Source organism: Cibotium barometz, chromosome 46 (assembly GCF_041138505.1).
Source record: "Cibotium barometz isolate CiBa-2024 chromosome 46, ASM4113850v1, whole genome shotgun sequence".
Lineage (NCBI taxonomy): Eukaryota > Viridiplantae > Streptophyta > Polypodiopsida > Cyatheales > Cibotiaceae > Cibotium > Cibotium barometz.
The window spans coordinates 8,676,597-8,820,775 of record NC_141091.1 but is presented as its reverse complement, the minus strand read 5'-3'; the positions used below and the strand labels follow the sequence as shown (position 1 = coordinate 8,820,775).

General features: G+C 40.5%; 1 protein-coding gene across 1 annotated transcript; it reads right to left on the bottom strand.

Annotated features, from left to right (window-relative positions):
* Positions 1 to 35,030: 35,030 nt before the first annotated feature.
* Positions 35,031 to 89,863, bottom strand: LOC147611846 (HVA22-like protein e). Its single transcript, XM_086783722.1, has 5 exons — positions 89,725 to 89,863; positions 49,451 to 49,477; positions 49,153 to 49,275; positions 35,452 to 35,689; positions 35,031 to 35,361 (listed from the first exon to the last, which is right to left on the bottom strand). Exons 1-5 carry the CDS (start codon positions 89,769 to 89,771, stop codon positions 35,308 to 35,310), a joined length of 489 nt encoding a protein of 162 aa, XP_086639848.1. The 5' UTR covers positions 89,772 to 89,863; the 3' UTR covers positions 35,031 to 35,307.
* Positions 89,864 to 144,179: the final 54,316 nt, after the last annotated feature.

The window sequence follows — 144,179 nt, the reverse complement described above, 5'->3', positions numbered from 1 at the left end:
CAGATAGAAATTTTGGTCTAATGGACCATTATTGTGTTAAAGATATGAATGAGATGTTCTGAATGAATTGTTATCCGATAATGAGTTCTATATGAATATCTTTATCCCATGATTCTGTGAGGAACTAACCAATCTAAAGAACCCCAGTATCAGTTGAATCTAAAATCGGAATTGAATCATAAATAAAGGGACTTAACAAGAATTTTCGTATTGATAGGAGCATGGATCGAGGTCGTCGTGGTAGAAATGATAACCCCCAACTCGACGAGGAAGAGCTCGACTTGGATGTTTGTAAAACTCTTCATAGATCGTGGCCTAGACCTTTCAAGGGTGAAGGGGAAAACTTGGCTGGTGAGGCTGTGAAAAAGTGAATCAAAGTAATGGAAGAGTACTTCAAAGTCACTAGGTACAATGAGAAGAGCAAAATGGCTCTAGCAAGACTGAAGATAGTAGAAACAGCCAGAGTGGCATGGAGAAACCATTGCGAGACAAACTGTCTGGATCGGAATACCCACACATGGAATGATCTCAAAAATTACCTAAGGACGAGGTCCTGTCCTCCCGACTTTTTGGAAACAAAGATGAACGAATTCTTAGAGTTAACCCAACAGAGCAGAACTATTGAATTATATCACCAAGAGTTTGCTCTCCTCCTCAAATTCTTGCCACCGCTGGATGAAGAACACCTGATGGCTAGGTTCATTCAGGGATTGAACGAACCTTTGAATATCTTGGTGAAGAATGCCAAGCCAGTTTCCATGGCTGAAGCACTGCGGATGGCAAAGGATTTCACCAAGGCTTTTGATGTCAAAGTCCCGTCGAAGCCAGCACCATCACCTTTTAAAAGTTTTTTAATTCTAGAAGGTGATTCCAACCTTCCGCCGCCTAAAAGATATCAGGGTCAAGCCCAGGATATGGGAAGTTCTAGAATGGAAGAAATGTCCTTTTCCCGAAACTCAATCCCCTGAAATTCAATTTCAGAAGTTCCACCCTTGAACAAGGGAGTGAAATGCTATAACTGTCAAGGAATTGGACATCACAGTAAGGATTGCCCAACACCTTTTGGATCAAGGTTTTCAGGGTAGGGAAATCAGGAATCAAGATTCCAGACTCCAGCTCCTTCCTTCCAAAGAATCAGGTTTCTTTCCGCCAAAATCAAGAAAATCCCACAGGACAGGTCAAGTATTCTTCCCAACCTCAGAGGAAGTGGAATTAGATTTGAAAACAAAATCAAAAAAATCCCAGAGGTAGACCCTCTAACCAACCCGCAGTCTCAATCCAAAGTAATGCAAGACCCTCTAACCAACCCGCAGTCTCAATCCAAAGTAATGCAAGACCTCGCCTCAGAATAGGGGAAGGCAAAAAGCGATATTTTCAAATCGGCCATCCACTTCCAAGGCAGTAACGCTGGAAGTAATTGAAGAAGAAGATGAAAGAGATCATACTCCACCTATAAGATGAGGACATCTCACATTTTTTCAAGTGGGAGAGAATGTAAGATTCCTCCCCAGCCCCCCCAAGATGTCCAGTTTCTTCCCCTGTAATCAATCCCCTTTTCAGAATAATAAAAGATCTTATTTCTACCTGTTTTGGCCTAGCAAGAGAAAATGTTCTAGAGAGAGGTAACTTAGTTTTTAGATATCTTTGGATGGAAAAATATCCTTTCTTTTAAACTAAATTCCCCCGAAACAGAAGTTTAAAAAGAATTTCCTAAGGTGCATTATAATCTGCTCAAAAGGCCTTAGCCTAAGGGTCCAGATTTTTTGAAAATTTTAGATTAAGGTTCTGAGGGACCAATTATATTAATACAAATGTAGGGAGGAGATAAATTGAATAAATAAAGAAAAACAACCCAAAAATGCGTAAATACTCACATAAGATGAAGAGTGGACTAAGGACCAAGAAAAATAGATAAAAATTTTAATTTTTGACACCTCAGAGAGGGGATTCCCCCTCATGAAGGAGGCACCTTTTTTGTCATCATTGCTTTCCATTTTAAATCAATAAAATGAGATATTTCATCTCTCCTCTCTCCTAATTCAAGTCTAGTTCCAAAAAGTAAGCTAAACTGGCCCAAAAATAGTCAAAAATTGACCAAACCAATCTGAAAAACTCTAGAATCCGTTTGCTTGGTTTGAGGCTCACCTTTTCCTATAAATAGAAGCCTGCCCCTTTGTAAAAGCTTAATAGTGTTTATGCACTGTTACTCTACTCCTCCCCAGAGCTAAAAACATTGAATTCACTTGATAATTCACTTGTTTTTTACTAATTCCTCTACAAAGAATTGGTGGCCACTCTTGATCCAAACAAGAGTAGAACCCTCAATCCCTCAAGCCAAAGGAAAGCTCACAAAACACCATGTAAGTTATTAATTCTACTTTTTTTAAATTCTAATCTATGGTTTTCTGAGTTCTTTGCTTTTTAATGTGATTATGGATTATAAGCCTTGATGAAAAGGTTTCCCCCTTCTCTTCATTAAGAATTTCAACCTTTCTTTATCCTAACATGAGCAACAAATAAATTGAGTTAAACTTTTTCTATTGATTACTCTTTAGAAGTGAAAATTTGATTAGATTAGAATGTTTTATTTCATCTTGGGATAAATTTTAAAGTAAATTTAGACTGTAAAAATTGAGAAATGGTCAGCCATACAAAGGAGGTTATGGCAAAATTTTCTTAAATTTTGTGGGAATAAGTTTTATCTTTATGTTATTCAAAAAAGAATAATCCCCACCGTTTGTGCATTCTAAAAGAAATTCTTTTTATTTTGAAAGTGTTATTACTATTTTATACATAAATAGATGTATAAAAGGATATTCTTTTATTATAAAAGTGTTATTTTTATTAGATTCAATTTCTATGCATAGAAAGATGCATATTCGATTTTTTAAAAAAAAAGTGCTATTTTCATTAGATTCAATTTCTATGCATAGAAAGATGCATATTGGATATATTTCTTTATTATAAAAGTGTTATTTTCATCAAATTCAATTTCTATGCATAGAAAGATGCATATTGGATATTTTTTAATTATAAAAGTGTTATTTTCATCAGATTCAATTTCTATGCATAGAAAGATGCATATTGGATATTTTTTTATTATAAAAGTGTTATTTTCAGCAAATTCAATTTCTATGCATAGAAAGATGCATCTTGGATATTTTTTTATTATAAACGTGTTATTTTCATCAGATTCAATTTCTATGCATAGAAAGATGCATATTGGATATTTTTTTATTATAAAAGTGTTATTTTCAGTAGATTCAATTTCTATGCATAGAAAGATGCATATTGGATATTTTTTTATTACAAAAGTGTTATTTTCATTAGATTCAATTTCTATGGATAGAAAGATGCATATTGAATATTTTTTTATTATAAAAGTGTTATTTTCATTAGATTTAATTTCCATCCATAGAAAGATGCATATTGGAACTTTTTATTTTAAAAGTGTCATTTTTATCAAATTCAAATTCTATGCATATGGAAAGATGCATAATAGAAATATTTTTATTATAAAAGTGTCATTTTCATCAGATTCAATTTCTATGCATAGAAAGGTGCATATATAAAATCTTTTTATTTTAAAAGTGTTATTCCTATTCAATTGATTTTATGCATAAATAGATGCATAAAGAATTTTTATATCAAATCTAGATTCTCTTTAATTCTGTTTAATTTCCATGAATATTTGATAAATGAATAAGTAAATACTCTGAGAGGAAAAATTCTATCGTTTCATATTCACTCGGTTTGTAAAGAGAAAATTCAAGAAATCTATCGAAGTCGAAATATTCAGATAAATGATTAATTTATTCCTCATCGGAATTCGTGATTAATTTAGAAATCAGTTAAGTGAATATTCAATGAATGAATTTTAGTAAATTAGTAATTGAAATATCACCCCCTTTTTGAGAAAGATAATTTAGGAAGAAAAAGAGATGAGAGGTAAATAGAAGTGATGAGATGTGTGATGTGAATCAGATAGATGTGAATGAAGGGATGAATATATGTGATGTGAATAGAGGTGATGAGATGTGAGGTAAATAGATGTGAAGAGATGTGTGATGAGAATCAGATAGATGTGAATGAAGGGATGAACAGATGTGATGAGATGTGTGTGATGTGAATCAGATAGATGTGCATGAATGGATGGATGGATGTGATGTGAATAGGGGTGAAGAGATGTGAGGTGAATAGATGTGATGAGATGTTATGTGATGTGAATCAGGATGTAAATGAATGATATGGGATGTGAGTGGATATATGTGAAAGAATGGATGTGAATGTATGTAAAAGAATGTGATGTGGATGTGTATGCGAAGGAATGTGATGTGATGTGACATGAATATATGTGGATGTGAAGTGATAGATATGAATGTATGAATAGATGTGGGTAGTTGTACAGGTGAACAATTGGATGGATGTGTATGAATGAGATATGATGTGGACAGAAGTGATGTGATATAATGCGGATAGAATGTATGTGATGGGATGGTTATGAGAATGTATGTGGTGGTATAAATGAACGAATGTGATGGATATGAATGCATGAGATGTAATGGATGTAAATGGATGTGATGTAATTGAATGTGATGGACGAGAATTGATGTGGTGTCATGTGAATTGTGATGTGAATGATTATGATGTGATGAGAAAGGGAATACAGATGAAATAAATGAGAAATGATGTGGAACAATATGGAAAGATGAGAGTTTTCTATAGAAACTATATTTATTACCTGTTTTTTAAAATGACTGTTTTATATCAAGAGTGCAGGGGAAGCATATTGACTGTCTTGTGATTGAGGTCGTGGAGACCTAATCTGATAAAGTTACAACAGCTGCTGGACGGAGAGTCAATGGAGGACGTCTCGCGTAGCAAGGTCGGCCGAGGTCTTGACCAACATCGGTTTGATTAAAATGGTGAGCTTCCGGTACGGTGGATGAGGGACCAAGGAAGCGGCCTATGAGTGAAGCGCTCGCTAGGTGACCTGCGAAGAATCCTAGAGGGTGCTGACCATACGGTGCTTGGGCTCTGGGTCACCGAAGATACCCACACGTGCATCGTGGAAGATATTGGAATAAGGAGTAAGAGTTGTTTTCTGAATTCGGGCATGGATCTGATTGATTGGCCTTGCTGGTCCTCAACGGATGAGTCCATGGCTCTTTTATATGGATCCGTTGGTTGATCTTGCTAATCTTCAAACGGAGATTCCATTTTCATATGTGAATATATTGTCGAGTACTATGAGCTAGGAACCATCGAAAAGACCCTTGAGTGGATAGGTGGTGAGCGTTCTGGTTGCCAATGATGCCATAAGTACACCGATGAAAGAATGTTTGGAAATAAGGATTCAACCGGAGATTTTGAGGATTATGATCAGTGACACTATGATTTCATTAAATGATTATTTAAAAGATAGCTGAATCTGTGAACAAGGCAATTTCATATTGGGTGTGTAAGTGGTGTGACTAGTTTTAAGTTTGCATGAATATCCGACTAGGGGCCTTGGAACTCTTTTACCTGGTACCCGGGATAAAACCTAACCAAATTCCTAATTGGATCCCATCACTACAGTGGTTGGGCGGTTTGCTAACCCATGGGACTGGATGGGGTTAGGCTGGACTGATGGATCCCTAAATTGAGACTCAATTATGTTATGGTATGATAGATGAAGTAAATCCCGGACAAAAATTATTCTATGGAAAAGAATCAACGGCTATGTCTCTCAATGAGAAAAAAAGTGTTGGTCTCTATGATCCAAGTGCAATCTTTTCCCTCATCTGACTATGGGACTCACGGGTTTGGTCAGATCACTTCAGTGAGTTAAGGTTTTTGACTACGTTAGAGAAAAATTATCCTGGTGGAATCGCCCGTGCTTTCCGATCAATTGGAAGTTTTTTCGGGTTCGGTTTTGGAAGAGATGAGATGTGTGATGCGAAACAGATGAGAGGTAAATAGATGTGATGAGATGTGATGCGAAACAGATGAGAGGTGATGAGATGTGATGTCATCTAAATCAAGATGTAAATGAATGATATGGGATGTGAGTGGATGTATGTGAAAGAATGGATGTGAATGTATGTAAAAGAATGTGATGTGGATGTGTATGCGAAGGAATGTGATGTGATGAAAAATGATGTGATGTGACATGAATATATGTGGATGTGAAGTGATAGATATGAATGTATGAATAGATGTGGGTAGTCGTATAGGTGAACGATTGGATGGATGTGTATGAATGAGATATGGTGTAGACAGAAGTGATGTGATATAATGTGGATAGAATGTATGTGATGGGATGGTTATGAGAATGTATGTGGTGGTATGAATGAACAAATGTGATGGATATGAATGAATGAGATGTGATGGGTGTAAATGGATATGATGTAATTGAATGCGATGGGTGTAAATGGATATGATGTAATTGAATGTGATGGACGAGAATTGATGTGGTGTCATGTTATGATGTGAATGATTATGATACGATAGATGAAGTAAATCCCGGACAAAAATTGTTCTATGGAAAAGAATCAACGGCTGTGTCTTTCAATAAGAAAAAAAGTGTTGGGGTTCGTTCAGATCAGTTCAGTGAGTTAAGGCTTTTGACTATGTTAGAGAAAAAATATCCTAGTGGAATCGCTTGTGCTTTCCGGGCAATGGGAAGTTTTTTCGGGTTCGGTTTTGGAAGAACCGATGGATTAGTCTTTTCTCCGGATATCCGTGGGCGAGGCCCTGAGTGAGGGACCCTGGCCTGCGCAAGAAGTGCTACTTCCACTCTGCTAGTGACCCTAAACTCGTTGCACGGTGAAGACAGGGATCCCACAACTGGTATCAGAGCAAATTTGGCTAAAGTGGATCAACTGAGAAGCCAAAATTGTCAAAAATTGATGAAGTAGCAGTAAAAGGTTGTACTTGTGTGATAAAAGTGATACAAATTGTTATTCAGACTGAAATTCATAAATTAGTAGTTGGTTCTTCAGATGGAAGTACCGCAATTGCATGGAATCCCTGACTTGCTTGAGACCTAGACATGATGGTATTTACCTTATAATTCCAAGGACCGTGACTACTCGTATATACCGAGGGTATAACTGCATCTCTTTACTGGCAGTATATACGAGAAATCTAAGATCTTGAAATTATAAGCAAAAATGCTATCCAGATGATGAATTCAAATGTGGTTGATATGATTTTAAAATTTTGGTTGAGAACTAATGAGTTGATTTAGATTCTGATTGAAAAATGATGATTCTTGAATTTTGGTTGAAATGTAATAAGCTGAACAAAACCACAATGAGGATGAATGGGAAGAGTCCTTGTGATGATGTTCATAACTGGAATGACGATAATGATTTCAACAAATCACTATGAGATTAGTGGATTGTGCTCAAAAATTCCTACTGTTAACACTTGACCCACTGGATCAAGTTAAGGGATGACAAATTAAAAATATGTATAATTGAAACCCCCGTGGAGGACTGTTCAGTTACAAATTTCGGTCTAATGGACCATTATTGTGTTAAAGATATGAATGAGATGTTCTGAATGAATTGTTATCCGATAATGAGTTCTATATGAATATCTTTATCCCATGATTCTGTGAGGAACTCACCAATCTAAAGAACCCCAGTATCAGTTGAATCTAAAATCGGGATTGAATCATAAATAAAGGGACGACTTAACAAGAATTTTCGTATTGATAGGAGCACGGATTGAGGTCGTCGTGGTAGAAATGATAACCCCCAACTCGACGAGGAAGAGCTCGACTTGGATGTTCATAAAACGCTTCATAGATCGCAGCCTAGACCTTTCAAGGGTGAAGGGGAAAACTTGGGTGAGGCTGTGGAAAAGTGGATCGAAGCAATGGAAGAGTACTTCGATGTCACTGGGTACAATGAGAAGAGCAAAATGGCTCTAGCAAGACTAAAGATAGTAGAAACAGCAAGAGTGACACATGGAGAAACCACTGCAAGACAAACCATCTGGATCGGAATACCCAGACATGGGATGATCTCAAAAATTACCTAAGGACAAGGTTCTGTCGTCCCGGCTATTTGGAAATAACGAATTCTTAGAGTTAACAAAGGGAAGCAGAACTATTGAATTATACCACCAAGCGTTCGCTCTCCTCCTCAAATTCTTGCCACCGCTGGATGAAGAGGCCAGGTTCATTCGGGGACTAAACGAACCTTTGAATATCCTAGTGAAGAATGCCAAGCCAGTTTCCATGGCTGAAGCAGTGTGGATGGCGAAGGGTTTCACTAAGGCATTTGATGTCAAAGTCCCGCCGCCGAAGCCAGCACCATCGCCTTTCAAAAGGTTTTTAATTCCAGAAGGTGATTCCAACCTTCCGCTGCCTAAAAGATATCAGGGTTAAGCCCAGGATATGGGAAGTTCCAGAATGGAAGAAATGTCCTTTTCCCGAAACTCAATCCCGTGGAATTCAATTTCAGAAGTTCCACCCTTGAACAAGGGAGTGAAATGCTATAACTGTCAATTATTTGAACATCACAGTATGGATTGCCCAACACCTTTTAGATTAAGGTTTTCGGGGCAAGGAAATCAGGAATCAAGATTCCAGACTCTAGCTCCTTCCTTCTAGAGTAATCAGGTTTCTTTTCATCAAAATCAAGAAAATCCCAGAGATAGACCCTCTAACCAACCCGCAGTCTCAATCCAAAGTAATGCAAGACCTCCACCAGAGTAATCAGGTTTCTAACCACCAAAATGAAGAAAATCCCAGAGGGGTAGACTCTCTAACCAACCCGTAGTCTCAATCCAAAGTAATGCAAGACCTCCGCCTCAGAATAGGGAAGGCAAAAAGAGATATTTCCAAATCGGCCGTCCACTTCCAAGGTAGTAACGCTGGAAGTAATTGAAGAAGAAGAAGAAGATTAAAGAGATCATACTCCACCTGCTAGATGAGGGCATCTCCCATTTTTTCAAGTGGGAGATAATGTAAGATTTCTCCCAACCCAAGATGTCCAGTTTCTTCCCCTGTAATCAATCCCCTTTTCAGAATAATAAAAGATCTTGTTTCTACCTGTTTTGGCATAGAGAGAGAAAATGTTCTAGAGAGAGATAACTCAATTTTTAGATATCTTTGGATGGAAAAATATCCTTTCTTATTAAACTAAATTTTCCCGAAACAGAAGTTTAAATAGAATTTCCTAAGGTGCATTAGAAATAAATTATAATTTGCTCAAAAGGCCTTAGCCTAAGGGTCCAGATTTTTTGAAAATTTTAGATTATGGTTCTGAGGGACCAATAAGATTAATCCAAATGTAGGGAGGAGATAAATCGAATAAATAAAGAAAACCCCCCAAAAATGAGTAAATACTCACATAAGATGAAGAGTGGACTAAGGACCAAGGAAAATAGTTAAAAAACTAATTTTTGACACCTTAGAGTGGGGATTCCCCCTCATGAAGGAGGTGCCTTTTTTCTCATCATTGCTTTCCATTTTAAATCAATAAAATGAGATATTTCATCTCTCCTCTCTCCTAATTCAAGTCTAGTTTCAAAAAATAAGCTAAACTGACCCAAAAATAGTCAAAAATTGACCAAACTAATCTGGAAAATTCTAAAATCAGCTTGCTTGGTTTGAGACTCACCTTTTCCTATAAATAGAGGCCTCTCCCTTTGTAAAAGCTTAATAGTGTTTATGCACTGTTACTCTACTCCTCCCCAGAGCCAAAAACATTGAATTCACTTGATAATTCACTTGTTTTTGACTAATTCCTCTACAAAGAATTGGTGGCCACTCTTGATCCAAACAAGAGTAGATCCATCAATCCCTCAAGCCAAAGGAAAGCTCACAAAACTCCATGTAAGTTATTAATTCTACTTTCTTTTAATTCTAATCTATGGTTTTTTGAGTTCTTTGCTTTTTAATGTGATTATGGATTATAAGCCTTGATGAAAATATTTTCCCCTTCTTTTCATTAAGAATTTCAGCCTTTCTTTATCCTAAAATGAGTAACAAATAAAATGATTTAAACTTTTCCTATTAATTACTCTTAGAAGTGAAAAATTGATTAGATTAGAATTCTTTATTTAATCTTGGCATAAATTTTAAAGTAAATTTAGAATGTAAAAATTGAGAAATGGTCAGCCATACAAAGGAGGTTATGGCAAAGTTTTCTTAAATTTTGTGGAAATAACTTTTATCTTTATGTTATTCAAAAAAGAATAAGCCCCACCGTTTCTGCATTCTAAAAGAAATTATTTTATTTTAAAAGTGTTATTCCTATTTTATGCATAAATAGATGTATAAAAGGATTTTCTTTTATTATAAAAGTGTTATTTTTAATAGATTCAATTTCTATGCATAGAAAGATGCATATTCGGTATTTTTTTATAAAAGTATTATTTTCATTAGATTCAATTTCTATGCATAGAAAGATGCATATTGGATATATATTTTTTATAAAAGTGTTATTTTCATCAGATTCAATTTCTATGCATAAAAAGATGCATATTGGATTTTTTTTATTTTAGAAGTGTTATTTTCATTAGATTCAATTTCTATGCATAGAAAGATGCATATTGGATATTATTTTTATTATAAAAGTAAAAATTTTCATCAGATTCAATTTCTATGCATAGAAAGATTCATATTGGATATTTTTTAATTATAAAAGAGGTATTTTTTTCAGATTCATTTTGTATGCATAGAAAGATGCATATTGTATATTCTTTTTATTATAAAAGTGTTATTTTCATTAGATTCAATTTGTATGCATAGAAAGATGCATATTAAAAAAAATTTTATTATAAAAGTGTTATTTTTATTAGATTCAATTTCTATGCATAGAAAGATGCATATTGGATATTTTTTTATTATAAAGGTGTTATTTTCATTAGATTCAATTTCTATGCATAGAAAGATGCTTATTGGATATTTTTATTATTATAAAAGTGTTATTTTCATTAGATTCAATTTCTATGCATAGAAAGATGAATATTGAAAAAATTTATTATAAAAGTGTCATTTTCATCAGATTCAAATTCTATGCATGGAAAGATGCATAATAGAAATATTTTTATTATAGAAGTGTCATTTTCATCAGATTCAATTTCTATGCATAAAAAGATGCATATTGGAAATCTTTTTATTTTAAAAGTGTTATTCCTATTAAATTGATTTTATGCATAAATAGATGCATAAAGAAATTTTATATCAAAATTAGATTCTCTTTAATTCTATGTTTAATTTCCATGAATATTTGATATATGAATAAGTAAATACTCTGAGAGGGAAAATTCTATCGTTTCATATTCACTCGGTTTGTACAAAGAAAATTCACGAAATCTATCGAAGTCAAAATATTCATATAAATGATTAATTTATTCCTCAATCGAAACTTGTGATTAATTTAGAAATCAGTTAAGTGAATATTCAATGAATGAAATTCAATAAATTAGTAATTGAAATATCACCCCCTTTTTGAGAAAGATAATTCAGGAAGAAAAAGAGATTAGAGGTAAATAGAAGTGATGAGATGTGTGATGCGAATCAGATAGATGTGAATGAAGGCATGAATATATGTGATGTGAATAGAGGTGATGAGATGTGAGGTAAATAGATGTGAAGAGATGTGTGATGAGAATCAGATAGATGTGAATGAAGGGATGAACAGATGTGATGAGATGTGTGATGTGAATCAGATAGATGTGCATGAATAGATGGATGGATGTGATGTGAATAGGGGTGAAGAGATGTGAGGTGAATAGATGTGATGAGATGTGATGTCATGTGAATCAGGATGTAAATGAATGATATGGGATGTGAGTGGATGTATGATTAAAATCTTCCTATTGATTACTCTTTAGAAGTGAAAAATTGATTAGATTAGAATGCTTTATTTCATCTTGGGATAGATTTTAAAGTAAATTTAGAATGTAAAAATTGAGAAATGGTCAGCCATACAAAGGAGGTTATGGCATAATTTTCTTAAATTTTATGGAAATAAGTTTTATCTTTATGTTATTCAAAAAGAATAATCCCCACCATTTGTGCATTCTAAAAGAAATTCCCCACCATTTGTGCATTCTAAAAGAAATTCTTTCTATTTTAAAAGTGTTATTCCTAATTTTTGCATAAATAGATGTATAAAAGGATTTTCTTTTATTATAAAAGTGTTATTTTCATTAGATTCAATTTCTATGCATAGAAAGATGCATATTGGATATTTTTTTATAAAAGTGTAATTTTCATTAGATTCAATTCTTATGCATAGAAAGATGCATATTGGATATTTTAATTATAAAAGTGTTATTTTCATTACATTCAATTTCTATGCATAGAAAGATGCATATTGGATATTTTTTTATTATAAAAGTGTTATTTTCATTAAATTCAATTTGTATGCATAGAAAGATGCATATTGGATATTCTTTTATTATAAAAGTGTTATTTTCATTAGATTCAATTTCTATGCATAGAAAGATGCATATTGAAAATTTTTATTATAAAAGTGTCATTTTCATCAAATTCAAATTCTATGCATGGAAAGATGCATAATAGAAATATTTTTATTATAAAAGTGTCATTTTTATCATATTCAATTTCTATGCATAGAAAGATGCATATTGAAAATCTTTTTATTTTATAAGTGTTATTCCTATTAAATTGATTTTATGCATAAATAGATGCATAAAGAATTTTTATATCAAAATTAGATTCTCTTTAATTCTATGTTTAATTTTCATGAATATTTGATAAATGAATAAGTAAATACTCTGAGAGGGAAAATTCTATCGTTTCATATTCACTCGGTTTGTAAAGAGAAAATTCAAGAAATCTATGGAAGTCGAAATATTCAGATAAATGATTAATTTATTCCTCATCGGAATTCGTGATTAATTTAGAAATCAGTTAAGTGAATATTCAATGAATGAAATTCAGTAAATTAGTAATTGAAATATCACCCCCTTTTTGAGAAAGATAATTCAGGAAGAAAAAGAGATAAGAGGTAAATAGAAGTGATGAGATGTGTGATGAGAAAGAGATAAGAGGTAAAGACGTTATGTCATGTGAATCAGGATGTAAATGAATGATATGGGATGTGAGTGGATGTATGTGAAAGAATGGATGTGAATGTATGTAAAAGAATGTGATGTGGATGTGTATGCGAAGGAATGTGATGTGATGAAAAATGATGTGTTGTGACATGAATATATGTGGATGTGAAGTGATAGATATGAATGTATGAATAGATGTGGGTAGTCGTACAGGTGAATGATTGGATGGATGTGTATGAATGAGATATGGTGTGGACAGAAGTGATGTGATATAATGTGGATAGAATGTATGTGTCGGGATGGTTATGAGAGTGTATGTGGTGGTATGAATGAACGAATGTGATGGTTATTAATGAATGAGATGTGATGGGTGTAAATGGATGTGATGTAATTGAATGTTATGGAGGAGAATTGATGTGGTGTCATGTGAATTGTGATGTGAATGATTATGATGTGATGAGAGAGGGAATACAGATGAAATAAATGAGAGAGAATACAGATGAAATAAATAAGAAATGATGTGGAACAATGTGGAAAGACGAGAGTTCGCTATAGAAACTATATTTATAACCTGTTTTTTTTTAATGACTGTTTTATGTCAAGAATGCTAGGGAAACATATTGACCATCTTATGATTGAGGTCGTGGAGACCTAATCTGATAAAGTTGCAACAGCTGACAGAGAGTCAATGGAGGATGTCTCGCGTAGCAAGGTCGGCCGAGGTCTTGACCAGCCTCAATTCGATTAAAATGGTGAGCTGCCGGTAGTACGGTGGATGAGGGACCAAGGAAGCGGCCTATGAATGAAACGCTAGGTGACCTGCGAAGGATCCTAGAGGGTGCTGACGGTGCTCGGGCTCTAAGTCGCCGAAGATACCCACACGTGCGTCGTGGAAGATATTGAAACAAGGAGTAAGAGTTGTTTTCTGAATTCGGGCATGGATCTGGTTGATTGGCCTTGCTGGTCCTCAATGGTTGAGTCCATGGCTCTTTTATATGGATCCGTTGGTTGATCTTGCTGATCTTCACGGCGGAGATTCCATTTTGATATGTGAATATATTGTCGAGTACTATGAGCTAGGAACCATCGAAAAGACCCCTGATGAGTGGACAGGTGGTGAGCGTTCTGAATGCCAATGATGCCATAGGTACACCAATGTGGAAATAAGGATTCAACCAGAGATTTTGAGGATTATGATCAGTGACACTATGATTTCATTAAATGATTGTTTTAAAGACAGCTGAATCTGTGAAAAAGGCAATTTCATATTGGGTGTGTAAGTGGTGTGACTAGTTTTAAGTTTGCATGAATATCCGACTAGGGGCCTTGGAACTCTTTTACCTGGTACCCGGGATAAAACCTAACCAAATTCCTAATTGGATCCCATCACTACAGTGGTTGGGTTGGCTAACCCATGGGACTGGATGGGGTTAGGCTGGACTGATGGATCCCTAAATTGAGACTCAATTATGTTATGGTACGATAGATGAAGTAAATCCCGGACAAAAATTATTCTATGGAAAAGAATCAACGGCTATGTCTCTCAATGAGAAAAAAGGTGTTGGTCTCTATGATCCAAGTGCAATCTTTTCCCTCATCTGACTATGGGACTCACGGGTTTGGTCAGATCACTTCAGTGAGTTAAGGTTTTTGACTACGTTAGAGAAAAATTATCCTGGTGGAATCGCCCGTGCTTTCCGATCAATTGGAAGTTTTTTCGGGTTCGGTTTTGGAAGAGATGAGATGTGTGATGCGAAACAGATGAGAGGTAAATAGATGTGATGAGATGTGATGCGAAACAGATGAGAGGTGATGAGATGTGATGTCATCTAAATCAAGATGTAAATGAATGATATGGGATGTGAGTGGATGTATGTGAAAGAATGGATGTGAATGTATGTAAAAGAATGTGATGTGGATGTGTATGCGAAGGAATGTGATGTGATGAAAAATGATGTGATGTGACATGAATATATGTGGATGTGAAGTGATAGATATGAATGTATGAATAGATGTGGGTAGTCGTATAGGTGAACGATTGGATGGATGTGTATGAATGAGATATGGTGTAGACAGAAGTGATGTGATATAATGTGGATAGAATGTATGTGATGGGATGGTTATGAGAATGTATGTGGTGGTATGAATGAACGAATGTGATGGATATGAATGAATGAGATGTGATGGGTGTAAATGGATATGATGTAATTGAATGCGATGGGTGTAAATGGATATGATGTAATTGAATGTGATGGACGAGAATTGATGTGGTGTCATGTGAATTATGATGTGAATGATTATGATGTGATGAGAAAGGAAATAGAGATGAAATAAATGAGAAATGATGTGGAACAATGTGGAAAGACGAGAGTTCGCTATAGAAACTATATTTATAACCTGTTTTTTTAAAATGATTGTTTTATGTCAAGAATGCTGGGGGAAGCATATTGACCGTCTTATGATTGAGGTCGTGGAGACCTAATCTGATAAAGTTGCAACAGTTGACGGAGATTCAATGGAGGATGTCTTGCGTAGCAAGGTCGAGGTCTTGACCAGCCTCTCTTCGATTAAAAGGTGAGCTTCAGGTATAGTACGGTGGATGAGGGACCAAGGAAGCGGCCTATGAGTGAAGCGCTAGGTGACCTCCGAAGGATCCTAGAGGGTGCTGACCATACGGTGCTCGGACTCTCGGTTGTCGAAGATACCCACACGTGCATCGTGGAAGATATTGGAACAAGGAGTAAGAGTTGTTTTCTGAATTTGGGTATGGATCTGGTTGATTGGCCTTGCTGGTCCTCAATGGATGAGTCCATGGCTCTTTTATATGGATCTGCTGGTTGATCTTGCTGATCTTCACGGCGGAGATTCCATTTTGATATGTGAATATATTGTCGAGTACTATGAGCTAGGAACCATCGAAAAGACCCCTGAGTGGACAGGTGGTGAGCGTTCTGGTTGCCAATGATGCCATGGGTATACTGATGAAAAAATGTTTGAAAATAAGGATTCAACCGGAGATTTTGAGGATTATAATCAGTGACACTATGATTTCATTAAATGATTGTTTTAAAGATAGCTGAATCTGTGAACAAGGCAATTTCATATTGGGTGTGTAAGTGGTATGACTAGTTTTAAGTTTGCATGAATATCCGGCTAGGGGTCTTGGGAAATCTTTTCCCTGGTACCCGGGATAAAACCTAACCAAATTCCTAATCGGATCCCATCACTACAGTGGTTGGGCAGTTGGCTAACCCATGGGACTGTAGGCTGGACTGATGGATCCCTAAATTGAGACTCGATTCTGTTATGGTACGATAGATGAAGTAAATCCCGGACAAAAATTGTTCTATGGAAAAGAATCAACGGCTGTGTCTCTCAATGAGAAAAAAAGCATTGGTCTCTATGATCCAAGTGAAATCTTCTCCCTAATCTGACTATGGGACTTATGGGTTCGGTCAGATCAGTTCAGTGAGTTGAGGCTTTTTACTACGTTAGAGAAAAATTATCCTGGTGGAATTGCCCGTGCTTTCTTGGCAATGGGAAGTTTTTCGCGTTCGGTTTTGGAAGAACCGATGAATTAGTCTCTTGTCCACCAGATATCCGTGGGCGGCGAGGCCCCGAGTGAGGGACCCTGGCCCGTGCAAGAAGTGCTAGTTCCGCTGCTAGTGACCCTGAATTCGTTGCACAGTGGGGACAGGCGGTGGGGACAGGGACCCCACAGCTGGTATTAGAGCAAATTTGGCTAAAGTGGATCAACTGAGAAGCCAAAACTGTCAAAAATTGATGAAGTAGCAGTAAGAGGTTGTAATTGATGAAGTAGCAGTAAAAGGTTGTAATTGTGTAATAAAATTCATACAAATTGTTATTCAGACTGAAATTCATAAATTAGTAATTGGTTCTTCAGATGGAAGTATCGTAATTGCATGGAATCCCTGACTTGCTTGAGGCCTAGACATGATGGTATTTACCTTTTAATTCCAAGAACCGTGACTACCCGTATATACCGAGGGTATAACTGCATCTCTTTACTAGCAGTATATACGAGTAAATCTAAGATCTTGAAATTATTAGTAAAAATGCTATCCAGATGATGAATTTGAATGTGGTTGTTATGATTTTAAAATTCTGGTTGAGAACTGATGAGTTGATTTGGATTCTGATTGAAAAATGATGATTCCTAAATTTTGGTTGAAATGTAATAAAAGCTGAACAAAACCACAATGAGGATGAATGGGAAGAGTCCCTGTGATGATGTTCATAACTGGAATGACGATAATGACTTCAGCAAATCACTATGAGATTAGTAAATTATGCTGACAAATTGCTACTATTAACACTTGACCCAGTGGATCAAGTTAAGGGATGACAAATTAAAAATCTATATAATTGAAATCCCTATGGAGGACTGTTCAGATAGAAATTTCGGTCTAATGGACCATTATTGTGTTAAAGATATGAATGAGATGTTCTGAATGAATTGTTATCCGATAATGAGTTCTATATGAATATCTTTATCCCATGATTCTGTGAGGAACTCACCAATCTAAAGAACCCCAGTATCAGTTGAATCTAAAATCGGAATTGAATCATAAATAAAGGGACTTAACAAGAATTTTTGTATTGATAGGAGCATGGATCGAGGTCGTCGTGGTAGAAATAATAACCCCCAACTCGATGAGGAAGAGATCAACTTGGATGTTCGTAAAACTCTTCATAGATCGTAACCTAGACCTTTTAAGGGTGAAGGGAAAAACTTGAGTGAGGCTATAAAAAGGGAATCGAAGCAATGGAAGAGTACTTCGATGTCACCGGGTACAATGAGAAGAGCAAAAAGGCTCTAGCAAGACTGAAGATAGTAGAAACAGCCAGAGTGGCATGGAGAAACCACTGCGAGACAAACCGTCTGGATCGGAATACCCAGACATGGAATGATCTCAAAAATTACCTAAGGATGAGGTTTAGTCCTCCCGATTTTTTGGGAAATAATGAATTCTTAGAGTTAACCCAGGGGAGCAGAACTATTGAATTATATCACCAAGCATTCGCTTTCCTCCTCAAATTCTTGCCACCACTGAAGAATAGCTGATGGCCGAGTTCATTCGAGGACTGAACAAACCTTTGAATATCCTGGTGAGGAATGCCAAGCCAGTTTCCATGGCTGAAGCAGTGCAGATGGCACAAGATTTCACCAAGGCTTTTGATGTCAAAGTCCCGTCGAAGCCAGCACCATCACCTTTCAAAAGGTTTTTAATTCCAGAAGGCGATTCCAACCCTCCGCCGCCTAAAAGATATCAGGGTCAAGCCCAGGATATGTGAAGTTCCCGAATGGAAGAAATGTCCTTTTCCCGAAACTCAATCCCCTGGAATTTAATTTCAGAAGTTCCACCCTTGAACAAGGGATTGAAATGCTATAATTGTCAAGGATTTAGACATCACAGTATGGATTGCCCAACACCTTTTGGATCAAGGTTTTCGGGGCGACAGGGAAATTAGGAATCAAGATTTCAGACTCCAGCTCCTTCCTTCAGAGTAATCAGGTTTCTTTCCGCCAAAATCAAGAAAATCCTAGAGGTAGACCCTCTAACCAACCCGCAGTCTCAATCCAAAGTAATGCAAGACCTCCACCTCAGAATAGGGGAAGGCAAAAAGAGATATTTCCAAATCCACCGTCCACTTCAAAGGCAGTAACGCTGGAAATGGAGAGAATGTAAGATTCCTCCCTAGCTCCCTCAAGATGTCCAGTTTCTTCCCCTGTAGTCAATCTCCTTTTCAGAATAATAAAAGATCTTGTTTCTAACTGTTTTGGCCTAGAGAGAGAAAATATTCTAGAGAGAGATAACTCAATTTTTAGATATCTTTGGATGGAAAAATATCCTTTCTTATTAAACTAAATTTCCCTGAACAGAAGTTTAAAAAGAATTTCCTAAGGTGCATTAGAAATAAATTATAATCTGCTCAAAAGGCCTTAGTCCAAGGGTCCAGATTTTCTAAAAATTTTAGATTAAGGTTCTGAGGGACCAATAAGATTAATCCAGATGTAAGGAGGAGATAAATTGAAGAAATAAAGAAAAGCCCCCCAAAATTGAGTAAATACTCGCATAAGATGAAGAGTGGACTAAGGACCAAGGAAAATAGTTAAAAAAAATTGATTTTTGACCTCTCAAAGTGGGGATTCCCCCTCACGAAGGAGGCGCCTTTTTTCTCATCATTGCTTTTCATTTTAAATCAATAAAATGAGATATTTCATCTCTCCTCTCTCCTAATTCAAGTCTAGTTCCAAAAAGTAAGCTAAACTGACCCAAAAATAGTCAAAAATTGACCAATTTGATCTGGAAAATTCTAGAATCAGTTTGCTTGGTTTAAGGCTAACTTTTTCCTATGAAAAAAAGCCTCCCCCTTTGTAAAAGCTTAATAGTGTTTATGCATTGTTACTCTACTCCTCCCCAGAGCCAAAAACATTGAATTCACTTAATAATTCACTTGTTTTTGACTAATTCCTCTACAAAGAATTGGTGGCCACTCTTGATCCAAACAAGAGTAGAACCCTCAATCCCTCAAGCCAAAGGAAAGCTCACAAACTCCATGTAAGTTATTAATTCTACTTTTTTTAAATTCTAATCTATGGTTTTCTGAGTTCTTAGCTTTTTAATGTGATTATGGATTATAGGCCTTGATGAAAAGGTTTCCCCCTTCTCTTCATTAAGAATTTCAGCCTTTCTTTATCCTAAAATGAGTAACAAATAAATTGAGTTAAACTTTTCCTATTGATTACTCTTTAGAACTAAAAAATTGATTAGATTAGAATGCTTTATTTCATCTTGGGATAAAATTTAAATTAAATTTAGAATGTAAAAATTGAGAAAAGGTCAGCCATACAAAGGAGGTTATGGCAAAATTTTCTTAAATTTTGTGGAAATAAGTTTTATCTTTATGTTATTCAACAAAGAATAATCCCCACCATTTGTGCATTCTAAAAGAAATTCTTTTTATTTTAAAAGTATTATTCCTATTTTATGCATAAATAGATGTATAAAAGGATTTTCTTTTATTATAAAAGTTTTATTTTTAGTAGATTCAATTTCTATGCATAGAAAGATGCATATTGGATATTTTTTTATAAAAGTGTTATTTTCATTAGATTCAAATTCTATGCGTAGAAAGATGCATATTGGATATTCTTTTTAATTATAAAAGTGTTATTTTCATTAGATTCAATTTCTATGCATAGAAAGATGCATATTGGATATTTTTTTATTATAAAAGTGTTATTTTCATTAGATTCAATTTATGCATAGAAAGATGCATATTGGATATTGTTTTTATTATAAAAGTGTTATTTTCATTAGATTCAATTTCTATGCATAGAAAGATTCATATTGGATATTTTTTAATTATAAAAGTGTTATTTTCTTCAGATTCAATTTCTATGCATAGAAAGATGCATATTGGATATTTTTTTATTATAAAAGTGTTATTTTCATTAGATTCAATTTGTATGCATAATAGAAAGATACGTATTGGATATTTTTGTTATTATAAAAGCGTTATTTTCATTAGATTCAATTTCTATGCATAGAAAGATGCATATTTGATATTTTTTATTATAAAAGTGTTATTTTCATTAGATTCAATTTGTATGCATAGAAAGATGCATATTGGATATTTTTTTATTATAAAAGTGTTATTTTCATTAGATTCAATTTCTATGCATAGAAAGATGCATATTGGAAATTTTTATTATAAAAGCGTCATTTTCATCAAATTCAAATTCTATGCATAGAAAGATGCATAATAGAAATATTTTTATTATAAAAGTGTCATTTTCATCAGATTCAATTTCTATGCATAGAAAGATGCATATTGAAAATCTTTTTATTTTAAAAGTGTTATTCCTATTGAATTGATTTTATGCATAAATAGATGCATAAAGAATTTTTATATCAAAAATAGATTCTCTTTAATTCTATGTTTAATTTCCATGAATATTTGATAAATGATTTTTTAAAATGGCTGTTTTATGTCAAGAATGCTGGGGAAGCATATTGACCATCTTGTGATTGAGATCGTGGAGACCTAATCTGATAGAGTTGCAACAGCTGACGGAGAGTCAATGGAGGACGTCTCGCGTAGCAAGGTTGGCCGAGGTCTTGACCAGCCTTGGTTCGATTAAAATGGTGAGCTTCCGGTTGTACCGTGGATGAGGGACCAAGGAAGCGGCCTATAGGTGACCTGCGAAGGATCTTAGAGGGTGCTGACCATACGGTGCTTGGACTCTGGGTCGTCGAAGATACCCACACGTGCATCGTGGAAGATATTGGAACAAGGAGTAAGAGTTGTTTTCTAAATTCGGGTATGGATCTAGTTGATTGGCCTTGCTGGTCCTCAATGGATGAGTCCATGGCTCTTTTATATGGATCCATTGGTTGATCTTACTGATCGATCTTCAACGGAGATTCCATTTTGATATGTGAATATATTATCGAGTACTATGAGCTAGGAACCATCGTAAAGACCCCTGAGTGGACAGGTGGTGAGCGTTCTGGTTGTTGCCAATGATGCCATAGGTACACCGATGAAAGAATGTTTGGAAATAAGGATTCAATCGGAGATTTTGAGGATTATGATCAATGACACTATGATTTCATTAAATGATTGTTTTAAAGACAACTGAATCTGTGAAAAAGGCTATTTCATATTGGGTGTGTAAGTGGTGTGACTAGTTTTAAGTTTGCATGAATATCCGGCTAGGGGGCCTGGGAACTCTTTTCCTCCCTGGTACCCGGGACAAAACCTAACCAAATTCCTAATTGGATCCCATCACTACAGTGGTTGGGCAGTTGGCTAACCCATGGGACTGGATGGGGTAGGCTGGACTGATGGATCCCTAAATTGAGACTCAATTCTGTTATGGTACGATAGATGAAGTAAATCCCGGACAAAAATTGTTCTATGGAAAAGAATCAACGGTTGTGTCTCTCAATGAGAAAAAAAGTGTTGGTCTCTATGATCCAATTGCAACCTTTTCCCTGATCTGACAATGGGACTTACAGGTTCAGTCAGATCAGTTCAGTGAGTTAAGGCTTTTGACTACGTTAGAGAAAAATTATCCTGGTGGAATCGCCCGTGCTTTCCGAGAAATGGAAAATTTTTTCGGGTTCAGTTTTGGAAGAACCGATGGATTAGTCTCTTGTCTGGATATCTGGTGGTGGGCGAGGCCCCGAGTGAGGGACCCTGGCCCACGCAAGAAGTGCTACTTCTGCTGCTAGTGACCTTGAATTTGTTGCGCGGTGGGGACAAGGACCCCACGGTTGGTATCAGAGCAAATTTGGCTAAAGTGGATCAACTGAGAAGCCAAAACTGTCAGAAATTGGTGAAGTAGTAGTAAAAGGTTATAATTGTGTGATAAAATTCATACAAATTGTTATTCAAACAGAAATTCATAAATTAGTAATTGGGTCTTCAGATGGAAGTACCGCAATTGCATGAAATCCCTGACTTGCTTGAGGCCTAGACATGATGATATTTACCTTATAATTCCAAGGACCGTGTGACTACCCGTATATACCGAGGGTATAACTGCAGCTCTTTAGTGGCACTATATACAAGTAAATCTAAGATCTTGAAATTATAAGCAAAAATGCTATCCATATGATGAATTCGAATGTGGTTGATATGATTTTAGAATTCTAGTTGAGAACTCATGAGTTGATTTGGATTCTGATTGAAAAATGATGATTCCTGAATTTTGGTTGAAATGTAATAAGCTGAACAAAACCACAATGAGGATGAATGGGAAGAGCCCCTTTGTGATGATGTTCATAACTGGAATGATGATAATGACTTCAGCAAATCACTATGAGATTAGTGGATTGTGCTGACAAATTGCTACTGCTAACACTTGACCCAGTGGATCAAGTTAAAAGATGACAAATTAAAAATCTATATAATTTAAATCCCCATGGAGGACTGTTCAGATAGAAAGTTCGGTCTAATGGACCCTTATTGTGTTAAAGATATGAATGAGATGTTCTGAATGAATTGTTATCCGATAATGAGTTCTATATGAATATCTTTATCCCATGATTCTGTGAAACTCACCAATCTAAAGAACCCCAGTATCAATTGAATCTAAAATCGGAATTGAATCATAAATAAAGGGACTTAACAAGAATTTTCGTATTGATAGGAGCATGGATCGAGGTCGTCCTGGTAGAAATGATAACCCCCAACTCGATGGAGGAAGAGCTCGACTTGGATGTTCGTAAAACTCTTCATAGATCACAGCCTAGACCTTTCAAGGGTGAAGGGAAAAACTTGGGTGAGGCTGTGGAAAAGTGGATCGAAGAAATGGAAGAGTACTTCGACGTCACACCGGGTGCAATGAGAAGAGCAAAATGGCTCTAGCAAGACTGAAGATAGTAGAAACAGCCAGAGTGGCATGGAGAAACCACTGCGAGACAAACCGTCTGGATCGGAATACCTAGACATGGAATGATCTCAAAAATTACCTAAGGATGAGGTTCTGTCCTCCCGGCTTTTTGGAAACAAAGATGAACGAATTCTTAGAGTTAACCCAGGGGAGCAGAACTATTGAATTATATCACCAAGAGCTCGCTCTCCTCCTCAAATTCTCCACCGCCGCTGGATGAAGAACAGCTGATGACCAGGTTCATTCGGGGATTGAACAAACCTTTGAATATCCTGGTGAAGAATGCCAAGCCAATTTCCATGGCTGAAGCAGTGCGGATGGCAAAGGATTTCACTAAGGCTTTTAATGTCAAAGTCCCGTCGAAGCCAGCACCATCACCTTTCAAAAGGTTTTTAATTCCAGAAGGTGATTCCAACCTTCCGCCGCCTAAAAGATATTAGGATCAAGCCCAGGATATGGGAAGTTCTAAAATGGAAGAAATGTCCTTTTCCCTCGAAACTCAATCCCCTGGAATTCAATTTCAAAAGTTCCACCCTTGAACAAGGGAGTGAAATGCTATAACTGTCCAGGATTTGGACATCACAGAATGGATTGCCCAACACCTTTTGGATCAAAGTTTTCGGGGCAGGGAAATTAGGAATCAAGATTCCAGACTCCAGCTCCTTCCAGAGTAATTAGGTTTCTTTCTGCCAAAATCAAGAAAATCCCAGAGGTAGACCCTCTTACCAATCCACAGTCTCAATCCAAAGTAATGCAAGACCTCCGCCTCAGAATAGGGGAAGGCAAAAAGAGACATTTCCAAATCGGCCGTCCACTTCCAAGGCAGTAACGTTGGAAGTAATTGAAGAAGAAGAAGAAGATGAAAGAGATCATACTCCACCTGTGAGATGAGGACATCTCACATTTTTTCAAGTGGGAGAGAATGTAAGATTCCTCCCCAGTCCCCCCAAGATGTCCAGTTTCTTCCCCTGTAATCAATCCCCTTTTCAGAATAATAAAAGATCTTGTTTCTACTTGTTTTGGCCTAGAGAGAGAAAATATTATAGAGAGAGATAACTCAATTTTTAGATATCTTTGGATGGAAAAATATCCTTTCTTATTAAACTAAATTTTCTCGAAACAGAAGTTTAAAAAGAATTTCCTAAGGTGCATTAGAAATAAATTATAATCTGCTTAAAAGGCCTTAGCCTAAGGGTCCAGATTTTCTAAAAATTTTAGATTAAGGTTCTGAGGGACCAATAAGATTAATCCAAATGTAGGGAGGAGATAAATTGAAGAAATAAAGAAAAGCCCCCAAAAATGAGTAAATACTCACATAAGATGAAGAGTGGACTAAGGACCAATGAAAATAGTTAAAAAACTGATTTTTGACACCTCAGAGTGAGGATTCTCCCTCATGAAGGAGGCGCCTTTTTTCTCATCATTGCTTTTCATTTTAAATCAATAAAATGAGATATTTCATCTCTCCTCTCTCCTAATTCAAGTCTAGTTCCAAAAAGTAAGCTAAACTGGCCTAAAAATAGTCAAAAATTGACCAAACTGATCTGAAAATTTTTAGAATTAGTTTGCTTGGTTTGAGGCTCACTTTTTTCCATAAATAGAAGCCTCCCCCTTTGTAAAAGCTTAATAGTGTTTATGCATTGTTACTCTACTCCTCCCCAGAGCCAAAAACATTGAATTCACTTGTTTTTGACTAATTCCTCTATAAAGAATTGGTGGCCACTCTTGATCCAAACAAGAGTAGAACTCTCAATCCCTCAAGCCAAAGAAAAGCTCACAAAACTCCATGTAAGTTATTAATTCTACTTTTTTTTAATTCTAATCTATGGTTTTCTGAGTTCTTTGCTTTTTAATGTGATTATGGATTATTTATAAGCCTTGATGAAAAGGTTTTCCCCTTCTCTTCATTAAGAATTTCCGCATTTCTTTATCCTAAAATGAGTAACAAATAAATTGAGTTAAACTTTTCCTATTGATTACTCTTTAGAAGTAACAAATAAATTGAGTTAAACTTTTCCTATTGATTACTCTTTAGAAGTGAAAATTTGATAAAATTAGAATGCTTTTTTTCATCTTGGGATAAATTTTAAAGTAAATTTAGAATGTAAAAATTGAGAGATGGTCAGCCATACAAAGGAGGTTATGGCAACATTTTCTTAAATTTTGTGAAAATAAGTTTTATCTTTATGTTATTCAAAAAAGAAAAATTCCCACCGTTTGTGCATTCTAAAAGAAATTATTTTTATTTTAAAAGTGGTTATTCCTATTTTATGCATAAATAGATGTATAAAAGGATTTTCTTTTATTATAAAAGTGTTATTTTCATTAGATTCAATTTCTATGCATAGAAAGATGCATATTGGATATTTTTTTATAAAAGTGTTATTTTCATGAGATTCAATTTCTATGCATAGAAAGATGTATTTTGGATATATTTTTAAATTATAAAAGTGTTATTTTCATTGGATTCAATTTCTATGCATAGAAAGATGCATATTGGATATTATTTTATTATAAAAGTGTTATTTTCATCAAATTTAATTTCTATGCATAGAAAGATGCATATTGGAATTATTTTTATTATAAAAGTGTTATTTTCATCAGATTCAATTTCTATGCATATAAAGATGCATATTGGATATTTTTTTATTATAAAAGTGTTATTTTTATCAAATTCAATTTCTATGCATAGAAAGATGCATATTGGATATTTTTTATTATAAAAGTGTTATTTTTATCAGATTTAATTTCTATGCATAGAAAGATGCATATTGGATATTTTTTTTATTATAAAAGTTTCATTTTCATTAGATTCAATTTATATGCATAGAAAGATGCATATTGGATTTTTTTTATTATAAAAGTGTTATTTTCATTAGATTCAATTTCTATACATAGAAAGATGCATATTGGATATTTTTTATTATAAAAGTGTTATTTTCATTAGATTCAATTTCTATGCATAGAACGATGCATATTGAAAATTTTTATTATAAAAGTGTCATTTTCATCAGATTCAAATTCTATGCATGGAAAGATGCATAATAGAAATATTTTTATTATAAAAGTGTCATTTTCATCAGATTCAATTTCTATGCATAGAAAGATACATATTGGAAATCTTTTTATTTTAAAAGTGTTATTCCTATTAAATTGATTCTATGCATAAATAGATGCATAAAGAATTTTTATATCAAAATTAGATTTCCTTTAATTCTATGTTTAATTTTCATGAATATTTGATAAATGAATAAGTAAATACTGTGAGAGGGAAAATTCTATCGTTTCATATTGACTCGGTTTGTACAAAGAAAATTCAGGAAATCTATCGAAGTCGAAATATTCAGATAAATGATTAATTTATTCCTCATCAGAATTCGTGATTAATTTAGAAATCAGTTAAGTGAATATTCAATGAATGAAATTCAGTAAATTAGTAATTGAAATATCACCCCCTTTTTGAGAAAGATAATTCATGAAGAAAAAGAGATTAGAGGTAAATAAAAGTGATGAGATGTGTGATGTGAATCAGATAGATATGAATGAAGGGATGAATATATGTGTGAATAGAGGTGATGAGATGTGAGGTAAATAGATGTGAAGAGATGTGTGATGAGAATCAGATAGATGTGAATGAAGGGATGAATAGATGTGATGAGATGTGTGATGTGAATCAGATAGATGTGCATGAATGGATGGATGGATGTGATGTATGGACATTGGATGGAGCTTCCCCTTATATCAAGAGGGAATGCAAGGATTTTACACAATTTCTATCATCCTACAATCAATGGTGGAAAAAGCATAAGCCTCCCCAACAACAAGGATGATTTTTCTTACAACACTCCAAAAGACATGAAGGACAAGGTCTCACATTCCAAATTCAAGGGAAATGGATCATCCCATAATGAGTTGGAAGAGTGGACAATGAAGATGGGCACCTATTTTCAGCTTAACCAAAGAGTGAAGAGGATAAGAGTGGACAATGAAGATGGACAATGAAGAGGATAAGAGTGGACAATGAAGAGGATAAGAGTGGACAATGAAGATGGACACCTATTTTCAGCTTACCCAAAGAGTGAAGAGGATTATGCTCATCAATGGTGCAGGAACATGGTCAAGGAAGGCAACATGCCTCACTCTTGAGAAGAGTTGAAAAGAGAGATGAATATGGCTTTCATCTCATCATTGGTGGTCGATAGATACATGAAACAATGGTATGAGCTTACGCAAAAGGGTGAGATGGTAAAAGACTGCATCAAGAACTTCATGAAGCTTTCCGTGTATGTGGAGGGGATAAATAAAGGCATGAGATTGAGGAAATTCATTTATGAATTGTACTCTCTCATCAAGGTGGATGTGTCGGCCGCCCAAACACCACCATCTTTGAAGGAAGCAATGAGGCTTGCAGAGCTTTATAAGCCTAAGTACAAGAGGTCTCAACCATTTTCAAACAATAAAAGCTTCCAAAAACCATCTACTACCACGTGAAATAATGGGAAGAGCTCTTCTCCCACACAAACCTCTTCCATACCCAAGTTTCCAATGGTGTATGGGATTGGACAGCCAAGGGTAGGCAACTCTCATGCTCAAAATGATGGCATAAAGAAGCCCTTCTTTCATTACAAGAAACCTACGTACGCTCCCAAAATAAGTCAAGACAATTAGATGCTTCAAAGATTCAAGGGTTGAGGAGAAAAGGGTTGTACTAGAGTAAAAAGCATGTATGCAAGGGTAAGAAGGCTAATGTGAGCATGATAATCATGGATGACGATCACATAGCTGAAAATGATGCTATGGTAGAGGATGCTTATGTGGATTGACACGAGGAGTTGGTGGAAGAGTCTCCTTCTATGGAGAACCATGAGTTTCCATTTGATCCGAGAGGAAAATCAGCCCACGTATGTTATATATCGCATGATTTGCTTGCGAGATGCAAGGGAGCTACTACCTTAAGGTTTCAAGGCACAATGAAAGGGTGGCTTATATTTTAGTGGATTCGTGGAGCACATATAGCTTTTCAACTCAAAATCTGAGATTACATCCCATTGAGCTTCCACATACATTAAGAGTTCAAGTGGCAAATGGAAAGAATGAAGTTTCTACCATGCATTGTCCTTCTACTTCCATAGCTCTCTCTTCCCAATATGCAAGCCAGCCTAATCATGTTGGAATTGGCGCCCATTGATTTGATATTGGGATGTGATTCATTGAGCACTTTGGGTGAGTTCTCATTGAACTTATCTCACATGTACATGAGATTTATGCATGGGTGGATAGCATGTAACACTCAATGGCATTGGTTTTTCAAAGCTCTCCCTCATCACTTTCAAGCATTTGAAGAGGGAAATGAAGAATATGAGCTCCATTTATGTGAACTGCAATTCATTAAGAATACTGAAAACCAAGGTGGACAGCCTTGATAAAGAGATGGCTCAGCTTTTAGAGGAGTATAGGGATGTATTTCAAACCCCTTAAGCATTTGCCACCTAAGAGGGATGTTGATCATGTGGTTGATCTTGAGCCAAATGCTAAACTAGTCACAATAAGCCACCCTATAAACTCTCTAAGTTTGAGAGATAGGAGGTTGCCAACAAGCAAGTCCAAGAACTCACAGAGATGGGGTTTGTGCAACCAAGTCAATCTCCGTTTGCCTCTCCAATGCTATTGGTGAAGAAAAAGGATGGCACACATAGGATGTGCATTGATTATAGGGATCTTAACAAGCTCACCATAAAAAACCGCTATCACATACCTAGAATTTATGATCTACTTGATGAGCTCAAGCGAGCTAAGTTCTTTTCCAATATAGATCTCAAATCTCGGTATCACCAAATAAGGATGAGGGATGGGGATGAGTTCAAGACAGCTTTTAGTAGTGATACAGGGCTTTTCCATTCCATGGTTATGCCCTTTGGATTGTTAAATGGTCACGCCACATTCCAAGCATTCATGAATGAGATACTTCAATATTTCCTCTACAAATGGCTGTTGGTATTCTTTAATGGCATCCTCATCTATAGCAAGAGAAAAGAGGAGCATTTGTTGCACGTGAGGCAAGCGTTGGATGCCTTGAGAGAGCATAAATTGTATGCCAATGTTATTTCATGGAGCGTGAGGTGGAGTATTTGGGAGCACATTATGAGTCATGAGGGCATCAAAGTGGATCCTAAAGAAGGTTCAATGTGTCAAAGAATGGCCTAATCCAACCAACACTACTCAATTGAGGGGATCCAACTTGGGGTTTTCTTCCTTCTATAGTAGGAGGTTTATTGAGCATTATGCATCCATTCCCGCTCCTCTCACCGATAGACTTGATAAAGAGGCTTCCTTTTGGGATGCAATAGTGGAGAGAGCTTCCAAGAGCTCAAGGAAATCCTCACTTCCCTAACTTGGTATGCCATCATTTTTCCCTACCTTTTACCATAATAAGGGCAGATGTATGTGGTAGTGGTATTAGGGCCCTTTTATACCAAGAACATGGTGTGATTACATGAGAGTAGAAAGCTCACCAATAAAGAGGTCTTTGCATGTGTATGAGCAAAAGATGTTGGCAATTATACATGCAATCAAGAAGTGGCATCATTACATCGGGAGCCACTTCAAGGTGAGAAGTGATCATACAGTACTAAAATATTTCATGTCTCAACCCAATCTCTCTTCTTCCAAGCAAAGGAGGTGGTTGGCCACTCTTCAAAATTATAACTTTGACATCTCATACCTAGTTGGAAAAGACAATGTGGTGGACGATTCTCTCGTATGTGGGCATGTACTCTATCTTCTATTTGGTAGGTCTACAAGGATTGGATTATAGAAATATAAGAGGAGTACCTACTTGATCAAGTGGATGGCCCTATGTTTTAGAAATTATAGCATGGTAATAGAGATTATTTTCCTCATTTAAGTGCACAATGGCCTTCTATTATATCATGGGAAGGTGTATTTGGCTCCTAACTCTTCATATAATAAGGAAAGGATATCGCAAGAGATGCATTCTTACCACTATCAGGTCATTTGGATATTTAAAAAACCTATAACAAGGTGAGGTATTCTTACCACTATCATATCATTTGGATCTTTACAAAACCTATGACAAGGTGAGGCAAAGGCTCAATTGGAAAGGATTATGGAGGGATGTACATGGCTATGTTTCCAAATGCTTACCTTGCCAATAAAACAAGGATTCTACTCATAGGCCAAGTGGCCTACTTTAGCCCTTGCCTATTCCACAAGGCAAATGGACTCATATATCTATGGACTTCAATGATCTTCAAAGAGGATGCGGTCAACCCTCATGCAAAGGAAGAGTTGGAGAGAGTGCAAGGTTTGATGCAACAATGTAAGGAAAACATGAAGAAGGCTCAAGAGAGAATGAATTCTTATGCTGACATGCATAGGAGGCATGATGAGTTCAAAGAAGGGGATTATGTCTTCTTGAGATTGCCCACGTCAAGACCTTCTCTCAAGGGGGTGGGCTCAACAACAAATTGCCACATAGATTTTATGGGCCTTTTATAGTACTTAAGAGAGTGGGAGAAGTCGCTTATAAACTCCAATTTTCCAACAGCACAAGAATGCATGATGTGTTTCGTATATCTAATCTCAAGAGGTGTGTGGGACAAAGATCTTAAACTGGTGGATGAGTTACCTCCTTTGGATGAGAAGGGAGAGATTTAATACATACCGGAAAGGGTAGTGGGAAGAAGACAAGGTTTTCGAGGAACCATACCATTGAAGAATTTCTCAACAAATGGGAGGGGTCACCCGAAGATGAGTCTACATGAAGCCTTGAACTTATTCTTGATGATCTTGGGTGATTTTTTTCATTTACAAGAAAGTACAAGTTGCCCTTTTGGTGGCTTTCACTCACATTTGGGATGCTTATCATGACGGAATGGTTGTTTATAATGGGTGGTGTGTACATATGTAGTTTTCAACTCTCTCTACACTCACGTAAACTGTTACATGTAGATTTTTAGCCATATTTTAGGGTTGTACACATATGGAGATCATGAGTATGATTATGGCTTCTATTTGGGCATTGTTTTGGGTTATGTGCGTGAAATTACAACCCAATAAGAGTTTGAGGAATGTATATGAAGCTTGGAAAGACATGTTCATGGATTTTCAAGGTAAGGGGCTCATTATACATTGATGGTTACGATCACATGTATATGGCTATGGTGTTACATTGGAGGTTGTCATGGTATTGGCATATGGCTATAGTGATTCCTTGGAAGCTTGTTTGGTGATTTTGAGGACAAAATCTTGTCGGAAGGGATGGATTATAATGAAGGGATATTTTAAATGACAATATTTACATAGAATAATAGACATTATTAGGTGGAAAATATAAATAAAGCCATTGGCTCACGGTTAGTGCTTTTGGATCATTTTGTAATTGTTCTATGGTACACATGAGTACGACCTTTGGGCTTTCATCAAAGCTTACTCATGATTCTTCGTGTGTGGATTATCACATCGCTTCCTTGGGTATAGCTTACACCCATACCATTGTAGCTTTTATGGATCTATGGAGTTTACATACTTTTTCTATTTTGTGTGATGTCTACTATTTTTTAGTTTTCTTGTGAGTACTTGTTTATATCCAATTGATCACGCCCAAGAGGAATTACAAGAACTTGAAGGGATGGTGCCAATTTTGTGATTTCTTTTCTGTATTTTTATGCTTAAAAACTGTGCTTTTCGGCTGCACTTTTATCAAATTGGTGCAATCCCTTTGATGGGGAGGAAGAGCATAGAGTTGGCTTCAAGGCTTTGTGCTTGGTTTGGGTTGAGATGACCTATGGAGTGAGAACAAAACAGATTAGTAGAGGCTACGTTTTTGCAAAGAGGGAAAGAAACAGAATATGGGTTAATGATCATGATTAGAATTCATGGCTCGGATACCATGCTTTAGGGTTTGGAGAGTTTAGAGTGAAAATAAGTAATGGTTTAAGCCTGGTGATTAAGCATAGAGATTATCCTAATGAAAGAGAACACAAGAGAATTAGCTAAAAGAGATGAACACAAGTGACTAGCATAAAGCAAGGGCATTAACTTTCATTAGTTGATGAGCCGTATATAGGCAACGAAATTACATGAAAGTGAGCACCAAGATGGTAAGTCTATTTGACTTTTACTCAGAGTAAATGTAACTTCTGATTTAACCTCTGAAGCTTGGGAACTTGTGCACACTCAAATATTGATGATGATTATTTGCTATATTCCTGACACTTGCCTCTATAACTTAGTGGCCTGTGAAAAAAAAAAAATATTAGAGGTAAATGTATTCATGGGAGCACTATCTATATGCACGAGTTAATTGATGCGTTGAGATAGGAAGAGGCAGGAATAATTCTTTTTCCCTCTCAGCTCTCTTATCTCTTGTGGTAGCTCTTCCATCATCTCCTTAGGGTGATATCGTCATCATTTTCTTTTCCTTCATTGATCTCCTCAAGCTACTGTGAGAGAAGAAGTTCCATCCTGTCTTGGTTATACTAGCTTGCAGAGTAGTGCAAGGGGATTGAGAAGAGGAGAGAGCTAGATGAAAGGATGAAGGGTCTAGGGATAGGCCCCCAGCCTCTTTTCTTATGGTTTTGGACCACAATGTTATGTGAAAGAGGATTGATTCCTAGTGCTGAGGGATGTAGGGATTTGGTGTTTAAGAAGGGAGAGGTTTTTGGTGCTAGCTTAGAGTTTCCAACACCAAGGATTCTTCCTTGGCTCCATAGGCTATCGGTAGGTCACATAAAGATGGCTAGGGATCAAGAAACTGAAAGAGGTGGGAAGTATAACATCAAGTTAATGGTAAGGTCTAGAGAGTTGGATGGACTAGTTTAAGATTACATGAGTTCGAGAGGAGAACGTCCTGATTCTTATTGCCATGGGGGTAGTTAGCACGTTTGCTCATATATTAATATAACTAATTGGATGGTGTAGACCTTGACTTTGTATGATGGTCACACCATCATACATTAAAATAATATATAACTAAGTGGATGGTTTATGACGGCCACACCATCGTAATTATGTTCCCAATGGGATAGTTTGAAGATTAGCTAGCATCATGGCTTAAATATAATGCCAATTAATAATAATGGTGGGTTGCTACTTTTGATGACCACATGTTAGCTGCACTACCAAGGCTAAATAGAACTCCTGATGTAGGCATGTGTTAAGCTCCAATTCACCTCTCAAGGGACACACATGAGAGTCTTTTACCCACTTAACCCGTATGTCCACAGGACCAAGAGAAATTGGTGAGAAAGACTTACTTTTATCGTTAGGGATTTGGTGAACACCCATATGAAGCTCCACCTTGAGCTCCTTCAACTTTGCAGCTAGCTTTTTGTTGCAACTACTCGCCGTAGTTTGTTGATTCTCTTCAAGGGCTCACCTACTCTTCGATGGAGTTTTCCCATGGGCTTACAAATGCTCCTGCCATGCAATAGAACTTTGTAATTCCTTTTAAACAAGCTAGTAATGAACCTCCATGACCTAATGGATGGTTGAAATAGAGCCCAAGAGCAAAACGAGTTGTTTATTGGAGGAGAACTCACAGTCTCTCTACAATCCACATACTATGGATAAGGTGAAAATTCAGGAGTAGACTCAGAGACAATAGGAACAAGAAGGCTCTCCGATACCATGTTCAAAAAGGCAACTCAATTGGAATTGAAGGCTCTAGGCACCCTTATCCATTTTTATTTTTTTAATATCAACCATGGTATATATATGTAATCATAGTTAAATCAAACATACACCCAACACAACATGATGTAGATGCACACTATAGACATATATGTACATAGTGATATAGAAAGCCTCGATGATGCGCTCAACAGAGGACGGATGGTGATGACGAGAGCTTGCATCCTCTCAACACCTCTTATACGTGCAAGTAGTGCCTATCGACGGCCTAGGCTAGATATATTTGGTATGTCCGAAAAATTAGTGTGTGTACAAGATGCAGGCAACAATGGGAGGTGATATGGGCCTCCTTATTCTTCATGTCTTGGGTGAAAATAGTGATGGTAGGTGATCAGCGATAATGTTCGATGATAATCATAGTGATCAATGATGGAAGCCAATTCAACAAAGGCTCTTGCATCAAGGGACCCAAATCTTAAGGGATTTGAGAGAGAGAGAGGTGAGATTTATGTGCTATTGCTGTAAATCTGAAAACAGAGAATAAAACAGCAAATTTGTGTAGACAATAGACTGCAGATGATCAAGCGCGTGAATTAGAAAAGGTACAGCACAAGGAAGGCTCGTGAATGTTGGCATGTACAAATCAGGGCTGAAAAGAGAAGCAATGATGAAGAGGACTGAGGCACCTAATATATAGGGCCCCTAGAGCTGGTCAGTCAGGTCCTACAGGCCGACCAACACATAAGTCTATAAAAGTGCTCCCAAAAAATGGTGCAAAAAATAGCAGAAAAATATGCAATGCAGGGCCTTGTAAAAGGGCCAGATACAAGCATGCAGGGAGTCCATCTGGGGATGAACAATATTTCCAACAAGAGAGAGAGAGAGAGAGAGAGAGAGAGTAGATGAACCTAATATGTAATAAAATGGCATGTTGCCACTTGGCATATAACTTCACAACACACGATCATACAATATAGATATAACAAATGGCAAATGTGGCTCATACAACAAACTACAAATGATATATGTGGCACCATGCACAGTAGTATATCTGACTGTGAAAAACAACATTCTATTGGAACCTAATAATTGAGGCATGGGGGGTGAAAACATCTTTTGCATGGTTTTGATTGTCTATGAAGGGCCCTGCCCAGCCTGCTACATGGAAAGTTTGTCCTTAGTTGCCTCCTCCCTTAGTTGCCTCTCCTTGGTTGGTCAAGTTTGTACTTGCGAGCTTCGCTGGTAGCCTGACCCAACACATCATGATTGTTAAATCCTTTAAATCATGAAAACTATAACATAAGAAGGCAGAGAAAATGAGCAACTTAAAAGGGTACCGCTGCAATGACGTTTTCGAAAGCGTCTTGTCCCTGACTATCAATGAATTGCTGCACCAATGACTCTGCGCTTGGGCTCATCAATTGCTCCAAGCGGTACGACACACTGCTCTCATTCCTGTCCTTCTTGAAGAGCCTTTTTTTCACAAAGTAATCATACACAAATGCTGCACCATTGAACTGTGGCAGAACCAACCAGCACACCCCGAAAAACTTTATTTTGCCCCAGAAAGGAATCCTGTAACAGCAAAATGCTCTTAATATTCCTAGGGAGATTCGAGAAGCACCCTTGCGATTGCCATAGCAAGACTACGCCATTGAAATCGTTTTTTACCCACTTGGAAAACCTTTCCCTAAAGCAAGAACATCACTGCCACAAGCTATAGCACCTCTACAGTCCCATTTGATTGCAAGGGTGATTTCATAATCACAACATTTCATTATTCTGGCACACACACTATCACCACTTGTCTCCCTGGGGATTTTCTTGTCCAGGGAACGCTGCCTAAATGGAGAGTGATCAGACCTTCCCCCTTTTGGTTCATTTCTAGAGTCAGTGACATGTGCACTCAGATCTCTACTGAATAAAGACCTTGCCTGCCCACCTGCTGCCTTCGCAACCCCCCTTCGCCTGCCCAACTTCTGCCCTTCGCTAGTGTTTTAGCCCCCGCCTGCCCTTCAGCTGCCCCTGCCAGCCCCCCTTTTGCTGCCCCACCTGCCCCCGTCAGCCCCTCTGCTGCCCCCGCCAGCCCCCCTTTTGCTGCCCCGCCTCCCCCTTTGCTGTCCGCCCCCTGCCTTCTTCAGTCCCCGCCTGCCCCTCTGCTACCCCCACCTGCCCCTTTGCCCTTGCTTCCCCAGCTGCTCCCCGCTTTTGCCCCCCTTCCTCTACTCCCATTTTCCCAGCAGCTATTTTATCTGGATTCAAGTCGGCCGCCCACTTTTCTTGATTGGTCTTATGGCTTTTTGTGCCGCAGCCAATCTCTCATCACCCCCACTGGCCGGGAGAATCATCAATTTTTCACAAGACGAGCTCACCTCTCTTCAGCACGACATTGACCTTGAGGTCCAGACTACCCTTGTTGCGAGAGTTTATGGTTCCCACCCCTCTCGTTCACAGGCCCGTGAATGGCTTCTAGCACCTCTTCCTTCGGAGCTGATTGTGCACTTTCAGGATACTCGTTTACTTGGTCGAGGCTTCTTCCAGGTGGACTTTCATTCTTCAGAAGCTACTTCTCAGGCTTTGGCGAGCAGCCCCTTTCCTCTTGGTCCTAAAAAGATTTTCTTCTTTCAGTACCAGGTGGGCTTTGATCCAGTGGTGGAGGATTAGCGCCTTACCCCGGTCTCACTACATTTCCCTGCTCTTCCTCGGTCCTATTGGAAGCTTTTAGCTTCCATAGGGGCATCCTTTGGCCAGGTTCTAGAGGTACCAATCCTCCCGAGCTCTCCCGCCTCAACTTCCGCGGCCGTTACCGCCACTCTTGATGGTGTACCCCGGGTCCTTGTGCTTATTCCTGATCCATCGATTACTGATGATCATGTTATGCTTCAAAGACCTCACGGATCTCATTTCCGCCAGAGGATGGAGATTGCAGGTAGACCTAACCAGTGTCGGATTTGTCGTCGACAGGGTCACATTGCTAGAGATTGTCCCAGATCGAGGGGCCATGCTAGGAGGCGGCGTGGTCGTGCCCATCAGAGGCCTTTTGCACATGCTGAGACTCCAGCTGCTCCTTTGCCACAACAGACCACACAGCGTTGGGTTGTGGTTAGGGATGGCAGGCACCCTCGAACCCCCGTACCTACCCCTTCACCCACACCCCCTGTGGAGCACCCTAACCCCTATGCAGCTCTTGCTTCGCAGGATGTTGATCCTTTTTTGGAGGATGAGGCCTTGCAGACACATGATCTGGATCCCTCACAAGAGGATGCTGCATTACAGTTACAGGATGATTGCACCCTTGAGGATGATGTTACACATTCGCATTGTCATGGTACCTCTCCAATTCTGAGGACTAGCCCTGGCTTTTCCCCGGAGTGGGAGAGAGAGGTAAGGTTTACATTGTCAGATTTTCTCTCCCTTACCTATGCGAGACGTACTTCTGTCTCTAAAGGGGGTCCTTCGTCGACCACGAGATCTGGTTGTTTCCTACTCTGAGTCTTTATGAGGATTGTCTCTTGGAACATTCAAGGTCTTGGAGGTTTTTTTCCACGTCGACGGAAACAAATTGTAAAAACCCAGCTTCATTGTGCAGTCACAAGTGGACCTATGGATATATTGCTCTTGCAAGAGCATAAACTGGATGCTAGTCATTGTGGGAGATCAGGCAAGCTTCTCTCGGGACACACCTTTTGGTCACCGGCTTTGGGTACCAAGGGTGGTGTTTGTATCTCTGTTTCAGCTTTGATCTTGCCTTGCATCATTGGACATGGTGTCATTTTGCTTGCGAGAGCGCAGTGGATCCTTCTTATGCACGGTACTACACGCATTGGTATTCTCAACCTCTATGCTCCTAGCCATAGAGGTGAGAGGATTGCCTTTTGGAAATCTCTCACTACATTGATGCCTCTTGCCGACCATTGGATTATTGGTGGGGATTTTAACATGGTTGAGATGCCAACGGATAAAAGAGGTGGACATGAGGGCTTGGTGCATCCTCTTGAAAGAGCATCTTGGGAGAGGTTTATACTTTCCATTCATGGTAGAGATTGTTGGCATGAGGATGACATTTTGAGGAGTCCATCCACTCTTCTTTATTCATGGTCTAACAGGAGAAGAGATGTAGGATGTATCTATGCACGGTTAGACAGATTTTATGTGGATGATTGGGGGGACAAAGCTGAATTTTTCTTCGGCCTATCATCCTCAAACAGATGGGCAAAGTGAGATTGCCAACCTCACTATATTGGATATGCTAAAGTGTTATGCTCTCGAAGCAAAGGATCAATGGGAGAAGTACTTGCCATTGGTTGAGTTTGCCTATAACAACACTGTTCACTCTTCGATAGGCAAAGCTCCTTTTGAGATTATCTATGGCAAACCGTTATTGTTGACTATTTTAAAGACCAAGGAAGAGATGTTCCATCTGGACGAGTTCGTTCGAGATTTGGATACGGCCTTTGCACAGGTTCGGAAGGCTATTGAAATTTGAAATATCTCAAACCAAGCAAAAGAAAGTTATAGACAAGCATAGAAGGAAGGTCACTTTTGAAGAAGGAGATTGGGTGTTATTGCGATTTTAAAAAGCAAGACTTAGAAAGTCAAAAGCTAAGAAGCTCAAGGAATCCAAGCTTGTCCCCTGGTATTATGGACCTTTTCAAGTTACCAAGAAGATCAACGATGTATGTTATCGTTTGGACCTTCCAATCATTGGAGGATACATAATGCCTTCCATGTCCATTTATTAAAGCCATATACAGGACTACCCCCAGAGAACCCTGTATTGGAGGATCCACCTGAAGTGGAAGAACAAGAAATCTTACAGTTGGAACAAATTGTGTTCCATTCCGTGAGAAAAAGAGGAAAGACAGTGGTCAGAAAACTCCTCTTGAAGTTTAAGAACTATTCACCTATCGATGCGAAATGGATGCCAGAAGAGTACTTCAAGGACTATCCAGATATTCTTCGAGCTTATGAGGAAGCAGTTGGTCCAGATGTATTTGAAGTACAGGCTTGAAACGTCTTGTGATCAAGACAGAATTAAGAGGGAGGGATTGCAGCCCTAGCCCTCTTCATTGTATATATTTATACTGAAATGGAATTGATCATTATCTTGCTTATGTAATGGTCTTGATTAGATACGTCTAGTTTGGGTGGCAACGATGCCAGAAACCCCAAGAAGCAAGATTTGTATATGGGAGGCAACAATGCCAAAAGACCCATTGGATGGCAACGATGCCAGATACTTAAGACTTCGCAGTCGGGCGGTCATTGCGACCAGATGGCCCAGATGACTGTATTGGATTTCATAGTCGGGCCGTCAATGCGATGAGACGGCCCAGATGACTATTTATGAACTCTCAGGTGGTCCTAGAGACCAGAAGGCCTTGAGGGAAGTCCTAGTGACCAGATGGCTTAGCACGGTTTCGATGAAACCAGACAGGACAATCCATGAACAGAAGGATCATTATTTGTGCATTGCATACTGATGTATGTCTCAATTTCTTTGACTTTGTGTGTTGTTTTTGATGTGTGGACAATGCTTGGATTTATGGCATGTGATAGTCCACTGGGCTCCAAACTACCTGGCCAGTACCTAGAATACCCAATAGACGCGAATGATGCATACATGTTTGTTAACTAGCTTGTGTCTAGTTTTTACAGAAGGTGAGTATGCATTTATTATATCTAACCCCTGTTACAGGCTATGAAGAATATTACCATCAAGAACAAGGACATCGGTCAAAGAAAGGCATAAAGATGTTGCCAGAGGAGCAGAATGCACCACATATATGAGGAAAGACCAGATGCACAAGAGCACCAGATGGGGCTAGTACCACGATCCTATGCATGCCACAGTTGAGGACAACTGTGATGTAAGAGGGAGAGAATGTAACCATTTGTCCTCCATGCTCTTTTCACATGATAGACGTCATGCCCGAACACATGGACAGGATGATGCACACATGGAAACAGGGTTCCTAAAGTTGGAATTGGAAAAAGCACTTGTCTGGGTCAAAAAGCAAGAAAAAGCAAAAGTCAAACTTTGTTGGAAAGAGGGCATCAAACCAAGTCAAAAAGCTAAATGCCGATTTTTCAAAAAGCAGCTCCAAGGCCAAAAAGCAAGGCCTTGTAAAAGCATAAATCAAGAACTTTGACTATTATCAAAGCAAAATCAAGGAGGCAAAGAAAAACAAGATAATAAAACAAAAGCTAGGGGATAAAGGTAAACGCAAAGCGTGGTAAAAAGCAGGCACCCCCTCAAGTATTTAAAGAAGCATGCACCCTCTAGGTGGATAATAGAAGACTCAAAGAGAACTTTGAGAGAGAAGTTGAGAAGACTCATCATCATCATCTTCCTCGCCTATCAACTCCTTCACCACAACCGGCGGCAACCACCCTTGCAGCCCTTAGCTAGCGCTCCACCCTACAACACCTTTCTCAGTCAGCGCTCCACCATCCTGCGCCTCTACCCGGTGTACTTTGCCGCTGCTGCTGCCCGCCAATTGTTGCGTGACTATTTTGTGCACCAGTCTAGCAGCGCCTCCGCCCTTGCCTTGTGAACCTTGCACCACCCTGAGCAGAGCCGACCAACAGTCAGTGCCAACCGTCGCCCTGAATACCTGCGCCGCCATCAGTTGTGCACTGCCCTGCTCCTCCAAAAGCCGTCATTGCTTTGCTACCTACTGCCTGAGATCGCCGCTTTCTGCCGCCCTCTCAGCTGTGCACCACCATGTCCGTCGGTTGCCCTTCCATGTGCTGTGCCGCTGCTCCACTATGCGCCACTTTTGCGTCACTTGCAGCTGCTTCTGCCCAACCTGTGTGCACCACCAGATGCCTATTGCCTCCAGACACCACCAGAGTTGGCACCAACCACTTACGTAACCAGTGCCGCCGCCAGCAGTAGCTGCCACCTGCGCCACTACTTGTAGTAGCCGCCACCTGCGCCACTGCCTGCAGTAGTCGCCACCTACGCTGCCTTCCAAGTACTGCTGCCACCTTCAGAAGAGCCGCTGCCCTACTGTATCTGCCTCACCTACTTGAAAAGAACATTGAAGATTGTGGCGCCATCTCCTTCTGTCCTGCCAGCATCCACCACTTTGGTGTTTGCCGTTTTTAACCTTTTTCCAGTTTGAGTGTAGAGTTCTTGTGGGTATTGGAGAGTATCAAATTTGATTCAGATTTTGGAAATTGGTAAGACTCTTGTGGGTCATCCTCCTGGTGAGCTCGGTATCAGTTATCTTGTGCCTCGACATCTCGACATCGACACTTTTGTTTGATATTGTATTCATTTGTTGTATTGGTCCTGGCTTGGAAAAGCCCGTGGATTGTTCCTGAAATAAATTCCTGAAGAGGGGGTGGGGCATGCTCCCCACTCAGTGTGGTGTACCCCTCTCTCTCTATCTTTATCTCTCGTACACGTGGTTGCATCTGTCACTGGATGCTCCGTTGGGCTTACATTCAAGAGTCCAAAGTTAGACAATCATTGTAAATTTTCATTCATACAATTAATACATTCAGTAGATTAGGTGAATCTATCTCCCATCTCTGTATGTTATCAGTTTATGCATTCAATAGCATTAATGGCACACTTAAATCAGCATGCTTCTGCTAAGCATATTAGACCAAGGGAGGGAGGGAAGGAATTCTAGGTGAGGGAATGCAATTCTCTAGATCTCTAGAGACGTCGGTGAGAATAGCCTCATGGCCACCAACTGTACGGCCACCCCCCCCCCACTGTGAAACCTATATCTGCAGTAAATTCAGCAAATTAAGCCAAGATAAGTTTAACAAGGCTTTAACAGAAAAAAACCTTGGCATATAACCGAGAAATGCTACACTCAAAATCGAATCCTTTAGAAGTGAATCCCCAAGGAGGGAGCACGGATCTTATGTTTGCACCATAGTAACATGAAACGTTTCGTCCGTTCGTCGTTTCGTCTGTTTTGGATGAAACACAAAGGTTTCGAAATGACACTTCTCATATACACATACCAAATTTATAACATAGCCAACAGAAAGATGAAGATACATTTTTTGGGACTAGTGAGTATGAAATTCATGATTTTGGGAGTAGGTTTTTTGGTATTTTCAAAATTTGGGCAAGAAAATAAGAGGAAGAGAGGAGGAAAGAAACAAATTTGAGAAGGAAAGGAGAGAAAGTTGGAAGACAAGAAAAGGAGAGATTGAGGAGGAGGAAAGAGGAGGGAAGAGGAGGGGTGGTGTAGGCATATGCTCACTTATGGTAGTGCTATGTGTGAGCAGGGCTTAACCAAGGGCACTTTTTCCCATATGGTTTTTCCCTTTGGATATCAAGTGTGAAAGGACACTCTTACATATAATATTTTGTACTTCTATATTATATGGATGTGGCACACATGCAAGGGTTGACTTGCAGTGTGAGCTTCTCCATCCTGCACCTAACCCTAATGTGTAGGTTTGTGTGTGTGAGTGTGTGAGTCCAACACCAACAATTGGTATCAGAGCACTGGAGGTTCAGTCCAAGCCGCCCTGCAGCTGCCTGTGAATTTCTGTCGGCCGGATCCGTCAAAGATCCAATTTCCATCCGTCGCCCAGCTCTGTCCGCCGCCGCCGCCCAGCCGGCGGTCTTACTGTAGAGCCAGCCACCTCCGCCCAGCCCAGTCGGCTGCGCTACTGCCCAGGGCTTCGCCGCCGCCGGATTCTTGGTGCAGCTACTGCTGCGAGCACCGCCTCCGCCTCGCCCGTCGGCTCCCCTGCCTAGGTCTCCGCCACGCCCGTCGGCTCGCCCGCCACGTCCAGCCCCGACACGCTCTGCACTGCAACTCCGGCAACTGTCCTGCAGGTCCGTCGTGACGTTGGCAGTGCACGGTCAGACAGTGGCTGTCTTCGCTACCCAATCACACAGCTTCGCCGACTTGCACCAGCCTGTCCCGCCACCTTTACCTGCGCCGACCTGCAGTAGCCTGTCCCAACATCTTTACCTACGCCTGGCTGCTGGTAATCAAACGCCGACCTCTGCATGCCTGCACCACTCTTCTCCACGTCTGTGTACTCGCCAACTGACGCCTACAATACACGTCTATACCATCCGTACTGCCCTCGCCTGCAGGTACTTCTTACACAGATTTTTATTCACATGAAAATACAAATTTTGCAGCCATTTCAGGGCAGGTCAGATTCAAACAAAAATTACCCTTTGCCATAAAAGTTGCCCTTTGCCAAAAAAATTGCAGGTTGCGCTATTCATATTGTTTGGTTTGGAATTTGGGGGTTTTCCAAATTGAGGTCAAAATCAGCAAATTGAGCCTCTTTCAATTGCAGAAATTTGGGGCTTTTGTGAAAATTGGCCAATTAACTGCACATTGAAGCGATTGGATTGCATTAAAATTGGGGCTTTTCAGATTGAAGCATGTAATTGGACATTACAGCTGTGATTTGTCGCATATATATGTATACACATTGTGTGTAATTGGACAATTTGGTGCAGGTTTACACTTGCTTCGGTTTGCAGGCAAACATTTGCAGAGGACATTTGGTTGTCTAGCAGTGCACATTGGTGCTTGATTTGCTTGCAGATATATTTTGTTGACATGGCTCAAAATGCTATAGATGTATCTAGTGTGCTCACCCAGGAGGACAAGTTGGATGGATCTAACTACTCCCTCTGGAGTTTCATGATCCGTAATTTACTGGTAGCCAAAGGGCTTTGGGGCATCGTGTGGTGTGATGACACACGCCCACTTACCATACAGCCAGCCACGCCTCATAGGCGAGGTGCTCCAAGAGCTCCTAATGTAGAACCTGCTCCCACACAAGAGCAGAAGAGATGGAACTCTAGGGATGCACAGGCCATGTCATTGATAGCCCTTGCAGTGAAAAGGACTATTATTCCGCACATTCGTTCTTGCAAGACATCGAAGCTTGCATGGGACACATTGGAAGCAATGTATCAGGTACGCAACGAGGCAAGAGTTGCCTACTTGAAGAGGCAATTGGATCTTCTTTCTATGGATGAGGGTGACTCCATGGCAGATCATCTCACCAAAGTGAAAGATTTGCAGGAACAATTACTCAACATTGATGAGGTTATCCCAGACAGACAGCTGGTCACCAACACTCTTCATTCTTTACCACCTTCCTACTTGGGCTTTCACACCTCTCTCAACCTCTCTATGAGAGGAGGTGGTGATCCCGTCACTTTTGAAGAGCTGGTGGGTTTACTCTTGCAGGAAGAGCAAACAAGAGCAAACTTATCGAGCAACCGTGGTGGAGACAAGGCATTTACAGCCAAGGATAAGGGTAAAGCAAAGAGCTTTAAGCATGGGGGACAACAGTCTTGCAAAGAGCTTTAAGCATGGGGGACAACAGTCTAGCAAGGCTGGTCATGGACAGCCCTCTTCTGGTGGTGAAAAATCTGACAAAGGGGATGCAAACAAGCCCAAAAAGAAGGACAAATGTCACTACTGCCATAAGCCTGGACACTACATCAGTGAAAGTAGGAAGCGGATTGCAAAAGAGAAAAGGAAAGAAGCAGGCAATGCAGTAGCAGACTCTTCTGATGACAAAGCACAGCAATGAACTAATGTAATCCAGGAAGAGTACACTTTTTTGGTCAAATGCACTAGTGGCACACCAAGTGCTTCAGACAATGATATGTCTTGCATTGCATCTGACAGATAGGATGTATCATGGTATTTTGATAGTGGTGCTTCGAGCCACATCACTTCATGCAAAGATGTATTTCAACACTTGGTTTATGCTTCAAATGGCCACACTGTATCATGTGCAGATCATACCACATATCCAGTAAAGGGAATTGGCAATGTCATACTTATTGCAGCCAATGGTGCCAATATATATGAAAAATGTATTGTATGTTCAGGCATAAAGAAAAGGGAATTGGCAATGTCATACTTATTGCAGCCAATGGTGCCAATAAAAATGTATTGTATGTTCCAGGCATAAAGAAAAATCTGCTCTCCGTCTCAGCCATAAACGACCAAGGTTTAAAGGTTGAATTTGAAGATGGGAAGTGTTTGGTAAAAGACCCATCAAAGGGTTATGAAATAGTCACTTCTGAAACACAATACAAAGGCTTGTATAAGCTGGACAGCTATGACAAGCGTACTTATGATGCAAATACAGTGGCTGCCCACACTCCTGCTATGCATGATGCAGAGCTATGGCATGCTCGTTTTGGGCATGTAAATTTTCGGAGTTTGATGCTTTTGCAGAAGTAGCATCTTTACTTCGTCACATTCATTGATGACTACTCTAGGTTTGCTTGGGTTTACCCTTTGAAAGCGAAAGCAGAGGTGTTTGCATGCTTTCGACACTTTGTAGCAATGGCTGAAAATATGTGTGGATGTAAAGTCTAAACACTCCGCTCAAATAGAGGTGGAGAATACATGTCAAATGCATTCAAGGATTATATGCTTCAAAAGGGCATAAAACACCAATGTACTGTGCCTTATACACCGCAGCAGAATGGTGTAGCTGAGAGGAAAAATAGATCTCTCATGGAGATGGCAAGATGCATGGTGAAAGCACAAAAGTTGCCTCACAATTTTTGGATGGAAGCTATAATGTGTGCAACTCATGTGTTGAACAGGTGTCCAACAAAAGCTTTGAAAACCATAACACCATTTGAGGCTTGGTATAGCCGAAAGCCAACAGTGGATTATATGCGTACATTTGGGTGTTTGGCATATGCACATGTGCCAGAACAACTCCGAACAAAGCTAGATGACAAAGCAATGAAATGCATTTTTGTGGGCTACAGCAATGAGAGCAAAGGATACCGTCTTTATAATCCAACAACACGAAGGATTTTTGTAAGTAGAGATGTGGTATTTGCTGAAAATTCAGAACAGCCCATGTACAGCTTGTATAGAAGTAATGATACAGGTATACAGGACATGTTTGATGGACTATTACCCATTGCAATTAGGGGGGATTCAGATCAGCCAGCCCCTACACAAGAAAATCCTCATGTAGAACATGTGGAACAGCCAGCCATTCAGCCCCCTTCTATGGAAGAAGTGGAAGATCTTGTCAGGGAAGAGCAAACAGCCATAGACACAGCCAAGTCAGTGCCAAGATGGTTGCTGAAAACTTTGCAAGAAAGCAAACTTGCAGCTCCACTCTCAGGTAGAACAATTCCAACCATGCATTGAATATACATCGTGAGGAGTCTACATTAGCCATGGGTGGTCTCTTTGATTCAGAAGAGCCTTCTTCTTATAAAGAAGCACATGAGAATGAGCATTGGGTGCAAGCTATGCAAGCTGAAATCTCTTCTATCATGAAGAACAATACTTGGGATCTTGTGGAATTGCCTAAAGGCAAGCATGTCATTGGAACAAAGTGGGTGTACAAAGTCAAAAGGAAGTCTGATGGTATTATTGACAGGTACAAAGAAAGACTTGTGGCTAAAGGCTACTCCCAGAAAAAGGGAATAGATTATGAAGAGACTTTTGCTCCTACTTCGAGAATGACCACAATAAGATCAATGATTGCATTAGCTGCACATAAAGGATGGAAAGTGCATCAATTGGACATCAAAACTGCATTCTTAAATGGGGATTTACAGGAGGAAGTATATGTAAATCAGCCCATTGGTTTTGTAGTTCCTGGTGAGGAACATAAAGTATGCAGGTTACACAAAGCATTGTATGGGTTAAAGCAAGCTCCAAGAGCTTGGTATGATAAAATACATGCTCATCTAACCAGCCAAGGTTATGTGAATAGTCCAACTGAAAGCACATTGTATGTGAAGAAAACCGGTGCCGATATCCTCATAGTCATCTTGTATGTAGATGACATGCTCATTACAGGTACTAGCAAAGCACAAATTTCAGATTTCAAAGCTGATTTGATATGTCAGATTTGGGGCCTTTACACTACTATCTCGGCATACAGTTTATGCATACAGATGATGGCATTGTTATGCAGCAAACTACGTACATAAAAAGTTTGCTAAAAAGGTTTCACATGGATGAATGTAAGCCCATTTCTACTCCAGTAGAACCAGGTGTACGGCTTACTATGCATGATATTGGAGAGCCTTTTGAGGCCGGCATTTACAGCCAGGCAGTGGGATGTCTCATTTATTTGTGTAACACGAGGCCAGACATATCTTTTGGGGTGTCTTTGTTGAGCAAATTCATGCACAGCCCAGGCACAAAGCATTGGCAAGCAGTCAAACGCATTTTTCATTATCTTCAGGGTACCCAAGATCTTGGTTTGTTCTATCCCGGGGGGGCAGCTTGCAGCTTTATGCATACAGTGATTCAGATTGGGCTAGTGATTATGATACCAGGCAATCCACCAGTGGAAATTGTTTTTTTCTTGGCAGTTCATGCATATCTTGGTTGAGTAAAAAGCAACCCACTGTTGCCACATCTGCTTGTGAGGCTGAGTACAGGGCAGTCTTCACAGCTACAGTAGATTGTGTATGGTTGAGGAGATTATTGGCTGATCTTTGTGAGTGTCAGCAGACACCCACCACCATTCTCACTGATAGCCAGAGTGCTATGGCCGTGGCGCGAATTCCAGTATTTCATGCACATACCAAGCACATTGAGATTCATTATCACTATGTCAGAGAGAGATTACATGCAGGGGAGATCAGTTTATCTTACTGCCCTACACAGGATAATGTTGCAGATCTATTCGCAAAGGCTTTACCTCGAGAAAAGTTTGAAGCTTTCCGCAAAACTTTGGGGGCTTACTCTCATACAGAGAGTGATCTGCTACCTTGTACACGTTCACACTTCCACTACAGGGGGGGATTTGTAGGCATATGCTCACTTATGGTAGTGCTATGTGTGAACAAGGCTTAACCAAGGACACTTTTTCCCATGTGGTTTTTCCCCTTGGATATCAAGTGTGAAAGGACACTCTACATATAATATTTTGTACTTCTATAGTATATGGATGTGACACAAATGCAAGGGTTGACTTGCATTTTGTGGCTACCACACTTTTGGCTCTCTCTCTCTCTCTCTCTCTCATTTCTGTGTGTGAGCTTCTCCATCCTGCACCTAACCCTAATGTGTAGGTTTGTGTGAGTGTGAGTGTCCAACACCAACACGTGGACCATGGAGGAGAAGAGACAAAGAGGAAAAGGGAAGAGGAAGAGGAGGCGTGGAGGAGAAGAAGTGAAGGAGCGAAAAGGAGGAGTGGACGAGGAGAAGAGGCAAAGCAACAGGTTGCGACCAAGAAGAAGTGTCGGATGTGTGAAGTGGCAAATGGGCAGCAAACAAGGACGGAAATGACGGCAAAAATCGCATTTGCAAAAAAAAAACCTTCCGCCCTTTTTTTTTTCTGAGAAAAGATCCTTTCATTAGTTATAAAAAAACGCCCACTGGGCTACAAAACCCCTCCCTTGCTCATAAGAAGGCAGAGCAGAGATGCAATCAAGGCAGCTAGGGAGACTCTCTCTAGGTACAAAAAAGGGTGCAAATATAGTGAATCAACTCCTGCCAGATACTCCGAACAGTCTCTGCTGGTGGCTCCAGTCTCCCCTCAAAGGCCCTGAAACAACGGGCTCTCCAGGTGAACCATATGGTGAGCCTACTGAGGAGCTCCCATTTTGATCCCTCTCCTGTGTCCAGCCGGCGGACGAGAAATCCGGTGAAGGAACAAGGCGAGGCTGGCCCTGAATGAATCTGATGGCCTGGCTGTCCTGCTCCGACTCGTATCCCAGAGCAGGCCCTGACGAAGTCGACCAAGCAGTGGCTCCCCACGTATACATGCCCTCTGGAGAGAGGGGGGCCAAAATGCGCAGAATACCTTCCGCCCTTTTTTTTAACCTCACTTTACATTTGGGCAAAACACCGTTTCGATGGGCAGGTTTCGTTTTGTTTCGAAACGTTTCGTGCCGTTTCGAGAGGGCAAAACGGGTTTTTATGTTACTATGGTTTGCACCAGCCCTTATAGCTCAAGAGGCACTTCTTATGGTGCAATTTCAGTTGCTTAGGTCATAAAATCTTCTCTCTTCACCTGATTCTCTCATGCATGTACTCATTGAAATAAATGACACAAAGAAATTAGCATACCAGTAGAACAACTTCCAAAATGACAACTCCACAAGGGTTACGAAAGAATAGATAACCCAGTAAGTCAGCCACTGCTGATCATCCAGCTTTGACGGAGTCTCAATCGCCTTGATTGATGCAAACCTACCCCCAAAAAAAAGGTACATTTTTTTCATATTCAAGGTGGGATCAGCATGTTTCAAGAAAATGCCATACAAACATCTGCAATTTTCATAATTTTCTCAATAAAATCAAACCACAAGTTAACATCCAATATAGAGAGCATAGTTCTTCGAATAATGGGATAGAGGTCACTCACAAGGGATAAAGGAGCATCACAATTGGCCTGCAAGTGACAGTAAGTATGTTTTAGTTACGGTAGTTGTGTTAAAGTATTTTCTATCCAAAATTGACCTACTTGTGTCAAGATATATGTGTCAAACAGTTACGGTACTACTAATTGAAGGATAATTTTGGATAGAAGAAGTAGTGCCTGAATCATAAGAAGTTATACCACTACAAAGTGCCTCCCCTGCTTAAAATACAGCATTCAAATCTTTTTTTTTCCCAACTAATTTATGGCTCAAGATCCTCCTGTAGTTAACGTTTTTCACTGCCTGTAGGCACTTTTTTATCCGCCCCCACAGGCAATGCCACCAAGGAAGCATCTTGTGGGTTTTGGAACCCAGGACCTCCTGGTCCTACACAGACACCTTTACCCTTTGAGCTATCACCTCGTTGGCCACAACATTTAAATCTTCATGCATACACCAATATGTAACATTTTCTTTTGGGGGAAGGATACAACCGGACATTTGAAGGCTAGCACAAAAGGACAGAGCCAATCAACTGTAGTCATTTGTCCACTCCAGCATATGAGCATCCATAATAGTTCATGTCCATCATTTCAGCTTGCTCAAAGCCACATATTGAAATCATATCGCTGACACATAACTAAATTCATCGTGGCAAACATGGCACGCTCAAGGGCATGGAGGGTGTTATGGATCACATGAGACTATGTAGTGAGAAGTGTGGTAGATGCATGCTGAGCTGATGTGGCCATGGCAAATCAACAGATATGCTCAGTACATGCTGACATGGTGAGATCGCACAAAAAGCTGATGTGGATTGATGCATGCTGAGGTGACAGGGGGTCACATAAGCTGATGTGGTTGGATGCATGATCACATAAGCAGATGCATGCTGACGTGAGGTGGGGGACCTTATAAGCAGATGTGGTGGATGCCCGCTGATGTGTACGTGGGAACCTGTGCTGATGCAGTAGGTACATGCGGACAAAGCTGATGTGGTGGAGGCCACCTGAGTTAATATGATTGGTGCATATGGAGGGACACCTCACGTGATGTGCTGCATGCATGTTGATGTGGCGGATGCATGATGATATGGTATCTGACCCTAGTGGCTATGGGAGGAGCATGCCAGCACACATCACTAGGGGGATGTAGTGCATGCATGATATGTGCCAATGCATCTCTAGGGTGGGATACACAATGATCTGTTGGATCAAAAACTAAGAGGCACAAAATTGTGAAGCTTTGAGCTTTCTTACACCATGTACACCATCATGCCATTAACTATTTCGATAACAACCTGTGAAATGGAGATTTTAGTAGAACCACAATGGAAATGGTGAATCTTCAAAGCCGGAGCTCCTTGTATGTCCTAACTTGTGAACCTCTCTTCTCTCCACCTGCACACCTCTCCACCTACCCACCCGCCACTCTTCCCCTTCTCCTTATGCCTGCCATTCCCCCTCTTTTCTGCGCATTTCCCTCTTGTCCACCATTCACCCCTTTATCGGCATCTCCTGCCCGCCATACCCCTGTGTGTGCATTTCCCTCCTACCGTCGCCACCCTCCTCTTAGTTTGCCCGCTCTTGTATGCAAATAAGCCCCTCCTTGTTACGTACCTAATACTAATCCTTGGGATTATGGCTAAATCTAGGGGAAGAGCAAGCGAATACAGGTGGCTAGGGCTAATTGTTAATAAATGCATGTGAACTAGCTATTTATGACTATATGGTGATTTATGGCAGCGGCCAGTTATTGCTATATAAGTGAGGCCATGGGTTATTGTTATTGACTATTATTGGTATGAGCTTGGACCAGAGTATTCATACTCCTGCCATGGACATGGCGGATCATAGCTGGCCTTGCCAAGGATTCCTTAGGACAAGCTCCAGTGGTATGGGACGCCAGGCTCATTGGCTTGGCCCGTGGGGGTGGAACCTTAGCCCCTCACTCGGGGGTGCTTGCAGACGCGACCTATGGTTGGGTGGTGAGCTTGCTTGCACCCTTCTATGTTGTTTGTACTAGTGTTTATGCCTGTGTATATTAGGTGATCCTTTGGGAGGACTTGTTACAGTTACTATCAGAGTTGACCTAATCACAGGGGTGGAAAAAGCAAGGTTTGCATGTCGTTTGTGTTTTTCAAAGTCGCCCAATCCACATATCTCTCGGTCACCGAATCTGTGTTTGATCTTGCAAAGAAGTAGGTTCTTTTCTTGGTTTGCTAGCAAGATAGGTTTCATCTGGATTTTGGAGAGAGAGAGAGAGAGAGAGAGAGAGAGAGTTATAACAAACATCTTCCAAAGACCCAATGGGTCTATCAGACCAAAAGTGATACAATAGTATTCATGTAATCTCATCATGGTACAAAAGAAAGAAAAGAGTAGAGCTATGAGCTAGGAATGTCAAATCCGAGCCATATGATACAAAATGGGATCGTCATTATCATACAGGCTATGGAGCTAAACCCCCACAAGGAGGAGGGGGCCATCAAGGATATTGTCACCATTTGATCCATCTCCATTTTTGGAGCCTCTTCTATGGGCTGTCACTCCATAGAGCGGCCAGATTTGTGCCATGTTCACATGGGGCCAGGCCAATGTCCCATGTGAAAGGGCCAGTCTATTGGTGTCACATGGACGGGAGCCAGATTAGTGCCACCCGTGTGTGACCAGTGTTGCATCACATGGACGGGAACCAGTTTCGTGCTACCCGTGTGTGACTTGCTTCGTGTTGTATGGACGGGAGCCTGTTCGTGCCACCCGTGTATGGCCAGGATGGCGTCTTACCTATGGGACTGTCACTCCATAGAAAGACCAAGACATATCTTTATATTTCTGTCGCGCCAGTTTTGTGCCCGACAGGAACTTCTTGTACAGGTTTCATGAAAGGGAGATTTCATCCATTATATGTGCACATGCATTTATGCCTGCATGCATAAATTTGTTTTTGCATGACTTGTTTGCGTGTGTCTGCCTGTTATGCCGTGCTAGTACACTGGATGGGGACGCCACCAGTGTACCGTGGAGTGCTGTTTGCTGACTCGGTGGTGTGGCATGTGAACAGGTGGTAAGTATTTTCATTTTGGCCCTTTTAAAAGGTAAAATCCAAAAACTATGGTGGTAAACCTTAATATTTATAAGGTAATGTGTTCACACCCATTTTAAAAAGAGGCTGGACATTTGCTTTTGAGGCTGCCCAAAAATATTAAATTGATTTTAAGGTTTTATAACCTTTGAAAAAAAGGCTTTGCATGGAACACTTTTAGTATTTTCCCACGTGTGACGTTGGTGGTTTTCTTTCTCTCCTTCACGCTTGGTACTCGCCGGCTGCCCCTACCTGTACGTGTTGTACCCGCCTAAGGCTGCTGCTGTACCCGCCTACCTGTATGTGTTGTACCCACCACACAGCTCTACTGTACTCGCCTACAACAACTGAGTTGTACCCGCCTACAACTGCTGAGTTGTACCTACCTTACCACTACTGAATTGCACCCGCCTGCAAATATGGTGCTTGCCTACAGCTCCTGTCCCGTGTGAATGCTGTTGCCTTGTACACGCTTCTATTCAACATCACCTGGTGGATGTTGCTTGATCCCGTCTACTGTACCTGATGCCACACTTGTACCGGCTGGCTGCCCTGTTTACGTCTGTTGTTTGCACCCATTAGGAGTACAACAAAAAGGGAAATGATCTTCTTTGCTGAGATTTGAATTAAAACCTATGCCAGGTATTTGTTTCTATATTTTATTTCAAATTCAGATAACAATTAAAGTTAAATGTTGTTATTTCAAGCTTTGTGTAGGCAAGTTTCATCTCCAGCTGCCTACACCTTAGAAGGCCATTGGATAGTGGTTTTTTCCATGATTGCCCTGACTACGCCCTCACCTATAGAGGAGCCAGTGAAGGTCATGTGGGTATGAGGAAAGACCGGGTACAAAACTTATCTGGGAGAACTGGGAAACGGTCCCTCCGCGGTGTATCACTGTGCCTGCATTAGTACGGGTGTGCCTGTTTGTGCACAGTCCCGAAAGACCAATGAAAGGCAGGTGTGCACCCAGTGAAGGTGGGAATGAGCCTGTGATTTGAGGCTACTCCGACCAACACCTCTTCATCGACTTGAACCAGTTTTGTTTGGTTTTTTTCACTCCCTGGTGGAGAAATCTGGCCTATCAGGCCCGTGACACTTGTACAAATATAAATGCTCCAAGAAATACAAAAAGTATTGAGGGGGGGGGGGGGGGGTGGCCCTTTCCGGCCCCAGCGCTGGTGTCATTTGTATTTTCAGTATTTCCAGTATTTATGTTGTTGATGTTGTTTCCATTGTTTAATATCAATTAAATTAAGTGTTCTGGGAAAGGACATGGCAGCAAAGAGGAGAAAAGAACAAGAAGCACTGCATGAGGAATGGGATGCTTTGATTTTGATTAGACAGTCCAAACCCCTGTCACAAGCAAAGTTGAGAGATTATATCAAATGTAAAAGTATGTGGGAGGAGATAGAAAACAGGAGAGCTCAAAAAGGGAGATTATTGTCAAGAAAGCTGTACTTTGGTCAAGCTCAACCCCTTCGAAATTCTTTTTCAAAGCTCTCAAAGAGAAGAGGGATAGAATATACAACCAAATCTCAAACATTGTTTATGTGCTCAGCTTTGGTGCTAAGTCAAGTCTTATGCTCAATGGCTTTGTGGTTGGCTCATTCAACCTTAAAAGGTCGGTCAAACAGGGCTGCCCTCTTGCTCCATTGTTATTTGCTGTAATTTCTCATCCTTTGATTCTAGCTCTTGAGTTGGTAGCTGCTAAAAATCAAAGAAAAGGTCTACAAGTGAATGATGAACTCCAGATGGTGATTCAATGCTTTGTTGATGACTCACTTCTCTTCTTGGATGCATCCAATGATAATGTTATAAAGGCTTTGGTAATTGTACAAGTCTTTGCAGATGCTTCTGGCTCCAAATGTAACACTCACAAGTCAAGGTTAATCAGTTTAACCGAGAATGAATCCTTTGATGTAACCAGATGGGGATGCCAAGTTGTGAACAAAGGCCAGATCTTTAGACATTTGGGATGCCCCATGGGAGTGGATGTTTCAGGTAAAGACATAGCGGATTGGCTTATGGACAAATTCATAGCCAAATTTTGAGCTTGGGACAACGTATTTCTTCCCTTTCATTCAAGGGTAGTAATAGTAAACACGGTGTTATTGGCATGCTTTCACTTCTTTACTCCTTGTATAGATTTTACAGCATGCCTCTGGAAGAGAGCTTTAAGCTATGCTAAAGCTTTTCTATGGAAGAATAAGCAAGGCAAGAGACCATGTTCCTTCTTGGCATGGCAAAAGGTGTGTAAACCCAAGAAGGATGGGGGAATTGGCATCCTAGACATGGAAACACATGCAATGGCGAGAATGCCAAAAATGTTGACCTCCTTTCTACAGCAGAGTCAACCTTGGACTAGGATGCTTAAAGAGCTTTCTCTGAATATGACTGTGAGTTGGCAAGGCAAATGGAGGGGACTCTCTTGGATTGATAAGATTTTTTCTCATGCTCCTCTCGTCTTTAAAAATATGCCCTTTGCTGAATTTCTGATTAAGAAATGGAAGAGAATCATTCCCCTCATTCAATGGCAGGGATCTCCCAGAATCACGGGAAATTCATTATTCATGTATAATGTTTGGTGGTCCCTAGTTTTTTTCCCTCCATTAGCCCTCATTGAGCCCAAAGTGAGCAAAAGACTCAACAACAAAGGGATAAACAGATTTGAGGATTTCTGGGATGGTTCTCTTCTGGGGTGGAGAGATGAGGATCAGCTATCTGTCATGTGTGGTCTCTCAAGATTTGATAAGAATCATCTGCATGTAATTATTGGTAAGCTCAAGACGCTAACTATCAATACTTCTAAGCTTACGGAAAGGTGGATCAAAATTGGGGGTGGACAGATGGACTTCCCCTTGGTCGGGAATCAACTGCCAAGTTTTATCAGATGTTAATGCAAGAGAAGAGAGATTTTAAACATTTCAATACAATATGGAAAGTAGCTTGGCCGGACAAATGCTGGGAATCCAGATGCAGAAGAATTTGCGGATCCAAACTGCCAACACATGCTCATACTTTTTTGTGGAGAATCATGGTTGGGGCTCTTCCGTTAGGCTGTAAGCTGATGATCAGAAATATGGTGCATGCAGTTCCCAATATGCAGGAAAACACGCAGCATGATGGAAGAGAGGATGGTGGGGTCAAATCAAGGATCAGCCCGCTCTATTTATGTTTGATGATTGTGCAACAGATAATTTCATCTCTACCCAGATGGCAGCCGCCTTGGGCATTAAAGTTGAGGACATGGGACCTCAAATAGAAGCAGAAGCTGCCTTTGTTGGTAAAGAGGTGCAGGTTACCCCACTTATTCGGAAGTTGCGCATACATATTCAGGGATATCTTGATCATGAGCATTTCTTGGTTGCCCCACTTATTGCTTGGCAAGCCATGGCATCATAGGCTTGAGCCCCGCAAAGAGTACAAGACAAACAGAATTTCCTTTATGCATAGAGGCCGCATGTATGTTATTGATGCTGGCAAGGAAGGGGATTCTATCCCAGTTGTATCTCACATCCAAATTAATAAAGCAATGAAAAAGAGTCTTTCAGCGTACTTGGGTTTTTGTTCATGATAACATTGAACCAAGTCATGAAAATGTGGATGTTTTGACTCAGGATAGGCTGAATTTTCTTCATGCATACAAAGATGTTGGGTGTTGGACTCACACACTCACACACACAAACCTGCACATTAGGGTTAGGTGCAGGGTAGAGAAGCTCACACACAGAAATGAGAAAGAGAGAGAGAGCCAAAAGTGTGGTATCCACAAAATGCAAGTCAACCCTTGCATGTGTGCCACATCCATATAATATAGAAGTACAAAATATTATATGTTAAGAGTGTCCTTTCACACTTGATGTCCAAGGGGAAAAACCACATGGGAAAAAGTGCCCTTGGTTAAGCCCTGTTCACACATAGCACTACCATAAGTGAGCATATGCCTACAAATCCCCCCTGTAGTGGAAGTGTGAACCTGTACAAGGTAGCAGATCACTCTCTGTATGAGAGTAAGCCCAAAGCTTTGCGGAAAGCTTCAAACTTTTCTCGAGGTAAAGCCTTTGTGAATAGATCTGCAACATTATCCTGTGTAGGGCAATAAGATAAACTGATCTCCCCTGCATGTAGTCTCTCTCTGACATAGTGATAATGAATCTCTATGTGCTTGGTACGTGCATGAAATACTGGATTTCGTGCCACGGCCATAGCACTCTGGCTATCAGTGAGAATGGTGGTGGGTGTCTGCTGACACTCACGAAGATCAGCCAATAGTCTCCTCAACCATACACAATCTACTGTAGCTGTAAAGACTGCCCTGTACTCAGCCTCACAAGTAGATGTAGCAACAGTGGGTTGCTTTTTACTCAACCAAGATATGCATGAGCTGCCAAGAAAAAAACAATTCCCACTGGTGGATTGCCTGGTATCGTAATCACCAGCCCAATCTGAATCACTGTATGCATAAAGCTGCAAGCTGCCCCCCCTGGGATAGAACAAACCAAGATCCAGGGTACCCTTAAGATAACGAAAAATGCGTTTGACTGCTTGCCAATGCTTTGTGCCTGGGCTGTGCATGAATTTGCTCAACAAAGACACCCCAAAAGATATGTCTGGCCTTGTGTTACACAAGTAAATAAGGCATCCCACTGCCTGGCTATAAAGGCCGGCTTCAAAAGGCTCTCCAATATCATGCATAGTAAGCCGTACACCTGGTTCTACCGGAGTAGAAATGGGCTTACATTCATCCATGTGAAACCTTTTTAGCAAACTTTTTATGTACTTAGTTTGCTGCATAACAATGCCATCATCTGTATGCATAAACTATATGCCGAGATAGTAGTGTAAAGGCCCCAAATCTGACATATCAAATTCAGCTTTCAAATCAGCTTTGAAATCTGAAATTTGTGCTTTGCTTGTACCTGTAATGAGCATGTCATCTACATACAAGATGACTATGAGAATATCGGCATCGGTTTTCTTCACATACAATGTGCTTTCAGCTGGACTATTCTCATAACCTTGGCTGGTTAGATGAGCATGTATCTTATCATACCAAGCTCTTGGAGCTTGCTTTAACCCATACAATGCTTTGTGCAACCTGCATACTTTATGTTCCTCACCAGGAACTACAAAACCAATGGGCTGATTTACATATACTTCCTCCTGTAAATCCCCATTTAAGAATGCAGTTTTGATATCCAATTGATGCACTTTCCATCCTTTATGGGCAGCCAATGCAATCACAGATCTTATTGTGGTCATTCTCGAAGTAGGAGCAAAAGTCTCTTCATAATCTATTCCCTTTTTCTGGGAGTAGCCTTTAGCCACAAGTCTTGCTTTGTACCTGTCAATAGTACCATCAGACTTTCTTTTGACTTTGTACACCCACTTTGTTCCAATTACATGCTTGCCTTTAGGCAATTCCACAAGATCCCATGTATTATTCTTCATGATAGAAGAAATTTCAGCTTGCATAGCTTGCAACCAATGCTCATTCTCATGTGCTTCTTCATAAGAAGAAGGCTCTTCTGAATCAAAGAGACCACCCATTGCGAATGCAGACTCCCCACGATGTACATTCAAGGCATGGCTGGAACTAGCCCTTGTTCTACCTGTGAGTGGAGCTGCAAGTTTGCTTTCTTGCAAAGTTTTCAGCAACCATCTTGGCACTGACTTGGCTGTGTCTATGGCTGTTTGCTCTTCCCTGACAAGATCTTCCACTTCTTCCACAGAAGGGGGCTGAATGGCTGGCTGTTCCACATGTTCTACATGTGGATTTTCTTGTGTAGGGGCTGGCTGATCTGAATCCCCCCTAATTGCAATGGGTAAAAGTCCATCAAACATGTCCTGTATGCCTGTATCATTGCTTTTATACAAGCTGATTATGGGCTGTTCTGAATTTTCAGCAAATACCACATCTCTACTCACAAAAATCCTTCGTGTAGTTGGATTATAAAGACGGTATCCTTTGCTTTCATTGTTGTAGCCCACAAAAATGCATCTAATTGCTTTGTCATCAAGCTTTGTTCGGAGTTGTTCTGGCACATGTGCATATGCCAAACACCCAAATGTACGCATATAATCCACTGTTGGCTTTCGGCTATACCAAGCCTCAAATGGTGTTATGGTTTTCAAAGCTTTTGTTGGACACCTGTTCAACACATGAGTTGCACACATTATAGCTTCCATCCAAAATTTGTGAGGCAACTTTTGTGCTTTCACCATGCATCGTGCCATCTCCATGAGAGATCTATTTTTCCTCTCAGCTACACCATTCTGCTGCGGTGTATAAGGCACAGTACATTGGTGTTTGATGCCCTTTTGAAGCATATAATCCTTGAATGCATTTGACATGTATTCTCCACCTCTATCTGAGCGGAGTGTTTGGACTTTACATGCACACATATTTTCAGCCATTGCTACAAAGTGTCGAAAGCATGTAAACACATCTTCTTTTGCTTTCAAAGGGTAAGCCCAAGCAAACCTGGAGTAGTCATCAATGAATGTGACGAAGTAAAGATGCCCCCCTATGGATGGTGTCCGCATTGGACCACATACATCACTATGTATGAGCTGTAATTTACTTTCAGCTCTAACAGCTCCATCTTTGGGGAATGGTTTCCGATGCATCTTTCCCAAAATACACCCCTCACATACATGTCTTGGCGGAGACTCAAGAGGCGGCATATTATCAACCATATGATGCTTCTGCAAAAGCATCAAACTCTGAAAATTTACATGCCCAAAACGAGCATGCCATAGCTCTGCATCATGCATAGCAGGAGTGTGGGCAGCCACTGTATTTGCATCATAAGTGCGCTTGTCATAGCTGTCCAGCTTATACAAGCCTTTGTATCGTGTTCCAGAAGTGACTATTTCATAACCCTTTGATGGGTCTTTTACCAAACACTTCCCATCTTCAAATTCAACCTTTAAACCTTGGTCGTTTATGGCTGAGACGGAGAGCAGATTTTTCTTTATCCCTGGAACATACAATACATTTTTCATACATATATTGGCACCATTGGCTGCAATAAGTATGACATTACCAATTCCCTTTACTGGATATGTGGTATGATCTGCACATGATACAGTGCGGCCATTTGAAGCATAAACCAAGTGCTGAAATACATCTTTGCATGAAGTGATGTGGCTCGAAGCACCACTATCAAAATACCATGATGCATTCTGTCTGTCAGATGCAATGCAAGACATATCAGTGTTCGAAGCACTTGGTGTGTCACTAGTGCATGTGACCAAAAAAGTGTACTCTTCCTGGATTACATTAGCTGATTGCTTTGCTTTGTCATCCGAAGAGTCTGCTACTGCATTGCCTGCTTCTTTCTTTTTCTCTTTTGCAATCCGCTTCCTACATTCACTGATGTAGTGTCCAGGCTTATGGCAGTAGTGACATTTGCCCTTCTTTTTGGGCTTGTTTGCATCCCCTTTGTCAGACTTTTCACCACTAGAAGAGGACTGTCCATGACCAGCCTTGCTAGACTGTTGTCCCCCATGCTTAAAGCTCTTTGCTTTACCCTTATCCTTGGCTGTAAATGCCTTTTCTCCACCACGGTTGCTCGATATGTTTGCTCTTGTTTGCTCTTCCTGCAAGAGTAAACCCACGAGCTCTTCAAAAGTGACGGGATCACCACCTCCTCTCATCGAGAGGTTGAGAGAGGTGTGAAAGCCCAAGTAGGAAGGCGGTAAAGAATGAAGAGTGTTGGTGACCATCTGTCTGTCTGGGATAACCTCATCAATGTTGAGCAATTGTTCCTGCAAATCTTTCACTTTGGTGAGATGATCTGCCATGGAGTCACCCTCATCCATAGAAAGAAGATCCAATTGCCTCTTCAAGTAGGCAACCCTTGCCTCGTTGCGTACCTGATACATTGCTTCCAATGTGTCCCATGCAAGCTTCAATGTCTTGCACGAACGAATGTGCGGAATAATAGTCCTTTTCACTGAAAGGGCTATCAATGACATGGCCTGTGCATCTCTAGAGTCCCATCTTTTCTGCTCTTGTGTGGGAGCAGGATCTACATCAGGAGCTCTTTGAGCACCTCCCCTTTGAGGCGTGGCTGGCTGAATGGTATGTGGGCGTGTGTCATCACCACACACGATGCCCCAAAGCCCTTTGGCTACCAGCAAATTACGGATCATAAAACTCCAGAGGGAGTAGTTAGATCCATCCAGCTTGTCCTCCTGGGTGAGCACACCAAATACATCCGTAGCATTTTGTGCCATGTCAACAAAGTATAACTGCAAGCAAACCAAGCACCAATGTGCACTGCCAGGCAACCAAATGTCCTGCGCAAATGTATGCCTGCAAACCAAAGCAAGTGTAAACCTGCACCAAATTGTCCAATTACACTCAATGTGTATACATACGCGACAAATCGCAGCTGTAATGCTCGATTACATGCTCCAATCAGAAAATCCCCAATTTTTATGCACTCCAATCGCTTCAATGTGCATCTAATTTGCCAATTTCCTCAAAAGCCCCAAATTTCTGCAAATGTATGAGCTTCAATTTGCCAATTTTGACCTCAATTTTGAAAACCCCCAAATTTCTGCAAATTAGAGAGGTTCAATTTGCTGATTTTGACCTCAATTTCAAAAACCCCCAAATTGCAGGCAAAGCAAAATGCCCAATTTTTTTTCAATTTGTCCTGAAATTGATAAATTCCCCAAATTTCTTGAATCCTGTATTACCTGCAAATTCAAATCTTCCTGGCAAACCCTATTTTGTTTACTAAAACACAGGTACCTGGGCAGCCGGGAAGACCTTGTTGAAGGTAGTCGTTGCAGGTGAAGGCGTTGGAGGGAGTTGTTGTTGTAGAGAGTCGTTGCAGAGCACGGATGGCAAGACGGAGGCGTGCAAAGCTGCAGATGGGTGCACACAGGTCACAAGGTTTGCAGAGGAAAGCAAGGCGGAGCAGACGGATGGCTGTGGGCAGCCAACGGGGAGCTTGGGTTGAAGCGTACGGAGCTGATGGCAGAGGCGAAGGCGAGCTGCACCAGGCAGGTAACGAGCTAGTCACTGGAGTTGGTGTCGGACGAGCCAGAAGCGGAGGACTGCTGAACGCTGGAGTCGGGTGCTGGAGAGATCGAGTCGCTTGCAAGCATTCGAATGTTGGGTAGTCGAGCTGGTGGCGGGCAGGCGAGCAGGCGGAAGCGTCAGGCGTGGGCCAGCACGGGGAGCGAGCAGATGTAACTGGAGTCGTCGGTGAAACGGCGAGCGCGAACGGGAGACGGTGAGGAGGGCAGCGCGAACGGGCGACGGTGACGGCAGGCGCGAACGGGCGTTGGGACGGCTAGCCTGCAGTCATCGACGGAATGGGACGGCTAACCTGTGCTGAGCGTCGACGGGCCTGGGCAGCCGGCTGGGAGCGCCGACGGAGAAACGGAACAGCGATGGGCACCGGCTGTCGGATGGACGGACGGCGCACCGGCTGTCGGGTGGACGGACGGCGCACCTGAGAGTTGACGGAACTGGGCGGCGTCGATGCTGGGTCGCCGGCTGCAGAGGAAGCGCCGCCGCGAGGCTGGGCGGAGGTGGTGGGCTCCCCACTAGTGCCGCCCGTCTCTGGCGGCCGGACGGTGGAGGAACTGGACGGAACCGACGGACGGAAACACAGCGGCGACGGAATCCGACGGACGGAAAAATGCAGGCGACGGAATTTTGCAGCCTGCGGACGGAATTTCGCAGAAATTTTTCCAGCAGCAGTTTTCCAAGGCCAGCTCCCAGCTCCCAGCTCTGATACCAAATGTTGGGTGTTGGACTCACACACTCACACACACAAACCTGCACATTAGGGTTAGGTGCAGGGTAGAGAAGCTCACACACAGAAATGAGAGAGAGAGAGAGAGAGCCAAAAGTGTGGTATCCACAAAATGCAAGTCAACCCTTGCATGCGTGCCACATCCATATAATATAGAAGTACAAAATATTATATGTTAAGAGTGTCCTTTCACACTTGATGTCCAAGGGGAAAAACCACATGGGAAAAAGTGCCCTTGGTTAAGCCCTGTTCACACATAGCACTACCATAAGTGAGCATATGCCTACAAAAGATTGTTTTGCTGATGCATTGCCAGGTGAACTACCTCCTCAAAGGCCCGAGGATCATCGCATAGATCTTATGCCAGGTAGTTCTCCACCTAACAAACCCGCATATCGTGTGAGTGCCGCACAAGAAGAAGAGATTATGAAGCAGGTTAATGAGCTCTTGGAGAAAGGTTTGGTTCAGCCAAGCTCCTCACCTTTTTGCTCTCCCGTGCTTTTGGTACAAAAGAAAGATGGGTCATTCCGCATGTGTCGATTATAGAGCTCTAAATAAGCTCACCATCAAGAACAAATTTCCAATTCCGTGCATTGATGACATCTTGGATAAGCTTGATGGCTCGGCTTGTTTCAGCCGTATTGATTTGAAGAGTGGTTATCACCAGATACGAGTGGTGCCAGGGGATGTCCACAAAATTGTATTCAAGATAGCTTTTGGATTGTATGAGTTTTTGGTGATGTCTTTTGGTCTCACCAATGCCCCAGCCACATTCAATCGTATGATGGATAGGATATTCCGACCCCATCGAAAATTCACAAGTGTATTCTTTAATGACATCTTGGTTTTCTCCAAGAATGAGCAAGAGCATAGGACTCATTTGGCCATAGTGTTTGAAGAGTTGCGGAAGCATAAACTCTTCATTAATGCCAAGAAAAGTGAGTTCTTTCTTTCAGAGATACACTATTTGGGCCACATTGTATCCAAGGATGGTGTAAGAATGGATCCTACCAAGATTGAAACCATTTGGAATTGGCCAGAGTTGCAAAATGTACATGAGATACGTAGCTTTCTGGGATTATGTTCATATTACATGCGCTTCATAAAGCATTTTGCTATGATTGCCACGCCTTTACATGATCTCACGAAGAAGAAAGCCACTTTTAAATGGACCTCAAAGGAGCAAGATGCCTTCTTGCAACTCAAGAATGCTATCATACGTGGACCCGTATCGATTGTTCCCGACTTGTAAAAGCCATTCATGGTGGAATGTGATGCATGTGGGAATTGTATAAGGGCTGTCCTAAATTAAGAAGGTCATGCAGTTGCATATGAGAGCCGTCGATTGCATGATGCCGAGCTTCATATGGACATCTATGAAAAAGAGCTCTTGGCTGTAATTCATGCCTTAAAGATATGGAAACATTATCTTCTTGGGGCTGAATTTATAGTCAAGACAGATCATCAAAGCTTGAGATATTTTCTATCTCAAACAAAGCTTTCGGAGAAGCAGATGAGAATGGCAAACTTTCTTTCCACGTTTCATTTTCAGATTGTACATACTCCGGGAAAGAAGAATGTAGTGGCAGATGCTGTCACCATTTGGCCACCCAATTGGTCCACCCGTGCTTTCTTATCATGTATGTACATTGGACTGGTGTCCATGGCAGTTGTATATGCCGGGGATTGATGCCACTCATGTGATACTGTGGACTTGGCTTTCCGTTGGGACTTGTGCCTCCGTGTACATGCCTGGAAATGCTTGGTGGATTGGTGTTCCATTGGGTCTAGTACCTCGTGTACTTGCCTGGAGCACGTCTATTTTGGTATAGTCTCATGAATGGGGATTGTCCATACCAATGCTGCATTGCATAGCATCTTTATCTGCTTGCTTGCAATTGCATGCTGTTTTCATGCTTGCTTGACCAATGTGTAGTTCTGGGTAAGAGGACGCCCGCCCGCGAACCGTGCGTGTGAAACTATCTGCTGACATGGTTATGTGGCATGTGACAGATGGTAAGTATTGATCATAAACCTAGCCCTAGAAGTTAGCACTAATTTATAAGTGAGTGTGTACACACTTCATTAAGTTTTGGGCAACCAAAACTCACTTATAAATTATGACCAGCCCGGTGTTCACACACACTGATGTCCCGAGGTGGACATAACCCAATGTCCACCACCCAGACCTTATCCCCTTTGTACAAAGGGAGTAACCAGCCATGTGTCCACTCTAGCTTGCTCCACAAAGCACCTACCTGCCACCTACACTGGACAAGTCACCACCTCTCTCCTCCTCCTCTCTCTAGAGATTGGCGCCTCCTTCATGAGGGCTGTTGGGCTGCATTTTCTACACATTCTACTTCCCAACTCCATTTCCAAGCTTGCTAAGGTGATTTTCAAGCTTCCAAGAGTGATTCCGAATGCTAATCACTCTCCTACACACTCCCAATGACTGAAATTTAGCAAAACAACTCTCTTTGTTGCTGTAATTTCTGGTCTTTTTGCTGAAAACCCTACTTTCAGCCCTCCTTTCTCAAGCAAAACCATAGGGGAAGCTTTCCCAAGGTTCCCTTCATCCTCTTGAAGACTTTTGTCGCGAAGAAAGGTGACAAATCGAAGATCTCAACACTCCAAGGACTTCCATCGCGAAGACTCCTGTTGTCATCGACTCTACTTGCTATTGGTAAGCTTTTACGCTTAAATATGGAAGCAAGTTGCAGGAGGGAGGAACCAGATTACAAGATCACATACCCTGTGTAGTGTTCTCATGTCCTACGTGCTCTCTTGCAGATTGTTACTACCATGTGTTGGTGGAACAATAGAGAGAAGATGGTAGGGAACATGGGCACTTGAGAGGGTAGTGTGGATTGCAAGTCTACAACGACAACCACTTGTTTGCAATACTGTATTCATATGCATTGGTATGGAAATCTGGTCAGAAATGCCCATGACACTATGTACTTGATTCTCCCAAGATCAATATACTTTATTTGAGGGAGGGGTCGGCCGTTCCGGCTCATTGTGTATCTCTTGTCAATTCAGCAATTTACTTCTTGTATTTGAGCAAGTGTCCATCAAATCTTAGTGTATTTAAGTGTATTGATTAGCATTGTATTCAACCAAGTTACATTGGTATCAGAGCATACGGTTCTCTTTCACTTCTATCGTGAGAGACGATCACCATGAACACTAGCTATCTCTATACTTAGAACATTATGGACAGCCATACAATGAATGTTGGAGATGCTAACACAAGAGGCAAGGACAATGAAATGGATGCTTCCAATGCTTTACAGGATGAGCAAACTCATGTGGTGCACAATAGGGAACATGAATATGTGGGACAGCCATCCCGTGGCAAAGAGAAGATGCAGGAAGAAGAGCCCATAGTCTTGAGGACTGAACTTACTCGTATGCAGGCTCTTCTCCATGCACAACAAGAAGAATTGAACCTCTACCGCCGGGAGGATCCATTGGTACATAACCGTTTGAAGGCCAAGAAAGCTGAATCTTATATGGATCATGCAATGGCAATGATTGCTCAAGAGTTGCACATGCAACCAAGGGATGCAGCACGTGCATACTTGGCTCGTACTACCAAGGATGCCTATGCAGAAAAGGCAACCATCCCACATGTCTTGGAATCCCCACAGGTGCCCGAACAAGAACTTATGTCTAAGAGGACGAATCTCCATGCTATGGGAGAGGAACCATCGGTGACTTCACGCCATGCAAGAATACCTTATATAGCCCGTGAAGGATACAATGTTTATGGCAGTGGTCAAAATGTACGTCAAATGCCATTGCCAGCTGAAAATGTGCATGCACAACACATGCAACATGGACTGCAATTTTTTGTTGGTGCAGATATTCCTCGTATCTCTCATGCCACTCATGCCTTCCAGTGTGCTCGTGAGGGAGAAGCTATGGCTGAAAATGTATCAATGCATGTTGAGGGGCCAGCCATGCCTCATGCTTACAGGACACATGTATCTATGCCTTATGCATCACCTTTTGGTCCAAAAATGATGCCAGTCAACAGGTGCTGTCCCAATGGACAAACATGGGGAAAAACATGTTGAGATGCAAGCACATGCATCAAAGTCTCGTGACTTCAAAGCTGGAGACAAATCTGTGAAGTTTGACACATATCATGGGGAATATGATGCATCAAAGGCACTTACTTTTATTGCCCAGTTTAATATTGCTTTCAGTGATGAGGATTTCACTCAGAAATCCATGATCCGGCATGTAAGCATGTTTATGAAAGGCACTGCTGCCCATTGGTGGCTCACGGAGAAGCTCTCACCAAATCCTGTTAGAGCATGGGAAGAGTTCAAGGAGAGGTTCTATGCTCAATTCTTGCCTGCCAATGCATTGAATGAGATAACAATGAAGTGGGATTGGGTGAAGCAAAATGAGGGAGAATCGGTAAATGCATATGTACAAAAGTTTTGGAAAGTGCTTTTGGAGGTGTCTCCATTTATGCATGTCACTGAGGCGGCAAGGAAGAGAAGGTTTCAATCGGGATTGCAACCCGTGTAAAAGCAAGACTACAAATGTATCCTCGTCATACCTTACACCAACTAATCGCAACCGCCACCGCCACCGCCACCGAGCAATTGGAACTCAAATTGAATCGATCCAATAAGGCTAAACGCTCATTGCAAGGCAAAGAGAGGACTGTCCAAAACCTGCAAAATGATGGACAGCCACCTAAAAAGGACCAAAACCAAGATAAAAATGGTCCAAAGGCTGAAAATAACATTGCCAAGAAGCGTCCCTTCAAATTGAGAGACTATGGTCTCACTCCGGAGCAGAAAAACAATATATGAGCGAGGGAAAATGCTTTACTTGTGGTAGCACCGAGCATATTGCAAAGGCCTGCCCAAATAAGAAGAAGCGTGATAATGCAAATGCATCAAAGCCTAATGTGCATATGGTTCCGGATGTGCAGGGCAACGCTTCACATGATAGCAAAGACAAGGTTGTATGTAAAGCTTAGGGACAACTCAAGGGTCAGCCCGCTTTGTTCATGTTTGATGATTGTGCATCTGCAAATTTCATATCCACACAGATGGCAGCTGCTTTGGGTATTGAAGTGGAGGACATGGGTCCTCAAATTGAAGCACGGGCTGCCTTTGTTGGTAGAGAAGTGCAGGTCATGCCTATTTTTGGCAAGTTGTGCATACACATTCAAGGCTATGTGGATCATGAGGATTTTCTTGTGGCGCCTTTGAATGGCTATGATATATTGCTTGGAAAGCCTTGGCATACACGTATTGATCCGTGCAAGACTTACAAGACCAACAAGATCACCTTCATGCATAAAGGCCGAGAGCATGTAATTGATGCTGGTGAAGAGGGTGATACCATTCCCCTTGTATCTCATGTACAAATTAAGAAAGTAATGAAAAAGAGTGTTTTTGCGTACTTGATTTTTGTACGAGATCATGTTGAGGAAAATAATGTACATGTAAATACTCTTAGTAATGATAGGCTGAAAATTTTGCAAGAGCACAATGATTGTTTTGCTGATGAGTTACCAAATGAGTTGCCGCCCGTACGACCGGAAGATCATCACATTGATCTTGTGCCACGGGTAGCTCACCGCCTAATAGGCCAGCCTATCGTGTAAGTGCATCCCAAAAAGAGGAGATCATGAAGCAGGTGAATGAGCTTCTTGAGAAGGGTTTGGTTCAGCCAAGCTCTTCCCCATATTGTTCACCCGTCCTCTTGGTTCAAAAGAAGGATGGATCCTTTTGTATGCGTGTGGATTATAGAGCTTTGAATAAGCTTACCATCAAGAATCGGTTTCCGATTCCACGCATAGACAACATCCTTGACAAGTTGGATGGATCGGCATGCTTTAGCCGAATTGATCTCAAGAGTGGATATCATCAAGTGCGTGTAGTGCCTGAGGATGTACACAAAACTGCTTTCAGGATAGCATTTAGGCTTTATAAGTATCTTGTTATGCCTTTTGGTCTTACAAATGCCCTGGCTACATTCAATAGAATGATGGATCGCATATTCCGTGGGTACAGGAAATTTACAGATGTCTTCTTTGATGACATCCTAGTCTTCTCGAAGACCGAAGACGAGCATAGAGCTCATTTGGCCATTGTTTTTTATGAAGAACTCCGTAAGCATAAACTCTTTATAAATGCAAAGAAGAGTGAGTTCTTCTTGTCAGAGATACAAAATCTTGGACATATTGTGTCCAAAGATGGAGTACGGATGGATCTTGCAAAGATTGATGCAATTCGGAATTGGCCCGAATTGAGTTCGGTACATGAGATCCGTAGTTTTCTTGGATTATGCTCTTACTATCGCAGGTTCATTCGGCACTTTGCATGGATTGCTTCTCCTTTGCATGATTTGACAAAGAAGAAGGCCGTGTTCAAATGGACTAATGTAGAGAGGGATGCATTCCTCAAATTGAAAGATGCAACTACTCATGGTCCAGTGTTGATCATTCCGGATTTGCAAAAGCCTTTTTGTGTGGAATGTGATGCATCTGGAAATTGCATAGGAGTTGTCCTTAATCAAGAGGGACATGCCATGGCTTATGAGAGCCATAGATTGCATGATGCAAAGCTATCTCTTGGCATTTATGAGAAAGATCTCTTGGCTGTAATTCATGCACTTACTATATGGAAACATTACCTTCTTGGGACTGATTTCACTGTGAAGACACATCACTAGAGTTTGAGGTATTTTCTTATCCAAACTAAGTTGTCAGAGAAGCATATGAGAATGGCCAATTTTCTCTCTATGTTTCATTTTCAGATCTTGCACACCCCGGAAAAGAAGAATGTAGTGGCCAATGCATTGTCACGAAAGCCGTATGTAGCAGCTATCTCGGTTGCCTCTCATGGGGACTTGTCTACCATGCGTGATTTGTATCATACGGATGCTGATTTTGCCACTATTTGGGCTGATTTGATGGCTGGTCATGCACATGCCTCACATGTGATCAAAGAGGGTTATCTCATGAAAGATAATTACCTATGTGTGATGTCTGACATGAGGCAAAAGGTTTTGGATGAGTCCCATGCTCCTCCATATGCTGGTCATAGAGGCATAATGCCTATTACGCACATGATTGAGCGGTATTTCTTTTGGCCAGGTATGCAGAAGGACATAGAGACACATGTACGTGCATGTATCACCTATCAAAAGGTAAAATTTGATAGGCAAAAGACACCAGGTTTGTTTCAGCCATTGCCTATTCCCACGTAGCCATGGGAAAGTATTACAATGGATTTCATTATGGACTTGCCATGGACCCAACAGGATAATGATGCAATTTGGACAATTGTGGACAGGTTTAGTAAACAAGCTCATTTCTTGCCGGTCAAAAGGACCATCAAAGCTGAGCATATGATTAAAATATATCTTGCACAAGTGTTCAAACATCATGAAATGCCGAAGTCCATTGTGGGGGATAGAGATCCCAGGACTACAGGTCTCTTTTGGATGGCCTTATTTAATAATATGGGCACCAAATTGGACTTCTCATCAGCTTATCACCCTCAAACGGATGGGGAAAGTGAGGCTGCAAATTCAGCCGTGTTGGATCTCTTGAAATGTTGTGTGTGGCGGATCAGAAGTCTTCTTGGGAGAAGTACTTACCGCTTGTGGAGTTTGCATACAACAACACGGTGCATGCATCTACAGGAAAGGCCCCGTTTGAGATTGTTTATGGTAAGGTGGTTTTGCCACCCATCCTTCGCACAAAGGATGCTGATGAGTATGTAAGAGACTTGGATATTGCTTTTGCTCACGTGCGGACAGCCATTGCAAGGTCACAAGACAAGCATAAAGGGCTGCCGACAAGCATAGAAGACAATTGGATGTTAAAGAGAATGATTGGGTATTGCTGAAATTTGACAAAGCAAGACTTGCAAAGAGGCCTGGCAAAGAGGGTGCATATCCTAAGCTTGCAACCAGGTACTATGGGCCTTTTCGAGTGATCGAGAAGATCAATGAAGTGGCTTTCAGATTGGCATTACCTAGTCATTGGCACATACACAATGCTTTTCATGTGAGTCTCCTTCACAAGTATGTAGGGCCGGAGCCCAGTGAAACGGACATTGAGGATCCACCAGAAGTAGATGAGCTTGAGGAGGATGAGCTTGAGGAGATCTTGCAGCCAGAGCAGATTGTGTATCACAAGGAACGCAAGCTTGCTGCAAGCAAAGTTGTAAGGCGTTAACTTGTGAAGTTTAAGAACTATCTTCCCATTGATGCTAAATGGGTAGATGAAGAATTCTTCAAAGATTGCCCGCATGTGCTTCAGACATATTTGGATGCTTTTCAGTTAGGGACAACTGTTTAGAAGCCAGGGGGGATGTCACCATTTGGCCACCCAATTGGTCCACCCGTGCTTTCTTATCATGTATGTACATTGGACTGGTGTCCATGGCAGTTGTATATGCCGGGGATTGATGCCACTCACGTGATACTGTGGACTTGGCTTTCCGTTGGGACTTGTGCCTCTGTGTACATGCTCAGAAATGCTTGGTGGATTGGTGTTCCATTGGGTCTGGTACCTCGTGTACTTGCCTGGAGCACGTCTATTTTGGTATAGTCTCATGAACGAGGATTGTCCATACCAATGCTGCATTGCATAGCATCTTTATGTGCTTGCTTGCAATTGAAATTGCACGTTGTTTTCATGCTTGCTTGACTAATGTGTAGTTCCGGGTAAGGGGACGCCCGCCCGTGAACCGTGCGTGTGAAACTGTCTGCTGACATGGTTCTGTGGCATGTGATAGGTGTGGTAAGTATCAGTCATAAACCTAGCCTTAGGAGTTGTAATATGCAGCGGAAGTCTTTGTATTGGAAGATCCTGTCACACAGATGCTCACACCATCTTCTGTATCCTGAGTTTCGTGAGTTTAGCAATCCATTTCAATACTTCAAACTTTAAAGAGATATGAGAGAGAGATGAGAACTGTACACCAGATTGGGTCCCGAATTACCCACTGAAGGGCCCCCTATCCCGATAACGAGATAGTATTTGCTTTATTTCTTTAGAGAGAATGACTGTGGACTGTAGATAAGCCAAACGCAAGATCTCGGAGGATCGGAGATTGGCTGAACTGTACACGGCTGTAGAAACACCTCAATGACCTGATCTCGAGCCTATGCACTCTTCCCAAGGGCATGAGGAAGGGCTGCACACCTGAGGCTGAGAAAAGAAGATGGTGGACTGTTCTACGCTATGTTAGAATGCTGTAAATGGTTATGAATGCTGTGTTACCTTCACCAGATGACTGCTGCATGTATGGATGATGCACAGAAGGCTGGATACTGATGCAAACTGTTGATTCAGGGCTGAGAACTGCTGTAGACAGAAACGCAGACCTGTAGGGAAGCTGCTGGACTGAAACGCAGGTAGTACTCTGATGCTACTGGACAGAAACGCAGGCTGATCTGCTGCTGGACTGAAACGCACAAGTGTACTGCTGCTGTACAGAAAACGCAGGCTGGCTGCAGATGCCTCTGGGCTGCATAGATGGACTAAACCTAAACTGCTGATTTCTGTGGGACTGCTGCGTTGAAGTACAAGACTGCTGTACGGCTGCTTTGGACTGCTAGGGCTGACTGAAGCAAAGGTTCTCAAGGGGCTGGAGAAGCAAGCTCATAAGCTCCAAGGGCTGGATTAGTCTAGGGCTAAAGGCAAGGGTACTCCTAGGGCTGAGGAGGAGAGCTCTTAGCACAATGAAGACTGAATGAGAAACTAAGCCCTATGCAAGCCTACTTATACTAACTGGAGGTTGGTCGGTCATTTAATAAAGTTTATATTTATAAATGACAAATAATGCAAATAATGCTAAATAAATACTATAAAATATGGAAAAAATACCAGATAAATCCTAGTAAATTCCCTACGACTTCTGGGATGTTCTAAATGATGCACAGGCATATGCATGCATATTATGCAGGATGCAGAGTGCTTTTTGATGCAAACCCTAAGGCTTCTACTGACTCTACATGCATGAATGATTCTCTCCAAGTGGGTTAAGGGACTTGACTGACTGACTGACCCGCTAAGGCTGAGGAATGACCTACGTAGCTCGTGCCTGACTTATCCTGGACTGAGGATGTACAATGGGGTCACGGCGTACGACAAATATCATCCTATTGGGTTCTAAAACTGTACAACTGTTGCACTGCTCATGATGAGCCATCTTGTCACCATGCACTGAGTGCAGAGTGCATGTGACAGGAGTTAGCACTAATTTATAAGTGAGTGTGTACACACTTCATTAAGTTTTGGGCGACCAAAACTCACTTATAAATTATGACCAACCCGGTGTTCACACACACTGATGTCCCGAGGTGGACATAGCCCAATGTCCACCGCCCAGACCTTATCCCCTTTGTACAAAGGGAGTAACCAGCCATGTGTCCACTCTAGCTTGCTCCACAAAGCACCTGCCTGCCACCTACACTGGACAACTCACCACCTCTCTCCTCCTCCTCTCTCTAGAGATTGGCGCCTCCTTCATGAGGACTGTTGGGCTGCATTTTCTGCACATTCTCCTTCCCAACTCCATTTTCAAGCTTGCTAAGGTGATTTTCAAGCTTCCAAGAGTGATTCCTGATGCTAATCACTCTCCTACACACTCCCAATGACTGAAATTCAGCAAACAGCTCTCTTTATTCTTGTAATTTCTGGTCTTTTTGCTGAAAACCCTAATTTCAGCCCTCCTTTCTCAAGCTGAACCATAGGGGAAGCTTTCCCAAGGTTCCCTTCATCCTCTTAAAGACTATTGTCGCGAAGAAAGGCGACAAATCGAAGATCTCAACACTCCAAGGACTTCCATCGCGAAAACTTCCGCTGTCATCGACTCTACTTGCTATTGTTAGAAGTCATCTCCTATCTATATTTATACACCAGGGCCTCTGTTGTGGGTGTGCCCGCCCTGTATAAGGTGTTTTATCATTTTTCCTCACTCCCCGTATTTTTTCCTATTTTTCCCATTTTTTCTATGGTGTGGATGGATGCTAGATGGTTGGCAGGAGCACCTAGTGGCTGGCCGACTGTCCATTCAGCAGTCGTGTGGCTGGCCGATTGCATATTCAGCAGTCGTGTAGGTGCTGGTGGCTGGCCGACTTGCTCCTACAGTCATGGAGGCCATTTACTACTGGCCGACTGCTGTATGCAGTCGTGGAGAGCTTTTACAGCAGGCCGACTGCATGCATGGGGCATATAAATAGGCCCCATGCCCCCCACCATTGTATCATTCAGTTATTTGCAGGATCTTGTGTATAGAGAAGAGTTTACACACCTATCTCTCTGTGTTTCTTGTGTTGTCTATTTTCTGCATTCTACTTGCTCTTGTCAACCCAAGTTTGGTTATCATTTCCACTGCATATTCTAACATGGTATCAGAGCCCTAGGCTCGTGATAGATCTTGGGAGTTTTCTGAGCAAGAGGGGGATCGTTAGGTTGCTGATTGGTGGACTGTTTTGGACTGTTTGGGAAGAGAAGGTGCAAAGAAAGGCGGGCTGAGTTGCTAGACAGCCACTTGCAGGTTTTACATATTTTTTTTTCCCACCCACCCACCCTTTTAGTTTCCTCCCTTGATGGCAGATTTACTAGAGATGGCTGAGAAGCACGTGAAGATTCCGACTCTCCCCACATTCTCAGTGGACCGTCAGTTGGACGGGTCCAATTACGGCATCTGGAAGGTCATGATGGAGTCTGTGCTGGAGTCATATGACCTTGCTGATTTTATCATCATCGGGGTTCCACGGCCGGAAGCAGAGGAAGGGGAGTTACTGTCGATGAGGAAGGACTGAGAGGCACAGGCACACATGTGGGATCGTGTCAACGCCAGGGTCCGGTCATTTATTTTCCTCAACTGCACACCACAAGTGATCAATCATGTAAATCACATGACGCTGGCGAGAGGCATATGGGAGCACTTGGCTTCTCTTTATAACAGGGTATCACCCATGAAACGGATCTCCTTGGAAGTGCAGATGCGGGTTATGAACCCTGCAAAGTCCTCGATGATGCGGGAACACATTAACAAGCTGCAGGCCCTTCAGCAGGAGGTCCTACAAGCTGGGAAAGAGATATCATCTGAAGACATGGCCATCACTTTGCTGTCCCACTGACCTGCTCAGTATTCTGCTTTCTATTCCTCGTTGATTACGAGTGGCAGGCTCAGCACCATTACCTGGGAGGAGCTTGTGCCAATGGTCTTGGACCAGGAGGAGCGTTTCACGAACCCTCCTCACAGCGGCGGTTCGGAGGCCTTAACTGGCCAACAGTCGAAAGGCCGGACTAACAACAAGGGCAAAGGGAAGGCTTCACCGGAGAAGTCTTTTGAGAAGAAGCCTGACTCAGAACGAGAGAAGCTGAAGGCCGAAAGATTCTGCAATGATTGTGGCGAGAAAGGCCACTAAAGCGGACAGGGAAGAGTGCTGATTCCTCAGCCTTAGCTGCAAAGACTCCGGCATTTATGCACTTAGAGATGGTGGACTCCGACGCTTCATCATCTTCGAGCGAGGAGGCAGTTGGCTTCACCGCGAAGGATACCCGGGAATGGATTCTTGACAGTGGTGCTTCCAGGCACATGACTCCATCCCGTGACTTCTTTCTGGATCTAAAACGGCAGTCAGGTCGCATCTTTATTGGCGACAACTCCACTATTCCGATACACGTAACACAGTGAGGGCCGGATGGAGATTATTCCCGACGGCAAGGGGGGCAAGCATGCTTCCCGTGTTCTTTATGTCCCTGCTTTGGGTTTTCATCTTCAGTCAGTGCATGAAGTATGCAAGATTGGCTTTCGGGTGGAATTTGAGGAGCATTCAGTTGCTCTACGGGACCGTGAGACTGGACAGGTTGTTTGGGAAGGCGGTGTGGAGAATGGTATCTACAAGCTCTCTGCACTCTCCTCGTTGACAGGTTCTCAGGTTGGAGATTTGTGGCACTTTCGTTTTGGCCACTTAAATGTGGATGCATTGAGGCGAGCTTTCCGAGACCAGATGGTGGTTGGCTTGCCAGATGTTGGTAGTAGGCAAGGGCGTTGCAATTCTTGCATACGTGGTAAGCAGCACAGGGAATCCTTTCCGAAGCAGGCTTCCAGGCGGGCTTCAAAACCATTGGAGTTGATTCACACTGACTTGTGTCGACCTCAGCAGACACCATCATTGGGAGGATCTCTCTACTTTATGCTGCTTGTTGATGATTGTACCAGATTCACGTGGGTCTACTTTCTTTCCCAGAAGGACCAAGCTTTTGCTCGGTTCAAGGATTGGCACGTGATGGTGGAGAAAGAGTCTGGATTTCAGGTCAAGACTCTCAGGGCTGATAAAGGAGGTGAATTCTCCTCGACTGTATTTCTCAGATTTTGTGCAGATCATGGCATTGAAAGGGAACTGGCCAATATTGGATCACCTTCGAAGAATGGAGTTGTTGAACGCAAGAACAGGACTGTGGTGGAGATGGCGAGGACCATGCTGGAGCATCGTGATCTTCCTCGTCCACTTTGGGGAGAGGCTGTGGCAACGGCTATCCATACCCTCAACCGATCTCCGACAACTTCAGTACCCCATATGACTCCATTTGAGGCATACTTTGGCAGGAAACCTGATGTCTCGCACTTCCGTGTCTTTGGGAGTGACGCGTATGTACATATTCCGAAGAAGCAAAGGGGAAAGCTTGACTCCAAGTCCTGCAAGCTTGTATTTGTGGGGTATAACTCTCTTTCCAAGAGATACAGGTTGCATGATCCAGACAGGAACAAGATTGTTGTCAGCCAGGATGTGGTCTTTGACGAGCATATTCCAGTATCCACTGTCGAGGAGCCGCCACTTCTTGGAGATCCAGAGGAGTCTGATGATGATTCCCAGACCATCATTTCAGTTGATCAACCTCAGTCACTACAGGAGGTTGAGCCCGCAGCTGGAGTAGAGCCCCCGCGACCACAGGAGGCTCCACGATCTGTTCGAGTACCTAGGTGGCTGTTAGACACCCTTCGGGAGTCACGTGTCATGGAGCTACCCTTCGAGTGGACCACAGAGGACGGTCCTCGAAGATCACATAGAGTCCGAGATAAAAGAAATACAGCAGAGCTTCTTCAGGTGAACTATGCTTTGATGTCTCGTATTATGCGGGACAAAGAGCCCACTTCCGTAAAGGAAGCCCTTTCACAGGATACTTGGAGGAAAGCCATGCAGGTGGAACTTGATGCCATCGAGAAGAACAACACAAAGCCAGACTTGTGGCTAAAGGTCATGCTCAACGGCCAGGCATCGACTACGAGGATACCTTTGCACCGACAGCACGGATGTCCACGATTCGGACCGTTCTTGCCCTTGCTTCTTCTCAGAGGTGGCCCGTGTATCAAATGGATGTAAAATCTGCGTTCCTTAATGGTGACCTTCAGGAGGAGGTGTATGTTGAGCAGCCTCCAGGCTTTATTGTTCCAGGATCTGAAGGGATGGTTTACAGGTTACGTAAGGCCTTGTATGGTCTTAAGCAGGCTCCCAGGGCTTGGAATCAGAAGATTGATTCCTTCTTTATTCGGACTGGATTTCAGAGATCGGTTGCAGATCCAAACCTGTATCTCTTTCGAGAACGCGGCATGGTCACGCTTATCATCCTTTATGTGGATGATCTCATTCTCACTGGCGGTCATGTGGAGCACATTAGAGTGACGAAGGTTGCCTTGTCAAAGGAGTTTAAGATGACCGACTTAGACTTACTCCACTTCTTTTTGGGATTGGAGATCTGGCAGACCCAGAGGTGGTTTTTCGTCTCTCAGCAGCGGTATGTTCATGAGTTGCTTGAGGCCTTTGGGATGGAGAACTGCAAGCCTGTTACTTCGCCGATGGACCTGAACACAAAGTTAACCGTTACTGATCCTTGTGAGCCAGTTGATGCCTCGCAGTACCGGAAGTTGGTTGGTTCATTGATCTGGTTGCTGAACACCAGATTGGACTTGAGCTTCTCCGTGGGGCTGTTGAGCTCTTTTATGCAGCCGCCATTGAAGTCTCATTGGGACGCAGGATTGCGGATCTTACGGTATCTGCAGAGTACAAAGGATCTAGGACTCCTTTACACAGGAGGGGATGTAGTCAGGCTCCAAGGTTGGAGTGACTCAGATTGGGGAGGAGATCCAAACACAAGGAGATCTACTTCAGGATGCAGTTTTACCCTCGGCTCAGGAGCAGTTTCTTGGAGCAGCAAGAGGCAGCCAACTATTGCCCTTTCTTCGACAGAGGCAGAGTACCGGGCTACTTGTGGTGCTGCTTGTGAGGTTGTGTGGCTGCGGAGGCTGCTAGGCGAGATTGGGTTTCCACAGAAGGAGCCCACAGTCATCCGGTGCGATAACCAGAGTTGTATAGCTATTGCTCGGAACCCGGTCTTCCATGCCCGGACCAAGCACATAGAGATACAGTATCACTTTGTACGTGAGAAGATCTTGGCTGGTGACATCTTGCTACTTTATTGTTCGACGGAGGACAATGCGGCGGACCTCTTCACGAAGTCTTTACCTCAGGCTACGCTCAGGCGGCACTCCAGCTCCCTTGGGTTGATTTCACACCCAGGAGCTGAGAGGGGTCATCTCCTGTCTATATTTATACACCACGGCCTCTGTTGTGGGTGTGCCCGCCCTGTATAAGTGTTTTATCATTTTTCCTCACTCCCCGTATTTTTTCCTATTTTTCCCATTTTTTCCATGGTGTGGGTGGATGCCAGATGATTGGCAGGTGCACCTAGTGGCTGGCCGACTGTCCATTCAGCAGTCGTGTGGCTGGCCGACTGCATATTCAGCAGTCGTGGAGGTGCTGGTGGCTGGCCGACTTGCTCCTACAGTCGTGGAGGCCATTTACTGCTGGCCGACTGCTGTATGCAGTCGTGGAGAGCTTTTACAGCAGGCCGACTGCATGCATGGGGCATATAAATAGGCCCCATGCCCCCCACCATTGTATCATTCAGTTATTTGAGGGATCTTGTGTATAGAGAAGAATTTACACACCTATCTCTCTGTGTTTCTTGTGCTGTCTATTTTCTGCATTCTACTTGCTCTTGTCAACCCAAGTTTGGTTATCATTTCCGCTGCATATTCTGACAGCTATTGGTAAGCTTTTACGCTTAAATATGGAAGCAAGTAGCAAGAGGGAGGAACCGGATTACAAGATCACATACCCTGTGTATTGTTCTCTTGTCCTACGTGCTCTCTTGCAAATTGTTGCTACCATGTGTTGGTGAAACAATAGACAGTAGATGGTAGGGAACATGGGCACTTGAGAGGGTAGTGTGGATTGCAAGTAGATGGTAGGGAACATGGGCACTTGAGAGGGTAGTGTGGATTGCAAGTCTACAACGACAACCACTTGTTTGCAATACTGTATTCATATGCATTGGTATGGAAATCTGGTCAGAAATGCCCATGACATTGTGTACTTGATTCTCCCAAGATCAATATACTTTATTTGAGGGAGGGGTCGGCCTTTCCGGCTCATTGTGTGTCTCTTGTCAATTCAGCAATTTACTTCTTGTATTTGAGAGAGTGTCCATCAAATCTTAGAGTATTTAAGTGTATTGATTAGCATTGTGTTCAACCAAGTTACATATGCATTATCCAAGAGGCCTTATGTGGCTGCAGTTTCAATGGCCTCTCATGGGGACTTATCTGCCATGCGAGATTTGTATCATTTGGATGCTGATTTTTGCCATATATGGACTGATTTGATGGCTGGTCACTCACATGCCTCTTATGTGATCAAAGAGGGTTATCTTATGAAGGATAACTGCTTATGTGTGGTGAAAGATATGCGTCCAAAGGTTATGGAGGAATGTCACGCTCCACCTTATGCTGGTCATAGAGGTATCATGCCTACTACACACATGATTGAGAGAGGCCAAGCATGCCATGCGTAAAGACATTGAGGCATATGTACGAGCATGTCTTACTTGCCAAAAGGTAAAATTTGTTAGGCAAAAGCCTCCAGATTTGCTTCAGCCATTGCCTATTACCTCGCAGCCATGGGAAAACATTACTATGGACTTCATTATGGATTTGCCTAGATCCCAGCATGGGAATGATGCTATTTGGACCATTGTGAACAGGTTTAGCAAGCAAGCTCACTTCTTGCCCGTCAAGAAAACCATTAAAGGTGATCATATCGTGAAGCTTTTTCTTGCTCACATCTTCAAGCATCATAGTATGCCTAAGTCCATTGCTGGGGATAGAGATCCCAAGACTACGACCCTCTTTATTTGATAACATGGGCACTAAGCTTGAGTTTTCATTAGCTTACCACCCCCAAACTGATGGCCAACGTGAAGCTGCAAATTCAGCCGTGTTGGATTTGTTCAAGTGTTATGTGGCAGATCAAAAGACTGCATGGAGAAGTATCTTCCACTTGTAGAGTTTGCCTACAACACAGTTCATGCCTCCACGGGAAAGGCCCCGTTTGAGATTATTTATGGCAGAGTGGTCTTGCCACCCATCCTTCGTACAAAGGATGAGATCTTTGCAGCTGATGAGTATGTGCGTGACTTGGATATAGCCTTTGCTCAGGTGCGGACAGCCATTGCAAGGTCACAAGACAAGCATAAGTGAAACTCGCAGCGGGTGCCCGGGGGACTAGGGCCTTTGACACACTTGTTGATAAAATCAATGCATATTAAAACATTTAAACATGGCCACAGTCTTAACACATATCCATCATCACTTTGCATAAAACATAAAGCTGGACAAAACATCCACAAAGGCTGAAAATAGAGCTTGCACGTATGACACCGCATAGAGGCCGGAATGGGCCGACTCCCCCCCTCGGAGTATTTTATTACCCAAGGAGAATAATATCATGTACAAGCTTTGAGGGCCTTACTCTCCCCACGGGAGATGCCGGATTATCCCTATACAAATGCCATAACACAGCCCAACACAAGGCTACCAAGCCGGAACATTGTAGAAATGCCGAGCCAACAATATCGTGTGGGTACTGATTCTTCCCCAAAAACCACGGGTCTTCATGCAATAGAGCTGGTATAGCAAGTACAACTCTCCATTCAGCCGGTACAGCAGGTACAATGGCTGGTACAGCCGGTACGATGGCTAGTACAACAAGTACGATGGCTGGTACATCAGGTACAATGGCTGGTATAGTCGGTACAATGGTTGGTACAGCCGGTACGGTGGCTTGCCACATGTCCCAATCTAAGAGATGGGTCCTTCCATAAACTTTATCTCTAAAAATATCCCAACTGTCAGACATTCTGTCATAGACACTTTGCCAACTTCTTGGTATCTCCTCAATTCCAGATGTAACGACGCGAACATAATTTCCATCGGAGTCGGGCCAAAAATAGCAACTCTCCTAAATTTTAGGAGTGTGGTCCCTTGTATTCTAGGATAATCCCCCATTCCCAAAGCTTGTACTTTCCAAATATTTAAACATCCTAGAGTCCACCAGACGCCTTTCAGACTGGGAAATGTCCAGGCTGGTGACATCCTCCCCAGCTTCTTAAAAGTTGTCCGCAACTTTAAGCTTTAAGCCATATATTCAAGATATAATCATTTTTCATCGAGTCGGCGAGACGAGACAGTCTCAAAAATCCAATATAACTGAAGAATCCATGTCCCAAAGAAATGGGCGAGACTAAATAAGTCTCCATAATACCAATATCAAAATCATGTCCCCAGATAAATGGGCGAGACAAAAAACAGTCCCATAAGTCCAGATATCATAATCATGTCCCAAGTAAATGGGCGAGACAAATCAGTCCCATAAGTCCAGATATCATAATCCATGTCCCAAGTAAATGGGCGAGATAAAATAAGTCTCCTGCCAACAAGACATCGGTCCACATGACCGTTGGCATAGACAGAAGTCCCGTCATGTCCACTTTACCACTTGCACTACGTGTTGGTACTCTGACCACACACCCTGGATGAGAGGTGGGCTCAAGTAACAAGATAAAACTATCACTCGCAGGCATAGATAACCTCGTGTTCCATAAGCATTTCTGCTACACATAGTTTATAGGCATTTCGGCCACCAATAGTTTGTAGGCATTTCGGCCACCAACTCACACTACCCTCTCAAGTGCCCATGTTCCCTTCCATCTGCTCTCTATTGTTCCACCCACACATGGTAGAAACAATCTTCAAGAGAGCACGTAAGACAAGAGAACACTACACAGGGTATGTCACTACCCTTTGAAATGCCTATGTTCCCTTCCATCTACTCTCTATTGTTTTACCCACACATGGTAGAAACAATCTTCAAGAGAGCACGTAGGACAGGAGAACACTACACAGGGTATGTTGTGCTTGTCACTACCCTTTGAAGTGCCCATGTTCCCTTCCATCTACTCTCTATTGTTCCACCCACACATGGTAGAAAAAATCTTCAAGAGAGCACGTAGGACAAGAGAACACTACACAAGGTATGTGAACCATGAGTTCCATAAGTCTAATGCATCCCAAATAAAGGGAGCCATAAAGAATAATCCATCCGAGTAAAAGAGAGTCATAAACATAATCCATAAACCTGAGGATGAATTCAAATCCCTAGAAAAGAAGTCCAGGAATCCATAGACCTGTATACCATACCTCTTACCACATACTCCGTGCTAACCACACACCTTAGAGTAGAGGTGGACTTTATCCATAAAAGCATCATATCCATGAGATATCCAAAGATTTGTTCTCTATAAACTCGGACAGATTCGTCCATAGAAATTGCTTGTGAAGCCCAATATCTATATAAATCTCGTCCAAGAAAGAAATCTCCATAGATATAATCCATCCCAATAAACAATGTTTCCCTAAAACCATCTCAAGGCAAACAATAACACCTTTCTCCTTACATAGCTATACAAGGGTTAGTGAACATCAAAAACACTTCATAGCAAAATCTCATCACTATATCCTTAAGATATCCTGAGATATATCTACATATAGCTTGTCTGTAAGCTTGATAATATAATCACAATATCCATATGGAAAGAGTGCTAAACGTGTGCACATAAAGCCAACTCCATACTTCCAAGATAAATTTTGTGAATTCATAAATCCTTCGATCAACAAGCTGTCTACTGCTCATGCTCTTGCTTCATAAGCTATGAAGTGGCTGGCCATGCTTAACAGCAATGATGGTAAGTGTGGTCCCCACTTGAGATCTTTTCTCTTCCTTATTGATAGAAGGAAGCCTCCGCTTCCAAGAAAGCCTATGCTCTGATACCAATGAAACTCGCGGCGGGTGCCCGGGAGACTAGGGCCTTTGACACACTTGTTGATACCATCAATGCATATTAAAACATTTAAACATGGCCACAGCCTTAACACATATCCATCATCACTTTGCATAAAACATAAAGCTGGACAAAACATCCACAAATGCTGAAAATGGAGCTTGCACGTGTGACACCGCATAGAGGCCGGAATGGGCCGACTCCCCCCCTTGGAGTATTTTATTACCCAAGGAGAATAATATCATGTACAAGCTTTGAGGGCCTTACTCTCCCCACGGGAGATGCCGGATTATCCCTATACAAATGCCATAACACAGCCCAACACAAGGCTACCAAGCCGGAACATAGGCTGTAGAAATGCCGAGCCAACAATATAATCCATATACCTCCGTGTGGGTACTGATTCTTCCCCAAAAACCACGGGTCTTCATGCAATAGAGCTGGTACAGCAAGTACAACTCTCCATCCAGCTGGTACAGTAGGTACAATGGCTGGTACAGTAGGTACAGTGGTTGGTACAGCCGGTACGGTGGCTAGTACAATAGGTACAGCAAGCACAAATGCTGGTACAGCAGGTACAATGACTAGTACAGTAGGTACAGTGGCTGGTACAACCGGCTAGTACCATCGGTACGATGGTTGGTACAATAAGTACAACAAGTACAAATGTTGGTGCAACAAGTACAATGGCTAGAAAATCATAATAAATGATTAAATACCCTTGCCTTCAGTATTTCTTCGCGATGGAAGCCTCCAAAACAGTCCCCAACAGCCGGTATTCTTCATGGGCAGCCTTCCAGAGAGAGAGAAAGAGAGTAACCATCATTAGGGTAGCCTGTAACGGTGGTACAGGCTAGTGTGCAGCAAGAGAACCTCCATTAATGAAGAGAGGGGACTCCAATTTATAGATTTGGGCCTCCCATGAGCTAAAATGGCAAGAGAAGGCTACGATGACAAGTGGAGAGCCACACAATAGCTGAAGTGACAAGTGTGAGGCCACTTGTCTCACTTTGATCCACTTTCTAACAAATGTCAAGCCATTTGTCTCACTTTGGTCCACCTCCTTGCCACATGTTCCAATCTAAGAGATGGGTCCTTCCATAAACTTTATCTCTAAAAATATCCCAACTGGTAGGCATTCTGTCATAGGCACTTTGCCAACTCTTGGTATCTGCTCAATTCCAGATGTAATGATCTACTCAATTTCAGATGTAATGACGCGAACATAATTTCCATCGGAGTCGGGCCAAAAATAGCAACTCTCCTAAATTTTAGGAGTGTGGTCCCTTGTATTCTAGGATAATCCCCCATTCCCAAAGCTTGTACTTTCCAAATATTTAAACATCCTGGAGTCCACCAGACCCCTTTCAGACTGGGAAATGTCCAGGCTGGTGACAATAAGAGGGCTGCTGACAAGCATAGAAGGGACATGCAAGTCAAGGAAGGTGATTGGGTATTGCTGAAATTTGAGAAAGCTAGGCTTCGGAAGAGGCCAAGACGAGAGGGATCATATCCAAAGCTTTCTACTCGATATTATGGACCCTTCAAAGTGGTTGACAAGATCAATGAAGTGTCCTTTCAGGCTTACTTTACCCAACCATTAGAAGATTCACAATGCTTTTCATGTGAGTCTTTTGCGAAAGTATGTGGGACCAGATCCAGAGGAGCCTGTCAGAAGATCCGCTAGAAGTTGATGAGTTTGAGGAGATCCTTCAGCCAAAGCAGATTGAATTTCACAAGGAGAGAAAGTTACCACATGGGAAACTTTCCAAGAGATACCTTGTGAAATTTAAAAATTATTTGCCAATTGATGCAAAGTGGGTAGATGAGGATGATTTCGCTTACTACCCTCAGCTTTTGCAGGCATATCTTGAGGCTTTTCAGTTCATGTCAACTGTTTAGAAGCCCGGGGGGATGTCACCATTTGGTCCATCTCCATTTTTGGAGCCTCTTCTATGGGACTGTCACTCCATAGAGCGGCCAGATTTGTGCCATGTTCACATGGGGCCAAGCCAGTGTCCCATGTGAAAGCGCCAGTCTTTTGGTGTCACATGGACGGGAACCAGATAAGTGCCACCCGTGTGTGACCAATGCTGCGTCACATGGACGGGAACCAGTTTCTTGCTACCCGTGTGTGACTTGCTTTGTGCTATATGGACGGAAGCTTGTTGGTGCCAACCGTGTATGGCCAAGATGGCGTCTTACCTATGGGACTGTCACTCCATAGGAAGACCAGGACATCTTTATATTTCTGTCGTGCCAGTTTTGTGTCCAATAGGAACTTCTTGTACAAGTTTCATGAAAGGGAGATTTCGTCCATTATATGTGCACATGCATTTATGCCTGCATGCATAAATTTGTTTTTGCATGACTTGTTTGCGTGTGTCTGCCTGTTATGCCGTGCCAGTACACTGGATGGGGACGCCCCCAGTGTACCGTGGAGTACTGTTTGTTGACTCGGCGGTGTGGCGTGTGAACAGGTGGTAAGTATTTTCATTTTGGTCCTTTCAAAAGGTAAAATCCATAAACTATGGTAAACCTTAATATTTATTAGGTAATGTGTTCACACCCATTTTAAAAAGAGGCTGGACGTTTGCTTTTGAGGGTGCCCAAAAATATTAAATTGATTTTAAGGTTTTATAACCTTTGAAAAAAAGGCTTTGCATGGAACACTTTTAGTATTTTCCCACGTGTGAGGTTGGTGGTTTTCTTTCTCTCCTTCACGCTTGGTGCTCGCCGGCTGTCCCTACCTGTATGTGTTGTACCCACCTAAGGCTGCTGCTGTACCCGCCTACCTGTACGTGTTGTACCCGCCTAAGGCTGCTGTTGTACCCACCTACCTGTACGTGTTATACCCACCACACAGCTCTACTGTACTTGCCTACAACAGCTGAGTTGTACCCGCCTACAATTGTTTAGTTGTACCTGCCTTACCACTGCTGAATTGCACCCGCCTGCAAATATGGTGCTTGCCTACATCTCCTATCACGTGTGAATGTTGCTGCCTTCTACACGCTTCTATTCAACATCACCTGGTGGTTGCTGCTTGATCCCGTCTACTGTACCTGATGGCTGCCACACTTGTACCGGAGCTGGCTGCCCTGTTTACATCTGCTGTTTACACCCATTAGGAGTACAACAAAAAGGGAAATGATCTTCTTTGCTGAGATTTGAAATAAAACCTATGTTAGGTATTTGTTTCTATATTTTATTTCAAATTCAAATAACAATTAAAGTTAAATGTTGTTATTTCAAGCTTTGTGTAGGCAAGTTTCATCTCCAGCTGCCTACACCTTAGAAGGCCATTGGATAGTGGTTTTTTCCATGATTGCGCTGACTACGCCCTCACCTATAGAGGAGCCAGTGAAGGTCATGTGGGTATGAGGAAAGACCGGGTACAAAACTTATCTGGGAGAACCGGGAAACGTTCCCTCCGCGGTGTATCACTGTGCCTACGTTAGTACAAGCGTGCCTGTTTGTGCACAATCCCGAAAGACCAATGAAAGGCAGGTGTGCACCCAGTGAAGATGGGAATGAGCCTGTGATTTGAGGCTACTCCGACCAACGCCTCTTCATCAACTTGAACCAGTTTTGTTTGGTTGTTTTCACTCCCTGGTGGAGAAATCTGGCCTATCAGGCCCATGACACAGGCCCATGATACTTGTACAAATATAAATACTCCAAAAAACACAAAAAGTATTGAGGGGGGGCCGGCCCTTTCCGGCCCCCGTGCTGGTGTCATTTGTATTTTCAGTATTTCCAGTATTTATGTTGCTGATGGTGTTTCCATTGTTTAATATCAGTTAAATTGAGTGTTCTAAATATATGTATATTGTCTTCCGATCTGTAGACCTCCTGTAGGGAGCGGTCACAGATATCAAGCATGGGGGTAAGGCTATCCACTAGGCATGGGAAGGTGGCTCTGTGCCTCTCCAAGATCTCCTCAAGCTAGGGCCGATGTATGTGTTGCTATTGAGGTCCAAAAAGTCTAGGACGTCGGGCTTGCTATACAGTCGTGGCTCAATCTAGAGTCACACCAAAGTGGAGTCTGGCAAGTGGTCGGGCACTCAAGAATGTGTGGCTCGATGAGGCTATGGGTATGTCATCCATGGCTACTGTGGCGTCCTCTCGTGGTAGGAAGAACTAAGTGATGGTCACCTGGGGGCCGGGGTGGATGTCTCCCACGAGGTCTCGAGTCTCTAATCAGCGAGTCTCTATGGCGATGAAGCTCTAGTAGGAAGAGGCCTAGGCACCGCTAATCTGGAAGTGCTCCTCTGACTCGAACTCCCTCTGGCATATAGTGCATATCCTCTCCTCACAAGGTATCTACATGGCTCTCCTTGCCTCTATCCTCAGGTGGTGTGATGACACCCGCAACTGGCCCACTGCAATCCACATGACATGTGACACGTATATGTCAAGATATCTGGTCTTTAGTATGAAATCATCCTCTGTAAGCCCCGTGAAGTATCCATGTAGTATTGTCGTTTGTGTGAGAGTGGCTCATGTGTTGTGATCCAGGTATCATGTATGTATAGTCCCAAAGTGCTAAGAGGCGATCCATCTTGAGTCCCTCCCTTGTGAACCAGGTGCATACTCGGCTACACCATGACTCGTGGCCATCTGTTGCTAGGTGCTGGGAGGACTGTAGGGCGAGCCTCGGGAGTCTCTAGGGGGGCATGGCACTAAACCTGTGAATGTATGAGACTGTCTGGAAGAGTGCCTCTACTACCATGAGTGTTGCAGCAAACTATGCCACGATAATATCATGCGGGACCGATGGTTTGTTGCGTAGGGAGAGCATCATGACCTGAGGCTTTCTTATTTGGGACACTCTCCTTGGGCATAGTTAATCTTTGGTCACTGTGAGGAGCACTGCTAGTCTTGGTTGTCTGAGCATGGCATGTTACCTATAGAGTGATTCCTCACACTCTCTCTCTCATGATGACCAAGTAATATTGATGCATTGGAATTGTACATGAGAGAGAGAAGAAGTTTCAAACTTCTTATCTCTCTCATTCTAGGACTAAGTGCATAAGACCAAGTTGTGTGTCCAAGATTTAGGACCGCTTATCTTGTTCTATATTCACCTTGTGGACATATACCGGTGAGTCACAATGGTCAGAGATACTCCAAGGTGGACGGATGTTCCACAAGGTTATTTTGATTCCAAGATTTTGGAGTCACCTGAAATCCCACTTGTTCGAAGGGTTGTAGCCTACCAAAATATTAGGGGTGGATTATGTTATACTTCCTTGTTTGCTTTTGGAATTAGAGCCTCTACATGAGGAGATGTTCATTCCCAATTTAGGGAAGTGAGAGGAAGGGAGGCGCAAGCTACTCAAGTTACTACTCATGGAGTAATGGACATCCAGAATGGTTATGTTCCAAGGGATGACTCAAAGTATAATAGATCACTCTTAAGAGTCGAAATTTATGGTCTTCATTCAATCCTAGTCATGGATTGGAATAGGGGAGAGTGTGTGAGTACTTGAAACAAGGGTGGGACTTGGTTAAGCAAATTAGTGTTTACCAATAATCATTGCTAGGTGCCATGTCTGTGCTTGGGTTGTTCTAGTGAAACTATCGTGCTTGCAATTGAATGTTCCTTCTGGAGTACTATGACTATGAGTAAGCAACCTAGACCTTTTTATAGCTGAAGTCTTGCTTTGGCAAAGGTATATGCCAGTGGACTCGAGTATATGCTATGGACACATGTCCAGCTCCAAGTTTGTGCTTAAGGTTGTTCTCCTTATGCATTCGCGAGGACGCGAATAAATTAAGGGGGGAAGTAAGTTACCTCCCAAATGGCCTAGGGTGAGGGCTAGGGACACATGTGCTAACCCAAGATTAGGGTTAGGGTTAACCCAAGATTAGGGTTAAGGCTTAGCTGGGACGTGGGAACCTCAAGGGTTCAAACGTGGGCTAAGGGCACTAGCAAGAAGAGGTCTAGATTGGCTAAGAGCTTATAATTAATAGCCTAGGGCTAATAATGACTAAAAGCTTATAAATAAAGCACGAAAGCTAATTAATAAAGAAAGGGCCAATAATAGCCGGGTTATTACTATATAAGTGACCTTGGGGTCACTTATTGGATGAGAGGTCACACGTAGTCATGCAGTGGCCTGGGACTACCAAAGAAGCATGCAGGGTCTCGTGGCCATGGAGTTGCAAGGTGGGTGGTTCGGCCTAGTGGTATGGGACGCTAGGTCAAGATTGTCGGTACCAAGTAGGCTCGCAGTAATCAGACCTCAGGGTGGGGATGGTTCGAGGCATTGAACCTACGGTTGGGTGGTGAGTCGCTAGTCACAATCTATCGCGATCACGCGATGTGTTCGACATTCAAGTCTATGGAAACCTTGCTATGGTTTCTCAGGTATGTCCTCTATCTTGATCCATAGTGGTTCTATCCCTACTCACGAGAGAGAGAGAGAGAGAGAGAGAGAGAGAAAGAGAGCTTGTTGACAAGATCACCTTTATTATAGCAAGAGGCTTTTACAATGGCAATAGCCAGCAAGGGAGTATTACAATGTGGTAGGATTGGATGAAACAAGTGATTATGAGGAGGCCCTTTATATAGGGAAGCAAGGAGCTGGCCGAATACTCCATGACCTCCATGAAGAGCATACCTTTCATAAGCTACACTATATAACGCCAGGTTTCTCATGCCTAGACAGACCCAAAGTTCCCACACTATCTTTTATGGCAGCATATAGTGCCCCCGATTGGTTGAGATCTCTCTACCTTTTAGTTTGAGGTCTCCCTTTGTATGATTTTATTTTACTTAATAGAAGTCTCTTTTTTTATTTTTATTTTTAAAAAACCATGGTATTTTCCTCGCCATCACCCCAAAGGAACTTTTATGGCGGCATAGTGCCCCCAATTGCTTTTCTGGTTTGGTTGTATGATTTTAATTTACTTAATAGAAGTTTCTTTTTTGAAAAAATAAAATAAAATTTAAAAAAAAAAAAGAAAAAGACATGGTCAATCTTAATGAACCCTGCAATTCAAACTGGCACATCCCTCATCGAGCTTACATCACCTAAACAGCCTTTGCAATTCTTTTTCTTGCACTTTAAAATGAAAGGATAATTAATTCTTCCCGTCACGAAATAGAGAGAGAGAGAAAGACACACAGAGAAAGAGCTGAAGGGGCATTTACCCTGCGAAGGTATCGAAATTTGACAAGATTGCACGAGCCCAGCCCATGGTGGTGCCTTTTTTCTTTTTTTTGGGGGCGGGGAGGGGGGGTGTTAACACTGGCAAGGAAAACTACTCCTCCTTCGATGCACTTGAAAAGAGCTGTGTGTACACCTTGACCTTTTGTGACATGACGAGACCAGATTGCGTGTCACCCTATCGGCCCCTCCACTTGTCACAGCCTAACTGGTTAGCGCAAAAAGTATGCGCTTCACAACCTAAAATCTGTCCTCCCATTGAAATTTTAAGGTTAGAATCTTCAAGGCTTACTTTTTCAAGGGTTTTTACAATGCAATTGAATAGTACGGAAGCACAAGTGATGGGAAAACTAAGCATTTGGTCCAGGCTGTGAGGAGAGGAGAGTGCAAGTTGCAAGAAGCCTATGAGGAGATGTGCACAGTGGGAAATGGAGGCTATGAATCTCGTGGTCGATAAGACAATATGCATGAATTTCAGCCATTTGGGAGGGAGCAAGCATGACGACATTTGCGAGTCAAAGTAGGCTCATATGGACTTGCAGTGACGGTCTTTGATTCTTCCATTCTAAACCCTTTTTAAAGATCATTTATGTATTTTGTTTCGGTTGGGAAGATTTTGCCTTTGTCCCTCCAAATTTCTTAACCCCCCAAACAACATTGCATCAAACTAAAATCTTTCGTGTCAAAGGATTTTTATGGTTCTTTTTGACTCACCACCATTAATAATAGCATCATTGTTTCTTAGCGTGATTATATCACCAACATATATCACAAGCATGATGAGATTTCCCTTCTTTTCATTTTTGACATAGATGGTTTAAGATTTTATGGTATATCAAGCTACAGTACCAAGCTTGATAATATCACCAACATATATCATAAGCATGATGAGATTTCCCTTTTTATCCTTTTTTTTGTGGTATATCAAGCTGTAGTACCAAGCTTACAGAGTTTGTTTCAAGTCATAAAGAAGCTTTTTTTAACTTACATTATTTGTCCTCTTTGTCTTGGACCATAAGTCCTTCTGATTGATATATGTACACTTTGGACTTGGCACTTGGGACTTTCGTACTATTTGTAGAACCTTTGTCTAGTGTTTATACAAAGTTCCTTCTCGGTTGTGGGTGTTGGAATTGGCACTTGGAGCTTTGGTATTTGTAGGACCTTTATCTAGTGTCTAGACAAAGGCCCTTCTTGGTTGTGGGTGTTGGACTTGGAACTTGGGGTTTTGATACTATTTTGTAGGACCTTTATCTAGTGTCTAGACAAAGGCCCTTCTTGGTTGTGGGTGTTGGACTTGGAACTTGGGGTTTTGATACTATTTTGTAGGACCTTTATCTTGTGTCTAGACTCTTCTTGAGCTAGTTGGTTTTAGACATAAATAATGAGTAGCTAACAAAGTTACATTTGGTGTAAGGATTCTTGGAATTCCTTGTTGAGTATTCACCATTTAATTTCCAAATGATGCTTCCACCACTCCAGTTGTTAGTGCTTTTCACTTGAGGATTAGCTTATTTTGGATAATAGGGAGATGACTTGTGATGAACTACTAAGAACTTGTTAACCCCATTTTGGGTTAGCTAGATGCTCTCTATCATACATGAGAGTGAGGAATGAGTGGCATGAAAAGGCACAATAAAAGTTGTAGCCTTTATGAGAAAGCTGGCCACACCTATGCTCAAATAGTTAACTTAAGAATTTTGGGCACCCTAGTGTGAATAAGGGCCAATTGTACATAAGTATTATCTTATAGTGAATGGACACAATCCCATGTTGTGATGTCTAAGATTTCTACTTACTCTTGGCTCTTGTCTTTATGTATAAGACAAGAGTAAGCATGTCACACCAAGGAGTAAAAACCCGTTTAGAGTCATGCAATGCATTGCTTGTAGGAATGGAAAACCAATGCTTGGACCTCTGTAATCCAATGATCACACAAGAGGGAGAAGCTAGCAAGCTCTCTCTCTCTCTCTCTCTCTCTCTCTCTCTCTCTCTCTCTCTCTCTCTCTCTCTCTCTCTCTCTCTCTCACACACACACACACACACTCTCCACACCTAACTGTTATCAAGCAAGGATGCTCACCTCATGCGCGCACACACACACACGCAAACTCTCGCATATGTAACCAAGCAAACTCTACACGACTCATAGCCAGATACAAGCATAGACATGGAAGTACGCAAGAAATATGAAGAGAACAAGATAAGTAAGAAGTAAGGAGCTCCCAAGCTTGAGCTTAATAGTAGATCGTATTATCAAAAGTGACCTTCTACATCCTCCATTACATGTGGGATTTTCCCGGCGGCTCACATGGCATGCTCACTTAAAAAAGAGTACACAAGTTGTCATTATTAATGAGATTATGGACACTTTGGCAAAAGTGATTTAAAAAAGAAGAAAAGGGAAAATCCACATGCTATAAGCAAGACAAACAATTATCATCCTTGACAACACTCAAGAACCAATTGCATCAATATGTGAAAGAGTGGACAAAATTCCATTCAACAATGCTAGCCAAGTACTAGGTAATTAAAAACCTTAAACACAACCTGTATTGCCTTATTAAGCTTCTTCTTAAAATTTTAGATATTCTTTATATTATTGACTTATTTCCCTTTTATGACAAATTTTGGGCATGCTTATCTTTTCTCAAACCCTGGCATGAAGAAAGCTCTTCGGTTCAAGAGGTCCTCCCCCTTCAAGCTCGATGCCGAGTCCAAAGAATAAAGTGCACTCCTCTAGCCATGGCTTAATGGTGGCATGCATATGCATATGGTGGAGGCATGGGCTTTAGCTAGAATTATATTTTGTAAATGCACTGAAAATTTGCAAGCTCTTGCTATAAAATGAGCAAATGAGTAGCAGCTTATGTGCTCCTCCAACTCTATAACAGCCATTAATTAAAGTTTTTCTAAAAGTTTAAAATGCTAATGCATTGGCACCGCCTTTCATCTCCCCCCTTCTAATTATGTCCTCTCTTCACAACCTACTTGTAGAAGTAGTTTAGATTGATTCCTCTTGAATTGTGTGTGATTGCCATGGCTTTATAAATCCATGACATATCCAACACCATTAAGTCATGGCTTATAAAGCCATGCATGATTGAATGCCATGTCTTAATGGTGTTGGATGCCATTGCCAATCACCACACATACCGGCTTATGTGGTGTTAGTATTGGATGTCATAGCAACACCTTGTCCTCTCTTCCCTTTGTCATTTCCAATGCACACCTTGTCGTCTCTTCCCTTTTTGTTTGCAATAGCTCTAGCCACTAGGACCATATGCTATTTTATGGCTAGTTTGTACCTAGGATTTAGCCATTATGCCTTTTTTGTGGTTGGTCTATTGGCCATTACAGTTGTTTTGAAAAAAAGGTGAAGCTCGAGAGATAGTGTAAGACATGCTTGCATAGCATACTTCTTAGCCATTGTGCTCTAAATTACCATAGCCATTGAGATTGAAGAGATTAATTGTGACTAATCTAGAGGCTCACTTGCTCAATGTATCCATTGCTGAACACGATTTGCAAAATGGTGAGCCATTACGGTCTCTAACTTAACACAAGAGGAGATAATTTCGGCATCTACACCTTCAAGCTCATGGCACCACCGAAAGTAATTTTGTAGAGATAGAGAGTAGAGAGGAGGAATCAATTTTAAAACTTGTACTGAGAAGGGGGAGAGGAACTTACGTTGTTGCTTGATCTGCAATGCCCACTAAAAATTCTTTGTTTATGCCCATGCCTTTGTATTTAAATTTTGAGCATCCTTTATTTTTAATGGAATTTAAAATGTGTATTTTTTATGAGTACTCAAGACATGAATGTTCATGAGTGTGCTCCTCAAGGTCATGAGTACTCAAGACGTGAATGTTTGAAGTTTGTGACAAAACGAGGTTTCTTAAATAGTAGTCCCATTAAGTCATATTTATTTTGAGTTATGTGCATTGCTATTTTTTTTATCATTTGCCAAAGATTTCAAAAGAAGCAAAATGAAAAATTCTGTATTAACATTTCAAATATATTTTATAACATGTTATTTTTTGTATTTTTCTTGTTAGAATAAGTTTAGCTAGCTTATCAAAGAGAGTATATGTATATTTCACGGCCTTGTTATTCTGAACTTGCACGTTCATGTGATAACATGGAGGTTGCTTCCTATATCTAACCGTAAGCATAAAAAGATTTTGTAGGTAAGTCAGAGTGTTAGTGCAGAAGGTACTTATGTAGTTGGTCGAGGTCTATTCAGGCTTGAAGAAGGTTCTTATGTAGTTGGTCGAGGTCTATTCAGGCTTGAAGAAGCAGACATTAACATTGAAGAGAAACTTCTTGTTGAGAGGGAAAAAGGTGAAGGATGTAATGGAGAAAAAGAAGGTGTGGAAGGTAATAAATTTGAAGAGGGTTATGAAGGAGAACAAGAAAGAGGATGAGAAAGGGGATGAAGAAGCTGATGTACGGGTGATGAGGGTAGCGAAGAAGAGACTGCAACAAAAAGTGATCATCAAGGGGAAAATGAGGGGGAATCAAGTGCTCATCAGGAAAGTACAAAGGACACAAATGTTCCAAAAAGTACAAGTAAGAGGAAAATAGAGATATTGGTTAGCTCTTAAAAACTAGTACACCTCAAGGATTCCTTGATAGAATTAGGGTGTATTTTTTATCACCTTCACCAAAAATACCTCTATGCAAGCTCATTCTAATTGAAGCAATTAGAAAACTAAGTCCATCCACACAAAAAATCTCTCTCAAGGTCTTTTGCTGGTTACTTGGAAAGTAAAGGTGCCTTCATTGTTTCCATTCTCGATTTGGAGCTGGAGGAGACATCTCTTACATATGAGAGGAGGGAGTCTTGGAGTGATGAATGGAAGACTTTAAATGATAAGTTTAAGTAGATCTTGGATAATGATGTAGACTGGGGCCATACCTTAGGGGTAAAATGACCCACAAAATAATCGACACAAAGCATTGATGGATTGCATCAAAAAAGGTTAGCATATTCTAATTTTTAAGTGGATGATTGAATCTTTTATTTCAATAATTTAGAATTGTGTTTATATGATGCTATAAAATTCCCAAGTGATTTTCCAATGCATTTTAGCATGCTTTGTGGTTTTGTTTCATTCAAGTACAATGATATCAAATAGCTTCTGTTTTCTCTTACTCGATTAAACAAGTAAGAAATTTATCTCATTGGTGTGAGCTTCTATTTATCTTATTAAATTAAACTATATGTGTTTTGGATCATTGCTCTTGAAATGATGTCAAATGTGAAATGATCAATGAGTTTGGGTCTAACACATTTAGAGGTAAGCTTTTTCAAATTAGGAAACTTGGGGAATTGCACCTTACTATGCTTATTAATAGGTTTAATGAAGAAGAAAGAAATGGATTAAAGTAGAGTTAAGAAAGATAGTTGATGCAAGAGGAAAAACGGGTTTCTACAAGATTCCAATTCAAATACCCACACATCTTGTTTTTACGATGATTTCTCTAATAGCTTGTATTTTTTCGAGTATTTTTTAATTAGAGATTACATTTGTTTTCCATTTGCTTTCTTTCTAATTTTTAATCGCTATGTTTTCTATATCAAAGGATGAAATGGAACAAAAAGTGGATGAAAGAACAAAGGTCATATGGATGATGAAGCTAGACAAAAGGTTATAAGAGAGGTCTAGGTGTTATATAGTGGAAAAGCATGGAAGTATGTGAACCTCATAGATTCTTACAATGGTGAGTGTTATTAGCATTCTTTACTCTCTCTATCGTGGCACGAGCTAATAAAAAACATGGCCACAGAGGAGAAATTAAACATGATTGGTGCTTCCTGCATTAAAGATGAAGATAAGGCCTATCTTATGGGAATGCTCAACAATTCCCAATCTCTTATATGCACCTTGGATTAATTACCTACACATGTTTGTTTATTGGCTTAAAATCTCTGAATTGGGGGTCAAATAATTGTATAACATACATAGGAGAGTGAGAATATTGGAGATCCTATATAATAGTTATTTTGTAATAGACATTTGCAAAACCAAAAGGTGAGTAGACTCTCCACATATATATATCATAATGGATATTCCCACAAGATGAAGCCATCCTAACATTTAAAATTGTGAGACAAGAACTATATTTGCCTTTAATGTAGCATTTTAGATCTTGCATTGGTGGATGTTCAAATTTAGAAACAACCATCTACCATCATGAGTGGAGTTATGGAAGCTTTAAACATAATTTGTACTAAAGGCAAAGGGAAGATGGTGGATCATTGTGTTGAGCTAATTTTTGGTGACTTTCCATTTGAGATTAGAGTGGAGGGTTTTTTATAAATAAGATTCCATATTAGAATAAAGTTGATGATAATCTATATTCCTTGACCTTTATATTTGCCGAATTTTGTCTCTCCGATGCTCACTTCTTTGCATGTCTATACTACAGGATATAGGAGCTACAAAGGTTGAGCATTGTGCCTCAATTCAAGGTTTTGTAGTGGTGCATCGCCAAGTTGTGTACACCACCGGTGTTAAGAAAAAAGGGACTAATCTCAATAAAGGTAACTTTTAATCTTATTACATATAATGATAATAAAACTTTATTTTCATTATCTTAACAAATGTGTAACACAAGTGACCATGTCTCATCCTAACTACATTTGTATGCTCTTCTTCACCAAAAATATATATTCTCAATTCATATTGATCAAGTTAAAGTGTTGAACCTTGGAGAGGAACTTGATGTGAATCATAAACTCATTCATAATATGTATGTATTTACTTTCAATTAACTTTATATTCATTAAGTTATCATTATCTTTATGGTCATCATGTAGTTTGATTTCAAATTATATTTTTTAAAACCATCACAATTCTCACTGAAGAATTAGTTTAAAAAATTGGCTCTACTCGGAGAGGTGGTTATCAGAGAGGCTCATTATTCAACAAGCCTAGAGATACTTTTATGGATTTTTTGTTGGGACTGGGACACTTGGCCTTGGAGCAGCGTACATAGATCACAATGTGATATTGTTTAAGAACAATGAGCACATTTATGAGTGTTTATTTGAACCCTACTCTGTCAAGGTTATAAGTATTTTCAAGCTTAAGTGATTACCACTAATGTGCATCCAAATATAGTTTATGAGCACATTTATGAGTGTTTATTTGAACCCTACTCTGTCAAGGTTATAAGTATTTTCAAGCTTAAGTGATTACCACTAATGTGCATCCAATATAGTTTTCTCTTTAACATATATATTTTTGTTTATATATATTTTTAATAGATTTAGAATAAAGTTAACAACCTTGAATGCCAATGATGCCTTCTTGTTTGGAACATTGTTACATGCTTTGGGTCTTGTATTTCTTTATTTATAGTAGTTAAAGGCTACTCTTACACTTAGAGCTTTGAATGTTATGGATATTACCTATGTTTGGTTATTATATGCATTTTCTATGTTTACTCTTGGTGGTAGAGCTTCAAGCATTATAGACATTATCTCAAATTTGCTGATGTAGAGTATCAAAAGAGTATTTCCTATACATGCTACTCTGCATGCTAGTGATATTTATTGAAATAACTTTAAATAAATCGGTGCCAATGTAGATTTGCAATCTTAAACTTGTTTTTATGTGAAGATATTGTCAATATTTTTATTTTCTATAACTTCATTTAATCATATGCTATTCCACACACTCTATACATGGTTTGTGAATCAATTTAACAAATTCACAATAATTTAAATTTTGGTGAGCACGCGACACACACAGTTTGCCTCATCGGAGCCCTAAATTAGCCAAAAATCGTATGACTCATGCCTACTACGCACCTATGTAGTGCTCCTCATCAGGTCAAGACAAAACCCAATAATGATCGCCAAGTGTTACGACCAGTAGTCTTGTAGCCCTAATAGAGAATTAATGAAAATACAAGAGAGCCAAGATATTGCCATGAAAAATCCCTTTCATCTATTGTTGTGTTAATAACATGAAGATGGTGGTTACATGCATGTATAAGTGGAAATAAAGGGGTATGGTAATTTGGAATTATATTTCACCTATATATAAGTGGTGATTTATATAATTTCACCTATGTTTAAGTAATTTGGCATTGTATTTTATTGTTTTCCTTATGCCTTTTGAGCTTCTGTCCCTGGTAGTGTGTCACCTTCTACTCTTTCTAGGCACTTCGTGAAAGAATTTAATCGTTAAACCTAGATCTACTTGCTCAATCATGCTCATAGACTGAGACCATAATTTAAAAATAGGAGTATGCTCTCTCACTCATGTTTGCTTTATAGCCATCCCCTTTAAAAATAGAAATATGCTCTCTCACTCATGCTCGCTTTATAGCCACCCCCTTTAAAAATAGAAATATGCTCTCTCACTCATGCTCGCTTTATAGCCATCCCCTTTAAATAAGAATATCTATGCAATGAAATTCATTATCATGGGGTGCATTTCAGCTTGTTATAACTCTGAAAAGTTTTGCAAGGCTAAGGTTCCTTGAAAGAACATCATGGTGACATGGGCTTCTAGTGCATGGGGAACTTGCCTGCATAGCTTGGCAATTTGCAATCGGGAGAGGTGCTTATCAAGTGACATCCCTTCGCAAATGAATGCGAGGCCCAATCTGTATCTGATTAGCTTCATATGATTGCATGGGCACTCATTGTCACATATAGGAGGTTGGGGAGCATCAAGGCTACATCTTTTAAAGCTATATCTCTCTCCTCATGACTGTCGGCAAGAGTACAAGGTGTTAAAGGTTCTTTGGCTTGCTTCTATGCATCTTTTTAAGTGACAGGCAACTCCCCCTCCAAGGACTTTACTCGGTCATCCTTGACCTCAACTCCTTCAACATATATTTGGTATTCTACTCTAGGACTCTTTGGATCCTGTCTACTCAACCTGCATTTCATAAGCATTGGAGCATGCTTCTGCCACATTTGTACTACATTTATTGATGATTTGAATGTTTTATTGTACCTTTTTCATAGACTTTGACAGGTGGTCTTCTAGTAGGGCTACCTTTTGTGTGAGCTCAGAAAACACCTTCTCTTTTATCTCTACCTCTATCCTTAGCTATTGCATTTGGCCTTTAAGCATAATGCATTCCGACATGGAGGGCCTTAGCCTCTTGTGCATGCATTTTCTCTGCACTTTGTGATCTCTCAATGCAGTTTCATACATCTGTACTGTCATGAGAATATATTTTAAGTCCTCTAGAAAAATATTATTTATCCCCTCTTGAGTAATTTGGGGATGCCTAGATTACTCTTGCGTCATGCCGGCTAGGTTAATATCGTGGGTGACACCACTATAAATATTAATACGTGCGGTATATGACGTATGTTTGAGGCCACCTATGATTATTTCAGTTAGGTTTGTATGGCAGGGTGATTCCTGGGATACTTATGCCTGGTAGTCATGAGTTGGTGATGATTTGTGCCTATTTAATATTTGTGGGATTAATTTAATAATTAATTAAGCTTATATTTTCAGGTGATGAAGACTATGAAAATTGAAGAGTTTACTTTGGAAGAAATATCTTGGTTCATGACATTTCATTTTTGGCAAGCATAGTAGCTTGTAACCTTATCAAATGATTTTTCCATTTTGAACTTTAGGAAAGATACATTTATTTATGTGGAATTTATTAAAGCCTATGGCTTTACCCTAGTCCCAATTTGACACTCTATTTTTGTTAAAGAAGAGTGCCGTGCTCTCTAAAAAGCACATCTTGTATATTTTGGGGGCTATGGCCTAATTTTGGTGAAAAAGAAAGCTAATAAAGAAATACTCTTGTGTGGGAAGAGGCCACGCACAAGAGGGGGGAAGATTGCACCCAATATTGTCTATGAGCTAAGTATTTTTAATTTTGTTTAAGTGTTTAAATTCCAATTGATTTGATTTAGTTGAAGTTTACAAGCAATGGTTTTTTATGATTGAATTAATTCTCTACTTTTCCACAATCAATTCCTAGAATAAGATTTCGGTTGCAGTGGTATCAGAGCTTGGGCTAGGAGATTTGTGGAGAAGGTAGGAAAGGGCTTCAACTTCTCAAAAATCAAGAAAGTGCAGGAATTTATCTAGTGGACAGAAGGGTGTTTTGTAGGTCTTTACCCAAAGGTCAAAGATTCAAAACTAGATCTACTCTCAAATCCACTCACCACCCTGCAAAACCATCCCTCTCTATCAAAAAGTGGTTTTTTCAAATATTCAGTGAAATCAAAATCTAACCGTATGGATGAAATCCTCATAGCCAAAAACCTCACGGGTTTCTCTCAGAAATCAGAAAGCTTCAAGGAGGAGTAAACCTATAATGGACGGAGCAGATTAAGCATGTAAAAAAAGCTATCAAAAATTTCTCCAAAAAGAAAAACCAAGAGGAAGCGCACAGCGCATCCTGCCGGCGCAAAACAGCGCATGGAGGTTATGGAAAAAAAATCCCACAAGCTTAATTATCATAAGCTAATCAACTCCCTAATCCAAAAGTTAATCAAGCTTACTTTTCCCAATCCCTATGCAAGTCACCTCACTTTTTGAACCTTTACTTTGCCCTAATTTCAAATTTGAAGAAAAATTCAAAGGTTTCCAATTCTGAAAATTTCTGGGTGCAGAAAAGTGATTTACAGGTTTTAAAAAGGCTTGAAAATTGCCTAGAAAAGGCCAGAAAATTCCGAAATCGCTTCTAAAAAATTCTGGAAAAAAATTCAAAAAATATTATAGAGTTTGGGCAAGGTTTACAAGACTGTTTCAGCAGGTTTCAAGGTGTAGAAAAATTATTTCATCAACAATTCGACTAGTCCAAGTCTCGTAAATCACGCGACATGAGGGTACTTCTTCTAAACCATTTACTAAATCTTTTTATGCTTCAAAGAAGATGTATAAACCAGGTTATGACAAAGGCAAGGACGAGGCTAAAGGCAACATGAGTACCAATAAGAAAGTCAATGGTGGCAAACCAAAGACATCTCCTATCAAATGTTTCAAATTCCACAAAGAAGGTCACATAGCACCGAATTGTCCGGAGCGTACCAAGAATTCGACACCAACAGCAGCAGCTCGAGTCAATATGATTGAAGAAGACGACAATGAAGAAGAATCATTTGAGCAAGAGGGTAATTCCGATCCAGATTACTCAGAACAAGAAGGTAAACCTCATATTCATTCTTTGCTTAAAATAAAAGGAACGATAAATGGACATGAAGTTCTTATTTTGCATGATGACGGTAGTACACATGATTTCATTTCTGAAAAGGTACTTAAAGCATTAAATCTTCATTCTTTACCTACGCACTATAAAGTCAAAGCAGCATTTACTGGAACAAAGTATAATTGCATGCAAGAGGTGAAAGATTTATATTTATGCATCAAACCTTTAACAGAAAAGAGGGATTTCTTAGTTGCACCTTTACAAGGGGTAGATATAATTTTGGGTATGCCTTGGAGACACAAATACAATCCTATTATAGACTATGACACTCGTAGCATTTCTCTAAGGAAGGACAATGAAAATATTATCCTCTAGTGTCAAGTCAAAGGAGAAATGAGTCCTTTGTTGAGTCACACTCAAGCAAAGAGAGCTCTAAGAAAAAGAGACAAGACTTATATGGTATGGGTTAACCAGCTTGATGCTGAGTTTGACACATCCAAAAGACCAAAGTTTGATCTTTTTATCTCCAAATTTAGTGACTGTTTCATGGAAGATCTGCCTCCAGGATTACCTAAGTCTAGGCCTGAGGATCATAGTATTGACTTATTGCCTGGAAATTCTCCGCCTTGTAAAGCTCCCTATAGAGTCAACAATTTAGAGCAAAGAGAAATCCAAAGCCAAATAGAAGACTTGCTAGAGAGAGGCCTTATTCGACCTAGTAGTTCACCTTTTGGAGCTCCAGTACTTTTTGTTAAGAAGAAGAACGAAACTTACCGAATGTGTGTAGACTATCGTGCATTGAATAAGATTACTGTCAAGAACAGATATCCTATTCCTAGGGTAGATGATCTTCTTGATAAGCTTAGAGGATCAAAGGTCTTTAGCAAGATTGACCTAAAGTCTGGGTATCATCAAGTTCGTATGACTCAATCTGACATTTTCAAGACAGCTTTTAGAACCCAAACAGGTCATTATGAGTTTTTGGTTATGCCATTTGGTTTGACCAATGCTCCAGCTACTTTCAGCCGTATGATGAATCGCATATTCCTTAAGTTTCAAAGTTTTGTTATAGTGTTCTTTGACGACATTCTTGTTTTCAGCAAGGATCGACAAGAGCATGAACAACACTTGGAATAAGTGTTCAACCTTTTGAGAGAAAATGAATTGTATGTCAATCCTGAAAAGAGTTCTTTCTTTCAAGAAGAGATTGAATACTTAGGTCATATAGTGTCGGCTGAAGGGATTCGTGTAGATCCTAAGAAAATTGAGTGTATTGCTTCTTGGCCTACGCCTAGAAACATACATGATCTTAGATCTTTTCTTGGCTTATGTAGTTATTATAGGAAGTTCGTCAAGAATTTTGCTTGTATTGCTCATCCTTTGACTGAACTCCTTAAGAAAGTTACAAATTTCAATTGGACTGATAAGCAAGATAAATCTTTTGCAACACTCAAGAATGCTTTAACACAAGCACCAGTTCTAACACTACCTGATTTTCAAAGACCATTCAGTCGTGACTGATGCTAGTGGCAAAGGATTTGGAGCTGTTCTTATGCAAGACAACCATCCTATTGCTTATCAAAGTAGAAGCTTAAGCCTGCAGAGCAAAATTATAGCACTTATGACAAGGAATTAGCAGCAGTAGTGTATGCTTTGAAAATCTGGAAGCATTACCTAATGGGCTCTGAATTTCTTATCAAGACAGACCAACAAAGCATTAGGCATTTGCTTACGCAACCTCTTATTTCAGATAGGCATATCAAATGGGCAGCTTTCATTCAAAGTTTCCAACCTATGATTCAATATCAACCTGGAAAAGAAAATGTTGTTGCCGATGCTTTGAGTCGAAGACCAAATATCAACAACATTTCCATTATTGAAAGTGAACCATTTGTACTTATGAAAGAAACTTATGAAGATCATCCAGATTTTTCTCAAATATGCATCAAATTGCGTGAAAACAATTGGACACCTCACGGAAGTTATTCTCGTATGGAAGAGCATTGCCTATTCCGGCTACTAGACTCTCTCATAAGATTGAAGCTGCCGACCAATATGTTAGAGACTTTGATCGCATTTTATTTGAAGTGCGTGATTGTATTGCAAGAGCTCAAGAGAAGTACACATCTCAAGCAAATAGGAAGCGCAAAGATTTTTCATTTCAAGAAGGTGATTATGTACTTTTGAGAATTGAAAAAAAGTTGATTAAAGAGTGTGGAAAAATTCCCTGCAGTGAAGCTAGCGCCTAGATATTATGGGCCATTTAAAATCCTTCAAAAGATTAATGATGTGGCCTATAGACTAGAGCTTCCATCTAATTGGAATATCCACAATTCTTTTCATATCCATTTCTTGAAACTATTTCGAGGAACACTTCCTACTCATCCAATATATGAGGAACCACCTCTTATTGAAGGAGAGGAAGAAGTACTAGTTCCTGATGCTATCATTGACCAAGAGATAACAACAACAAGGACAGGTAATCAATACTTCAAGTATCTTTTGACTTTTAAGAATCATCCACAAGAAGATGCTAAATGGATACCTGAGAAATTTTCCGAGTTTACCCTGAAATTCTTCATTCTTTTCAAACCCAGCAAATCCGCAATTGAGGACAATTGCAAACTCAAGCAAGAGAGATGTCATGAGAATATATTTTAAGTCCTCTAGAAAAATATTATTTATCCCCTCTTGAGTAATTTGGGGACGCCTAGATTACTCTTGCGTCATGCCGGCTAGGTTAATATCGTGGGTGACACCACTATAAATATTAATACGTGCGGTATATGACGTATGTTTGAGGCCACCTATGATTATTTCAGTTAGGTTTGTATGGCAGGGTGATTCCTGGGATACTTACGCCTGGTAGTCATGAGTTGGTGATGATTTGTGCCTGTTTAATATTTGTGGGATTAATTTAATAATTAATTAAGCTTATATTTTCAGGTGATGAAGACTATGGAAATTGAAGAGTTTACTTTGGAAGAAATGTCTTGGTTCATCACATTTCATTTTTGGCAAGCATAGTAGCTTGTAACCTTATCAAATGATTTTTCCATTTTGAACTTTAGGAAAGATACATTTATTTGTCGTGGAATTTATTAAAGCCTATGGCTTTACCCTAGTCCCAATTTGACACTCTATTTTTGTTAAAGAAGAGTGCCGTGCTCTCTAAAAAGCACATCTTGTATATTTTGGGGGCTATGGCCTAATTTTGGTGAAAAAGAAAGCTAATAAAGAAATACTCTTGTGTGGGGAGAGGCCACGCACAAGAGGGGGGGGGAGATTGCACCCAATATGGTCTATGAGCTAAGTATTTTTAATTTTGTTTAAGTGTTTAAATTCCAATTGATTTGATTTAGTTGAAGTTTACAAGCAATGGTTTTTTATGATTGAATTAATTCTCTACTTTTCCACAATCAATTCCTAGAATAAGATTCCGGTTGCATGTACTTTTGTTACATGTGAGTGCAAAAGGTGCATTGTATTGTACACTATTGCTTCCACACGCACCCTCCTCTACCCTTAGGCTTGGCATTGCTACATAATCAACAACATCACGTGCATCTAGTAATTGCACTATGTACTTGGAATTTTCTAAAATCTTAGAGAACTATGGGTTGATTGGTACACTAAAAAGGGGGTGGCTACATATGGTGGTGGTGGTGGTTGTGTTAAGGGTTGTGGGATTGGTTACAGTTCTAATGTGCCTTGCTATTCCTCTTCAGCCTCGGCCATGGCCTCCTTGCCCTTTTCTACCTTTACTTTACCTTTTTCTTTCTTCATATGGGCTTCTTTGTTTGCTTTGGTGTTAGTCTGGAGTTTTGACCTAGACTTAATAGTGATGTTTCCTTGCTCATCATTTGTAGGAGAATTTTTTTGCTTTTTGGGAGGTGACTGCTCACACTGTTGCTACCCTTGGCAGGTCCTCTCTTGTCCTTCTTTTCCTTGGTTGGTATCATTAGGTGGGCACCTACTCTTGCAATTGTTAGCATTAGTGGGAGCTTATCCAAGGAGTATGTGGCTCGATAAACTACTCTTATCAGCAAGGGAACTATTTTGAGGTAGGTTTCCTTTGGGTTCTTGAATGCACTTACCTAATTAATCTCTACATAGATGATCTCAGCTCAATTTTCTTTTTCCTGATGAGGATTTGGGCATAAATGAGTTTTGTTAAGGCAGGAGAAACTGTACATCCACCTGGGTTGTCCAATGTGGCTTGCAAAAAGAAAAGTAGGTGTAGCACAACTTGCAAGGCATGCTGAGATGCAACAAAATTGAAAAGATGAAGGGGAGAAGAGAGCTTAAGCTCTTGCAAGCACACACACACTCACAAAACCCTAATAGAGAACACACAAGGTGAGAGGCTGAAAAATCTTCTTCTTCTTCACTCAACACTCAAAACACCATATACAAAGATAAGAGTACTCACATATGAAAGGTACTCAACCAAATACATAATAGGGTTCTCTATAGTGTGAACCCAACTAAATGAGCTGGCGCTATAACTATGCCAGTCTCTAGAATGGCTGTCACATAGCCTGTCATCCCACAGGCCGCATATCGGCCGCATATCACCCATGATCTCACCAACCATGCCAGTGGTGTAAGTGTGGGGCCTATCCCCCAGGTAGGTCATCAATGTCTACTGCCTCACTAGATGAGCTCGATATCTCAACACTCTCCCTCGAGCTCAACTCCATCTCATGTACACCAAGCGAAGCCTTGAATCTACGGAGCTTCTCTGTACCCAATGCTTTGGTGAAGATGTTAGCTACTCTCCTCTGCCGCCAAGACCTTCTCTCTGACAAAATGGTAGTGGACCTCTATATGCTTCGTACGAGCATGAAAAACTGGGTTCCTGGCCAACTGTATACTGCTAATGTTGTCACAGAAAATGACAACTTGTCTATCCACTGATAGACCCAAATCTGCAAGTAGCTTTCTCAACCAAGCTACCTCACATGCTGCCATAGCAGCTCTTCTGTACTCAGCCTCTGTACTGGATAGAGCAACCGTAGGTTGCTTCTTGCTACTCCAAGTCATAGCAGCACTCCCCAAGGAAAACATGAAGCCACTAGTAGATCTTCTATCTGAGATACTACCAGTCCAATCAGCATCTATGTACCCATGTACACATATCTCTGTCCCAGTTTCATAAAACAGTCCACAATGCAAAGTAGACCTCACATACCTCAGTATGTGTCTCAATGCATCCAAGTGCAGCTTCCGAGGAACCTGCTGCATAAACTGACTCACCAACCCAACAACATAGCTCAAATTTGGCCTGTTGTAGATTAAGCTTCCTACTATACGCCTATACATAGTAGGATCCTCCAAAATTTCTCCTGAATCTACACTCAACTTGCCATTCTGATCCAATGGCACTGAGATAGGCTTATAGCCTGTCATACCATACTTGGACACAGCATGTCCAAGCCATACTGTCGCTTCAGTAATCCAATACCATATGGTGACCTAATCACCTCAATGCCCAAGAAATATCCGAGCTTCCCTAGATCCTTCATCTCAAACTTCTGTCTAAGCAAGATCTTTACATCAAAGATCTCTGCATCATGGTCTCTCGTAATGATCAAGTCATCTACATAGATGACAACAAGCACAACCCCTCTATGACCGTGTCTCACATACATCGAGAAATCTGGATTGGCTATATGAAAGCCAATAGTGACAAGATATTCAGAAATCTTATCAGACCATGCTCTTGGTGCTTGTTTTAAGCCATACAAGGCTTTCTTCAACCTGCAAACATGCTCGGGGTGACTCACATCCTCATAACCAGGTGGCTGCAACATATACACCTCTTCCTGCAAATCCCCATGCAAGAATGCATTCTTTACATCCATCTGATGTAAAGACCATTTCTTTGATGCAGCCACTGCTATCACAACTCTCACTGTTGCCATCTTGGCAACTGGGCTGAAAGTTTCCTCATTAATCAATGCCATACATCTACGCATATCCTTTGGCTACCAGTCTAGCCTTGTACCTGCTTATGCTTCCTTCACTGTTATGTTTTACTTTGTACACCCACTTGCATCCACCAATGGCTTTCTTGCCTTTAGGTAATTGCACTAAATCCCATGTCTCATTTCCATATAGTGCATCCATCTCCTCATCCATAGCTTTCTCCCAACACACATTTCCAACAGCCTCATCAATGCATGTGGGCTCTACAACCTGCACCACCTTTTCCATGTATGCATAGTGATGTGCCACATAACCATCATAGGTAAACCTCTGCATAGGGTTCTTCACTCTCCCAGATCTTCGCAGTTTTGCATTCATGGCTTCTATAGCCTTCTTTACAACAGGTGTTCCCAAGCTCCTCATCAAGGCTCATCTCTAAGCCACTAGACTCTCCATCAACATGAGAATGCCCTGCAAAAATGTCAGGCATACTAAGGGGCTCAACCACTTTCTCTTTGCCTTTATGTGATGTACTAATCACATTTACAGGACTGGTATTATGACGCAGCCTGCCACTCCATGGTCTATCACAACTGAACCACTAGATGAGGACTCTCCTGGTCCACTCAAAGATTGTGATTGTTAACTTGCATTCTGTGCAACCACATTTCCACTCACATCAGCCCCAAACAGCTTCTTTTTCAGCAACATACTAGCTGCTCATCTCATCAAAAACAACATCCCTCTGCTTACCCTCAACTCACGTGTAGCAGGGTTATAACACCTGTATCCCTTTTGCTCAAGGGAATATCCAATAAATATACATTTTTCAGCTTTTGGATCCAGCTTAGTTCTCAGCTCATCTGGCACATGCACATATGCAATGCATCCAAAAACTTTCAGAAGATGAGACAAATCAGGTTTTTTTGCATGTAAACATATCCTCTAGAGTTACATCATGTATGGCTGCAGTTGGAGTCCTGTTCATGATGTAAATTGCTGTAGAAATAGCCTCAGCCCAATAGCTATGCGGCATATTCTTCCCTTCCATCAATGCTCGCGCAATCTTAGCAATGTGCCTATTTTTCCGCTCAGCAACTCCATTTTGCTGCGGAGTGTATCCGAATACCATTTTTCTTCAAAAATTCAAACATTCTGCCCACTCTGTTACCTTTTTCAACCAACCTGCACTTGTCTTTAAAGTCTTCAACATAACAACCATCAGGATTAAACCGAACCTACAAACCCTGCTCAATCATCTAGCCAACTGAAACCAGATTCTTTGTTATGTTCGGAACATGAAGTACATCTGCAAGGTACTTCACTTTGCCATCCTGCATAAACAATGGCACATCAACATGGACAGTTGGATGAGCAGTGTCATCCCCTGTTTCCACGAAACCTGGTCTTTCAAGGTTTTTCATCTCCTTGAACCACTTCCCATGACTTGTCATGCGGTTTGAAGCACCTGAATCAACATACCATACATCATCTTTATGCGCTGCTTCAACATTTTCAGACATGAAATTAACGACATGCTGCATAACAAACAACCTTTCATTATCCTCATTGTTTCTGCTCGAGGATGCATAGTTATTTTGCTACAATTTCCTATTTTGCATGTCAGCCTGCTTCTTATAACAATCTGCCTGCACATGTCCAGGCTTACCACAATAAAAGTATCCATGTGTACCATTATACTGCCTTTGCCAATTTCCATGACCTCTTTGACTCCCCTTGCCTCTGAATTGGCCTCTTCCACCTGCGTGTTGTTGTTGTTGTTGTTGTTGTGAATTCTGGGACTGTTGTTGTTGCTGCCTGCTGGCCATAATTCTGATTACCTGTTCGGTCGCCTCCTTGACCGCGTCCACGGCCTCCTCTACCTCGTCCTCTTCCTGAACTTGTGTAGAAGGCATGTTGCTCTGAACTGTTTTTGTTTTGTGAAAGACTGTTGGTCTTCACCCAAGCTCTTCTCTTCTATTATCAACATAGACACCAAATCTGTAAAATTGGGAATGTTTTCCCGAGTCTGAATAGACATCTTGAATGCCTTGTATTGTGGCCCAAGACCACGTAGACAGACTTCCACCTTGTCATCATCATCTACTAAAACACCAATAGATGCAAGGGATTTCACAATACCCTTTATCTTCAATGCATAGTCATTCACAGACATACTCTTTTTCTCCACAGTATGAAGTTCATTCTTCAAATGTATCTTGCGCGCCTTGGTATTCATTTCATAGAGTTTTACCAAGGTGTCCCATGCCTTCTTGGGGGACTTGGCATCTTGTATGTGCCCAATCATGGTGTCTTGTATACTGATAGAGAGCCAATACATAACTTTTCTGGCTCCTTGGTTCCAGTCCTTGAACTCTTTCACATCTACAGCAGTCGGATTGATGTCCGGTATCTCCGCCGGTGCCTCTTCATGCTAATCACCTTCTATATAGTCCCAATAACCCTTTCCCATCAGGAAATTCGTCAACCTGAACCTCCAAGCATGGAATTTGTTTTTATCGAGCTTCTCAGTAACAATCTAGTTTATGCCATCATTTGACATCTTGCCAGACACACTAATTTACCAGAAACAACACTCTGTTTTGTCCTGCACAAATTGTTGTATTTCCTACAGCAACGATACTGTACTACACTCAAATGTCACAATCACTGACCTCAATGTGCATACATACACCCAATGGCAACTGTTGATCTCCTTGCAGTACACACAGTGTCTGCACAGTCAATCTATCTTCCTGCAGTTCTTAAAACAGAGTTTTGGAGAGAATCGATGACTTACCCGCAGTGCTTGAAATCGCCTGCTTTCTGAAAAACAGAGGTCGAGACGCACCCGAAACGCATTTTCGGCCCAAATAATGTAGTCTTATAGGACAATATAGTTGCCCTATAGCTTTAGTCCCGCGCGAAGAAAGCTCCTCAATCAGAGATCGTTTGCCGGTGCCTCCTGTAGAGCTCCCGACAGGGTGTAGTCACCAACACAAATAGGGAAGAGTGGTTGAAGCTCTTACCCTCGTACTGCTTCCTGTGCTTCTCTTGCTTGCAACTCAGCCCTTAGCATGAACCAGGCTCTGATTGAAAAGATGCGGGGGAGAAGAGAGCTTGAGCTCTTGCAAGCACACACACACTCACAAAACCCTCATAGAGAACACACAAGGTGAGAGGCTGAAAATCTTCTTCTTCTTCACTCAACACACCATATACAAAGATAAGAGTACTCACATATGAAAGGTACTCAACCAAATACATAATAGGTGAGAGGCTGAAAATCTTCTTCTTCTTCACTCAACACTCAACACACCATATACAAAGATAAGAGTACTCACATATGAAAGGTACTCAACCAAATACATAATAGGTTCTCTATAGTGTGAACCCAACTAAATGAGCTGGCGCTATAACTATGCCAGTCTCTAGAATGGCTGTCACACAGCCTGTCATCCCACTAGCCGCATATCACCCATGATCTCACCAACCATGCCAGTGGTGTAAGTGTGGGGCCTATTTCCCAGGCGGGTCATTAGTGTCTCCGCCTCACTAGATGAGCTCGATATCTCAACAAAAAATACATCTTTCCAATGCGGTTTGTGCTTGTCTGTCTTAAAGTAGGCTACCTTTTCTGTAGGTTTATTAACTCTCTTGAAATCCCATTCCTTAGTTATACCATGGGTAAGTTGAAGGTACGTCGTCAGACCAATTCTTGAGTCAATACAGTTCTCCTTTCATTGCTTGGTTGTAAGATTCCTCCCTAGCCCCTTAAGATGTCCAGTATCTTCCCTTGTAATCAATCCCCTCTTCAGATTAATAAAAGATCTTGTTTCTACCTATTTTGGCTTAGAGATAAAAGATGTTCTAGAGAGAGGTTATTCAGATTTTAGATATTTTTGGATGGAAAAATATCTCTTCTTATTAAAATAAATTCCCTCGAAACAGAAGTTCAAAAAGATTTTCAGAAGGTGTATTAGAAATAAATTATAATCTGTTCAAAAGGTCTTATCCTAAGGGTCTAGATTTTTTGAAAATTTTAAATTAAGGTTTTGAGGGGTCAATCAGATTCATCCAAATGCATGGAGGAGATAAATTGAAGAAATAAAGAAAATCCCCCCAAAAATGAGTAAATACTCACATAAGATGAAGAGTGGACTAAGGACCAAAGGAAAACTAAAAAAATAAAATTTTAACACCTCAGAGTGGGGATTCCCCCTCATGAAGGAGGCGCCTATTTCACATGTGTGGTGGAGTTTTAAATTCTCAAACATTGAGATATTTCATCTCTCCTCTCTCCTAATTCAAGTCTAGTTCCAAAAAGTAAGCTAAACTGACCCAAAAATGGTCAAAAATTGACCAAACTGATCTGAAAAATTCTAGAATCAGTTTGCTTGGTTAGAAGCTCACTTTTTCCTATAAATAGAAGCCTCTCCCTTTGTAGAAGCTTAATAGTGTTTTATGCACAGTTACTCTACTCCTCCTTAGAGCCAAAAACTGTGAATTTATTAATAATTCATTAGTTTTTGACCATTCCCTCTTCTAAAGGATTGGTGGCCACTCTTGTTGCAAACAAGAGTAGATCCCTCAAACCATCAAGCCAAAGGAAAGCTCCCAAAATTTCATGTAAGTTAGAAATCCTACCTTTTCTTTATTCTTTTAATGGTTTTCTAATTTTTGTTATATTTAAAATGATAAAGTGATGCTATGCCTTGTTGGAAAGGCTTTCCCCCTCTCTTCATTCTTAAATTCAACCTTTCTTTATCCTAGTTAAGTAATCAAATTGTTAGAATTAAACTTTTCATATTGTTTCTCTTTTAAAAGTGGAATTTGGCTAGTTTAGAATGATTTAAACCATTTGGGGATCATTTTTAAGTAATTTAAGGTTAGGAAAAAATGAAAAATGGTTAGCCATACAAAGGAAGTTATGGTAAAATTTTCTTAAATTTTGAGAAATAAGTTTTATCTTTTATTATTCAAAAAGAGTAATCCCCATCGTTTGTGTATTCTAAAAGTGTTATTTTCATTCTAGGCATAGAAAAATGCATAGTAGAAATATTTTTATTATAAAAGTGTTATTTCTATTAAAATTTAAATTCTATGCATAGAAAGATGCATATTGGTTATTTTTTTATTATAAAAGAGTGATTTAAATTCTATGCATAGAAAGATGCATATTGGTTATTTTTTATTATAAAAGAGTGATTTTCATTAGATTATTCTATGCATATAGAAAGATGTATATTGGATATTTTTTTATTATAAAAGTGTGATCTTCATTAGAATTAAATTCTATGCATATAAAGATGTATATTGGAAATATTTTTTTATTATAAAAGTGTTACTTTCGCCAATATTGATTCTTATGCATAAAATGATACATAAAAGAATTTTTTAATTATAAAAGTGTTACTTTCACCAATATTGATTTTTATGCATAAAATGATGCATAAAAGAATTTTTTTATTATAAAAGTGTTACTTTTATCAATATTGATTTTTATGCATAAAAGAATTTTTTTAATTATAAAAGTGTTACTTTCACCAATATTGATTTTTATGCATAAAAGAAATTTTTTTATTATAAAAGTGTTACTTTCACCAATATTGATTTTTATGCATAAAATGATGCATAAAAGAATTTTTTTTATTAATAAAAGTGTTACTTTCACCAAAATTGATTTTTATGCATAAAATGATTTTTATTATTATAAAAGTGTTACTTTCACCAATATTGACTTTTATGCATAAAATGATGCATAAAGAATTTTTTTATTATAAAAGTGTTACTTTCGCCAATATTGATTTTTATGCATAAAAGAATTTTTATTATTATAAAAGTGTTACTTTCATCAAAATTGATTTTTTTACATAGATAGATGCATAAAAGGATTTTCTTTTATATAAAAGTGTTATTTCCATAGAAGTTGGATTTTATGCATAAATAGATGCATACAAAATTTTTATATCAAAATAAGAGTTCTCTCTAATCTTATGTTTAAATCCCATGAATATTGGTAAATAAATAAGTAAATAATTTGTGAGAGAAAATTCTACCGTTTCATATTCTCTGAAATGGTAATGAGAGAATTCAGAAAAACTATCGAAGTCAGAATCTTAGATAAATGATTAATTTATTCCTCTTGGGAATTCATGATTTGTTTGAAATTCAATTAAGCAAAATACTCAATGATTGAAATTCAGTAAAGTAGTAATTGAAATATTACCCTTCGAGAAAGTTAGTTCAAGGAGAACCTTTCTAGACTCAACCCTGAATCAGACTATGACCAAGACTTAATCTCCTTCGTCAGTTTCAAGAAAAGACAATGTGACCAGTTCAGGAAAATTTCACTCAAATCACCCACCGAATCTGAAATCAAGTTAAGACCCTTGATTCTAATATGAGGATCAAGGTTACAGAATTCAGGAAATTCTGTTGAAATTTTAGACCTGTGATCTAAAAGTATTGGGATACAGATTTAAGATATACCCATTGTATTCAAAAGAAAATCAAAACTGAAAACTTGCATAGAAACCCTGTTTTCTTAAAGGACTGTCTTACGCCAGAATGCTGGAGGGAGCATTTTGTATATGTGTCTTTCTAAGGGAAGTTCGATCGCAACAACTGGCGGCGGGGAGTGTTCAAAGGATGGCTCAAGCGGCAAAAACCTGCCCAAGTCTTAACCAACCTGGGTATGGTGAAAAATGGTGTGCTTGCGAGGGCCGACGAAGCGGTCCCTGAGTGAAGTGCCAAGACACCTAAGGAGAATCCTGGAGGGTTCTGACCAGGTGATGCACGGGCTCACAGTGCTTAGGATACCCATGCGTATGTCGTGGAAGGTATATATATGTATAATGACGAGAAAATTATTGTAATCTGTTATTACTGGATCTCGTTGCTGACCTACTGGTCTCAACGGAGAGTCCAGAGTGATACTGTTTTGTGAGAAACAAGGATTGAATGGAAATTTTGAGTTATGCCATTTGTAACCAATAATTGTTTGTCAATGGATTGTTTTAAAAGTTAAAGTTTAAAGAGGAGTGTGTGCATATCTGTATTCTAAAGCAAAAGTTAAGAAAGGCATTCAATTATGGGTGGGTGAGTACTTGTCTGGTTCTACCAATTCTAGTGGTTGGGCGGTGGCTAACCTATGGGCCGGATGGGGTTAGGCTGGAATCAGTAGAGTTTTAATAATAAAATTGATTAATAGGAATACGTTTAGAACTCGAGTAGTTAAATAAAAGCCTGAAGACTTCTCTAATGAATAGATCAATGGCTATGCCTGATTCAATTAGGAAAAAAGTGTTGATCCCTTCAAGTTAAGTCTGTAATAGTTTCCTTTCTATCTAGTTTATTCAGATGAAGGTTAGTTCAGTATCTTGACTTCATTAGAAAAATTTGTTAAGAAAATAAAAAATGGTGGAATCATCCCCGTTTTCCGGGCATTGGAAATTTTCTCGGTTTCGGTTTTCAGAATGACCACCAGCTTAGTCTCGGGTGCCCAGATATTCGAGGGCGAGGCCCCGAGTAGGAAACCCTGCCCTGTGCATGAGGGAGCTGCTTCCACCTGCTGCTAGCTACCGAGAATCCGGTGTGCGGAGGGGACAGTGGGATCTCACATTGGTGGTCCGAGTGTGGCTATATGATGAACGACTCTATGTATTGTTAAGTGAATGTCGTTGTGTAGCTGTCAAATGAATGTATGGACTACCAACATGTGGCTAGGTCCATCCCCCATGGAGGCAATTAAAACAAGGATAGTGCCGAATCTTCTATAATAATTGTCTTGTAGGCTCATCCTCCAATGTAAGCTTACATCATTCCAAGGTGGGACTGCCATAGAGTATCATGTGAAGGTTAGCAGATCTTAGAATTCGACTAGAATTGGAGCTTGAGGATCATGCCACCCACTCTTTTAAGGGCTTGTTGCCTCAAAGTAACTCTCCACCCATGGCCAGGGGTATGTACGGCTCTGGAAAGGGTCCTTGGCTCTCTTCTGCACTGACTTCTTACCCTTCCCTTTTGTAATAGAGGTACTAGTCGTCTTTATGGTTAATGCCTTTCTAGGATCTGCAAAGTGATTGGACATGCACTCAGCTCCAATGAGCTTCACTGACTTGTCAAGTGCAAGTGATTAGTATACATAGCTTGCATTCATGTTAATGCAAGGTATGAAACTAACTGTGTGTGTGCATCTAAAAAAGTCACTACCATAGTGTTAGCATCAAATGGTATGCATTCATGTTAATGCAAGGTATGAAACTAACTGTGTGTGTGCATCCAAAAAAGTCACTACCATAGTGTTAGCATCAAATGGTATGCATCCCTCTTGGACAAGTATGGTTTACAAACAGATGGGTAAGATTTCTTTATCAAGGTTCTTTTTATAAAAATTGATGGGTGATTGTGAACTTGGATCGTAGTGGTGATTCTACTCAACTCACTCAAAAATCCCACTTTACTCAATGATCCCACTTGATTGACCAATCTAACTTGGTTGGATGATCCGTCCGTCTGTGTGTAGGCACGATCCTAAAAGTGGACCAATTCAACTATGTAGACGATCGTAGAAGTGAAAAATTCAAATGTGCTATCGGTCATATGTTTGTACGGCCATGAAGGGAAATAAGGCCTATTCTACTACTATTACTGAAATTGTAATTATTCCCTTGCCACCAAAATAGCTTACTATTGCACCTTAAGGGCTGTAAAAAAAACTACCAATCTTTTATGCGAGACTCTACGCGCAATCGGGTGTTTGTTGCCAGTCGAGTTGCGTACATATTAAGAGAGCTTTGAGTGAACTGATGGGGTTAGATTAGCACATTGCTTGATGATATGGCAAAAGTTGAATCGGCGATCCTAGAAGCTAAATCAAGTGATCACACTGGTCGATCCCAAACTTCAAGAGATCACGCTCGTCAATCCCAAAATTCAAGTGATCAAAGAATTCAGTGATTCAAGAAGTTAGATCATAGCAATTTTGTTGCCATATATATAGGGAGTGATGTGTGTGAACACACTTAGGACTGCCGGGGCACTTTTTCCCTCTTTAGGAGGTTTTTTTCCCCGGCTTGTATATACGCCCATCATTCTAGGTCTAACTGATCTTTTGTACATTGACACAATCTAATACATTGTGTGTTGTGTGCATTCTTGCTTCTTCTTCTCCAAGTTTTGTGTGCTTTCCTACAACCCTAATTCTCCAAGTTTTTGTGTGCTTTCCTACAACCCTAATTCCAACAATTGGTATCAGAGCAGGCATCGGCTCCCAGGGCTACGCCGCCAGCACCCTCCGACTCATGTTCTCCGCTTGAGGTGAGCTTTCACGAGCGCTTGCAGGTCCCTATACTACTCTGCAAATAACAAATCGAATCTGAGGTCGTTTCGGGCTCTGTTTTTGCATTGCAAGTTTTGCACAGGTGTTTTCATCATTTTTTGCAGAAATTTTGACAGTGTAGTTTTCTGCAAAACAGGCATACGTATTCTATTGTGGACCATGCTACATAGCATGAGTTGTTCTCTGTTCAGTCTTTGCTTCATTACAGGTAGCTTTTGCATCAGTTTTAGTCAGGGGCCATGGGGCTGATAACATCAATGATGTATTTCGCATGTTGTCTCTGCTGATGACAAATTGGATGGTGACAGCAACTACCCGCTTTAGGCATACATGATGTAGCATGTTTTGGTTATAAAAGGAGTGTGGAACATTGTACAGGGTATGGATGTACGTCCAAGTTCTGTGGATGTAGGATTTGTTGAGGATGTTGCAGGTTCTAGCAGCTCTACTGTTGCTACTGTTTTACCCACTGCTGAACAAGCTCGTTTGGGGATGGTAAAGATGTGCAAGCTCATGCCTTGATTGCACTTTCTGTCAAACGTAATATCACCCCATATATTCGTTTAGCTAAAACAGCAAAATAGGCTTGGGATATTCTAGCTGGTTTGTATGCAGGTCGTAACAAGGCAAAAGTCTCTTACCTGCGTAAAGAGCTAGAATCAAAGATTATGCAGGAAGATGATGACATGAATGTTTTTCTTGCTGAGATTAAAGATCTCAAGGAACAGTTGATTTTTGCAGGTGAGATTATTCCTGATCATTCTCTTGTGCAGACTGTTCTTGATGCTTTACTTGAGTCATATCAGACTTTTGCTTCCACGTGGAGACTTGTTACTGAGGACAGACCTGATGTTGTCAAGTACGATACTTTAGTTAACAAGCTCTTGCAAGAAGTGCAATCTAGGCAAAACAGGGCTAGGCAGCGTGCAGTTGATCAGGCATTTATTGCTGCCCAGTGGAAGGCAGCCCCTTCCACTGTTTCTTCTCCTATTAATAGGTCTACAACTTCTTCTCCTTCCACAGGTAGCAACAATAAGTCTGAGAAGGCTCTTGATAAAGGTAAGAAAAAGATCAGGTGCAACTATTATAAGGCAACTGATCATGTCATTAAGAATTGCCCTAAACTAAAGGATAAAGAGGCAAAGAAGAAAGAGTCAAATGCAGCCACAATAGTGGATGCTTCTACAAATACAGATTCTGCAAATGTTGTGCAGGATACAGAGTGGGCGTTTAGTGTGTATTGCCAGTATGACCCATTTGTACATGATGCATGTTTGGCAGTTTCTGTTGACTCTGTCTGATGTATGGTATTTTGACAGTGGTACTACAAAGCACATTACCTTGCATCGTGATATGTTCACTTGTCTTGAGGTTGTCCCTAATGGGAACACTGTCACATGTGCCAATAACTCTTCTTACCCAGTGAAGGGCATTGGTAAAATTATACTTACTGCTGCAAATGGCAACGTTTTCATACTTTCAGATGCTTTGTATGTGCCAGGGATAAAGAAGAATCTATTGTCTGTCTCTGCGCTTGCTAGACTTGGACTTGTAGTAAAATTTGTGGATGACAGATGTACTGTTCATGATTTGACTTCTGGTGATATGATTATTGTATCTAGCATCTTGTTTCGTGGGCTGTATAGGCTCAATTCTTATGACAAGTTGTGGAAGATTCAACAAATGCAGTTTCTGATGAAAAGACAGTTTCAGATCCAAAACTATGGCATGCTCGTTTTGGTCATCTGAACTTTGCTAGTTTGCTGCGTTTGCAGAAATTTGATATGGTTGCTTCATTGCCCCCTCTTGAGGCACCATTGAAACATGTTTGTGAAGGCTGTATTTTGGGCAAAATGCAGTGTTCAGCGTTTCCAAAGGATGGTTCTGTGTGGGCCACTCGCAAATTGCAACTTGTACATAGTGATGTATGTGGGCCTATGCAAACTCTGTCATTTGGTAAACACTTGTACTTTGTGACTTTCATTGATGATTACTCAAGGTATGCATGGATCTATCCACTGACGGCAAAGTCTGAAGTGTTTTTGTGCTTCAAACAGTTTATGCTTATGGTTGAAAATGTATCCAATTGTACTGTGGGCACCCTCTGTTCTGATCGAGGGGGGGAGTACATGTCTAAAGAGTTTGATGCATTTCTGGCTAGTCGTGGGATAAAACACCAATGTACAGTGCCGTATACCCCTCAGCAAAATGATGTTGCTAAGAGGAAAAACAAGTCACTTATGGAGATGGCACGATGTATGGTCAAGAGCCAAGCTTTGCCACATGCGTTTTGGCTTGAGGCTGTCATGTGTGCTGCATATGTACTCAACAGGTGTCCCACTAAGGCCTTGCAGTCTATTACTCCATATGAAGCTTGGCATGGCAGGAAGCCTTCTATTGGTCACTTGCGTGTCTTTGGTTGCTTGCCCTATGCTTTAGTGCCTATGCAACAACGCAGAAAATTGGATGATAAGGCTATCAAATGCATTTTTGTTGGTTACAGTGCTGAGAGCAAGGGTTACAGATTGTATCATCCGCAGTCAAAGCGTATCTTGATTAGTCGAGATGTTGTTTTTGTAGAAGATGCTGTGCAGCCTTTGTTATCATGTACCAAAGAGACAAGTGTGAGCTCACGGGATGTATTTGGTTGTCTCTATTTACAAGTGGGAATTCAAATGTAAGTCCTAATGAGGCAAATACTTAGCCTATGCAGATTTCAAACGACATCATAGATCGACCTATTTCTGATGCAAATTTACAGGATGTAATTCATGAGGATAGGGCTGAAAATGAGCAGGCTAGAGGTATGCCTAAATGGATGGTGCAAACCTTGCGTGATAGTAAAATTGATGCACCTATATCTAGTCGTACTCGTTCAGGTTTTCAGCATGCCTCTTATGCATCAGATTGTTATGCTTTGGCTGTGTCTAGTATGTGTGAAGAGGAAGAACCTCTTTCATTTGATGAGGCACAAAAATCAGAAAATTGGTTGGCTGCAATGCAAAGTGAATATGATGCTATAATGAAGAATGGTACATGGTTTTCAGCATGCCTCTTATGCATCAGAACCTCTTTCATTTGATGAGGCACAAAAATCAGAAAATTGGTTGGCTGCAATGCAAAGTGAATATGATGCTATAATGAAGAATGGTACATGGTCTTTGTGTGATTTGCCTATTGGTAAAAAGGCCATTAGATGTAAGTGGGTTTTTCAGTTGAAACGAAAGCCAAATGGCAGTGTTGATCGCTATAAAGCTAGACTTGTTGCAAAGTGTTATGCTCAAGAAAAGGGCATTGATTTTGATGAGACCTTTGCTCCCACTTGTCGTATGACTACCATTCATAGCATTTGTGCATTGGCAGCTCATAATGGTTGGAATGTACATCAGTTGGACATAAAGACTGCGTTCTTGAATGGAGATTTGCATGAGGAGGTGTATGTATCGCAGCCTCGTGGTTTTGTTCAAAGAGGGCAAGAAAACAAAGTGTGTAGGTTGAAAAAGGCTTTATATGGTTTAAAGCAAGCTCCACGAGCTTGGTATGAAAAGATACATGCATATTTGACTGCACATGGTTTTCAGAATAGTCCAACAGAAAGCACTTTGTATGCTAAACGTGTGGATGATGTACATCTAATCATTGCTCTCTATGTCGATGACATGCTACTCATAGGACCAAATGAGAGTCATATTGCTGATTTTAAGGCTAATTTGAATGCCTCTTTTGAGATGTCAAATTTGGGGCATTTGCATCATTACTTGGGGATATAATTTAAGCAGTTTGATGGAGGTATTACTTTGTGTCAGACAAAGTATATTGAGACATTGTTGCGGAGATTTGGCCTTGAAGACTGCAAGCCTATTGCTACTCCAATGGAGACAGGTTTGAAGTTGAGTCTTCATGATGCTGGAGATCACTTTGATGTCACACTCTATCAGACAGCTATTGGTTGCCTCATTTATGTATGCGCATTACGAGACTGGACATTCAGTTTGCAGTCTCAGAGGTGAGAAGGTTTATGCATTTTCAGGGTCTCAGCATTGGAAGGCAGTTAAATGCATCTTTCGCTACTTGAGTGGCATCATACTTCTTGGGTTGTTTTATCCCAAGGGGGGGTCATTGCCGCCAGATTTACATGCTTTTTCCGACTCAAATTGGGCTGGTTACTATGACACAAGAGTGTCCACAAGTGGTTTTTGTTTCATGCTTGGTAGCTCATGCATATCTTGGTTGAGCAAGAAGCAACCTACTGTGGCCACTTCTAGTTGTGAAGCTGAGTATAGGGCAGCTTTCACAGCTACAGTTGAGTGTGTGTGGCTCATACGACTTATGGGCTGACTTGGGTGTTGGACAGGAGTCTGCCACCTCTATCTACACTGACAGTCAGAGCACATTGGGAGTTGCGAGAAACCCAGTTTTTCATACTCGCACAAAGCACATTGAGGTGCATTATCACTGTGCCAGGGAGAGACTCTCAGCAGGAGAGATCAGCTTGGCCTATGTGCCAACACAGGACAACCTCGTCGATCTTTTCACAAAGGCGCTTCCTCGTGAGAAGTTCGAAGCTTTTCGCAAAGCTTTGGGCTTGCTCCCCTTTGTGGATTGATCTACTTCGGGCATGGCACTTCCCTATACATGAGTGCCAGCTCTCGTTCACACAATCACTCCCAGGGGAGATTCGTTGCCATATATATAGGTAGTGATATGTGTGAACACACTTAGGACCGCCGGGGCACTTTTTCCCTCTTTAGGAGGTTTTTTCCCCCGGCTTGTATATACGCCCATCATTCTAGGGCTAACTGATCTTTTGTACATTGACACAATCTAATACATTGTGTGTTGTGTGCATTCTTGCTTCTTCTTCTCCAAGTTTTGTGTGCTTTCCTGCAACCCTAATTCCAACAAATTTTAGGGGTAGGATTGTCAATTCGTGATTGAGACGATTCTAAACTTTTGATCCTAGAAGCTAGTAGAAATTCTTTGTCAATTTATAAAGTAGGATCATTTTAGAGTTGGATTGTTTTAATCTAATTGTATGGTCTTTGTTTTATTAGCCTTACACCATCTATTAAAGGAATTATGAGCTAGCAAACCTCTAGAGGGACTCCTTTCAAATCTGTGTAGCTTCAAACATATCTCAGTATTCTTTGAGTATTGCTAAAAGTTATGTCTCCTCCTCTAAGTCAGTGGGACACCCACCAAACCAATTTGGGTTCCTCTCCTTAAATCCACTTATTTTGTATCTTTTGGTCCATCATAGGACACTCATGTGGTTCCTTGGGTTTTCCCCTTTTGGTGGTGGGACACACACTTTTCTATTTTCCACTTTCTTTCTTGAATCAAGATGAGACTTGTTTAGAGTCCTCTTCCTGATTATTAGTTGTAAAGGATTGAAGGTTCAGACTCCTTCTTGACTCTCCCTTCCTTTATGGACTTGTTTCATCTTCTCCGTCCAAACTTTAGAAGTCTTTTTGGAGTGCATTGAAACCATATCATAGGAGTAGTCATGGGCTAGCACTTCAACTATCTCAGCATCTATTTTTATGGCATTTACATGGGGTCTTTTCATTAGATATTTCTAGCTAAAGCAGAATTCCTCACTTGTACTTCAAGGTTTCCAATGTATTGCAAGTAATGTTCCCCTCCTTGAGGCTTTGAGGGCCTTTGGCTCTAATTTTTGCTAGTGTCTTAGCTCTTTTGTAGAGCTTGTCTCCCTTTGAGAAATTCTCTGAGAAGGACATGGTGTTTTGGCAACACTTCTCCTTCTTTGTCTTTGCTATTTTCACTATTAAAGGAGTTACCTGGTGTAAGGCTTGCACTAAAGTCACTACTCTGATTGGTATAATTTTTGGTTCATCAGAAGACTTTTTTCTTGTTTTTGGTTTTTGCTTCCTTGGAAGAACTAGTGTCTCTATTTCTTGGATCACTAGGATCATTGGGATTATAGTCTTGCCTAGAATTATGTTCCTACCTTTCTCATCATAAAATTGTGTTCCTATGGGTGTTAGACATACATCCATCATAGCTAGCAAGCTCATCCATTTTCCATCCTCTTTAGGGTGTGATAATAAAGCTATGGAAACTTTGTCTTTTGATTCGCATCTTTTGCCACTTTTTCCCACTCAATTGGTGTATATGTATTAATTCTGAGTGAACCATCGTTATCTAACCTCAAGTCATCAATAGGTGTTCTAGTGGCTTCTTTGTATGTGTGGTCCTTCAAGTTCACCTTAATGATATTACTCTCTTGATGGAGGTCTCAAAAGGTTCACCTAAAAATATGTAGTATAGCACGTGAGTTCAAATGAAGGGGTTTTTTAATTTAAAAATTTAAGGCAAACTTAGAGAAATACATTTACGGGGTTTTTTAAATCAATTTTGAAATAAAAAACGTAAGTCAATAAAGAAAAAGGGGTCATTTTATTCATGAAAAATTCATAGGTAAGGGGTTTTTAAATACCCCTTGAATGCACATGATAAATAGGGTTTCTTAGTAGTGCATCCCCCGAGATGGAGGTAATTGATATTATAACCTCAATCGTGAATAATCATCAACAATTAATGCATGAATGGTCTTCCAAGAATTATGTCATAATTGGTGGGCCTTCCAAAGTCAATAATAACAAATGTATTCTTGTAGGTCGGGCCACATGATGTTACCTCAACATCCTTCAAGATTCCCATTAAGGTTCCTAGATTTATATCCACTAGCTTGAGGTCTATTTTAGCACTTTAAAGGGGCTTTCTTCCCCATCTTTACCACGTCTTTAGTCGCAGTGTGGAATGAAGGGATGTAATGCATGAAAATATGAGTAATCACCATGTAAACATGATGCCTAAGTGTGTTTAGTCTCTCACACCAAGAGAATGGAAATAGCCTTCCACAAGCCAAGAAGCCATGAGCTCCAAGAAACATGAGTTTCCATTTCTAAAAATGATCATCAAAAGTTACAACCATGGTCCAAGTCCCCTCTTTTATACATGGACTTGTCCCATTATTAACCCTATTGAATAAAGTTCCTACTTTATTACAAACCATCCCTTCCCAAAGATTTTGTCCTCAAAATCAATAACATGTACAATCTCAAAGTATGAGACTCTAATGTAATCGATGGGAAGTGGTTAAGAGTTCTCAAGTACATCCAAAGCACATATACAATGAAAATTTGGATGCATACAAGTCCACAAAGCTTCAAGCCCAAAGTGTATGAGTGGGACTGTTATGACAGCCCTTCTAGTCGATGAAGACCCTTGAAAATCCTTCATTTAGACTCCATATATTGGGCTGAAAATGATATGTACACTCAGCCATATGTAGCCCACATCATAATCCTTCATTAGGATACGCCATGAAGCTTGTTGGAGTAGAAAAATAGGCCCAATAGTAGACCTTCCCAAAGCTGTCCAGAAATTACAGCATGTATACTTCTCCTCATATTACCCAATTTGCTCAAGTAAACCATACCACTTGGTCACGGAAAGTCATCCACAAGTAAGCCATGTTGTTGGACATACTCCAATGATTGCCAAGTAGCCTCATCCATGGGTAATTGCTTCCATTTGACAAGGTATTCATCAATATTTCGATTCCTCAACTCTCTTGTCCTCTTACCAATAACCCTCTCCGGCTCATAAATGATCTCACCTTCTTCATTCATGGGTGGAATCTCTTCCATCTCTTGAGGCAAAGATCCCATAAACCTCTTAAGGTTAGATACATGAAACACATTATGGATCCTTGTCGAAGAAGGCAAATCCAACTTGTAGGCCAAATCACCAACCCTCTTGATAATCAAGTATGGTCCATAATACCTATGAGCCAATTTTGAGTTGGTTACACCTTTGAGAGTGTTATGCCGACTCTTGGGAAGCTTCAATAGCACATAATCACCCTCTTCAAACTCCACATCCCTTCTATGAACATCCGCCTTAGCCTTCATGACATCTTGAGCCTTCTTCATATTGTCCTTGCAAAGTTGAAGAAGCTGTCTCATTCTTTCCAACTCTTCTTTTGCCAATGGATTGACCACTTTGTCTTCACGGAAGGCTATCGATGGCACATGTACTTGATATCCATAGAGAGCCTCAAATGGTGACATGCCAATACTCAAATGCTTGCTTGAATTATGGCAAAATTCAGCAAGATAAAGCCACTCATCCCAAGATGTTTGCATGTCATGACAATAGTGCCTCAAGTACACCTCAAGCCATTTGTTTGTGCACTCCGTTTGCCCATCCGTTTGAGGGTGATAGGCTGTAGATGGAGTGATTTGAGTACCCAAGCTCTCATATAATGACCTCCAAAAAGTCCCCATGAACTTGGTATCTCGATCACAAACTATGTTAAGTGGCAAGCCATGTATCTTGAATACATGTTCCAAAAATTGCTTGGCAATATGAGATGCTCCATAAGTGGTCTTTGAAGCAATGAAATGGACTGATTTTGTAAGCCTATCAATCACCACAAATATTTGATCCCATCCATGCTTTGTCTTTGGTAGACCCGTGATGAAGTCCATAGAAATGTGAGTCCATTTACCATCCGGAATAGGTAATGGATGAAGTAAACCACTTGGGAGTTGATGGCTATCCTTATTCTTTTGACAAGAAGCACATTCCATCACAAACTTCTTCACATCTCCCCATATACCTTTCCAATAAAAACTCTTGCTCACTTTATCATAGGTTTTGAGTACACCAAGATGGCCCGAAAGTGGTGAAGAATGCATCTCATGAAGCACCTTTGGTATGTAGAATGAGGTAGGAACCAAATACACCTTATCCTTGTACCACAAGAGACCATTGTGAAGCTTGTAATGAGGAAACTCTCCACCATCACCTTGCTGTAATTTGGTATAAATATGAGCAGCACCTTCATTGATGAGGTATTCCTCTTGAATCCCCTTGATCCATTCACTATATACCTCCATGATTGAAGTTGTAGCGCATGCCCACATTCTAGACAATGCATCCGCCACTACATTGTCCTTCCCGGGTGTGTAGGATATCTCAAAATCATATCCTTGAAGTGTGGCCAGCCATCTCTTTTGCTTTGGAGAAAGATTTGGTTGGGAGAGGAAAAATTTCAGCACCCTATGATCACTTCTCACCTTGAAATGAGCACCATAAAGATAGTGATGCCACTTCTTGATGGCATGAAGTATGGCTAGCATCTCTTGCTCATAAACATGAAGCCCCATCTCCTTTTCGGTAAGCTTCCTACTTTCAAATGCAATGACTCCATGCTCTTGATACAAAACTGCCCCAATTCCTCTACCACTTGCATCCGCCCTCACATAAAATGTCTTTGCAAAATCCGGACATACAAGTATAGGGGCTGAAGTGAGCAACTCCTTGAGCTCATTGAAGCTCTTGTTGGCAATGGAATCCCAAAAGAAAGCCTCCCTCTTGAGCAAGTCGGTAAGAGGTGCCGCAATGGATGCATAATGTTGCATGAATCTTCTATAGAAAGAAGATAATCCCAAAAATCCTCTCAATTGAGTTGTATTGCTTGGTGTTGGCCACTCTTTGACACATGCCACTTTCTTAGGATCAGCCCTTATGCCATTCTCACCCACCAAGTGTCCAAGATATTCCACTTCATTGACCATGAATGTGCATTTGCTCTCCTTTGCATAAAGCTTGTGCTTCCTCAACACTTCAAACACTTGCTTCACATGACATAAATGTTCCCCTTTGCTCTTGCTATAGATCAAGATGTCATCGAAGAACACTAGCACAAACTTGAAAAGAAGGGGAGCCAATATCCGATTCATCAATGCTTGAAAAGTGGCCGGAGCATTTGTAAGACCAAAGGGCATCACCATGAAGTGAAACAATCCCCTTTCCGTCCTAAATGCTGTCTTCTCTTCATCACCTTCCTTCATCCTTATTTGATGATATCCCGATCTCAAATCAATCTTGGTGAAGAACTTTGCCCCTTTGAGCTCATCAAGAAGATCATCAATGCGAGGTATGGGATACCTATTCTTGATTGTGACCTTGTTCAAGTCACGATAATCAATGCACATGCGAAAGGATCCATCCTTCTTCTTCACCAAGAGAACGGGAGATGCAAATGGAGATTGTGAAGGTTGAATAAGACCCATAGCAAGCAAATCTTGCACTTGCTTAGCCACTTCCTCTCTTTCTACCTTAGACAAACGGTAAGGAGGCTTGTTGACAACCTTTGCATTTGGTTCAAGTACTATGGCATGGTCAATCTCCCTCTTAGGTGGTAGACTCTTTGGCACTTGCAAAATATCTTCATACTCCTTAAGAAGAGTTGCCATTTCCTCATCTATGTGCTGTCCACTGCCTTCCATCCCCTCTTGGGTAACATGTAACACATAGATAGTGCCAAAAGCCTTAATCTCTTTCTTGAGTCGCCTTGGAGTGATCAAAGAGAGCTTCTTAGGTGCATTTGCAGCAAGTACCACTTGTTGCCCATGATGTAGAAAGCTCATGAAACCTTGTTGAAGGTTCATGTGAATGTCACCAAGTGAAGCCAACCAATCACACCCCATGATAATGTCGATGGGACCCATATCCAAAACCACCAAATCACCTTCCCAAGTGTATGAAGAGGATAAAACCACTTTTGTAGAAGGGCAAACCAAGCTAGTCTTCTCACTTTCCCCATTTGCCACTTGCACTTGGAACGTTGTAGGTGTCTTCTTTGTGTTGAGTTTGAGAGAGTTGATGGATTTAGAGTTGATGAAGCTATGAGTGCTCCCGGAATCCACAAGAATATGTGCAACCCTCCCATTGATGGTCCCCACCAACCTTAGTGTGCTTGGGTTCTTGCAACCCGCCAACAACTCTTGCGAGATAGAGCATATGCAAGCTGAAATTTCTGCATTTGTAGGCATGTCTCCATCCACAAGGCTTTCCTTAACTCTACCTCCCGGATCAAACGGAAACTCACCATCCTCCATGATGAAAGAATGGTCTTCAAGTGACTCCTCATGTGCTTCTTCATTGCAATCCTTCCATTCTTCAATGTCATGAGAGTCATCCTTGTTCTCTTCCTCATCCATGAGGATCATAGTGGCCACAATCTTCTTTGATTTGCACACATGCCCGGGTGACCACCTCTCTTTGCACTTGAAACATAGCCCTTTGCTTCTCAACTCCTCAATCTTTGGATCATCCATTCTTTGAGTCTTCTTGAAGGGTTGAAAGGGCTTCTTCTTCATGAAGTCACTACTCCTTTTGGCATCAAATTGATGTATCCCATTCTTTGGCTGTCCACCCCCAAATGATGTAGGAGTTCTTGGATTAGAGGATGGTAATGTAGAGGTAGGACCTTTCCCAAAATTGTAAGAAGTAGTGGTTGGTTTGAGTGTGTCTTTGGTGAAGGTCATGGGCTGAGATCTCTTGTACTTTGGCTCATAGAGTTCGGCTAACCTCATAGCTTCTTTGAGAGAGCTAGGCCTTTGAGCCGACACATCCGCCTTGATGAAGTGTTCAAGCCCATGCACAAACTTTTTCATCTTCATGTCTTCACTCAAGCCTTCCACGTACATTGAAAGCTTCAAAAATTTCTTGATATAATCTCTCACCATCATCCCCTTTTGAGAAAGTTCATACCATTCTTCATGGTAACGGTCAAGCACTAGGGGTGAAATGAAGGCCAAGTTCATCTCCCGCTTCAATCCTTCCCAAGTTGATGGCGTGTTCCCTTGTTTGACCAAGTGCCTCCACCATTGATGTGCATAATCTTCAAGGTGTAAGGAAGCAAATTGTACCATATCACGCTCACTTTTTGGGTAAAGTTGGAAATAAGTGTCAAGCTTAGTAGCCCACTCCTCCAACTCTTGCGGAGATGATCCATCACCTTTGAACTTTGATAGTGAGACTTTGTCTTTGACATCCTTAGAAGCTGTGTAGGATGGGTTGTCATGTTGGGTAGAGGGTTTGAACCTTTGCATCTTCATATACGATTCCATGAATTGCGCAAAGTCTTTGTAGTCCCTCTTGATGTCATTTGGTAACTCCATCCACTTCTCATGAGCATCCCTTTGTCTTTGGGCAAAGAACAATTGGTTCCAATCGAGTACCACCTCTTCATCAATCATGTGCATATTGGAATTAGATGGACCCGAGTGAAAAGAAGAATGAAACATGTCCTTGACAAGGGGCCTCCGTGCATCCGCCATGAATCCAAAAGTAGCATTCTTGGTGGCATGCTCATGCATTACTTTGGGAGAAACCTCTTGTGCCATAGGTAGCTTGCCTTCCCTACGGCCTTCAAAAGCTGTCCCATATTGCTTGCCTGCATGTGAAACACCATGACCACTATCAAATGAAGGTTGGCTCATTGGCCGAGCCACCCTCTCTTCCAAGACTTCCATCCTTGTGGCCATAGTATCAAGTCTATCATTGACCTCCACCCTTGTAGCCATCGTGTCCATCTTCGCATTCATTTGCATCAGCATTTGCATGATCGAATCGATGGGGATGGTATGTGACGCTTGTGGGGTGGGCTTGTGGGCACTTCCAACATTCACTTCTTCATGCACTTCCCTTGAAGTATGCCCACAAGTATCTTCCGGAGCATCTAAGATTCCTTGCTCCATAATTGCTTCTTCTCCCTCTACCTCGTCGAGAGTCAAGGTGTTATGCTTTGGTCGCCCTCTTGTCCTCGTTCCCATGGAAAGTATCGGTTTCAAAGATTTGGCTCTAACTTGAGGTAGGGATGTCCGATTGAAGTGGTCTAGAGCTTGTTGGAGAGCTAATGAGGTGTACTAGACCACTATACAAAGACCCTTAAGAGGTGAGAAGTGCTACTATTCTCTGTTTTAGGGTTTACAGGGTTATAGGCTGAAATAGTATTTTGAGCATAACTTGAGCTAGAAATATCCGAATGCAAAACTTCTTAGCTCAAATCGAAGCCCTCGATGAGTACTACGAGCCTATGTGATTAGATCTTGAAGACCTTAAAACCCCTATGACTGAATTAGGGTTTACTGTTTCTGCAAAAACCCTAATTTCTACCCCAAAGAGATATCGAAACGGAAAGGTTAAGGGCTCGTTGGGTAGCTCTAAGGAAGCACTAAGAGCTCGTATGATCACCTTTAATTCAGTCCAAAAGGTTTGGAACTGAATTAGGGTTTTGTAAATCTGCAATTTTCTTGCCCAAGTGACCCTTTTGTGCCCCCAATGATCCTTGCTTGTTCCCGCACCTTTGTTAGCACCTTTTGCCTTCTTTCTCAAAGAAGTCATTAATCATCTCATCCATGCTCAAATCTTCTTCGACTTCATGTGCCATTGTTGGATATGAATTCATGCTCATTCTCATAACTCCATTCATCAAAACAATCCAACATCAACCATCAAATCACAATGCCCTCACCATGGCATTTGGCATTTGCATAAGCATTTGTAAGACCAAAGTCAAGGCATATGTAATTGCATTCCTAGTGTCCATATGGCATCAAAATGAGCATGTTTCCATGGCATGGTATGAGCTTGTCAAATGGCAATCCATAGCATGGATATGGCATATGAATGGTGTATATGATATGTGAATGATGCTTCAATTCCAACCAATGCTACATAGATTTGCCATTAAATGCTTCATTTCTGAAATTTAGGGTTTCTCAATGTAATGAACCCCAATCAACTCCCAAAGCCCCAATGAATGCTTCAAAATTGCTAGAAATTGATGAAGGCACTCACCAATGGCATCCCTTAAGCTTCAATGACTGAAATTTGTTGAAGGAGGCTTCATATTGATGAAAAACGTGGCCACTTTAGCATTGACTTGCAGCCATGTAGAAGGTAACCAATGCTCATGAAAATGTCTACCAAAACATGAGATAAAACTTGCATATGATCCATGGTAGGCATAGCAAGCAAAGAAGCTCCATTTCCACCATGAAAACGGCGCCGTTTCGCCGTCAGGCTGCCGCTGCAAATCGCGAAAACGCCTTGCCTTTGAAGCACCAAAGCTCCCATACAATACTCATACCTTGCTTATGATTGTTTCCCCCATGTTTGCTTGCCATTTGGTGAAGGTTTGGTTGAGGAAAACCATGGCTAGGGTTGCAGGAAACTCCACAGAAGCAAAAACGTTTTTGGATTAAGTTTCCTAATCACGATTAACCATTTTCCCCAAATTTGGTCCAAACTTTTCAAAAAATTTGGTCCATACCCCCAGATTTGGTCCAGAAAGGGCAAAAATGGCCAAAATCACTCAAAATCTAAGCAATCTACATGAAATGCTCACCATCCCCATGAGATTAATCAAGATTAGAGAAGATTTGTCAAGAATCACTCAAGGATTACAAGAAAATGAGAAAAAAAATTAAAAGAAACTCAAATTTTCAAGCAAATTTTCCCAACAACCCATGCATGCCCATGATCAAAATCAAGAGCTCTGATACCAATTGGAATGAAGGGATGTAATGCATGAAAATATGAGTAATCACCATGTAAACATGATGCCTAAGTGTGTTTAGTCTCTCACACCAAGAGAATGGAAATAGCCTTCCACAAGCCAAGAAGCCATGAGCTCCAAGAAACATGAGTTTCCATTTCTAAAAATGATCATCAAAAGTTACAACCATGGTCCAAGTCCCCTCTTTTATACATGGACTTGTCCCATTATTAACCCTATTGAATAAAGTTCCTACTTTATTACACAGTGCTCACTCCTGCTCCCCCGTTAAGGATCGCAGCAAGTGATGGTGGTGATCACTCCTCCTAATTTGATTGGAATGGTGCGTGCATATTGTCTCCTTCATAGTACTCCCAATTGCATTCTCTTGTATATCCTTGAATATCCGTTGTAGGTTATCTTTTTTAGTTTGGTCTATCTCCTCAATTGGGTTTAATCCTAAGGTTGTTCATTTCTCCCTATGATCTTGTGAAGCTCTTTTATCTTTCTCACAGAATTTGGGGTTCACTCTATCAGAACAGGCTGGTCAAGGACTACTTAATCCTTTCTCTTCATCTAAGGTTTCTTGACTTACTGAATCCAGAACATCCTTGATCTCAACATAACCTAGATGTCCTTTTCCCTTGTCTCATTCCACTAGGACTTTTTGAGGTCCCTAGTTGATTGGGTACTTTTGTTGGCTCTAAGGCAGGTAATGTAGCTTTTCCCTTACTACAATCCTTGCCTCATTTCTTGTTTTTAGCACTCTTGGAAGTTTTTGTTGCTTGGATGATAGACTTAGGACTAGCTTAATCCCACTTTTGTTGGGCCTATACCCTAGTAATAATCCTTGGTAGTACTTTATCTTGTTCTTTTGAAGAAGACTAGTATGCCAAAACTTACTCGTGGTGGCCACGGTGTGATGGTAGAGGATTTAGAGTTATAGGCTTATGCAAGTAGTCACTAATCAAGTGATCTATGCCACACGTGATACTCCATCTATCCAAAGGTGGTAGCTATGTGGTAGATGAAGTTAATAGATGATTCATGATTCCTATACCTCCTACAATACATACCAACACTAGTGATTCCCTCTTGCTCTTAGGAATGGGCACTCATGTACTGTGTGGTTGCTTCTCTATAAAACTGCACACCAAGTCATTTCCCATCTTGGAGCTAAATGTGGATAGCCTATCTCCCTAGGAAAGGCTTTGTACACTTCTTCTAGCCCTTTGATTATTTCCATTAGGTGTTCTGTCTTGACCAATGAGTCTGGTCTTTTGCTTTCTATGGAGGAAGAGATGCTTGTAAAGTTATCATCGAAATCTATTGCATCTAAGAAACACTCCACTAACATCATGTGCCTTCTAGCATATAGTGCATCATGCAATTGTTTGCTTCTCAAACCCTCTAAGAACAATGAGATTAGCCTAGTTTGGCTCGATTTTTCCTTAGCAAAGCATCTATTCAAGTTCTTAAGATGGTTTAAGCAATCTCTTATTAACTTGTGTTTAAGTGGCTTAAATTAATACAACTATGTAAATAGAGCTATGCTTGAAATCAGTCTTGAAGAAGCCCGATAAAATGCTAGCTTGAGTCCTCCATGGTCCCTTTTTGAGAAGCCTGACAAGTAAATGCTAGCTTGAGATCCTCCGTTAGCCTAGTTGGCTTGGTTTTCCTTAGCAAAGCATCTATTGTTCAAGTTCTTAAGATGGTTTATGCAATCTCTTATTAACTTGTGTTTAAGCAGCTTGAATTAATACAACTATATAAATATAGCTATGCTTAACATCATTCTTCAAGAAGCCCAAGAAAATGCTAGCTTAAGATCCTCCATGGTCACTTTTTGAGAAGCCCAGCAAGTAAATGTAAGCTCAAGATCCTCCATGGTCCCTTTTTTAGAATCTTCCAGCAGTTGGAAAGACAATAAATCATTTTCCTCTACGATCAATCCAAAGGTATCGATCTTAATTTTAGGATTGGTTACTCTCTAAGACATACAAATTTTGTCTAAATGATGTAGCTACGTGGCTATAGGAATCCCGTGCTAATCTATCAAACTTTGACATTAGCTCACATATATGTGAGGCTCTAGTCCTCATATGTCCATGAGCGTATTCATGATCATACTCATCTCTCATTCCTATAGGCAGTCTTAACACCATGGGTGAATGGCATCTAGCACTCTTCTCATTTTTTTAGGAATATAAGCTTATGCTCTAAGTTTTGGAGGTTCAACTCATGGCTCATGATCCATTGGGGCTACATATCTAGGTTCAACTTGGGGGGGTATTGGTGCATAGGATGGTCTCGCACACCCATAGATTGGTACTCCAATTGATGCTTCTGGAAAGTTTTTGGGAGCACATTAGCCATATGCATCATTGGATGTCCCACCATCGGTATCCCATTTGCTACTATTAGTAGGCTTTAGCTCTCCACATATGACTATCTGGTCTCTCGGATTCCCATGCTCCTTACGCTAGTACTCTAGGTTCTAAGGGAGTGGCTATACCCTTGCTCTCTTCAGAGGTACTAGGTCTCTCTTCAAAGGGTACTATTTCCCTTCGTCCCTTCTTACTTGATTGGGTCTCCCTGATTTCTTCCTGATTGGATAGGAAGAAATCCAAAAGTTGGCATCCTGTCTGTGGTGGTTATAGAATGAGAATTCTTGTTCCTCCGTAATGGACTACCTCTTCTTGAAGTGTTTTCCTCTTGAGGGATTCTTCCTTCTCTTTCTCCTGTTGTCCTTTCACTCTAGTAGAGCTATGAGTGGTGTGACTTCCCCTTGACTAGACCTTCCAGTATTCCTTGCCTCCTCAACAAGTTTTAGGGTATATGTGTTACCTTCTTTGTAGATATATATGTCGTTTTATCCATGGCTAGCTCGTAACACTTGATCACTAGGGGTGGAATTGAAAAGATCCCTACATGTCCCTTGCCTCCTTGATAAGTCCTAGGGTATATGTGTTACTTACTTTGTTGATATATACATCGTTTCATCCATGCCTGGCTCATAACACTTGCTCACTAGGGGTGGAATTGAGAAGATCCTTGCATGTCTCTAGGAATATTAGTGATTGTGTAGAGGTTACCTACGACATCCTTTTACGACGTTATTCCCTCGTTATTTATTAACTCTAAGCCTCCTTAAAAATAATCTATCAATAATCACATTAGGAAGGTGAGTTAGTCTGTTTTTAAACTTTAGTAACTTCTTGCAATCTCCTTGTCCTTTCTCTCTCAATAGTCATGGCTATAGAACCATGTCCCTTGTTGGGATATACATTGTTTTATTAGAATAATCTAGTAAGAACTACTGGTTTTTCCACTAATCGTCAATACCACTCATGGGTTGTTTGAGAGGTCTAGCTTAATTCTGTGTAAGGACAACACTAGCCATCTCTCCTTGTTTACATCAATGAAGATCATAGCTTGGTTAGTTGTATGAAAGCTACAGCATTGTAAAATGTACACTTAAGTGGTTCCTATGTTATTGCCATGTCCTCTAACTTGTTCGCTCATGGCCCTTCTCTCACCCATTAGACTTTTGACTTGGGGCCTTTCGGCTCCTTCTGCTACGATGACTCTCCTATGGATGCTTTGTGCTCTTGTTTAGCCATTTTCATGTTTGGATGCTGTGATTCTTGGTTTACTTCCAAACTAGGATATGGAGCTACTAGGGTGGTTAGATTAACTCTTGTTCCTATCTCCCACTCCCTAGTGTTGGTGCGTAACGATAATTTTCTTGTTCAAATGTTGGTTTCAAGAATGAAGTTGCGATGATTTAATTCGAACAATAATGCATAAGCACTTGGTCCAATGCCAAAATCACTTGCTGAGGTTCTTTTCATGGTTTTTCTTGGTTTTCTAATGCTTTTTTTTTGGGTTTTCTACATATTTTTTTTATTATTAACTTTTTGGATATTTTTGGTGTGTTTTGTAATTTTTGTATTTTAAGGTTTTTGGTATTTTAAGAAGGTTTAATATTTTTAGGATTTTTTTTCAAGATCTAGTAGGGTCAAAGTCTAAGGTTATGGTCATAATCCCTAACACTAGTTAGTTTTCTGATTTTTTAATACCTTTGAAAATTTATCCTAGTAGGATCGACGATCGTACTTGAGCGATTCTCCTAAGAACCATTCTACTAGAAAGCGGTCCTTCTTGAAAAGGATTCTACTAGAAAGTGATCATTCTCAAAAATGATTCCACTAAAAACAATTCTAGCTAAAATGATTGCCAACAAAACGATCCTTATTAGACGAATTCTGCTTAAAATGATTCTACTTTTGCAATCGGAATGATCAAACCCTAGATATTCTTGGTTTTGGATAATTGAGTCCTTGAATCATAGTGATCTATGCTTGAACCCACAATCCAAGACTTGGATCAGGTGATTCTACTTTAGGATCAGTGATTGTACTTTTAGGATCAACTGATTTAATTGCAATTCGACTATTTGCCAATTATCAGCGGTGCCTTGGCCTATGTGCACATCTAGCACATATTTCCTACAATTTTGGTAGGTATTATTACACTGATTCCCAAATTCAAGATAGTTATTTCCAATTAATGGCTCATTTTGGCTCCTACATATGATTTTAGAAGTCAAGTCAATGATTATGCCAGCTTAGTCAAAAACATTTGATTGCAAGGGTTGAATCGAGTGATTCTACCACCCCAAATGATTATATTTGATTGGGAAATGATTCCACTTTGCAAAGAGATTTTCCTTGTTTTTTCTTGGGCTTTTTCTTGGTACCTAGCTTAGCAATGGTTCCAAGATGGTTATTCTACAATGCAAACATCAAAATGAATGATTATTAGGGATTAATTAGAAGAATGGGCTAATTTTTTTCCTTTATAGTGGATTTTTTATTTAGCCTCATTAACATATTTAACTTAATCTAATGCTTATGATGTCAATGGAAAAGCATACAAGAGAGATTGATAACCTCAAGGGGAATCTCAACTTAACCATCCATCTTCTCTAATGAGGAAAAGACAATAAAAAACACAAAAGAAGGGTTATGGTTTAGGAAGATCTTCATCTAATCACACATACTTCACTCCTCGTCACTCAAACACACCCTCAACTCAACTCAACACACAATCACTCTACGATAAGTTTTGCAACTCATGGGTAGGAAAAGACAAATAATGGATCAATAGAGTGTCTTTATTACACTCTAGCACTAGTTCTACTCCCTAATAGGTGGAGACACCTCTTGTGTAGTCTCTCCAACAACAAGTATGTCAACACCAAGGAGTACAAATCCGTCTAGAGTATAACTTCTCTTGTGTAGAGAACTTGTAGTCTCTTAAAAAGCATGTCAACAACAAGGAGTACAAACCCATCTAGAGTATAACTTCTCTTAAAAAGCATGTCAACACCAAGGAGTACAAACCTATCTAGGGTCATGAGATAGCACATTGCTCACGAAAATGGAAACCTCAAGGGTGGTCAAGCCCTCAAGCTCTACTCCTCCAGCAGAGCAGAACCTCTTGTGTAGTCTCTTAAACAAGTATGTCAACACCAAGGAGTATAACTTTTCTTGTGTATAGAAGTCTCTCAACAAGGATATCAACACCAAAAGGAGTATAAACTCATCTAGAGTACAACTTCTCTTGTGTAGAGAAGTTGTAGTCGCTTAACAAGCATGTTAACACCAAGGAGTACAAACCCATCTAGAGTCATGATAATTCATTGTTCATGGGAATGGAAACCTCAAGGGTGGTTAAACATGTAAGTTGTACCGATCCAGTGCTTGGACCTCTCATAATCTAATTACACAAGAGGGAGAAACTAGCAAGCTTGCTCTCTTCTCTTGCTCCATCTCTCTCTATCTCTCTGAATCTCACACTCACACTCCACACCTAGATATTATCAACAAGAAAAATTTAAGCGAGCATGCTTACCTCATGCATGCACACATGCACACACACATACACACCCACACAAGCACTCACACATGTAAGCAAACAAACCCTACTAGACTCCATAGCCAAATACAAGCATAGACATGGAAGCATGCAAGAAATAAGAAGAGAATAAGATAAGCAAGAAGGAAAGAGCTCCCAAGCTTAAGCTCAATAGTAGATTGTATTATCAAAAGTGACCTTTCACGCCCTCATAAGTCACTTATATGCATGTGGCTTTGCCTACCCATGGTGCCCAAAACATGTTCTCTTCACATATACAAGCCTTATGTAGCCGACTTTTATTATAAAGGTGGTCCCTTAGCCATATACAATGTGAAATATCTAAGCTAGGGTGGGGATTACTAAAAGTGTATAGAAAAAGAGTAAGAACAATGAATCCTTGTAGAAGCTCAAACTTCCTTCGTGATTGTGAGAAAAAGAGACCTTAAAGGAGAGGATCTTGTAACTAGTAGTCAAGCTTGGACGACTTCAACATATAACTTTAATGGACCCGAGCTTAGAGGTAAGGTGAGTTCCCCTAGTTGTTTTTTATATTTGCTTGTGAATTGTTAGATATATATGATAGTACTACACTGTGAGGCCATGTACTTATGCCATGGGAACTTTTGTCTCACTAGGTTTTTTCCGTTGGCCATCCAAGTGTAAATAGACACCTTAGGGATAGCTAGTATATAAGCAACCTCATCCACAGTTTACGATTGTTACTCATTTAACTTTGTCTTTGTACTTGTAGTAGAGAGCTTCATCTCTCTTCTTTGAGCTTGCCAATCTCTCTCACACTCTACACCTTTATGTTCTTATCTTTGTTGAGCATTATGTATTTGTGAGTCCAACTCCCTTTAGTTGTATGAGAGCCAAGCTTTTCATAGCTTATTTTTCTGTTCTAAAACTTTATTGTTTTCAAGCTTCCATAGCTTGTTTGTTTTGGTTTCCATCAGGTGGGTTGCAGCTCTTCATCACTAATAGTTATGGTGGTTTATAGCTCTTTATCTCACTAACAATTGTGGTGCTACTTGAAGCTTTCTTATTCAAGCTTACATAAAAGCTTTCATAGCTTCCTAATAGATAGTTTTTCTCCCAATAGTGAAGGATGAATATTTGACTAGCTCTTCTTCTTCAATCAACTCTTATTTAATAATAGTAGTACATTCGATTCTTGTAAGCAATTATGCTCCATACACCTTGTTCATAACTAATAGTGGTAGCTATAACTGATTCTTCATTTGATACAACCCAATAGTACTACAGTTAAAAAAAACTAAAACACTCAAATTGTCTACTATAGTGCATGGTCTAAACAACTCAACTTCTCCACTTCTTCATTAGCACCAGTTGACATGTGGCAAATAGAATCGTCCGATTCTACAATCACTTGATTATGTGTAATCATTTTCATCTATAATCGTTCGGCTATGGAATTGCCCAATTTTGTAATTATTTGCATGTGTACTTAATTTCGAGTTTACAATCGACCAATTCAACTATCAAATTGTGGGTTTTATGATTGGCAATCCAATTGCTCAATCGATCGATTTCACTTTATTTGATCACTCAATTCCACTTTTTGAACAACAATTCCTGGTTTTTCCATCACCCCAACTCAAGGTAGATGGATTTGTTGATTCAAGGCCAGACTTGTTAATTACAAAAGGTTATGCCTAGCACAAAGGGATTAATTATAATAAAAAATTTACTCCCACTTCCTGTATCACCCACTATCCAATTTGTTATTGCTTTAGCAGATGATATGGATAGAAAATGCACCACAATTGGACACCAAAACAACATTCTTGAATGGTTACTTGTATAAAGAAGTTTATGTGAGTCAACTAATTGGTTTTGTGCTAAATATAGAATAGAAGGTACACAAGCTTAGTAAAGCTTTATATGGTTTGAAACAAGCCCCTAGAGCTTGGTGCCAAAAGATTTTTACCTACTTGATTAGACAGGGATTTCAAAATAATCCTATAAAAAGCACTTATATGTGAAAAGCAACAAGCATGATTCATTTATTGTCATTCTCTATGTAGATGACCTGCTACACTAATGAGGATTTCATTACAGCTTTTAAGGCTGACCTTGCCTCAAATTTTGAGATAGTAGATCTTGGTCTTTTGCACTACGACTTGGGTATGTAGTTTTGTTACTACTTTTTCCATACACATGATGTGGTCCCCCCACACTAGCTTAGGAATCTCACTCTACATCCCAACCTTGTAATGAAAGCTAACCATATAAGGCTTGTAAATAGAAGAGAACTAGTAATGGATACCCCGTAAGTGAGTAGTTGGGCAAACCCCATTTTATATAAATTACTTATAAAGGTTTGTAAAGACATTTTAATTAATACAATCTACTTTTACACTTAATCTTGGAGAGATCCTCTACTTAGAGAGATCCTCTACTTTTACACTTAAATCTTGGAGAGATCCTCTACTTGCATGGTCTTGTGGACGTCATGTCTCTTGTTTTACCATTTTCTTGCATGTCATAGAGGCTATGAATCTTGCTTACATGCCTGGGTAAAGATATGTGAGTACATGTTGAGAGCTTGAAACTTGCATAGTTTATGTCCTATGCTTGCTAGTTGTGTGTGTGTGTGTGTGTGTGTGTGTGTGTGTGTGTGTGTGTGTGTGAGAGAGAGAGAGAGAGAGAGAGAGAGAGAGAGAGAGAGAGAGAGAGAGAGAGAAATCTTTCTAGCTTCTGTCTCAATGGTTGGATTGCAAAGATTCCAAGCAATGGAATTGATAGAGTTCAAGGATTTGACACCTGTTCAGGCTTCCATTTCCCACGATCAATGTGCTTTCATGCTCTAGATGGGATGTACTCCTTTGGTGAAGGTGATGTTTGTTGAGATGAACTGAAACAAGAGCCACCGCTTTGTCGAGAGTAGAACTAGTGCGAGAGAGGATTTGGAGCATTATATTGATCCACAATTCGTTTTAGATCACCCATGAGTTACAAAAGTTGTGGTAGATTAAGTGTTGAGATTTAGAAAGATAAATTTGGTGAAATTGTGATTATAGGAATTTTGTGTGGATTTTGCCAACTTTAACCATCTTCTTTTCTTTTGTTTTCTCGATTTTGAACAGTGGATGATGAAAGAAGGAAGGAAAACCCTTCACTTACTTAGGTTGGAAGTCCCACAACCTCCCTAGGTACCAATTTCATCATCAATTATTTCAAAATTTCCCAATTTTTCTTAATTAGGCTAATTAGGAACTCTCAAATTTTGCACGAATTCTTAATTTTTTTAATTTTTATTTTGTGTGTTTGATGCTTGATTGATGGAATTGTGCTATACTATGCCATCAAGAAGAGCTTCAATCTATGTAATAAGTGGTTTAGGGAATAAATCTAGCCCTAAAAGTGGGGGTAGAGATAAAATAGTGCAAGAAAAATAGTCAAAATTGGCTCACTAGAATGTCCAATCATTGGAAAGTGAATTCCAATTTTTGTCCTAAGTCCAATCGCTAGGTTCAATCCCTCATAAATGAGTAAGAGTGTATTGAAAATTTAAATCGCAGTGTAGAGCTATAAATGATAAGTGAATCCACACTAAATGGGGAGTTATGTGAGAAATTGACCGAATTTTACATAGAATATTGAGGGGAGTGCACATTGAATGCACAAAAATCTAAGAAATATGTTAGACTAATACTAAGCAAGTATAGAAACATAGAAAGTGCAATCGTTAGATAGACCAATCATCATTGGCGCAATCCAATCCTTGATTGCTCATGGCTTCCAATCACTTTAGAAATTCCAATTATCGTAGGATTGATCAGGTATACGAGCAACTACAGAGTCCGATCATCCAATCAATAATCCTATAGTCATCTCAATATGAGCAATCGTGCATGACCGACATGGTATGACTAATCACCAAGAATTCAAGTTATCAATCATTAGAAAGTTTTGTCACACTACTACTAAGTTTGATCATTAAACAGTCTAGTCACTAGATGTCTAAGGTCCAATCATCTCATTCGACAATTGAAATTCACTAATCATTGACCATTGGTGGTGAAGTTCAATTGTTACTAGTTCGATCCTCAGAAATCATAATCATCATGGGTTCAATCACCTAATCATACTAGTCCAATTGTTTGATTGGAGATTATGGAGAAAGAATTTCTAAAAAGTCTAGAGAGTGACATGATCCAATTTTTGGACCAATATGAGACCCCAAGGCCCCCGAAAGGGTAGTCATCCAAAAGAAAAAACATAGAAGGATCTCTTCCCAAGTGATTTTGGCATAGGACCGAGTGCTTAAGAATTTACCTTAAAGTCAAATCATATCTACCACATTCTAAAACCCAACAGTCGAACACAAAACATTATTTTATGTGCCGATTAGGGAGTGGAACAAGACCAAGAGTCAATCTAACCACCTTACTAACTTCAAAGTCCAATCCAGAATCAGACCAAGAATCCTTCACAATGGAGGAACCCAAACAAGAGTGTGCAGGGCATAATCCTAATCGAGCTTCTAACTACATGAATGGCCAAATGGGTGCTTAGAATGTTTAATAGATATTCATCCAAAGGAGCTAAAGGGCCTTAATCCATATGGGAGAGAGAAGGGACTTAAGGGGACAAATTGGGGAAAGAACTCAACAAAGTAGGGCTAGGAGAAGCTCTATGATACAACACTATGATTACCATGAAATAGTTAATGCTCCTATACACATTGATGCAAATGGGACACTCTTAAAGGCAATGAACAATACAACATTACTTGGAAATGAACCTACAATCTTAGACAACCCGACAGTGGTGGTAAATGACATCCTAGAATGACCAAGAGTTCTATTTAACTTCCATAGAGCGATATATATTCTTGCCAGAATCCTTGAGGGCGTTAGGTCACTAGCCATGGCAACCGAAAGTCAAATGAATAAGTTTAACTCATCAAATCACATTCTATATTGACCTTATTCTTGTTTAAATAATGATATCACATTAAGGTGAAACTGATAGGCTGGTGTGTGGATCTATACATGCATCGATTATTTATAAATAATAGGTGCATAGAAGAGATGGTGGTGCCCATATAGTAATTAGTGACGAAAATGAAGGTCGTGGTGAAATAAGTGGTAGTTGAAATAAGCGGTAGTTGCCAACAAAGACTAGGTGGGAAAAGAAATGAAGCTGTAGCCTCAGGTGCCCCTGAAAGCTACTGGTGCCATTAGTGAGATGACCACCTCATTGGGCATGGTGGCGACAGCCAAGACCTTGCCCTGGATTTGGATGGTCCCATTGTACTAGCCATTGTGTTGTAGGAGAGATGAACTACAACTTCCCCCGAACATTAAAGTACATCAAGGCATTAAGTTTATATAGCAAGATGATGCTATAGTCATTAAGCAATCAAAGTACATCAAGGCACTACTCAAGGGGTTCAATATGGAAAGTCTTGCAAACCAATCTCTACACCAATGGAACTTGGTGTCTATAGGATGCTCATGAACCATTCAACATAACCACTTATGATCAATTTATTGGATGCCTAATCTATTTGTGCAACTCATGGCTAGACATCCACTATGGTGTGTAGTTAAAGGTATCTTTAGATCCTTACAAGGCACTCAAGATATTGGATTTCTCTATGCCAAGGGGGTAATTTAGAACTGTAGGCCTTCAATGATTTATTATGGAGCTACATCACTGGGCTACATTTATCACCACTTCATGCAAAGCTTAGCATGAACACATTTTTAACCGAGCGAAATAAACTTTATCCTCATGCTTTAAGGTTATATACCATTGGTGAGCCTAATGTTAAGGAAAAAGGACAAGTTTTCATCAAATCATCTACTGGCACACATGTTTCACATGTTGCTTCAAAGATTTCTATATGTATTGAATTATGTCTCCGCTGGCCATAATCTTTGTATCAACTACATATTAAGATGTGACTTTTGGTGTATGAGATGTTCAAAATTCCCTAATCACCTTCTTCCTATTTTAGCAATCATTCCCAATAGATTAGGGCAACTCTAGACATTTGCAAGGTTGGTCCTAGAAGACTAGCTGTGTTTGGGTCTTTGACTAGGTTCTAGAAGACCAATTATGTTGGATCTTTGACCATGTCTTACTGACACTCTCGAGGGGTGCACTACTAGAAAACCCTTGGTATCACGTACATTCAAGATGTATTTAAAAACCCCCTTAACTAAAATTTCCCTCCCAATAAAACAACCCCTCTTTACTCATGAACTAATGGATTTTTTCTAAAGTTGAATTAAAAAACCCCTCTTGTTAATGTAATTCTGTTAATTGTTCTCAATGTATCTAATTAAAAAACCTCTCTTGTTGAACTCATGTAGTACACTAACATTTTTTGAGGTGAACCCCCTGAGCTGACACTTCCCTTCCTTTTGCGAATTAAGAGTCAAGGAGGCAATTATGATACGACAATCCACATCTAGGAATTGCTTCTTTCTTGGAAATTCATGCATATCTTGGCTAAGTAAGAAGAAACCAACTAACTAGGATCTACTTATTTCTTGGAAATTTGTGCATATCTTGGCTAAGCAAGAAGCAACCAACTAAATATGGTAACATTATCTTATGAAGATAAACACAGAGCAATATTCACTAGATAGTTTAATGTGTATGGTTGAGAAGATTGATGGATAATCTTTGTGTCCCTTTAGACACTCCTTCTCCTATTCTAGCTAACAGTCAAAGTGCAATGGAAGTTGCAAAGAATCATTTCTTTCTTGATAGGACCAAGCACATTAAAGTGCATTACTACTATGTCAGAGAGAGGCTCCATGTAGGAATGATCAATCTAATCTATTGTAGTAGAAATGATAATATGGTAGATCTTTTCAGTAAAGCCTTATCATGTCAAAACTTTGAGGCCTTTCATGAAGATTTGGGCCTCTTCCTTTTTAGAGATTGATTTATAATCTTTGTAAACCTCACATTTATACTAGAGGGGCGTTTTTGTAGATATATGGTAGTACTACACTATGAGGCAACGCACTTAGTAGCCTTATCTATAGTTTAGGGTTGCAACTCGTGGAAAGCCTATTTCACATCCATGAAAATATCCCTAAAATCACACCATGATTATAGGATTTACCTTGCTAAAAATAGGAATTCCTTAAAGAATCTTATTCACTTATCACAAGAAATATTAATTTTCACACTGTGAAATATTTTATTTGAAATTGAAATATTGACATAAAACTAAAAAAATTTTGATTTTAAGTAAAGATTTGGGACCACAATCATTATCGAATATTAAAGGATAATAGCATGTATAAAAAAAACCTCCAAAATAAAATCTTATAGTACATAGTTTTTCACTTTATGAAAGTCCTTTTCACGCTCATAAAAAACCAAGTAGTTTTTCACTCCTGGTTTTTCACACTCGTGAAAAACCAAGTAGTTTTTAATGCTAGAGTCCTTTTCATGCTTGTGAAAAACCAAGTAGCTTTTCATGTCATGAAAAACTTAAGGCCCTATCTATATTTTGACTATTAGAGCATAGTGCTACATTGAAAAAACATCAGTTTCAAGGTAGAGTTATTATTGTGAAAAACTTTGCATATTCACACCCATGAAAAACAAGGCATTATTTCACATTATGAAAAAATCACTTCTATGGAAACCAAAATTTTGATGAGACATTAAATTCTCATATGCTTAAAATCTAGTAGAGTGATTGG

Bases quoted from the DNA above. Each gene is read 5' to 3' on its own strand.
- LOC147611846 (XM_086783722.1), bottom strand. From the start codon at position 89,771: ATGGGCTGGGCTCGTGCAATCTTGTCAAATTTCGATACCTTCGCAGG. The intron at 49,478-89,724 runs GTAAATGCCCCT...TGTCACTTGCAG, and splicing joins AATTTCGATACCTTCGCAGG to GCCAATTGTGATGCTCCTTT. The intron at 35,690-49,152 runs GTATGCTAATTT...TTGCTGTTACAG, and splicing joins TTTTGGAAGTTGTTCTACTG to GATTCCTTTCTGGGGCAAAA.